This window comes from Rattus rattus, chromosome 5, assembly GCF_011064425.1.
Source record: "Rattus rattus isolate New Zealand chromosome 5, Rrattus_CSIRO_v1, whole genome shotgun sequence".
Taxonomy (NCBI): Eukaryota; Metazoa; Chordata; class Mammalia; order Rodentia; family Muridae; genus Rattus; species Rattus rattus.
Window position 1 is genome coordinate 116289255 of NC_046158.1, and position 144179 is coordinate 116433433.

General features: G+C 40.5%; 1 protein-coding gene across 2 annotated transcripts; it reads left to right on the forward strand.

Moving 5' to 3' along the window:
- Positions 1 to 28092: 28092 nt before the first annotated feature.
- Snap25 (synaptosome associated protein 25) lies at positions 28093 to 100823 on the forward strand. 2 transcript variants are annotated; one of them, XM_032904292.1, is made up of 8 exons: positions 28093 to 28245; positions 73403 to 73536; positions 75613 to 75654; positions 81623 to 81671; positions 88384 to 88501; positions 92366 to 92491; positions 95685 to 95829; positions 99465 to 100823. In XM_032904292.1, the coding sequence occupies exons 2-8, from the start codon at positions 73465 to 73467 to the stop codon at positions 99531 to 99533; spliced, it is 621 nt and encodes a 206-aa protein (XP_032760183.1). In that variant the 5' UTR covers positions 28093 to 28245; positions 73403 to 73464; the 3' UTR covers positions 99534 to 100823. The 2 variants fall into 2 exon arrangements, with proteins under 2 accessions (XP_032760183.1, XP_032760182.1); XM_032904291.1 differs by lacking the exon at positions 88384 to 88501 and adding an exon at positions 88691 to 88808 and having other exon boundaries at positions 28095 to 28245.
- Positions 100824 to 144179: the final 43356 nt, after the last annotated feature.

Sequence of the window (144179 nt, forward strand, 5' to 3'; positions counted from 1 at the left end):
CCTCGGTCCTAACCTCCACAGCTTATATAGGTATTATTAATTAATTTATTTTTCTCACTAATAAAAATAAAGTATCATTTGAGATACTGTATTACGTTTGATTGGTATGTCTTTGTAGGCATCTCTGAGATGTGACAATTTTTCCTCACTGTCCTTTTTGGGAGTGACTTCAATAATTTGAGTAGAGCTGTCATGTATCACAGATAGTGTTTTAAAGTTGAGTTTATCATTTTCTGATTTTTTTCAAATTTACACTGGGCTATGATTTCATAGAGAATTACTTTCCCAACCCTCCTAATACTGCAACCCTTTAATACAGTTCCTGATGTCGTGATGTCCCCAACCATAAAAATATTTTCATTTCTACTTTATGACTGTAATTTTCCTACTGTTATGAATTGTAATGTAACTCTCTGTGTTTTCTGGTAGTCTTAGGTGACTCCTGTTGAAGGGTCATTCCACTCCAAATGGGTCAAGACCCATACAGGTTGAGAACTGCTGTTATAGAAGATTCCAACAGATAAAGTGACATTTTAGCACATCATTTTAGGGTACTCACAAACAAGCTGATATCCCTATGATGCTAAACCAACCAGATCATCTCATCATGTAGGATTTGCTAGGTTTCTCCAATATAAAGTTAATGTTTTCTCCTTTCCCATACAATGTTCTCTGGAATGCAGTTGATTACCACAGCCCATACTCAAAGGGAGAAGACTTCTGTCCATTGCACAAGAAATCATTTCATTTACTGGAATGCTATTTGCAAAGCAAAAGTGGAATTGATTCTTCAAAAGACTACCATGCTGAATAGACTAAAGGGTTAGGGACTTTTCATATCATAAACCTGAAAAATGGACATATTAAAGGGATGAAATGAAAATGTGGGATGCTGGGTGATGGTAAAAGTAGTGAGCGAACATTTGTTTTTAGAAATTATCTCTGTTCTTACTAATAGACACCAGACAGAGATGCCGACTGAGAATGCTGTAGAGGTTTTCTGGACCACACACTGAGAAAAAACTCTTGTACTATATCTTTGAAGGAAGTTTCATTCCAGATGTACATTTGTCTTCATACCATTCAAAGCTATACTCCTAACCCTCCTAGCCAAGTGCTGGTCCGCAGAAGAACCCCAGCACATTTGAGTCTGGATGATAGTGACATCTTTGCATCCTTTGAAAGACCAGGTCCTTGTAAATTTTTTTATTGCAGGGTTGTTGCTTTGCATTTGTACTGGGTCCCCTGGTGAGTCTCATTCTATTTTATTGGCTTTTTACTTATGTATAAGCCCTAGTTATTGTTATGAAGGTTTCCACCAAAGAAAGAAGGATCATTCTCCACTCAGTTCCCGTTCGCTGACTGACAATTTTGTAGTTGCTATTTCTAGCAGGTACACTTGTGTCAATGGCAAAATGTCATTCACTTTTGCTCGGCAGTTTTGCCTACTGGGAGAGAGTAAATATAGGGTCTGTTTGTCATAAAAGAAATTTATGCTTCCACCAAAGACATTATCTAAATATTTATGGGAAGCATAAGCATCTCTGAAAAGATAAGTGTAGCAAACAAAGCAAGGCACGTAGTAAATAAGTCCTCTTTTGGGAATTGCCCAGGGTCCAGGGCATGCACTGCTGCTCTATCCAAGGAGACCATTTAAATTAACAGTCTGGCATGCTTCCATAGAGATTCTTGGCTGGGAAACAGACTCTGGACACAAAACAGGTGTCCATTTCCACTCTTCCTGGGCACAAAATCTAATTTCTAGCACAAGCTGTGACAGCAAGAGATGCTGAAAAGGAACGGAGCTTCGTTTTGTTCCAGAAGTTCTCTATGTTCTAATAAGACAGGGAAACTTAGTTCTCCAAGGGAAAATTATATTTGTTAAGGAGTCTTACCGATAAACTTGAAACAGGCAAATATTCTCAGGGATTCAGACCATTACCGTTAAATAATATCCAAGTGACATTGTGGTGAGAGATGCAGCCCCACCCCCACACCTCTTTCTGCTGACTTATTAAAACGATATTATTTTCTGAGATTTTCAATCCACATATGCCATTATTAATGGAGGCAAACCCCAAACTATTCAGTATTCGCCATCTTCTTGAACAGAGAAACCTACTCTCTGCTTTGTTCTAACTAGCGCCTGAGGTTTGAAAAGGAGCTATGTCCAGATTAACCCTCATTTGAGATATTGCCTAAAAGCTGATGGTATTCTAGGCCCATGCCTCAAAGAAGCTCCAAATTACTAATTTCTGAGCCCTGAGCCATAAAGTGTTGTATAGAAGGAGGGTTGGGTGGTTGGAGAGGAGGCTACACACTGCTTATTCAGAGGACTTGTGCTCTGTTCCCATTACCCATATCAGGTGCCCTAGAACTGCCTAGAACTCTAGCTTTAGAGTACCTGATGCCTCTGACCTCCAGGAGCACTGGCACTCATGGGCATGCGTACATGCGCGCATGCGCACACACATACACACACACACACACACACACACACACACACACACACTATTTCAAATAATAAAATAAATATTTTAAAAGACTTTGGGCAAGTGATAAGTTTCTGTTGCAAACTGTTCCCCTAGCATTAGGAAAGTAAGAGTTGTCCACTGAGGATTATAAAATTCTTTATTTCAATGTCAAAAGTGTTGCATGGAGTTGGGCGTGAGCCACGGGAGGAAATTCTCCTTAGAGGGGAAATGAAAGCCTATTGCAAAGCCAGAAGCAGGAAGATTCTGAGCCAGGAAGTACATTCTGGAGCCAAATGCAGCCCTGACCCAAGTGATATGGATGGCAATGCTTAGTGAAAGCAGTGACCCCCGGGCCTGAGAAGAACAGATTGCCAGGGAATAAAATGTCTTCATTTGGTCCAGACCCAGTGGTGCTCTGCATCAGTGTGGACTGTACACGGCACATTGGTTTTAGTCAGACTACCTAACCTATTTATGTGTCTCCACTCGGTATTTATAGCTACTGTGCCCTTCAGTGAAAAGAACAAGCAGACGATTACTAAATAAAATTATAATCGTGGAGCTGGAAAGATGCCTTGGCTGTTAAGAGCACATGCTGCCCCTGTAGATAGTTCTCAGCACCATGTCAGATGGCGCACAACACAACTGCAGGAACTCAACTCCAGGGAATTCAACGTCCTCTGCTGGCCTGCAAGTCCACCTGCATACGTATATAGATATGTGTGCGCATGGATATACGCACACACAAGCACACATACATACAAATGGGAAAAGGTACTCTATAAAATAGTATTATAATGTGGCAATATCTAATGTCCTGTCAAGTTACAACTTGCCACTTTGTTTCACAAAAAAACCAATGACATTTTAAACTCGTATCTTTTTCTATTGGTTTAAATAAAACAGCCTCCTTTGATTTAAAAAAAAAAAGTAAGATTAAAGTAATACATGCATGTCGTACAAAAGACTCATGCTACTTATAATACCAGCAGCCAAAAGGCAGAGCAATTTTACACGCGTGTGTACAAAATAAGTGTGGATATGTAGTATATGCAAATTATATGTGTAATATATAAAGGATATGTGTGATTTTGTAAATCTGTTTTATTCTAAATTATGATTAATATTTCCCATGGCATGATATGTTAAGAATGTGAATTTAACTGCTATGCAGCATTAACCTTCAAAAGTATGTGTCAATAGTATTGTTTTCAAGCGTTTAGACATATCCCGTTTTTTATAATAACTAAAGCTCTAATGTTCAACTATAGGATTCAAACCACTATGAATTTTTTTCTTTTTTATACATGAGACATGAAACTATAACTGAAATTTTGTCACTAAAACAGACAAACGCCTCTTGGTGTTGAGGGAGTATATTTTGAAATTTCTCTCAAAGAGCAGAGAATGATATAATGATAAGGCTAACATCTATTAATTGTATCTCATTTCAAAGCTTAATCAAATCAACTACTATAGAATGTGGCATAATCTCTATTCTGTCTTTTTCTCTCTCACACAAACATAACTCAGTCCAGATGTTTACATTTTCCCCACCTACATAGGAAATATGTAGAGTTGTTTCCTTATGTAGCTGAATATGTCAGACCGAATATAATATTTTGTCATTTCTTTTTTTTCACTCAACATTTCTTTTTGTTTTGATTTGTGTGGTTCTAAGCATTCACACAGCATTTCATCATGTAAGTCTATTTTTCTTTCCACATTTTTATAAATATTTAGGTTATTCCCAGATTTTCTGAAGCATAATCAGCACTGCAGCTTGCGTGCATCCTCATTTGTATTTCAGTGAGCTTCACGAAAGCCAGGCTTCTTTTGCTTAATGTCTGCTTCATGTAATGAATACACTGCTTTTTTCATAGTTTCCCTTTTTGTTTTGTTGTCTGAAGCACTGTTTCTACACCACAAAGAGTCCCCCAAACCCATATAAATTGTGTTAGCTTTCAGGATGCTCATACATATGTATTCACTGATTTGGGTATGGATAGTCCATACATTGATAAGCAAAGACAGAAAAAACAGCTCCAAGGATATCCATGCCTTACTCCCTGGAGTCTGTACATATATCCCCGTGCATGGTGAACTTTGCAGGCACGATACATTGAAGGATCTCTCAAGATGACGATAATCTTTGATTATTGCGGTTAGCATCTTAAAAAATATTGTCAAAGATTATATGGGAAATAAAGAGGTTATGATGTTTATTTTAAATACAGAGATAAAAAGACCTCAAGGACCAAATAATGTAATGGGGCTTCTAAAAGCTGGAAACAACAGAGAAACAAATTCTTCTTCATAGCTTCCAGAAGGAGTGTAACTCTTCTGAATTATTTTAGACTTCTGATCTCTATGTCTATCTTAGTTAGGGTTTCCATTGCTGTGAAACTACATCATGACCATGGCAACTCTTATAAAGGAAAACATTTAACTGGTGCGGCAGGGAAGCAGGCGTGGTGCTAGAGGAGCCAAGAGTTCTACATCTTGGTCCAAAGGCAGCAGAAGGAGACTGTGTGCTACATTGAGCATAGCTTGAGCATAGGAGACCCATAAAACTGCCCCCACCATGACACACTTTGTTCAACAAGACCACACCCACTACAACAAGGTAGTAACTCCTAATACTGTAACTTCCTAGACAAAGCATTCAAACACATGAGTCGGTTCCTAGTCAACTAAACTACCACAACATCTATAAATAATAAGTCTGCGTTGAGCTGCTGAAATGTGGACAATATGATGCAGACAGAATAGAAATCCAGTGCACTAGAGATGTGTTACTGTCAGCTGATCTACGATGATCTCATGGGAATGACTAGTGATTCAGCTCTTTTACACACTGTTTTTAAGCTTGGACATGTTCTTGACATGATGGCTTACATAGAAGTGCAAGCCAATGAAATCACAAGGCATTGTGAGACCTGCACTTAGATTATAGACTCCTGCTTTCAGCCTCCTAATAGTCAGTGAAGGAAATCATGTGGCCAATCCCAGATCCCAGAAGTAAGCAAGTAGATTCTGCCCTTGAATTTATGTCATCAGAAAGAAACTATAATGTCTCCTGACAAAGGGCACAGATACAGGAATCGAGCAGAAATGTTAAGAGTGGAGGATGCCCTCTACTATGACCATCTTACTCTATCTCTCATTAATTAACTCAGCTTCATTTTGGTGAATGACTAATTGCTTCTGTTTCAGATGTTTAAAGATTTTACCTCTTGCCTCTCAATGGCTCTCACACACAATCTTCCCTTCCAATGTGGAGAGGGAGCATGGAGAGAATTCTCATTCTTCCTCCACGTAATTTTTTGCTTAGTGCCCAATAACTTTAAGTTCAGATACTCATCTCATCAACTGGTAAAATTCTAATCTTACTATATTTACTATTAAATGTCTTGTGCAATACACGGTCTGCCCTTGATGAATTAATTGTCCTTCTCTCTGGATCTCAGTGGAAAAATTTCTTCTTTGGGACATGGTAATGAGTCCCATTCAGCTTCAACCTGAATAGTCCACTTTACAGCTCTTTACCACTAAGTCACTACAGACTTCAAACTGAGGGGCCCCTTGATGAAGTCACAAGTCAGCTTTATTACATACCATCTCTTCAAGAGATCCCGAATCTTTTATAAAGCATACTAATAGAACAGGTTAGGATTTCTTGCTGCCCAGTTACCTTGTGCTGTGTGTCCATGTCTCTTCTGTTGAGGCGTCTCCTTCTTGGCTTGGGACTCTTCTGACCTTACCATTCTGGCAGGTGTTGTGGTTTGCCCTGGAGTTATCTGTATTTTGATGCTAATTCCACTGCCCCAAGGACAGCTGCCTAGTCATGTGCTCAGGACTCAGGTGACTTCACCATAACCTTCTCCCCATTGAATTTGTAAAATACAGGTGAGGGGTAGATACAGGATAGGAGACCTGTCATTGGAGAAGAAGGAAGGATGGGCAGCAGAAAAGTTTGAAGGAAGAGGAGGAGACTGGAATGGAAAGGAGGAAGAGACAGGAGGGAGAGGGAGAGAAACTGTGGCAGGACAATATGGCAGGTGACAATAAGATTACTCTCTGTGTATTTACAGATTGTTATTAATGTTCTTAAGGGATGGGTGGTACTGGGCTTTGTATGTTCAGGTGGGCAATTATATCTTACCAATTGGGTCAAAGGTTATTGTGTTGTATGTTCTTTTATGTGAGGGTTTGAGTATAGGAAAGTGTGCAGCAGCTGGAGACACTGGGCCACTGCCATGGAGTTGGGATGTGTTTCCACCAAGATATCTAGTAGATATCTTGGAGAATTGAGGTGCTGGACCCAGGGGGATAAAAGACAACCCTACTTTTCTTATTATTCTATATTTTTGCAACAATAGGCAGGAATGATCATATTATAAATAGAGACTCATGTTTCCTTTTCCCCTTTTGACTATCAGACTTTTAAAACAATAGGCCCAAAATATTGATCTTTCCCTTGGAATCTCATGCTGGGAGAAGGAATAGGTTAAACCTAGTGCCAGTCAGAGGAAGAACTTGTCTCCTAGAAGAGATTTCACAAAGTTCTGACAGTTTGTCAGATGATCTTTCAGGAGAGACTAGATCTTAGATAATGATGGAGAAATGGCAGCAGAAATCACGTCTTGCCTTGGTTGCCCTCTTTTTACCTAAACCTTAGGACCTTGAAGACAAACTTGGGGCTCGCTTCATCTTTCTCTGCTTTTCATTATAACTTGTCTCTTTCATTGCTATAATAAGGACCGGTGGCTGAGCCTCAGTTGATAGAGAGAGTAGAGCCCAAATTTGACCCTAAAATCTCTGATAACACTAATAGCATTGACATTTTTTTAGTATCTCCTGGTAAGAGTGAGGAAGTTTATTTCGTCATTCCTCCAAAAGTAGATAACTTGCTTCTCTATTATATTATCTTGTTTTCTTCGGGCTGTAAGAGCATAAACCCTGGCTCGCATGGACTAAGCAATGAAGACCAATATTAAATCACAAAATACAGAGTCTGGCATTGGGCCTGGCTGATTCAAGGGCTTAGCAATGTCAAGTAGAGTGAGGCCTTTCTGTTGTTTCACTCCGAAAACCACACTGCTGGCTTCTTTCCAGAGCTGGCCTCCCTCATGGTTCGAGGTAGGCGGTAAATAACACAAAAGCTGGTTCCTCCATCCCAGGAGAACAGATAAAACTCTCCCCATGACCTTGAATGAAAAGGCTTTCCCTTCATCTCACTTGAGTCAACTGAGAACAAATGGGGGCAAACAGAGGGATTGTATGTGTTGATTGCTACCAGTTGCCACATGGAAGGTCAGAATCATCTCATCACTAGCTTAGAATAAGCCTCTCTGTGTAACTAAAAGTTCTATTTGTCAGTTTCATGGACTACGTAGATAAGAAGAACGCCTGTGAGAAACTCATCCTACCAATTAGGAGGGAGACAACTAAGGAAGCTTGCTCAACAGTGTTTCCTAAGCCATGGATCCCAAGGTTTGCTCTATTTGCCAGAGGGAACCATATCTGTCCCATTTACCTTCAGTATCTCCTCTTCCTTTTCTCTCTCTTTAGGTGGTAGGGAACTTGCTACTCCTTTGGCTCTTGAAATTTTATCACAAAAAAATGCTAAATCATTTCTGCCCTGGTTTTCGAAACCCAAGATTCAGAATGTATACATTGCTCTTAATATCTAAAAGAAAACTTAAGCATTTAGAATCCAGTTTTCTTTATCAATAAAAACTAGTTTTCTGAACGTTTTGCTTAAATTGACTTAAAATCTCCTTTAATTCAACAACACTCAGTGCTTGTCGAGGGAGTTCTCAGCATCCTTGCAAAGACATGCATACTGGGATCCAAATGAGTAGAACTGTGACGCAGTAAAATAAACAGGAGTACTGGAAATTCAGAGTGGAAGGTACAGCAAAAAAACAATAAAATAAAATTCTTCCTGCTAGATCTCCCCTCCAAGGCTGAAGAATTAGAATCCGACTTTGATAACAACAACTCTACCCACAGGCCAATCTAAACTTTTCTTCTACTTATTCTCCAGCTCATCATTATATTGGCTTCCTTCTTAGCAATTGTGATAGCTTAGAGCTATGTATTTATAATTATGTACATGTATTTTTTTCCATTTTTTGACCATTTTCTGAACTATATAATGCAAAAATCTATGAGCATAGATACTTCAAATATATTATTCATTGTGTAAGCCTGACCTCTAACAGTCAGGCCCAAATAGTCCTTAAATAGTTATAGTTGGATGAATAAATTAGTGAATGAATTTTCTCTTTCTAAACTCTTATGTGGGTAAATAACTTCAGATCCATACTATTACATGATTCTTCCAACAACACTACTTACTTTATGAGATGAAAATGATGGTAATATTCCATCACAGACATGTGAAACAACTTGCACAAGGACACATGGCAAGTGTTAAATATGAATTCTCCAAATTCAGGTCAGCTGTCTCAAGTCCTCTGCTCATGTGTTTTAACCAGTGCTGTAAAATTCTCAAAGTTATGAACCATTCCAATAAGCAGAGATTAATTGAGCCCTCTCTAGTAAAAGAAAAGAGGGCAATGAGCATTAGGGTGTGAGAGACAACAGGGAGAATGTAGGGAAGTCTCCAGTGGCATATTCTGGAAGCATTTCCAGGTATCTAGCCTTCCAAACTGCTTAGAGATGTGAGACTTCCCATAGTGCCAGACTTCATTGGTCTTTGTCAGGATGCAGAAAACACTACGACTGCCTCTAGCAATGCCCAGACATTCTCTGCATAAGAAGAGAGTCTGGCTGGAGGAGACAGTACTGGAATCACAAGGTATGGGCAATTGTATTTAGGCCTCTGCATTCCTGTAATGTTTCCAGAGTCTGAGTTACATGGGAGCAAGGCCAGAACAGAGCTTGGGCATCTCCTGCAGTAAAAGGAAAATCCCAGGCCCTGCAGACCTGCTCTGCTCTGAGCTCAGGCAATGGAAGGCAGATGCAGTATCTGACCAAAAGCTGGGGGGACGAGGGGAGGCTGACAGGAAGACAAGTGATGCTGGCATTTTATTCCCTTGGAAAATCTAAGCCCTCTAATGCCAAAGCCCTGAGGCAGCTGTGATGTTCCCACAGCTATATGGTTCATCCCTGCTTGAAAACATCTCCCCAACATGAAGTGAGGTCAGTGTGATCTCAGAACAACCATTTTTAGGCCCAAAAGTCTTTGTTCTCAGTCATTTGTAGCTAAACTTTACAGGACAAGGTGGACTCTGCAATTGTTTCCTAGGGCTTCTGGAATAAGGTATTGTGAACTAGGTGGCCTTAAACCATGTAAATCTATTGTTTCAGTTCTGGAAGTTAAAAGTTTCAGATGAAGAGATTAGAAGAATTCCTCTGTCTGTCTATAGTATTTTTCCTCATCAGTCACTAGCTCTCAGTGGTGCCTGTTGATCTTTGGCATTCATGGGACTGTGCCTTCTTCATCCTAAACTCTGCTTCAATCACCATGAAACCTTTCTCCTTTGGCCAATATTATTACCACGAGGGACTTTATTTTTATAAGTACAATGACAGATTAGATCCCCACACTAATAACTTCATCTTAACTTGGCTCTATTGCAAAAATCCTATTTCCAAGTGAAGACATAAGGACTGGGTATCAGAGCTTCCACACATCTTTGGGGAGCATAATTCAACACATAACAGGACACTATTTGTATGTCTATTCTTTGAAGGAAGACTGCGAGGATCAGAGAAACCAAAGAGGTCCTGTAACACCAATATGGTGGTGTGGTTGATACGATGGCTCCCATTACTCAATGGCTATCCATACCGATCCTTTAGAAGTGCCTTCTACTTCCTTCCGGTCTTTTCTCCACACGTGCATGCTTCACTTGTGCCCATTGCACATTATGAACCAGAATTCAGATAATGATATCAACAGTTGATAGCTCAGAAGGCCAGCTTTGTAATCTTGTTCAGCTCCATGCCATCCTTTCTTAGTCAGAAGAATACCCCACTGCTAATGAGTTCCATCTGCTTCTGTTTTTGAAGATTAAAATTGGAAAGTCTAATGGAGAAAGGCTGAGAAAAAAAAAAGATGAAAAAAATTAAAACAAAAGGAACCAAAATTCAAGAAGCACCAGTGGTCAGGGAGTCAATAGATGGAAAAAGAATTGGGAAGTGCTGTGAAGACCATCTGGTCTAATGTATAATCCGAGAACATAATGGAAGTGTTTTACATCCTGTATATGGGCGATGAGCCTAGACATTAGATTCATTTAGATAAATTATGATTCTCTTTTATCCTATAAATTATTTAATGAAGTAGAGCAATTCTAAAATTAACTTCTTTCTTTTAACTTTTTGGTACTGTGGCAGGCAAATTTAAAATAGCATCAATAACTTGCAATAGATTTCTGTTGAACAGTATCAGAGGACAGCAAACGATCAATTAGATTGCGTTTTCTCCCCAGACTGACTGATGATTTTGGCCTTACATAGACATTTCACTAACTAAAGGCATAGTCTAAGCTTGGGATAAGAGAGAAGTTGAATCAAAGAAGAGCACATGAGTAAGTAGTGCAAATGAGGCGATTTGCAAACGGTTCTTCTGATAGAAAGAAATAAATGATAAATAACAGAATAATTGTCCAGGGACAAGGTTGGCTTCCTCAGGCAGGAAGGCAGGCAGAGAAGCCTATAAGCTGATGAAACATTGAAGTTAAGACTATGAGGGTAAACATGAATTATATTGCAAATGTACAGATGAGAGGAACATTGTTAAATTAAATTGTTATAGTTAAAAACACATGTCTCAGTGTTGAATCATGCTAGGATTATGATATACTTGGTCTGTTCTCAAACCCTTTGATCCTAACCCTTTGTAAAAAGATGCTACTTTCTCTCCATATATTGTCACTTGCTACCTTCCTCCTGACTGACATATAGGGTGTATTTCAGTGCATTTCTGATGAGGCATTTTCTAGTTATATTGTTAAGGGCAATGAGTTCAGAAAAATAGCCACAGATGTCACACATGGCATGTTGGGCAGAGGGTGAGAAGCATCCTTTTCTAGTCTTCTTACCATCTTGACTGCCTATAACAACAACAACAACAACAACAACAAAATTTTAGGGGCAGAAGAGATGGCTCAATAAATGCCTCATTGCTCTTGAAGACCCCAGTTTCTTTCCCCAAATCACATTTAGATGACTCACAACCACTTGTAACTGCAGCACCAGAAAGACCTGACACCTTTGGCTATTGTGGGCATCTGCACTCATAAGCACATGTCCACACAAAGACACATAATTAAAAATTAAAAATATTCAAATAAAAAAGAACCAATTGAAGAGATCATACAGACGTACCCATGAAATAAAAACAAACAAGCAAGCAAATAAACAAACAACAGCAGCAACAAAACAGTGGGAATACTTCCTAAGAAAAGAGTTTGGTAAGTACATCTATCTAAAATGATGGTTTAGTGGGGCCAGGCTAGCAAATTTAGGTATAGAAATGGCCTCATTGCAAAAGAATAATATTTGTGAGAGAGGAAGAGTGAAGGTTTTGAGGCAAGCACCATAGTCCTTTGGAGGATTATTAGATGGGGGGCTGGGGGTTGATATCCTTGGGATATCTACAGTCTGAAAACGAGTTGAAATACATATATTTGGGGAAAATCCAACATAGCATTCTCAAGCAATCATTCATGCTTTTCAAAACTCAAGTTTTTTGTTCGGTAAGAAATGGAAGTGTGCAGTTTCAACTTGGTGTTATCTAGGCTGGTAGAATTATTTGCCCACCTGACAGCCAACCCTAATATAAATCAACTTATTTCATGATCATCCTAAACAACCACACAAAACAGACCACAGTCATAGGAGAGATACCAATTCCTCACTACTAAAGCCACACGTTCGCCTATACATTAGGTCTTTAAATGCAATCAACTACCTTGGAAATATGCTCAGAGACTCTTTGCCTCTCTTCATCTTTAACTCACTCACCCAGCCCAAGCTGCCATAATCTTGTATGAATGGGCCCTGGCTTCTGTGTCTGGCCCTTTGTCCCAAGACCTTTCTCTGGCATCAGTTTCAAATGCCCTGGATTCCAGGGCGGAGGGATACATCCAAATAGTCTCTATGAATGGAATGATGAAGTGTCAGTGGATTGACAGCTGTTTTTTTTTAACCTGTCACAAACCTACACAAGTTACTGCCCATTGTAAATCTCTTCCTTTAGATTCCCATTGCTTTGCAGCACTGGTCTGGACCAATAGGAAAACATAACTCTAACTCATTGTTATACTCCATAAAATCCATGTTTACATGTGGTCATTAGTGACATTAGTTCCCTGTCTTTGGATTTACAGTTCTAGTTCTCACCTACTTTTTAGACAGGTGGCCTTCAACAAGTTGTTCAGTCTCTCTGAGACTCAGTTTCCTCATCCAAATTTTATATATATGTATCACTTAGTGCCTTATAATCTAGCATCTCTTTGAAAATTCAGCCACTGAGACCACAGATGTATAATCAATTGGTGACCATTTTAATTGCATTTGTTACTTGGAAGCTGTTTTCATCTCGACCTTCTAGAGAGCATAGCACAGGTCTTCTAAGGATTTGAGCTGTCTTGTGATCCTTCCTCCCAACCCTCCCTAAATCACACCGACCAACATTAGATGCTGCAATCGCCTCATAGCCAATTTCTTTTCTGCTTTTCTTTTTTTGACCCAGCCAATTTGTCCTCATTCCAGTTTTCTCAACAAGCCCGTATCAGATCTGGCCCTTCTTTTCTTTCTGCAAGGTCCTTTTTTCTTTTTAACTGTTCCAATTTTCTTCAGTTGTCTTATTCCAGAGAGGCCTCTGTAATTTTTACTAGCATAAATGTATGACAAAAAGCAGTTTATTTTGTTTGACTTTTCTCCTCTTTGTGTTGAAATTACAACACATGTTGTGGTAGATAACAACATCCATTTTATACATTGATAATTTGATTTAAGTTGGGGCAGAGAACAAAGGTGATGCACTCTTCAGAGCCATTAAAAGCTTTCAATATTCCTCATAATTAATTTGGTTTAGAAAGGAGAAATTTATTTCATTTATCTGCAATTCTCTTTTTCCAAAATTTGAAAATATATATGAATATATATCATAATATGTAGATTAATTTAATAAAATTAACTTACAGAAAGTCATACAATTATTTTTAATAATATCAGCTATTATTTTTTTCCATCTTTATTAAATTTGGTGTTTCTTATTTACATTTCAAATGTTATTTCCTTTCCTGGTTTCCAGGCAAACATTCCCCTAGCCCCTCTCCCTCCCCTTCTGTATGGGTGTTCCCTCCCTGTCCTCCCCCCATTACCACCCTCCCCCAACAATCCCGTTCGCTGGGGGTCCAGCCTAGGTAGGACCAAGGGCTTCCCCTTCCACTGGTGCTCTTACTAGGATATTCATTGCTACCTATGAGGTTGGAGCCCAGGGTCAGTCCATGTATAGTCTTTAGGTAGTGGCTTAGTCCCTGGAAGCTCTGGTTGCTTGGCATTGTTGTTCATATGGGGTCTCAAGCCCCTTCAAGCTCTTTCAGTCCTTTCTATTAAACATGACAACTAACAACTTAAAACATGTTTTCCTTACTTTTATTTCAAAACAGCATATACACTGGAATGTCAAAAGATAATGAGTTGATGAACTTCCACAAACTAAAACTGTTCATGTGACCAACTAAAGGGTTGAGATTTTTCTTCAAGATTTTTTATTATTTTTATTATTTATATGCATGTGTCTATGTCTGCATGAGTGCATTTCACATGTGTCCGGGTGAACTCAGAGATAGGAAGAGGGTATCAGACTTCCTGGAGCTGAAGTTGTAGGTAATTGCAAACCACCTTGATGCTGGGAACCAGACTCTAGTCATATGGAATAGCAAGAAGTGCCCTTAACCACTGAGCCATCTGTCCAGCCCCTGAGATTTTTTTTCTTATTGTTGTTCTCAAGATGGACTCTTGAGAAATACCTGCATAAATGTATTTATTGTCATTAACTTGCGTGAAATATTCTCCACAGCTAAATTATGTATTAAGACAATAGAAGCATAATTAACATATTTCCACTATAGTCCTAGGTATTCTGAAATTATATTCAACATTAATGTACACCAATCTTTGCTTTGTATGCTTAAAAAAAAGCTTGACATCGCTTACTTTTACCTCTAAGTATTCTTCCTGGGGTAATTAGCAAATGCTCATTTCTCAAAACTCTTTTCTTCTTAATCCATTCCCCCACCCCCTTATTCCCAAGGCTTTAAACTACACCTGTAAACTAAAGACTTGTTTGTCAGGACCTCTAGTCCTCTTTCTATCCAGTCTGTGCAAGTCACTAGGCTGAGCTTTCAAGGCACCAAGATGAGATGTGCAAGTTTCTTCCTTCAGGAACTTCCAGGCAACAGTTGTGCTAGACCCAGAAAGACGAAAAGAACCCATATTGTTGCTTATATACAGAATCTAGATTAAATGGGGACATAAGGATTATCTGGGAAAAGAAAGGGGGAAATGGAAGAGGGATTACAGAAGGAAATAAGAGTGAATGTAACAAATTGCTTTATACACATGTATGAAAATGTAATAGTTTTACTCAAGCCACATACATTGATTTTTAAAAAATCAAGGAAATGGAATGAGGGCTGACTTTGACAAGAACACAGTCAATGTGGACCACCTGATGGGTGAGAAGATAAGAAAGAGAAGCATCTCAAACACAGCACTGGAATTCATTGCTAACTTTTTAACTTTTTGAGTTATATAATAACATATTGTATCATTGTATTCCAAAGACAGTCTACCTCAGAGGAAGGTGAACTGGCTGGGTACCTCACAGTCCTGGTATTGCTCATAGGACTAGAAAAGGCAAAATTCTATCTGGCCCTTAGTGTTGCCACTTAGACTAGTTTTAGATCTCTCTCTCTCTCTCTCTCTCTCTCTCTCTCTCTCTCTCTCTCTCTCTCTCTCTCTGTGTGTGTGTGTGTGTGTGTGTGTGTGTGTGTGTGTGTGTGTGTGTGTGTGTGCAAAATCCTCTGGCTCTCTTCCAACAATATGGGAGGACTTTGTTTCCTAACCTCCTCCTAAAACAAGAGGCCACATTGGTAATACAGATTACAATAGAAACATTTTTCTCTATATCTTTCCCAATACTGGCAATCATAGAATCCAAAATTAGAGTCTCCTAAAGTTTAAGTCACTAAGGAGTATGCTGAAGAAAGGCTTTCTTGATCTTTATTTGGTCCAAAAAAGGATAAACTTTCACTTATGTTAAGAAATTATAAACATGGGTTGGGGATTTAGCTCAGTGGTAGAGCGCTTGCCTAGCAAGTGCAAGGCCCTGGGTTCAGTCCTCAGCTCCGGAAAAAAAAAGAAATTATGATCATGAATATGAGGAGCTGAGGAGGCCCTGAGTAAATGTTTAAGGACTGAGTGAAGTCCTGAGTGGATGTGTATTGTTGGTGTACACATAGCCATGTCAAAGACAGCAGTGTCTGAGATCCACAGGAACTGGCAATGCCTTCTTCCAGGTGCTATTCAGGGACAGGAGTAAGCTACTCCTCTAGTCTGAGTGTTTTCTAATGATCAAACAGTGTGTGTAAAACCTAGCAACTGTAGCTTTCTTCTCCAGGATGACTTCATCCTGAGACTACTCCCCTATAGAAACCTCTTTTTGAAACTGGCTAACTCCTCCTTCTCCTGTTGTACAAAATACACTCTGAGTTTCCCATTTGTTTCATAGTAGATCCTGCTCTACCAGAGCACAGCCCAGCCACCCCTAGCTCTTTTGTATATGTGTCTGTGTATCCATTCTTCCTTCATTCTTTTGTTACCCCAATTAGATTTATAGGACAAAGGCATGCAGGATGTGGTACATGAAGAACTTTGTTATTACAGTCTAACCTAGTCATTTCTAATCAATGAACCATCTAAATCCAGGTTATCTGACACCAGGGGGAAACAATGGACTCTACAACTATCAATTCCACAGATACATATAGAAAAACCTCTGTTCTCAGGTCAAGCAATGAAAGTCAGGAATCAGGCTCAACAAAGACAATCCCAGGCAAGATTTCTTACAGATCTTACAGATAAAACTCCAGAAAACAGTGACTCATATTCTAGCACAAATAGTATAAAGACCATATATAAAACCTGCCTGAAGCCTTAGTCATTCTCCTCTTTCATTGGTGATAAATACATACAAACATACGTACGTACATACATACATACATACATACATACATGCATGCATACATACACGAGTTTGTAGTCAACACCTAAGATGCCCCTTTTACAAGAATGTTAACATTGTTGTCCCTCTTTCTAGCTATACTACTAAAAGAATTATTTTTTGAGAATGAAATAAACTTCTGAGATTAATGTCAGTTGGATGAGTCACTTGTGCTCCACCTGAATTCTAACCACAGGGAACTCAAGGCAGCTTGTGCTGGGTAGAGATAGAAAAAGGAAAGAAACAAAGAAAACAGTGAGGGAGGGAGGAAAGTGTGAGAGAAGAAGAAAGACACACAACACAGGGGCAGAGATGGGAAAATGGATTGGTTCTAGTAAGAAAAGAAACTCACAAATTTAAGTCAAAAAGGAAAAATCAAAAATGTCTATTAAAATGTTGGGCCACCTTCTTACCCAGGAAGGACTTCCAAAGAAAGGAGGGGGACATTAATCCACCCACAAAACCTTCAATCCAAAACTTATCTTGCCTACAAGATGTACAGGGATAAAGGTGGAGCAGAGACTAGGGTAACAGCCTATGAGTGCCCCAAACTAAGACATATCCCATGTGAGAAAGATAACGCAAGTACTATTAATGATATCTGCTGTGCTTACAGACAGAAGGGTAGTGTAACTGTCTCCTGAGAGGCTTCATTCAACATTGGATGAAGGTAGATACAGAGACCCACAGCCAAACATCAGGCAGAGCTCAGGAAGTCTAGTGGAAGAGTGAAGGATAGGATTGAGCTGGAGGGGTCAAGGACACCTCAAGAAGACCTGTAGAGTCAACCTACATGGGCCCATTTGAGCTCTCAGAGACTGAATCACCAACCAGGGAGCATGCTGGATCTGGACCTAGGCCTTCTACACATTTGTAGCAAGTGTGCAGACTTGGTTTTCATTGAGAACCCTAACAAGTGACGTGAGGGCTCTCTCCATCTCTGTTCCCTGCCATTGGATCCCCTTCCCCCTACTTGGACTGCATGGGTGGACCTCAATGGGAAATATGTGCCTAGTCAGCTGGAACTAGTTGTCCCAGGGTTGCATGGTTCTCAGGAGGTCATCTCCTTCTCTCAGAAGAAAGGAAGAGAGCAACTGGGGGGTGGGAGGTCGTAAGGTTGGGACTAGGAGGAAAGAGAAGGCTGTGACCAGGATATAAAGTGAATAAAAAATAAATTATTGGGAAACAATGTTGGATGGAAACACTTGTTTTCTTTATCTGTATTGAAAGAATTTAAACAAAGTATTTTTCACAAAGCAGTAATGTGATTGATTTTAACTTGGTTGTTACTAATGGGAAGGGCAAGAAAATTAGAGTAAAAGACCTACATTTATGCTTTTATGATATTTTTAACCCCAGCGTAAGATGATTTGACAAAGCACATCTCTTGTCTGAGTCACAATTTCCCTATCTGCAATGAGAGAATGCTAAAGTTGACTGGATACACGGATAGAGAAGATGGGTTGGAAAGGATGCTATAAGACAACAAAGGCACCCAGAAAAGGGCTTGCCATAAGCAGAGATCCCTAAGTTTTCTTCCCTTTCTGCCTTTCTCCTACCGTCTCTTCTCCATGGTACCCATGTTTTTCTCCCTAAGGCATCTTAAAGTGAGTTGTGTGCTGGCAAACCTAAACTCTAATTCTGCCAGGTCTTGAAACTCTGAGCCAAGCTTTCCCATCCCCTATCTTAGTGAACATCCGTAGATCCTCCCTGTGACTATGCAAGGGAAACTGAGGCTTAGAATGGTTTTTAAATCATTCCCCACCCCTCCCAAAATCTACTTATGTACTACTTTGATAATGCACAGCTGCCAGATCAACTTGGAACTCAATGGATCCCAGGGTTCACTTGGTCTGACTCAGCAGCTTATGTTCGTCTGATATGACATGGCTTCACCAGAGCCCACTCAAGCAACCCGAGTAACCCATGCTCTGACAAAGCTGTTTAATGTGTGACCGAAGAGCGATGAGTGACCAGCAGGAAGTGGAGTCATCTCTGCCCGCTTTGTTCAATAGAAAGCTGTGTGTAAGCCAGATATCAGACCTTCCAGATCCTGACGCCAGGAAATTTCTTCAGTCCAATGCCTTAAATGCCTGCAGTTCTAAAGGAACAAAATGATTTTAGTAGAAATGCTGCCTCCCATTGCCATCCTGCCTGGGAAAGATGACTGATAGCCAGGAGTCAAGGTCTATCAAAGGCAAATAGATGCTTCATACCCTATATTAGTTAAAAGAGAGGGCAATGAAGATGCAGAATTCATCAGAACAGGGGAAACTTTCACTGAATACTCAGCCCAGCCCCACATGCAGTGAAACATGACCCTTGGCTTCATCATCAGCATCACCTGAAGATCATTTCAGAGGCGTGAACTCTTGGATTCTACCCCAAATCCCCAAATCAGAATCTGCAAAGCATTCCTTCAGCAGAAGTTGTAAGCAAACCAGACCACTGGGAAAGCATCTTTAGCCAGATTTACTATACTGAATGAGTCAACATAAGAAGTCGTTCATCTAACGGAAGTAATCCACTTCTGCTTGAAGCTTGAGGCCAGAGGTCAGACTTTCTAATTATATATGATGATGTCTCCATTTTATGCCTAAGATAGTATGGTCTTAATTTCTATAACTTACTAGCAAAATAGCCCCTGTACCCACAGCATGTCACAAGCTTGCTGACATCACATGGTCCTTGACTCTGCTGCCAGCCCCTCTTCTCCTCCTTGTCACCTAAGATAAAGTCATTCTCCAACTTCTGAACTATCATTATACTTAACGGCATGGCCACAAGTCTTATAGACACAAAGTCCATGAAATAATATCTTATCAGCCACTGCCCAGTGGTTGGGAAAAACATAATCTGTTACTGATATACCTTGGATCTAGACTGCTGAGTTCTATCTAGAAGCTTCGTGTTCAGTTTGGACTTAAATGTGAGCTTATCCCAAATCCAGAATCTCCTGCCCCACCATAGATATCCCTGATGATATCCACATACACTTGAAATGGCTCTAAAATATGCCCTGTGTGCAAGAAATGCTGTTGCAAGGGTTGTATGGATGGAAAGATCCAGAAAGAAGGGAAGGAGTTGATTCTCATCCATTCATTTATCTGCAGTTCACCAAGCATATCAAAATCATAGGTATTCCTGAGAATGAGTTTTTAATGGTCATCATTTAAGGCCCACAATAAAATTGTGATTTCTAAAAACAGTCTCCAAAGCACAATGCACCATTTAATTGTGGCAAAGTGGTTTCTAAAGCCATTTTTAGTGTATAAGTCACTGGCATTAAAACCATCCACGTTCTCTTGTGCCAATCAGCAGTGTTCCTCTCCAGAAACCTTGTCATCTTACAGAGCAAACATTCCATGCCCATTAAAACATAACTCCCTGATTCCCCTTCTCTGTGCAGACACCATTCCAGGTTCTGTCCTCTAGATCCTGTGAGTAGGTGGGGCACACAGTATTTGTTCTCACGTCACTGGCTTGATGAGCCTAGTAGTAAGTCCTCAAGCTTCCTCCTTGTTGTCCACATGTTATAACAATTTTCTTTTTAGGACTGAAAAACACACACTGTATTTAAAGACTACATTTGCATATCAATGGACACTGGGTTGCTTTTGTCTATTGTGAATGTTGCTACGTAGACAGACACACAATAATTTCTTTATGAATATATATATGATATATGATATATATAATTCATACCCAAAAAATGGAATCACATGGCCTGTTTTTAATTTTTAATCCCTTTTTAAAAGTTACTATTGCTTTCTGTAGTGACTATACCATTTTCTACTCTCTCCATCGGTACAGGGGCTCTAGAACTAGCCAATCCTTGCCATTGTGTGTTATTTCTTTTTGCTGTGTTTTGTTTCTGTTATCCATTCAAACAGAATTCAGTTGATAACCTACAGTTTAGTATGAGGAACCCTTTATCCCTCCTAGATAAAAGTGCCCAATAAGAAGCTAGAAAAATGACTTTGAAACTCATCAGGGTAAATGAGTCTGGGAATATGAAATTAAATGTGCATATATAAAATGATGGTCAAACTCAAGGGCATGAGTTAGACTTTTGAAAACAACCTTCAATAAGAAAATGGGATGCACCATTTTCTTTCAATAAGAAAATGTACCACAGTCAGTCCAGAACTTTAGAAGGCTCATCAATATTATATATTATCTGATACAAGATCTATAATAGGAAGGTCTCTGTACCAGTTCCTGCTCTACTCCCAATCAACTTTAGTGTAAGATCTCTACATAGTAAAGTATTTATTACTAGTATGTGTGTGTGTGTGTGTGTGTGTGTGTATCAAAAAATTTTCATCAGAATAAAATGAAACCTGTGTCATGACAATGCATTGCAGCTTGAACAGAACTAGAGAAATGAAATCTTTCAGGGTTTAAGGTTTTTGGTTTGGTTTAGTTTGGTTTGGTTTGATTTGGGGGGTGGGTTTTATTTATTTCTATTCTTTACTCTTTGGCTTAGTGTACAAAGCTTCTGTGGGGGCACTTAAAATGGGTTCCATGGACATATGGAGCTCCCAGGGGCTTGTGTGGGACTTGGGGAAATGTCCAGATTAAACTGCAGGGGGCCACTATTTTTGCCATTTCAATCCATCTGCTATGGAAGTGGAGAGGCCAACAAAGAAGAAAGAAAAAAGAGACACTCAATAAAGATACCTCTGAAAACTTGTGGGAAGAGTACAGGATTATATAGACCCAAAGCCAGTAAGGGAAAAAAAAAATATACTGGAAATGGCCAAAAGGTTGTTGATGCAAGCTACTGTAAGGGAAAGTGAAGATTGCTTATCTAGAACCTGTTGGAACACAAAGCTTAACTGCAGTACCAGTACAATGGTACCAGATAAGCTGATTCCCTTCCCATATATAACCTGAATCACTCACTTCATTCTGTACCAATCTGATCTCTACTCTGATTCCTAGTACTCAAATCAGTATTGATTTAAGAATTAATTGGTCCTTTTCAAGACGACCGGTCCATATTGTTCTGCCATGGGTTCTGCATGACTTTATTAAGTATACTTTGAATATTGCTTGCTTTTATTCTTGTTCAGGTAATTTACTAGGAATCAGTCTTGGTTTTACTTTATAGCATTAGTTGCAGGGATGGAGGCATGGTTCTACTTGTTTCACTCAGCATCTGTGGACGTTCCTTTAGTCCTTTAGAGATCACTCCTTAGGAATAGCCAGAACACAGAGAATTTCAGGATGAACCAGTATGAAGCAGAGTTGGGCTTTATTAAAATAGAAAAAAAATGCCCAGGAAAAGAACAAAACAGCAGAAAAAATGGGTTTGAGTCTCTCAGAGAAGAGTCATAATTAACTAAAAGACTACATATTTAATGTAGACTTTAAGAGAAAGAGAGGCTTTTAAGGAAAGAATAATACATACGAAGGCTTAGGTGCGTGCTTCTCAGGGGAAATTAGAAATTGTCTTAGTTGTAGATCTACACTGCTTTGGTGGCTCTCAAGTTATAGCTCAAAGGTTGACTAAGAAATGTTTCTGTTCCTTGTACCTCTCTTTTTTAATGAGTGAGATTATAAGATATCTCCAGTAGTGCCTTTGATAAAATTATAATCTAGTAAAATAAAACCAAAAGCCACGAGGATTACACAAAAGTTTTAGGTCATATCTTTTATTGTAAACTGGGCTTTTGGCAAGATTCCTAGAAAACTGTAGGTCTGTCTGTAAGAAAGGTGACTGCCTTAAGCAATGTCTGTTGTTAATTGTGTTGGAGTTCTTGATTCTGGACGGAGAAAGGTTTCAACCAGACTCTCAGAAGGGGGCTTTATTTTTGATACTCCCATAACTTCCTCTTTTCTATCCTACCTCATTCTGGACTCTTCTCTGAATATATTTCTTCTATTTACTTGACATCAATAGCCCTTCCCTTGTAAGTGCCCCCCACCCAAGCTTGTTCATCCAACCAAAGCAATGCTTCATAGAGTTATGCCCTATGATGCTATGAATGAGAAAAGCCATACACAAATATATTGATAAAGATAGTGATCAGCTGCTGGGAGAGGAAATACGTTTAGTGGAACTGGAATAGTATGCACCAATTTATAGGGATTATGGAGTCAAATCCTTGAATTCAAATGCCAGCTGTGTTCTTGCTAGCCGTGTTCTTGCCCTCAGCTGTCTCCTTTATTTTAACCAGCCTCAATGCATCACAATACCAAACACAATGCCAAGTATTAGATTTTGATTGGTTGAATAGACATATCAATGAATAAGCCTAGGCCTACAGCAAATAAGTGATACAAATCTAGCTGTTATCTAATGAAGAATCAACCTCTATGTTATGGCAGAGTTTCATGTCGTTGCTTAGAGACATGATGTCGTGTCACAATGATAGATTTCTAGTATTTAACCAATAATTTACAAAACCAGACGTGATTCTCCATCATTCCCTTGTGACTAGTGCTCCTTAGATGACACAGGTGCAGAGAAGGCGCAGACAGAATGTGATACTTGAAAGACTTCATAAAGGGTGACTGGGCTACCATTTCTCCTTCCCTCCATCCTTCATACTCACAAAGCTCTTCTTCTTTACCTGGCCATGAGAATGTTCAGCAGTGGAGATGTTTAGAATACATTCATGTATAAAAAGAGCCTGGCCTGAAACTTATGGAAAGATCAATACTACAAGTATTTTCTCATTTATGGAACCTTAGTGTAAAGTTGTGGTGTGTGTGTGTGTGTGTGTGTGTGTGTGTGTGTGTGTGTGTGTGTGTGTTGGAGAGAGAGAGAGAGAGAGAGAGAGAGAGAGAGAGAGAGAGACAGGGAGGGAGGGAGGGAGGGAGGGAGAATTCTAGAAAAGGAATCACCAGGAGAGGAAGAAATCTTAAGGGAGATCTGGCAGGTAATGGAGAAAGTGATTGAGCACTCGTAATAGGAAAACAGAAAGAGAAACTAACTAGGGGGAAGAATATGAAGGGCCTGGGGTGACAGAAGAAGATCATGGGGGACCGTGATGAAGAGAGGAAATGGTTGTAAACAAAATATAATTACACATATATTGCAATATAATATAATATTGTAATGTGATATGATGAAGCCCATACTTTGTATACCAACTAGGACAATTAAGTCTATGATTTTGATGTATTAAAGAAGAGGAGTATGGAAACAACCAGCTCCCAGTTGGGGGGCAATCATCTTCCATTACACAATGCTTAATGAAGAACAAAATATTACTGAAAATTATAGGTGGAAAATCTTATTTTTTTCTTGACATTGTAAATCAGAAACAACTAATGTTCCTGGACATCTCACAAGATATGCCCCTGTCCCATTGGCAATAGAACAATAGTAGCTTTGGAATTTAGACCTAGAGCATTTCATCTTTCCACGAGCAACTCTGTGTGGGAAGTGGGTTAGTAATGGGGGACAGCTACAAAAACATACAGAGAGAACAGGGTAAACAAGCCATGTGGAAAGCAAACCAAGGAAGCAACATGGCTTATCTATTAAATATGTGCTCTTTCGCCCAAGCCTTGTGTCTTTTGAAGATTTTGATGAATTATTAGAGGGTGCCAGGTATCCCAAAGGCGAATGTTGACAAAAGCATTTTCAAGCTGAGTACTTCTAAACTACTTCAGAGGTGACTTTTGAAAATGCATACACTATTTAGCAAAACTGATATAGTAAAAAGATAACTTCTAAACATGTTAAGACAAATATCATTGGCATCCTTGTTCAGGAAAGGATTTCCTTCTAGTAAATAACAGGAAGTGCAGAAACTCATTACCACCATTAGAATAAATGGCAGATGAATGCTCAGTACTAAATGATTACCACCCCCTCTAAGGCTCAGAAAATACTGGGGAAGTAGGAATGGAAGGACTAGAGAAGCCAGAAGATAGGAAGGGTTGTAAAATATCATCTATGAGGCAAGAAAGAGCCATCACAATCATCTGCTCACAATAGCTATTGACGCCATGCACTATGTCTGCAAAAGAAATGAGTCCGTGAACTGTCAGGTATGGATGGAGGAGGGACTCTGGAGCCCTATCATTCACTTCAGAACTGTGGTACCCTCATCTTCAGGGAATGAAGAGATCATCCATCACCTTCAGTTGTGTACTCACTGATGACCTCATCAGGCTCCATTGAATACTTCCAATTCAATGGTTATGCAGATAGCCCCCGGGGAAACTAAATGGGCCACAAAACAAAGCCCATAGTTGTGAACCAAGGAAGAAAGTCGTAGGGATGTGGCAGAAGAGGAATTAAAAAGATGATGAGAAAAACTTACGAGAGAACGTGGAAGAGAGAATAATCAGAATATAATATATGAATGCATGAAATTGTCAAACAACAAAAGAAATTCATCAAAAATTGTTATTATCAAGCCAACTAATGATCCTTGGACTTTTGGGGATTTTTTTCTTGCTTGTTTTCTGTATTTTTATTTATTCATGTATTTATTCATTCACATTTGGAGTTTTAGAGCAAGATCTTACTATAAAGTCCAGCTAGCTTCAACTTACTAGATAGCTCAGGCTGGTCTTGAACTCACAGTGACGCACCTGCCTCAGCCTCTCACTTGGCTATGAATCTTGAACTTTACTTAGTATTCCAAGCATAACCATTGCAAATTAGAATGCTTGGGGGCATGGTATAGCAGGGAGCTTTCAGAGATTGCATTAGCATACCACACATATCCATCAATCACAACAGTGAGTTCCTTGGCATCAGTAACTATACATACTGGTTCTTTATAGAGGGGACTCAGAAGCAGCTAAATCATTTCAGAGCAAAATTATCTTCACCTTGCTTCTCTGTATGGGCCAGAGTAAATCTGATGGCCAGGGACTGTCAAACATCACCATGGGAGTTTTTGTTTGTTGTGCTTTATTTTAATGAAACAAGAGAAAACACCCTTGGAGGAAATCTCATTATGATATTCAAAGTACATTAAGGACTATCCTGTTATATACAAAAAGCTTCTGCTTTCCCAGGCTCTCTCAGATTAGATCTTAGTGCTTCCCAAGCATGAAGAAATTCTCTACAGCATCACTTTCTGAAGGAGCATACAGATATGAACAATGTTGTCACCTCTTTCTGAGGGGGTGCTAGTGTTTTCTGTGGCACCATGAGTCAGTATGACTCTGTCTTCCTCTCTGTAATTTTTGAAGTTGTCAGTGTGAGGAATCTTGGGCTGAAAATTCAGAACACCGAGCACTTCTCTCCGGTGCTTGCCACATCACTTTTGCCTGCAGAATGAGGATCCATCAATGACGTACTTTAAAAAAAATTGGAAAATCCCCCGCCCCCATTCTTTCACAAACTTTCTGCCTGAATGATTTCTAGTCAGAGGGCCCTATACATATTTTCTTTCTTCTTATTGCAGGGTAGTTTGTCTATCTCTGCCAACCCTGCATGCTGCCTTTTTATTTTCAAGTCATATCATAACGGGAAAAGATTACATTCTTAAGCCTATTCCTTCGAGCTTTATTATAATGAAAAGAAGAGCTAGAGTGGCAGCTGAGGGAGGACCAGGCATATTTTTCTTTCTGTCGTACAAAATTTTCAAATGTTGAATAATTTTTAAGTAAGCAAATTGCAGCAGCAATACTCCAGGAATCTGGTTTTAATAAAAATCCAAACACCATTATCATCGCAAACATTAAGATTTCAAAATATCCCTTGGATCTGTGTGCTCCTCTGGTCCACACAATCCCTTTACAAGTCTTCCCCCTCCCACCTCGGCTCCCGACCATCTTCACCTACAATTAAAAGCTTTATCACCTAAGCCTGCTTTTAAAGCCAGTGAGCTTGTGTGTGTGTGTGTGTGTGTGTGTGTGTGTGTGTGTGTGTGTGTGTGTGTGTGTGTGTTACTGAGACGGTGGCGGGGGGGGGCTGTGTGGCGGGGTAGCATTTGCACGTTGCTTTGTATGTGTGTGTGTGTGTGTGTGTGTGTGTGTGTGTGTTTCTAAGAGAAAAGGATTTTCCATCGCCCAAGAGGCCATCAAGTTTTAAGATTGCAAGGCACGACTTCTAATCGCATCCTCCGCGGAAAAGTACAAACAGTTCCTGAGACGAGGTCCCCCACCTCCCACGCGCTTCCCAGCTCTCCCTCACTGCCTAGAACCCGGACAACCTCCCCAACACCTGTGAATCATCCAGAGGCTGCACCACCGAGCTATTTGCATAACGCCGCCCGCCCGCCCTCCCCAGCTCCTGACGGCTCCTGACGCACGACAAGCGAAGACAGGATTATGTTGTGTGGTTATTACTTCTAATCTTTCATCTGAACCAGCAGAAGTGGACGTTCTTGCTCATTCCAGCCCCCCACCCCCCGCTCCCCCGAGCTTCAGAGGTTTGGCCACTGCAAGTGCCAGGGGCTTGTGTAATGAGTGAGTGACACTCCAGATTTCTGTCAGGTCCTAGCCACCTTCCCTCCTGATGTCTGGACATGCATGCTTCGTCCTTTGGACATGGTCTAAGAAACCCAAACATCACCCTAGGCCCAGACTGCAAATTCAACCGGATACAGCGTCATCTAGTCATCTATTAGCCCCGAGCAAACAACTCACAACTCAAAGCCCTGAGCCCGCAAAGGCAAACTAGTAGGGCTAACTAGCTTCCCTCTCCCTATTCCCATCTCCAGCATTATCCTGGCGATAATTGCTCTGACGTACTTTAAAAGAAAAGTGTGAGCCTTTCCCCAACTGGCTATGATTAAATGAGAACACTAAACCCGCAATGCTGCTTTAATACAATAACTACTCATAAAAATAGCAACCTGAGTAACCTGGTCAGGCAAAGAGCTGGTGAGAGCCAAGGGGAATGCCTCTTCAGACCGACCCCCTTCTCTGGAGAAAATAAATCACAACAGAAATCTATCCCAATCCCTCATATCGTTACCCTTCTATTCCTTTACCTTCCTCTCGTGTCTGTGACTCAAACAAAGACAAATCATCAGGGGAACGTTTTACATATAAATATGTATGTATTTACATTATTGTAATTGTATATACATTCCAAACACACCTATATACATACATATATTCACATATGCATGCACACACAAGGAAAGGCATAGGCCATCAGGAAAACAGTCGCAAGAAATGTGTGTTTCCCAAGACAGTGCTAAAATGGAGTCAAAAGAATCGCTCCATTTGGATGTTTATAAAAGATTGAAATAAAAAGGGTTGCTGCAAAGCGCTCGGGGAGCTGAGTCAAGCGCTCCGCACCTCCCGGCTCCTCCCCTACCGCCCCCAGCCACCTTCCTCCCTCCGCCCTCCCCCATCACACTTCCTCCCCGCCCCTCGAGGAGCCGGCTATTAAAAGCTGCTGACGTCAAAGGAACGGCCATCTTTGATGAGGGCAGAGCTCACGTTGCATTGAAGACGAAACCTCGGGGAGGTCTGGAGCTGTCTTTCCTTCCCTCCCTACCCGGCGGCTCCTCCACTCTTGCTACCTGCAGGGATCAGCGGACAGCATCCTCTGAAGAAGACAAGGTAAAGAGCCCCCTCCTCCGATCCTGGCTCTGGCCCTGCATGGCTGCATACACAGAAGGGACTGCAGCTGGCAGCCCAAGTGAGCCTGGGTAAATACAAGTATTGGTGCACTTAGGGTGCGGTATTCCCTGTGTGCTCGTCTGCCTAGATTCTTGCCTGGGGCCACATAAAAGTATTTTTCAGGTGAGCTGTTGGGAGAAGGAGTGAACGGGGACACTGCAGATGGAGTGGTGGGAAGAAATAGCGAGGATGTGTATAGAATAATAACTTACTCTTTTGAAGCAGCCGTGGGACCCTCTTCCATCTTGCGATGCAGTTTTGAGATATGTTTAGGTTATTAGGCTTGTGGTTTTTCTCCTGTAGACTAGAAATTAAAAGCAAAACATGATCTTGTCGTTCGTTCCAACCCTATGATTATGACTGTAGTGTTTAGGGCACTGCTACCCAAGGGAGATGAGAAGGCAGGGTGTGGGCGCTGGGGAGGCGAAAGGAGAAGGGGGGTAGTTCCCGCCCTGGGCAAGCTGAGCTGCCGCAACGGCAGCAGCCTCCACGTCCCACAGACTTGATTTATGCCGCCTGCCCCAAGTCAGCTGCAGGCGGGAAGGGGCTGCAGAGTGGGAAAGCTCTAGGGGGTTAGCGCGGTGAGCTAGGCTGTTGGGGTGCGATGGAGGGAGCTCAGCACCCTGGACAGGAGTGCTCGGCGCCCGTGTCGGCTCCCTGACCTTTCAGCACCGCGGACAGCGATCCGGCTGCAGCGCCGCATTACCTGCTGCAGAGCTGCCTGGCTAGGGCTGGAGGCCAAATTTTCTCTCTGAGATCCAGATCTTAGAGAAAGTCTTAATAGAGCTGGCGTGATAGATTAAAAGAAAGGCAGAAGAATAAATCCTGTCATCGGGGATTTATTTACAGACAATTGCCTGCTCTCTTCCTCACCTCCCACGTAGCTTCAAGAAATAACAGACTACTTGTAGAAGCCTTCTGTATTTCTCCCTGTGCCTTGGTTTAGAAAAAAAAAAAGCAACAAAACAAAACAAACAAACAAATAGAAAAACAGAAAAAGAAAGCATACTTTTAAAAACGGTCACTTAGCCTCCATTATGACACGAACACTGTAATTTTTTGTTTTTAACACGGGGTAGATATGTTGATATTAGGTGGGCTCAAGTGGGCTTATATGATAATGTGAGTACTATCCTAGTCATAGGACAATTGCATCCCTATGGGTTTTTTTTATTAAGAATATGGGTTATCTGAACTAAGAAGAACTAATTTTAGGAAATAAATCCCTTGGTCGCTCTCCCTTTATCCTGAAAACTAGGTAGAAACAAGCATATACAGCCCCGAAGAAATTTCAATCTCTCTAGCCATGGTTTTGGAGTTAGTGAATTTCATAGCAGCACTGGTTGTGGCAGTTTTATTGCTGTAGATTTTGACATCCTTGGGAGAACTTAGAGATGTCCTTCAGGGTTACGCATAGGCTGCAGCAGGAACTGACCCCAAGATTCACTGTAATTTCTATTATGGCACTGAAGGATTTTGCTGAGGTCATGATAAGTATTTTCTTCTCCGAGGCTTGGAGACTCTGCATGAGCAAAAACTGTCAGGATAATACATATCTGTTCGATTTAGATTCCCATAATTGTCACGAATGTATCAAGACTAAAAAAGATGATATGCTTTCAGCAGTTGTTAAATGAGAATAACAGCTTCACGTGTAAGGATGTATATACTGCATTAAAGAAATGTTAGCATGAACCCCTTTAAAGACCCCCAAAAGGTCTGGAATTGTGTTTACTTAAGTTATAACTCCAATCATCTGTCTTCCAAAGGTACTAAAATTCCCTGTCTATTAAAAAGAATTATTTTATCTCCAGCTATTTATTCATGGGTTCTTTTACCTTTTTCTGAAAATCATGTGTTTCTATGTTTGTATATGCCAGTATATTATTGTGTGTAGATGGAAATTGCTTCCAGTGGACATTTATTCCAGATTTTTGTAGCTGCTGCATGGGAGTTTATAACTCGGAAATCTTCATATATAATAAACAACTATGTTTCATTGATGGGAGGTGGGGGAGAAATATGGGGAGGAGTCTATTTAAATCCTTTACCATGATAGTGCACATCCAGACAGTTCTGCGCAGTTGCGTCAAATGCAAAGCCTAACTGCTTGAATTATGTGCTTGAATGTTAGTAATTACTGCTGTGTTTACTGGAGAGTGGAAGGCAAAGGAAAGGGGTACAGCACTGCAGTGAAGCTGGCCAAGGGTGCAGTGTGGGAGAAAGAGGCAATATGAATAATTATACAGCTAAATATAGGCCAGCTAGCTGAGAAAATAAAAGGAAACGTACCTGGAACATAGATTTAACATTTATGTCATAGAAAATCTTCAACGGGAAAAATAGCAAGATTTTTTTCTTCATTTTAAGTTTGAATTTTGAAAATCCAGGACAATATGGTGAAGGAGGTGGGAACAGAGAGGCATTGGGAGAATTCAGGAAACAATCCTGCAGACACTGGGATGAGACCTGCTTGTTTGTTTATTGTTGAGTTCCACATTTGGCATTCCCAGCACAAAATAATTTACAGTTTCTACAATCTCTTCGTGGTACACTCTCCCAAGAATTGATAATTTAACTTTTACTTTATAAAACACCCACATCTCCAAGGCAAGCTGCCCCTTAATTTGTTAGATGATATTCCTAAACTCTGGAGTTAACCCCATAGTAAAGGTTATCAGCTGAACAATTGATTTCTTCTCCAATGACACCTAGCAACTGCATCACAGCTGGCCTTCAGGAGAACTGTTGCCTTTGACCACTGTAGAAATAAAAATAATGTAATCAAGAGATTGAAGGAGGAAACAAAAGAAAATCCTGATTTTTTTAAATGATGCACTATCAAGAAACAATGCTTCTCACGTTATGAGATTGCTTTACAGCACCAGAAAAGCAGGAAAAATTATGGGTTTGGCCTCAGCACTGGATACATTCTGCAATGTCATCCCTTGCCAGCAGGCACCAACCTAATAGGAAGATATTGATCAGTCAGAAAGCACCAGATACATAAATCAACCCCACAGGGAATATACAATTACATGGTTATATGGGTTTTTGACCTCAGTAAGTTTAGCATCTAGTAATCTTAATAGAAATAGTGAGTAATAAAATTTGTCACAGAACTCCAAAATGAAAAAGCAGTAAAACATCGGGAAAAATTATGAAAGTGTAAGTAATTCATCTGAGAGTAAAGGTAAGCGGTAGTGAGGGTAGGGTTTCAAACAGACATAGGTCTTGAGAAGGCTGAGAAGAAATTAGAACGGCCTGCTGAGTAAACAACTTCAAGTTATGTAAGCCGAGCTCTCTCTCTTCAGTGAATCCTGCAAATGTCCACCCATTGGAGATAGCTGAAAGCTTGCTTAGAGTTTTCTAGAATAGAATTAGAACCCCCTATGGAAGGCTTTGAATGATGATCTTAGAATTAGATATTATACTCTAAAGTTGATTTCTGAGCCGAAACTAATATAACTAACAATGCAACGAGGTTCTGGCTAACACCCAGAAATTAACAGAGTAGTTTAATCCCCGGTATTAGGGAGAAACACGTCACTATCATCAAGGGTGATTCATTAAAAATAACACTGCGTTTTAACATCATTCGCCACCATTCTCCAGGATATGCATACCTACATGGACATATAGTCCGGACCCATAAGTGAATTATAGTCTTGATGCTTCATATTTAACTAGAACAAACTATTTGAGATGATCCCATGCTAGGGAAATTTAAAAGCAGGTCAGGAACCGGATTATCAGAGGTCCTAGAATGCACCTTTGAATAATAAACATAGTGTAGAACTGTCTCTCCCTCTGAAGAGTCCACATTGGCAAATGCACTGAATTGGGGCAGGAAGAGGTCAGTTTTTTACAATGTGTTTCATGCTGCATGACAAATAAAACCAGTGCCTAAAAATGGGGAGGTGGGGAGTGGGGGTAGAATGGTAACATTTTATAAAGCTGGGGTGAGCAGAGGTGGATAACTGAAACCATTTCTTTTCCAACTAATCAGGCTGATTCTTCCTGGTTCCCCACATCCCAGAGCTGAAGTCTTAAACTACACACTTTCTCCTTTTAACCTTGTAGTTGCCACTCCCATAATAGAACGTCAAAACTCCAAATACTGGCAGAAATACTAAACCAAAATAGCCAACAGCGCCATCACTGCAGAGGGAGAAATGGCAGTTACAAGCATAGGTTTTGTTACCTCCCTTTTGACTGACACACAGTGTGACTTCCCCCCTTTTGTTATTTACCAAAACAGTGGCATGAGAAATGTGATGTGGTGATGTTCTGACCTCCTAGCTCACAGCCCATGGGAAATCGGGGGCAGGGTATGTCACTGAAACTATAGTAGGGGGTTGTCAAGCTGGGTCCAGAGGACCTTTCTCAGGTAAGAGAAAAGGAAGAAATGAATCACAGTGTCAAGGAAGCAAGACACGGTGAGTGGAGAAACTGTTTCAAAGAGATTAGTCCTATGAAAGGAAAAAAGACGTCAGAATTGCTATTTTTGCTATAACAATATCTGTGGTTTTTACACTATTGTCTTCACCAGGATCGCTCGCCATGCTTCTCCCTGGGAAAAAGCTCAAGTGGATGCTGATTTTAAATGAGCTATGTAAACTACAGTGATGTGTCTGATACAATGCAATAGAATTTAGTAAACCATGGATTTGCTGTTAAAGGCCAGAGATGCCTAAGGCAGGGACTCATCTGAAGTACTTTGGGGGAGGGGGGTGACCTGAGCCACGTCTGCTGCTAGTTCACCAAGTGTTGGTGATGACTTTGTACCTAAGTGTCTCTTCTCATTTCAGTTTTACAGGCGAAGTGGCTGCAATAGAGCCAAGAGAAGCTAAACGAGGTATCAGAGAGCAGAACAGGAATAACTGTAGTCAGTCTGACTCCAGAGACCAGGCCGTTAGCTGAATGTACCCCATTGCTTCTTGTATCATTGCTCTTCTTGTTGGTCAAATGAGTAACAGTGAATATGCATGATTGGTAGATAGATGATAGGTGGATGGATGGATGGATGGATAGATGGATGGATGGATGGATGATGGACGGATGGTGGGTGGACAGACGGCTGGATGGGTGGACAGACGGATGGATGGGTGGACAGACGGATGGGTGGGTGGATGGATGGATGAATAGACAGACAGAAGACAGGATTGAACCCAGAGAATTAAGCACGCTAAGCAAGCACTCATTCCCTAAACTATACTGCAGGCCTCTGCACACGATTTTTTTTTTTTATTTTCCTCACAGACATGCCCGTGAGGATGCTGGGTGGCAGCCAGGAGCCCCACAGCTCTCCTGAAGCAAGTGTTTATAATTTCCTGTTTCAGAATCAGTCTTCTAATAACCCACTGGGGCACTGTAAAACTTGGTCTCCTCATCCGCAGATGGTGTTGGTCAGTATAGCTGCCTCTGACGCAGCTGAAATGCCCCAGCTACGTGTGTGGGGCCTCGCAAGAAAGCCTTTCAGCTCCCATTGTCTCAGCAATGCTTGGGCTGCGAACTCGCAGTCATAGACCTTAGGATTCATGTGTCCCCACTATCATATCCCTTTATTAGTTCTTTTTTGTACTCCCCCAGCCCCAAATTATTTGACATTGTCTTTCTGGTCAGACAAGAAGTCCTGCCTTTTACCTCAAAGCTGTTCTCCATCCTCACTGCTTTGAGTGTCAGCCCTCCTTACTCAGATTCATGGTTATCTAGTAGATACTATCCTGCAGCTTTCACAAACATTTTAAATTTCTTGAAAAAATAAATTAGTTTTGAATTTTCACTTCAAGATTCTGGTTTTCTCATCTCCTATGTCTTACATAAAGCAGTTTGTTGGCTGTTATTTTCTAACTTCTGCTTTCCATCTGCCACTTAGAAGAGAGAAGGGATGCCTCTGTACAATCTCTGAGCTGCTAAGTATTTAAAAAATAAGATTTCTATATAACCTGAATCACGTGATACTGTAACCAATGTCAAAATTGATGAGGGTTGAGGGTACAGCTCAGTGGCTGAGTACTTACTTACTATATGTGAGGCTCTGGGTTTCATCTCCATTACAGAGAGAGAGAGAGAGAGAGAAAGAGAGAGAGAGAGAGAGACAGAGAGAGACAGAGACAGAGAGAGAGACAGAGAGAGAGACAGAGAGAGAGACAGAGACAGAGAGACACAGAGACAGAGACAGACAGAGAGACAGAGACAGACAGAGACAGACAGAGAGACAGAGAGAGAGAGACAGAGAGAGAGACAGAGACAGAGACAGAGACAGAGATGGGAAGGGGAGGGGAGGAGAGAGGAGAGACCACATATTTCAGGAAAGACTCCTTGTCTTTATATTTGACCCTCAGATTCCAGCATTTTTCCATCCAGGTAAACTGTTACATGTCAAGAAAAGATATCACTGATGGTTTACTGATTGGATTTTTGCTGACTCACAAACATTAACCTTTACAGTAGTTAAGCAGTTGTTACGAACAAGTCTTTATTCCCAAAAGAAAGAGGGGGGAAATCCTGTTTTAAAGAGCCATGTCCCCTTTTCAGTCAGTCTAGAAAAAGTGAGTTTTGATACCTATTTGGGGTTAATGCTAAATGACTGCTCTGCTAACTTTATAGCTTCTTGTTAAAAAAGATAGATAACTCTGATCCTTTTGCTGTTGTTTTGGCCTGATAATTCCACGATAGATGGATCTGTAAGATCTGCTGACTCACTCCTTGGCTTCCCCCGGTGGTGGGTCATCATTTTAGACATCAAGGGCAAGGCGAATTTTTCCCAAAGTGACAAGTTCTACAAACCGAGTGGCTGGTCTCGGCTTCCCCTTCATTTCTTTCATTCAGATGACACTGGTTCTAGATTTTTGCACTTAGAAGATGACATCCCATACCTGCAGGCTTGAATCAGTGGTTTCTGCGCTGTACTGGGCTGCATGGGTGGAAACGAAAGTCTCTCTCGGGTGCCCCCCGGAGGCCAGAGTGCAGCCCTGCACGCCTGCCTCATTTTTGTTTTTGTTTTAGAGACTGCTCTCAGATGAGCTTTGAGACAGGCAAACTAGACTGGCTTCTCTTTCCATTAGGAGTCTGGGGCCAAGCTGTTGACATCCTTTGTTTATATTTTTCCTTCACCAAATACTGACTGGGAAATGTAAAACAGAGAGTTTCTTAAATTCCCCTGCAGTTAGTAGACGTTGGCCTGATGGCCAGCCATAGATAAAACACACTGTGACTTTTTTTTTAAATTGGTAAATGGAAAGTAGAGGGAAATAAATGCCAGAAAGCTGCTGGGAAGGACATCAGTAAACTATTTTCATATGAGGTAGTCCTGTCGAATGCTGTCTTTTATTTTAATGAGAAGTCTCTTATAAATTCATGAGAGGATTTTTACAAGAAATCAAAATCGTATTCCTGATTTATGTTTGAGAAATTGTTAAACGTAATGGGATTTTCTAACTTGACTGTCCATGAACTCCTCAAACAACATCAGCAGTTACTGTAACACATTCATTCATTCATTCATTCCTTCATTAATCAAACTTTTTTTTGAACAAGCTACTATTTACCCAAAAAACACTACATTGGTTCTGCAGACACAGTTGTTAATAAAATAAATGTTTCTGCTCTCAGTATGACATGTTGAGCATACCCTATCCAGACAGAAGTACTTTAGGAGACATGTTTTAAATAGGATCTCTTTCTTTTAACCTAACTTAGGAGAGAACATGGAGGTTATAAGGTTGGTGCAGCGAATAAAGTTGTTTGTCTTGCAAGCTGAAGGACCTAAATTTAATCTCCAGAACCCACATGGAAAAACAAGGCATGGTCGCCCATGCCTGTGGTCTCAGTGCTGGGAAGACAGAGACAAAAGGACTGACCAGCTAGACCATCCTAATGAGGAGCCCTATGCCATCAAGAAACCCTGCCTGAAATGAAGCAGATGTTATACTTGAGTCCCTGGCTTCTAGGGCTATCTTCTGGCCTCGAAACATATAAGCACCCAAATGCATGAACACCCATGCATGTCCAGGCATATGCACACACATTAAAAAAAATTCGACATATGCAATTGACCTAAGGCTTCCTGTACTGGTCAGTATCTACCTACAGCAAGGCCACTTTATCAAAAATGAGTATATTAAGAAACATACTTAGTCACTTAGACTAAATAAATAACTAAGATATGCCTTTGGGTAAATTCGTCTTCATTTACATGGTAACCACAAGACAATATATATCCCTTTATTATAGTTTTGTACTTCAGCATTCACCTTCGTAGGGATACCTGCCTGTGTAAACCACTTCTTACCAAGGGGAAAGACTGAAATGTCAAGAATCTTGGTACCTTCTAGGCCAGAAAACCTACTCTTCAATCTGAAATTCATGGAGCATGCAAAACCAAGGTGACCAGGAGAGAAAATGCAGTATTTTTGCACTTTCATCCCCTGAAAACTCCCCATTGTGGGCCATTAGTCAGAGATTCAGAATAAAGTAGGATATAGGTTAGTTCCCCAGCCCCTACTTTTAGAATTTTCCTTCTGTTTATCAGTTTACGACTTCCACCTCCCTCGAAGGTTTATAACGTAGCTTTATAATTACCTAGCTACACATTTTTCTTCCTTAGTAGAATAGAGAAACCCCAGAGATCAAAGATGACAGCTCTTGATTTCTTAGTACCCTCCCTGCACCAGGTAGATTTGGAGAGCAAGTGACTGGGGATATCACCACTTCTTTGCAGAGAAATGAATTCCACCCCTGTAACTAGTTCTGCCTTGTGTCAATCAGATATTTCAACCTGGAAAATACAGTAATTTTTTGGTAGCCCTGCAAGCAGATTCACCCTAAATGTTGAGATAAAATTATGTCTGAAAGAGGTGCTTTGACTTACCTCAACTAGCTGACAAACTATGGTAAACAATTTATTATTCTACTAACATGTTTTATCGTCTACGAGCTAGGGGTTAAAATGCTAATGAAGCATAAAGAATTCTCAAGAAAAGTAATGCTAAAAGCAGAACTGTATTCAGAGATTAACGGCCATTAATGAAGAGTAATTTAAGTCATTTTCACATAGGAAGCCAAGGTGTTTAGCATGCACTGTGCATACATATAAACGTTTCTATTGTTCATTAGTATCAAATGATATTTTTAATCCTTACCCATACATAGATTGTGGCATTGATTTATGCCTTTGGCCAGCCCTTGTCCTCAGAAGCACTCACTACTGTATTAGGATCAGCATAATGTATACCTGCTGTCCATGTTGATTTGGCTTTCTGCAAAAATGCCCGTTTTACTTCTCTGTTTTAGAAGAGGAAAAAGAGGCAAAGCAAATCAGCCTCGTTTATCTTAGAGAAACCAAAGTACATCACCCACTGAATGAGAAAATTTTTATGTCTTTTTGTCCTTCTTTTCTCATAAAGTAAATTTAAAAAACTAGTAGACAGTAATTCTGCATCCGCTTTCTGCAGAATATATACGCAGTCGAATGGCTACAAAGAAAGTAACAAATAATGAACTAAATGCAGGCTAGATAGTACACTCACTTTTGGCTTAGGCCATTTCACATAATTTCCTTGGAAACACTAACTGGAGCTCTTGTTTAACTATAAGTCCACATGTTTTCTTTCTACCCACAAGCTTTCCACATTTACACTTAATCCACTGAGACCTTCTAACAGAGTGGTTCTCAACCTTCCTAATGCTGCCACCCTTTAATGCAGTTCCTCATATTGTGATAACATCCCCAACCATAAAATTATATCCTTGCTACCTCATAACTATAGTTTCGCTACTGTTATGAATTACGATGTAAATATCTGATATTCAGGATATCTCTCTGTGAAAGGGTTGTTTGACAACCCCTCCAAAGGGGTTGCAACCCACAGGTTGAGAACCACTGCTCTAATGGACTGCATGCTGCTAGGGAGTCAGCAAACCTCCAAGAGCATAGTCCTCCAAGCTAAGTCGGGTGCATATGATGGTATGAGTGACCAGAGACAACTAAATGTTCGGAAGAGTTCACTGAGCACTGGAGAGAGAGACAGAGGCTGCAGATCACCCCAAATATATTAGCTGTACAACCTTGAACAACTCACTTGAACTGAACCAATCCTGGTGTTCAGAGATGTAAAGAAAAAGAGTTGGTTACTATGAATGCCAGGAACTGTTGCTGCTACCTCCCATCCTATGAATGAGAAAGGCAGGTCCCTGAACTCCATTAGCCAATGTTTGCCCAGGTGTACTTCTAGACTTCTTGATTGTAGGTTATTTGAAGACTATATGCTTCTTTTCTTCTCTATTGTGTTTTCTTTTTAGAGAATCAATGGCTCGTGGTATCGCGTTACTTTTTCACTTTAACAGCATATGTGATAAATTGGGAAGATGTTTCAGGAGTATTTGATTTTCTTCTATTTGGGGAAGGATTTTAAAATGCCTTTGATAGCATCTCTGCTTTGGGAATGGCCTCATGATCCTTAGAATTATGTTTAGATACCCAAAGAGACCCAGTGTTCACTTAAGTAAACACTAACCCCCTCTTGCTTTATGCATTGGATTTCAAGGACCCTTGAGGGAAACAAAGGAAATATGAAAAATATTTTTTACTGTGCAAAAGAAATGTGCTGCGAGCTGTTCAATGAACCATCACCAAAACCACATCTGTTGATGCTGTTTGTTTCCAGCCTTGTGCTCAGAGGTTTCTCTTGCTGCTGCTGCTGCTGCTGCTGCTGCTGCTACAACAACAAGATGGTCGTATGTGGGGTGGAGTTCGTTTTCTTATCAGATTGACATGTGTGGTTTCTTTATACATGTGTACAATATACAAGGAAAGAAATGCAAATGCCGAGTCTTTCTTTAATCAAACTTGGTATCGATTACGGCTTGCACTTAAAACATTTAGCATCCTCTATAAGCTAATAAACATAAAATGTAAAAATGAAGTTTTATGAAGTGCAAAATACCCCAAAATTTTGTTCACATCAAACTTTTCTATCAAACACAGAGAAGGTTGCCCGAGATATCATATGCAATGGTGAGTCCCAAGTCTACTTTAGGAAGAATTCTTGGAAATGTAGATCTACATGGCAAAAGACCCTACTGGGAAATTTTTGGAAGTCCCCTATTATCTTCACATGTGATAATTATTAGAGTTCTATCTATTGTAGCTAGTTTTGTATTTAATCTCTATAGCAACACACTGAGTAGTAGATAATATTTTCAGCACTTACATAGGACAGTGTTGGTCAACCTATTTCTAAAGATCTTAAGGTATTAATTGCTACCTTTCTACCCATGAGCAAGCTTACACATACATAACAGTTAATGATAAAAACACATAGCATTTTCTTAAAGCCAATTTTGTGGTGAGCTCATGGGTATAGCCAAAATCAGACTACCAGACTTCTTTGCCCTTTCTAGTATTGGGACCTGTGAGAACAGAGGACTGCGGAAATATGTGCAGTCAGACAGGGTAACTAGAAAACTTAGGTCTTACCTTTCTGAGGAGCGAAACCTTCCTCAGTGAGCTTATAGTTTTCAGAACATTCAACTTGACTATGGACGTGCACATCTTAGACATCAAGCCAAGCGAGAGACTGTTGTGATGCCCACTGCCTATTTCCTATCTCACAGAGCACCATGATGATGGTGAGTGGGGCAAGGAACTGTTGAAAGCCACCTCCTCAGTGCTAGTCATGCCAAGGAGCACAGAGTCCTATTTTGTGAGAGAATTAATGAGCCCTTATTAAGGAGAAAACTATTCTTCCTGCTCCTGATACTTCTGACTCACTGCTAAAGATCCTGTTGTGGCACAGAATGAATTTGATGATAAGGAAGCTAATAATGGCTCAATCTAGCATTCCAGAATTCTTTCCTTAAAGCTGGTCAAAATTTAGAATCTTGGCAGTCCCTTTTTCCACATGAAGTCTTATTTGCAGCCTTTGAAAGATACAAGAGGGCAAAGATGCTCCAGGCCTGAAGGCTAAAGCAATGTCTGCCTGTCACTTCTCCTCTGGCCTCCACAATAAATGGCCAGCTCCCACTTAGCTTCTACACATTCCTATTTTCTACCCTCGGTCAGAAAACCAATGACACTTGAGAAAAACGGTCCCCCTATCCCATATTTGTCTTCTTTTCTATCTCTTCTTGTTTAGAATCATAGATTTGAGGATCTGGAATAAACTTGTAAACTATATTTTTAGAAAGTAAGAAATCATACCCATGGCCCAGATGTAACTATTCACCACGTGACAAGACCTACAGCCACTATTACTGCCTCACACTTCAGGGCTGGCTCTAGGCTCAGGCCACTTTGCCTCATCTCTTCCAGGTTTTCCGTCTTGACAGTCCTGGAACACAATAATACAGGTCAAGGGTTAGACTGGTAGGACCACAAGGTAGAATGATGGTTTAGAAAGGGTGAAGACAGGATTGTCTGAGAGGTTCCACTTAGCACTCAAATGAAGCCCAAATTATCTCTAGGTTCAGTGATGAGACAGTCCATTCAGCAGCTGATTGTATCAGTGGCCACCCTTGAGCCCAAACAGACTGTGATCTGAACAATAGAGATGCGTTTTCCCACTTTCTTCTCATTTTGTCTCCTAATTCCAAGACCAAAGTTACCTATTGCTACAGGTTCAGAGAAAAAAAAATAACTATAAAATCTGTATGGCCTACTGTGGCAGTGGAGAGAGATAATCTGGCCCCTGGTTCCAGTTTTCTTTTTCCCCAATCTCATTTTGCTTCTTACCATGGCTGAATTATGGGCCCATATACACTGGCTGATGAGTTGGGACAAATATAGCTTCTGCAGGTTGAAGGACTCAGATTAATACCAAACCTAAAAGCATTGCATTGAAGACTAAACTAGGAGTCAGATTTTCTGTTAAGCCTAAGATTTCTATAGCCTTTAATGTATATGAGTGTCAGGAATGGCCCAGTGGGAAAAGATGCAAGTGTGTTCCCCAACCAACCATAGTTTTAGCTATGTCAAGTTTTCCTTAACCACAAGGAGGGGGTGATAGCCTCCTATCTCTGTGTCTACTAATTAGAACTTGTTTCTCAGTCACCAAAGGGGACCAAGGTAAAGTTGAGTCATCGCTGGCCCAGTGGGATAATAAACATCAAGAATTAGCATCTAATTGGATGATGGAACAAAGAAAGGTACACAGACCATAAAAGAGAGAAACGTCTAAATGTGCTCTTAGACTGCCACATGGTACCACTGTACCCACAAGCTGAAGTTCAAGTTTATGTCCTCAGTTTATGTGTTTTAATCTCTTTCTTCTGATGTCTAGTCTTTTATTTATTTATTTATTTATTTATTTATTTATTCCTTCACTCCTCCCTCCCTCCTTTCCTTCCTTCCTTCCTTCTTTCCTTCCTTCCTTCTTTCCTTCCTTCCTTCCTTCCTTCCTCCCCTCCTTTCTTTCCTTTCTCTTTTTTTAACTTAACATTAGTCTTGACTTTGGTTTTCTGAATGAAGATTTTATGTATCATTAAAGTGGAAATCAGTCATTTTCACTTTAAGCAATTAAGGTTTGAAATGCACATGAGTAGGCCTTTCATGTGCTACATTCTTCCAATCTACTAAAATCTCTGACCCAGTAGAGCAGAGCTAGCTGCATAGTGAGATTGATAAGGTCCTTTTATAAATCACTGCTGACATACTTTTTTTGGATTTGGTAGGCTACTGATGCAAGTGAACTACATCTGCTATAAGCAGATGTAAATTTATTGGTTCACTTAATGAACAATTGCACAGGCTTAACCTGCATTCCTTTAATGATAGTTGCTTCTTTTTATGAGCTTGTTTTCCTACTATGATCTAATTTTTTAACTTCATGTAAGCTCTGTCAAGAAAGATGATAGAGATAACATAACCATATTGCAAGTATAACAACTGGGGCATAAGAAACTTGATTGCCCTGAAAAAAATACTCAATTCTGGGACTCTTTTGAGGATAGTGGTTGACCAGATGTCCACTACATAAGTAGAAAGTGTTGATTCATCACCTTTAAATAAATACAAACTTATTTGATCAGTGATAGATTTGCAAATTCTTTAATCTGAGTATCTGGAAGTGGTATATTTCCTCTTTAATAATACCATTCATCTTCTATTCTTTCTAGTACACACAGCCTTAGTATCTTCTCATTTGTGAAGGTACAAACTTAAACTGGCTTTCTTTGCTTACCAAAATTATGAAATTCTTTTTGCTTTTATAATGTTACCAAATCAGGAATGACTAGAATTTTTGGAACACATATATATTCCAAATACATACATATGTGTGTGTATGTGTATATGTGTATGTGTGTATGTATATATGTATATAGTTTTATTAAAATATATATGTATTTATAAAATATATAATATATTACTTATTTCTTTATAAAATATTTACATATGTATATTTATAAAATCTTTTTTCTTGTGAATGTTTCCATATGTTACGTCACTATTTTGAGCAACAAGGTTGAGAAAGTAACCTGCAACAAACAACCCAATGTATTTTTCTCTGAAAAGAATTGCAAAGGCCTTAGCTTTTTGTTCTTTTCCACTGGCCTTGTGGTGAGGTCTCTGGGTTTCTTTTCAGAGTTACATGTTTTAATACATAAAGCAAAACACACAAGGTTACATGCAAAATCAATTATATTGACGTATAACTATCAAAATACTCTTTAAGACAAATTGGTGAAATAGCAATATGCAATCTCTCTGAAATTATAGCACCAAATAGTTTGTGGCAAGCCTAATAATTGCCATAGGTTTAAAGTACTAATGAGAATGTAAGACAAAGATTCTGAACCAAATGTAAAATGATACGAAGCCATCTGAGGTGATTTTTGACAAATCATTCCATGTTCTCTATGTGGAAAGGGGGGGAGGAAGTCAGCTGTATAGGAAAAGAAGAAGGTCACATATTATCTAGGCATTCATGATATTGGAGACCCTGAACAAATATTATCTTGTAGAACGAACATCCCAATACATAGTGACTTGAAACCTCAACCATCTCTTATTGAGCAAGTTCATTAAACATTTGGTTCTTCAAGGCTTGAGTGGCTAAAGCATGGGTTCACTTCCATGTGTGTGGGAGTTGCTAGCTCTTAGCTAGGGGGCCATCATTGGTGCCAGAGCTATTTGTCTCCCATGCAAAAGGCTAGTCCTAATGTTGCATGTGGACACAGTGGGTCTTGTAAAGTTCTTGAAAACAATTGGAGAGAGTAGTCAGGGAATAGAGAGGCACTACCAATAAAAAAATTTATTGTCTGACTAGGCCATATGGACAAAGAAGTCACATAGCTAAGCATAGAGTCCATGTGAAAGGAGGAATTATGAGAAGGAAGATGATCAAAGGCAATTTTCATACAACACATATATATGTATGTAATGGTATGCATCAATTTTGGAAGCATGAGTTAGAGAAGGTTTTATATGGGCCACCAGCTAGGCATGGAGCTTTTCCTGTCTATCCTGAGGCTATTCTTCTTCTACTCCGTTACATAAATCTGGAAACTTAGACACAGCTCATCCCTATGCTACCACCACAGGCTATCCAGTGTCTTTCCAATTCAAACCCTAAGTACAAGAATTGAATGCCTTTGAACCAAAAGGACACCTGGAACATGAACCCAATCTTTCCAAAGAATCAGAACCACCACAGATGCGAATACCATGTAAATTCAGGGAAAAAAAGGAAGATGTTTTTCCTCACAACATTAAGGATGAGTTTTTGGACCAGAAAAATAAATACAAACATCTTAGTATTTTGTTTACCTGGTGAAATTCTTCTTAGACCTGCCTTGGTAAAGGCAACTTTATATGAAGGCTTTTTCTTTGCCTCCTCAGACATTTCTCATTCAAGCAAGAAAGCCCTGCTTTCTCCTCTAATTATAAGAACTACCCATAATGTTAGAAACAATTATCAGCCAGTCCTCTTTCCTTCAAACACCAGCAAAGGGAACTGGAGGGAAGAGACACCACGAAAAACCCTGAAGACTTTTCAACTGTGCTGCTGCTGCTGCTACTTCATGAAAACATGCTGGGCAACTGCCTGGAAGTCCTCACCTCAGTCAGTCCATAGAGTAGCAGCTGGCTCCCAAGGCTGCCTAGCCAGGCATATTCCAATGTGATCTGATATACAGCTGCACAAATTTTAGATTCAGCTCTGACATCAGATTGTAGACCACTGAAGATCAAACCCTGGGTAGATGCCCTGTCTACTTTTTCAGATCCTGTACCAGCCCAGAGTCAAAACAGAGAGTCTTCTCCAATATTTAGTTGAAATACAGCATCACCCTGGGTCCATCCAGAAGCAGAGCCTACTTGAAGATTATCGGGGCAGTGGTCTTAGAAAGTGCTGGCAAGTAAGGAAAGAATTAGAGAAGAATTTGAAAGAAACTGGGCACGAGTCATTGATGAGCAGGGGGACATCTGATGAGACCCATTCTAGCTGGAGCCTCCTCTTCAAGAGAGTAACCAATATGTGCAAAATTAGTGTGTGTGTGTTGGGAGGGGGTGGTGAGGCAGGAAAGTGAGAGTACCATGCATAGGTAAGGGCTGTTCCCTTGGGTGCAGTGTGTACCCACCCTTGTGAGAAAGCAGGCTCCCCCTGAAACTGAGAAACCTTAAAGCTTGTAGCATTTGCAAGGGGCAAATAGCAAAAAAAGGCTCTCAGAATGCACAGAAATGGTGTATGATGAGGGAAATCAGTGACTGTCACCAAGCTGTTACAATTTTGAAATGGTAATGGCCAGATATCCCAAGTATCCCAGAAGCTATCTCCAGCTTGGAGATATTGGCATCTCAGCCATTCATTTACTTACCACACAGTCAGCTAGGCTCCTAGTGTGTGTCACTTACTCGGTACCTATGCACCGAGATGCAGTGCTATGTCCCAGTGCTATGTCCCTCAGCTTTAAAAATGGTAGAGCTGAGATCCCTTACAGGGGCCACCTTCAAGTTCCAGCACCAGCCATTGTAAGTCCATCCCAAGCTGGGTGGGGATTCTAGTCTCCTACAGATTTCAGCCAAAGTCCAACCTTGCCTAGCCCGGCTTGCTCACTTAGATGGAAGGTCAGCCTCTCTAAATGGATTCTCCATGTAACCAAGAGACTTGAGATACATGAAATGGATTAGACAACTTCTGGGGGTAACAGGAACTGTTATTGTTACATGTTGGTTGTTTTGTATGGTGTTAGGAATTGACCCACAAGACCTCATGGATGTCAGATAAGTACTCTACCACTGGGTCATTCCCAGGCCCCAGAATATTGTTTTCACAAGTATTCTTCACAAATGGTAGCATACTGTAAAACAATGATATAAAGTATACTACAGTGCATAATAATAGCATGGCCTGGTCATTTATTATGTTATCAATTAGCATTACTATACAGAAATATATGCAGAAATATATTGCTGGCAGGCCAATAGCTTTGTTTCCATCAGTGCTGTCGCAAACATCACCAGTGTAATATTAGAGTACTCATATTATTACGGAGTCATCACCAGGAGTTAACAATTTTCCAGTTCTATTAGAATGGACGTGAACCCAGTGATACATGTAGCCAAGAACACCACTAATGACCATATGTGAAAGTTGCAAACACATAAATGACATTTGAGAGTTCTTTCTTTCTTTCTTTCCTTCTGTCTTTCTTCCTTTCCTTCCCTTTCCTTTCTCCCCCCCCTCTCTCTATATATACATATACATATACATACATACATACATACATACATACATACATACATACATACATACATATATTTCGTTCTTTCTTTCATTCTAGATGGAGTCTTGCTATATTGCCCAAGCAGTCCTCAAACTGGTAAGCTCAGGCAGCCCGCTGCAGCCCCCTCGTTATACAAGCAAATGCCTCCAAGCCTAGCATTAGACAGTGTTTGAAAGTACACACTGGACTTAACTTGGTGGCTGCAGATACTGGTATAAGAGTTGGAGAATCACTTTTAAAGGAAATGGCAATTTTCAGATGTTGCAAGACCCTAAGCCAAGTGTACTAAGCATACAGACACTCCCATATTCATTCTGGCCAAGTGCAGTGGAAACTCAGATTTTCATTTAGAGACAGAGGTTCCAAGGCACCACGGGGAATTTATCAGACGTCCCTTTTTCTCTCCTTCAGTGGTCCTCTGCAGCTAGTTCTGAGACAGTTCGTTCAACCCCAGTGCTCATACACAGTGAGAGACCTCCCAAAGCCTTTTCAGCTGCAGGCCTTCTCAACTGTGTGATTTTGATGTTTGCAGGCCAGCTCCACCTGACTGCCAGACTTGGGGCCTGCAGCTATTTTTCTGACTTTGATTGCTCAATCTGCAATCATGATCCCAGTGCCAGTGAGGCCTACTGAGCCCTAGAAGGGCAGGCAGGGGGTCTCTGGAGCGGTACTTTTTCTGTGTTTTCTATTAGTAACCCAGGGAGTGATGTGAGTGGCTTCAGTGTTCATTGGAGCCAGCAATCGCAGTGGGGGTACGGGGGACCCTGGCAGTGAGCTAGAGAAGCTCCTCCGTGAAGCGGTGATGCGGTGGCTGGAAAAACAGGAATGCCCATCGACCTTGCTGAGCTTTCAAGAGGGTCACGTCTGAGGCCTAGGGATGTTTCCTGGATGTTTCCCCTGCTCAACAGAGACCCAGTGTTGGACTACCAGGTTACTCATTTGTCTTTCTACTCAACAATGCTGCAGTTCGTACCTCAAGGCAACCCAGGTTTGTCCTATCATTGTGACAGACATCAATAGGGTAGGCTAGCAAAGCAGGTGCAGTTGGAACTAAGGTTCTGTCATTTACAGACGTGAAAGTAACCCCTGAGCCTTGTCAGGTTCAACACTGTACATCCCCACCCTCACGGTGAGCTTTGGAACCCACAGTACTGGAATCCTCCGCTGCCTCTTTTTGGCCATACATTTGTCCAGCAGTCATGCATGCCAAGTGCTTCAGCAGGCAATGGGCAAACATGTGATCACAACAGGCAAGGTCTCCTTTTGCAGTACCATTTTAAAGAAAGAGATAGCCATCAAATCGATGGGCCTGGGGGAAAGGGCAAGGAAACTACCAGATAGGGACAGGGACAGTGAAGAGACCAGAGACCAGAGATGACTGGGAGGATTTCTGACCATTGATTTGCAGTCACAGGCAGACCCAAGCCTGCTCAACCTTGGAGGAGTGTCAGTCCACAAATGCTGTTGGAGGGGCATGGGAAGAATTGTTAGGAAAGAAACAGACAAGCCAGGTTTTGAGACCCTGGTGAGGACTTTTGCTTTGGATGAAAGACTCCACAAGGTCTAAGAATTTTAAAAAGGGAATTAACTTGGTCTGATACATTTTCTTTTTTACATGAAGTGTAGTGATAATGAAAACGAACCTACTAGGAGGCAACTGCAGTTTCAGAGTTGAGCCTATGGGTGAGGAACCAGGCACAGAGAAGAGGGTGGCAAGACTTACTGAGAGCTTCCTGCTAGGCAGGACTGGCCAGAGGGAAAATATCATCAGGTAATGCCACTAGAGAACCCTACCTATCCCTTCTCCATCACACCCAGTAAAGAATGGAGGCTGAGTCTGCCTTCTAGGAGTGGCAGAGTTTGTGTGCAAGTGAATTCAAGCAAAACTCACAGGAATATGAGGGATACGGGATGGAGCTGGGAAGAGTCAAGCATGGGTATGGTAGCAGGTAGAGACTACTCTGCGCCTGCTCCCCAGGGAGCTCTGGAGTAAAGATTGCATCTAGCCCAGCTTTGAGGCTGGGGAGGTAGCTTATGTAGGCTTATATTAGTCAGTCTTTAGAGGATTACACGAACTCTCAGGCATCTTCAGGGGAGGATCTTCTTGTCAGCCACAGGCAGGGCTCAGTAGAATCCCAAACGGGAACCCTGAAATACATCAATGCAGCATTTGAGAAACAGACACACCTGCCAGGAAAGATTAACAGGAATATGGTTAAGATACCTGCACCATTTCTTATAATGGTTATAACTTGTCCTGAGAGAGGACAGGGGCTGTGTGGACTAAGAAAATATGAGGACACATAAGGCCTAAATGTCTAACTAAGTAAGTTAGCACAGGAGGCCTAGAACAGGAGAAACATTTCATTGCCCATAAATTATATTCAAATTTCCTGTAAATAGTCAATTGCCACTATGAACTCAGGTTATAGGTGTTCCATTCACCCAATTCTCATCCCCAAAGGTTATATCTGAATATCCATTTATGCAATGTAGAAGGCCATGAGAATTAGGTATCTATTTCTGCAAACAAATACAACAATAAATGCAGCCCATTAGCAAGGCGTGATAGACTGGGGACATAGCTCAGTGTTAGAGAGCACCTGCCTGCTATTCACAAGATCCTGATGATGTCCGTTATGTCCCACAGCTGTGTAGCTCCTTCCAATGTATATCCATGCTTTTGGAAATTTGCCTACATATCAGAATATTCAGTAATCTTTTTTAAGTTTTTAAGTTTTTAAGAGTGTGTATGTAAAGGGTGCATATAAATACAGTGTCTGTGAAGTCCAAAAGGAATCTCTTGTAGCTGGAGTTGCAGGCAGTTGTGAGCCACCCAGCGTGGGTGCTGAAAGCTGAACTTGAGTCCTCCTTGAGAGCAGTGTGTACTCTTAACCACTGAGCCATCTCTCTAGTCCCATATCCATTAAAAAAACAATCCCAGAGCCCAAGCCTGGTTTAGGGTATCTAAACCAATTAAATTATAATTTCTAGAGTGGGTTTAAACTATAGATTTTGTTTAGCATAATTTTAGATTTACCTGAAAGTGGTAAAGATGGTCTGACTCTCACCTAATTTCCCATGTTAACATGTTACAGCACTATAATTTATTATAATCAGGAAATCAATGTTGGTCCATTTAGCTAGTAAGCAAAATTTCTAAAAGCAAATGCATTAGCATAAAGGTCTGTTACAGGCAGAACGCACCGTACAGTTACTTGGATTTCCTCAGGTTTTCTAGTAATGGCCTCTTCCTATTCCAAGACTTCCAGACTTCTACTGTGGATTTAGCTGTCGTGTGTCCCCTCTCTTTTCTTACCTCAGGTGTCTCAGTCTTCCTTTGGCGTTCATGCCCTTAACATGCATTTCCTTAACAGGAAAGCATTTGTCAAGTGTACTAGCTACTTTTCTGTTTCTGTGATAAAACGCCACAACGAAATGCAGAAGAAAGTCTAGTTTTGATTTTGGGGGCGGGGAGCGAGAGAGAGCACATAATGGCTGAGAAGGCATGGTGGCAGGAGCAGAAAGCTGGCCGATAACATCTTTATGTATACACAAGAAGCAGAGAGAGCAAGCGGGAAGTGGAGTGGGATTATAAACCCTCAAAGCCTACTTCCAATAATATACTTCCCCCCCAGCACCTCCTGAAGGTTCTATAACATCCCCAAACAGCACCCAGTATGTTCAGTTGTATGAGCCCATGGGGAACAGTATTCATTCAAACTACCACGTCGCCTCTTTTGTACAATGCTCTCCAATCTGGCTTTGCCCTTTCATAAAATAGAATAAGAATAAACTGCCTTATTTGATGGAAATATGTGTTCTTAGGCTAACTGTAGCAGAGATGAAGTGTCCTGTTTGTCATAACATGTCAGGTACATGTGGTCAAATCCACATGGAGTCATGTAATGAGTCATTACTTGTTAATGAGAATGGTTGCCAAATCTTTCTCTCTGTCTCCCTCATTCACACACACACACACACACACACACACACACACACACACACACACACACATTCTTTGTCTAGTATGTACAGGGCCTGTGTTCAATCTCCAGCACCCCATATAATTAGCACCAACAAATTATCCAGTAATCCCTCCGTCTACATCTTCATGCCTTGTCTTTCACATTAGGAAGACCAATCTATCCTTATTCATTTTTAGTTCAGGATATAGTGATGGTTACTGGCAATGCAGAAAAAGTTGCTGATTCTGAGAACTTAGATGAGCCATGGATTGTGCGTAGTGAAATAAATGTTCACTTGAGTCTCAGGGTTCTCAGTGTTCTGTTTATGTCCTCACGCTGGCTATCCCTCTATTCTCCAGTGCACTGAACTCATTAGGTGTCATGGTGTGAAACTATCAAAGTCAGCTTTCACACACTCCGGCAGTTCCCACAGAACCACTTGCTGTTCGTTGCACATTAGAAATGAATTAGTAACTACGCAGACTTATGAGCAGGTCTTATGGCTTGTTTACTTGCCACCACATCCATATTTGGAACCTAGAAAAAAACATGTAAGTAGAAAATCATAAGTTTTATTTTTTCCCCATCCTTCCACATTATTCTCTCATAAACTCACCTCTTTGCAAGGTGTGTGACTCATATACACTTATGTGGCCTATAATCTCAGCCTTAGGAGGTAAGGTAGGAAGATCACATATATGCAAACAACATAGGCTACATAGTAAGACTGGTTTCAAAGGATGAAATCATCTTCCTGCTTATAGAATAGGAATGGAATAAATGTATGTTAATTTATTTCTGGTTAAAATTATAAGCCTGTCTTTGCAAGAGCTTGTCACTTCAAAGCTCTGTGTCCTTCAACCTAACCTAGCGTCTGATAGCACTGGCAATATCTACAGAAGTCCATTAAAATTCATTCTACTCCTTAATAAGAGGAATCCACTCTGAAGGTTGGTAGGTAAACTTGGAATTCTAATGATTTCGCTGTGGACAGCTAACTGTAAGCTATTTCTGAACTGCCACATTTCAAAGGCAGAATCTCAAATTGGATTTTCCTGGTTTAGAGAAATGTAGAATAGCAAGTATGGATGCTATGTGGACACCTGAGGTGGTTTCAGTAAGAATGGTTCCCACATACTCATAAGTTTGAATACTTAGTCCTGAGTTGCTGAAACTGTTTGGGAAGGATTAGGAGGTGTGGCCTTGCTGAAGCTCTGTTAGTTATGTTGTGGAGTCAGGCCTTGAGGTTTCAAAAAACACATGCCTCCTGCTTATGGATCAAGATGTGAGCTCTCAGCTATTTGTGTTGCTATGCCTTTGTTCCACCATCATGGACTCCAATTTTTGGAAGCATATGCCTAATTAAATGCTTTCTTTTATACGTTGTCTTTGTCATGCTGTTTTGTCACAACTGTAGAAAAGGAACTGAGACAATGGCTATCCACATATGTAGGAGAGGGTATGATAAGATAAGAAGCAAGGTATAAAATAAATGCAGAGAAGCTGCACTTGTATGTTTTTCTTTACCCTCAAGTGTAGGCTGGGTATCTGAGCCCAGGATATGTTGACAAAGAAGAAGTAGCAAGTGGCATGTGGTTCTGACAGTCACAGGTGAGGAAGGCACTTGCCATATGCCATGCATGGGTTCTTCATCAGTGCCCTTGCCTTCATGAATAATGCGTCCACAACCTGAGTGAGTCAGCAAGCTCCTTGCTGAGGAATCTCACCTTCCAGATGACTCTCTTAGACTTCCTACTAAATGGCTACTTTTTCATTTTGTGACCCCTCGAAATCCAAAAGGACTAGGTGAGCTAATCATGTGCTTCTAAGTGGTGAGAAAGGGATAGCGGGAGAACAAATCAAGACCTCATCACTAATATTGATTCTATAGGCACAATTACCAACCCCTGGGGACTTCACTGTGGCTACAGCTCACGATATTCAGTCAGTCCTACTATTTGTCAAATATCTACTATGTCTCAAACCCTATTCTGGCATTTGGTCCCAGGTTAACATAGAGTTGAGGGCACATGTTCTGGACCGTGACCTAAGGGGAAGTTATGCAATATCTGGTGCCTCATCTTCTTTGTATATATAATTGAGAGTGATGATACGGTCCTTCTTAGTTAATTGATATGAAGCAAATGCCCCACTGTTAACTTGGCTTCCTCAGGGCTCACAGGATGGCCTCTTGCCTATAATTAAGACCCAGATGACCCCAATGTTAGAAAAGTAGGGAACTGCTCATGAAGAGGCAAGAATCCCCTTGGGTGTTGGGAGAGCTGCAGGGATGCCCTTTCTGCCCAGCATCCCAGATCTCTCACTAACTGATGGCCATCATCAGAGTGGTAAAGACAATCCATCAACAATCCTCAGTTCCTTTTGGTGGTGACATCTGGTCTAGTTCAACAGCATTTGTGTGTTGGGGGGAAGGGGTGTGAAATGAAATATGATGAAAAAAATCCAGTTTCACCGACTCCCTTCTGTCTTAAACCCCAACTTCGGCTTTCCCTCACAGACCATGATAGGTACTAACTGAAAATAAATTTCCCTTTCAGTAAAGGAACAGGCTAAGAATAGAATCACAAGTTGTTTCTCAGATGCCATATGAAAAATTTAGATTAAGTCAAGCTTCCTTTGTTCCCCTTGGCCTATTTTCTTTTATTAAAGATCCAAAGGCAGCACCATCCATTTCTGACATCGCTTGCTTTATTTCTGCTCCACTTACTGCCTGCTGCTCACTCAGAGTGATAGGTGCACTATCTGAAAAATTCCTAATGTAAGAGAATGAAAAGAAATGAGCCGCCTTAGTATGAAGGGCAGGCTAGGGAAAGAAGACAATGGCATCATAGCATCCTGAGTTATTGTCAGTATGTCAGTTAGCTTATGCTGTGTAAGAAATGACCCCCCCCCCCAAAACTTAGTGAAGTCAAAAGAGATTCGTTTATTTAGCTCTTTGTTGTGAATGTCAGCAGTTTGGACTGAGTTCATCTCAACTCACGATAAAGTTAGTTAGCAAGATCATTTACTGGTTAGCTGATCTAGAGATCCCCTGGCAAAGACTTTTTTTTTACATAGAGTCTACCTTGTGATCCATTAAAGTAGCTATTCATTCACCTTCTCACTGCATGGATACAAAGAGGGATGGAGAATCCCTCATTCCAGGCAAGAGTCATTTCCACAGATTATTTTCCTAATTGTCCTATCCCACTTTCTCTTGCCATGATAAACACTGTGATCCAAAGCAACGTGGGGAAGCGAGAGTTTATTTCACCTTGCACTTCCCAGTTCATTATGAAGGGAAGTCAGGGCAGAACTCAAGGCAGGAACCAGGAGAGGCAGGAACTGAAGCAGAGGGCAGCAAGCTTACTGGCTTAGTCCTCGTGACTTGCTCGACCAGCTTTCTTATATAGCTCAGAATTACCTCTTTGGGATGTCATGGTCCCCAGTGGCCTGGGCCCTCCAACATCAGTCATTGATCAAGACAGTACCTCACAGGCTTCCCTATGGGCCAATATGATAGGATTGTTTTCTCAAATGAGATTCCCTGTTTCCAGACATCTCTAAGGGCTATCAATTTGGGAAGGGAGGTGGGGGGAACTAACAAGGGCACAGTGGGATCCCCTGGATGGCTCTTTAAAGCACAGATGGCCAAGGTCCATCCCAAAACACTGTTTGGTTTGCAGAGCTGAGTCCTCAAAATTTGCACTTGTATCCCACTTGCAGGAAATGCAGATACTGCAGGCCCATGTACCTCAGAGTGAAGTGCTCTGTTCACAGCAGCATGAAGGAGCACATGAGTAATTCTGCTTCACAGAGGAGAAAATGCAAGCTCAAGTTTAATAAGGAGGTTGTGGGTACACATCCTTTCTAGTGCTAATTAGTGGAAAGCCATTAGCCTAGGCTATTTTCACCTCACACCAGGGCCCATGTCTTGCTTCTGGTAAGGCCACAGTGCTCGGAAGGTTGTTCAATACTTCGGTAGAGCTTCACTTACTACTAGGGTATATCTGTACTGCAGATGCAGAGACCGCAATCATTCCTTTCCCCATTCATTCATTTCCTTAACTGTGGGCCCTGGCTGTAAAGCCCTGTGGACGAACATGGAGTGATTGCCAGTAGCCTCCACAGACTGAGACTCAAGTTGTGTTTCTCACGAGAGGAATAACAGTTCTCATCAAGTGCTGTCTGAGCAGAAAGAAGAGCATAAATACATCATTCTTTAAGGCTACAGAAAAGAACCCTCTCGAAGGGCTTCAGCGCTGTTTCTAAACAACAAAGAGCCTCATATGGCTTTTGCTGGGTTTCTTAGGGGGAATAAAAGAACCATCCTCGAATGTTAATTCCCTCCTGGCTCTCATGCAATGGAGTATAGCTTTTCTGGTCATGCAGCAGAGCCTGAAGCTTTCCAGGTGTCTGTGCTTCTGTTCAGGGTGTGGTCTGTGAACCACGTGATGAGAATGCTAATCACAGGTCTCAGCATAGACCAACTGGCCTGGACCACTGTGGTTAGAATCAGGACTCTCTATGTTAAACAAACTCTCAAGGTAAAAAAAAAAATGTAGCTGAAGTTTTAGAAGTATTGCTCTTCAAGGGTGCCCAGACCACACAGTCAGACCGTGTGTACAGTTTCTCTATGAATAAATTCGACCAATCACAGACAAAATATGTTCAGTTTTTTCATCAGTACTGAACACATGCAGGTAATTTTTCTTGTCATAATCCCCTAAATAATATAGTATAATCAATATTTGTGGATGATTATATTGTACTTCATGCAAGTAAACTGTTAGGAGAGAGCTCTGTGTCATTTTTTTTAAGTGCCACAAAGAAATATAAAAATAAAAGCCTTCCGGAGCTTTTATTTGAGAGTCTACAGCTGGACAGTGCCTTGCTCTCTAAAGTAGAAGGAGTGCGTGAATGAATGTGGCAGGGGAAATTGGCTGTTCAAGCAGCAAAGGGCTCAGAAATAAGGAATAGAGAGTGAAAAGCAGGTGTCATCGTTATCTTTTTATGGGATAAAACAGAAGCAACCTCATCATGACAATTAAAGCTAGCTTGTCTGGGGACATTAGTATCTTTTGTCTTCACGCACTCCCCTTTTTTGCAAAGTTAGATAAACAACTTAGTGTCAGTTGGGGACATGGAAACTTACCAAAGATGACTTTACATTCGGCCCATGGGAATAATGCAATGATCAGCTCAAACCCATGGCCTCTCACACGTCTTGCGGCAGTAAGGTGAGGGCAAATCCCTGCCTCACAGCTGTGCTCCATGGTGTTCATGTGCCAGACACCTGGACAAATATGCTTCCCTGTGAGAACCAGTCCCAGTGTGAAGGGGACACAAAGAACCCAGAGGAAAAAGTAGCAAAAGCACCAGCGTTGAACGCCTAAGAGCCACAGAAACTCCCAGAGGAGACCTGGGCCCCGGCCAGCAGCCTCCTCCAGAAGATGCTGGTTGTATTGACTGGAGGGCAAGCAAGAGAGAGGGTAATATAAGGGAGAGTACACAGACATTTGGAAAAGTTCAGTAAAGGCAGAGAGCCATTCTCACTGGGTTTGTTCCTAAAGGAACTGGGATTAATAAGCCTGAATTCTGATCCCTTGGAAATGTCAAACAAACCTGAGGCTGCTTCCAAAAAGGGACACAAATCCACTTGAAGGAAGAGGTGCTGCCCTTGTGATTACAGCAGCTAACCTTCCTGCATGCGTTCTCTCTCTGTTGTGTTATTCATGGACTCTTTCACCTTTGCCACATCTCCTGAGATAACCAAATGCACTGCAGGACCACAAACTCCTGTTTGCTCAAAATATGTTCCTCTTTATAAGGGAACTCATGGAAATTTTAAGATATTTTTGAAGCTACAAAAGAGAACATCTTAAATCTAGGGAGCTGATAAGACCAAGAACCTTGGTCACACTGGGGTTCACTGAGTACATCCACCAGCACATAGCAAAGATGGAGCAAAGAAATTCATAAACTTGCTTTCTTGCAGGGCCAGCAAACCTTCTACAGTCATCTAGAATTCCACCATCTTTAAGGGGAAACAAATTTTTGAGGATATTTTCTACATTTAGGCACACTGAGGACACACAAACACACAAACAAATTCGTAGTGGCAAAGAATAGTTTTCCTTTTTCTAACAGAAAGAAAATTTATACAGGTATTTTTGATCATGTTTTTTCCTCTCACAGTTCCTCCCAGATCCTCCCTACTTCCCTAGCTGCTCAACTCTATGTTCTTTCTCTGTCTCTTTCAAAAAAAAAAAGCAAAACAAGAAACAACCACCCCCAAATAAAACCCACAAAGATGAAAATTGAAACAAACAAAAGACCAATGAGGCAAAACAAAAACAAAAAATAAACAAACAAAAATGCCAGAAGAAAGCAGAATGATAAAAAGGGTTCAAAAAAGTACCACTGAGTTCCTCTTAGGTTGGCACACTTCTCCTGGCCAGCCATGGGACATATCCTGAAATATGGCTGAGATACCCAGTGAGACACCACTAGAGAAAACATATGTTCCCTTTACCAGCAAGTATCATTGACAAACAGCTTCTTCACCAGGGCGGAATCCCATGTCCATTTCCCCCCTCATTCAGTTTGATTGGGCATGAGTTGTGTGTGTCGCCGCAGTCTCTGCCACAGTGACTTCGCCTGTGCATCACTCCCGTTGTGTCTGGAAGGCACTGTTTCCAAGAAGTCATCCATCTCCTCTGGGTCTTACAGTCTTTCTGCCTCTTCTTCCGCACGAATCCCCTAAAGAGAGGGCTTTGATGAAAACATTCCGCTTAGAGCTGAACAGTCCAAAGTCTCTCACTCTCTGCACATTTTCCAGTGATGGGAACCACCTACTGTAAGAAGAAACTTCTTTGATATTAAGTGAGGCACTGATCAATGGACACAACAGCACGCAATTAGGAGTCACTTTATTGCTAAGTTCTTTTGGCAGATTGATGGCATTAGGCTTTTTCCTAGGCCCATGACTTACCTAGTCTCAGCATCTTGGGAACTTTAACACTATCAGGTATGAGTACCCTTTCATGAAGTGGACCTTAGATCCAAGCAGAAAGTGGTTGGTTGTGCACATAACATTTGTGCCATTATTGTATCGGTATATTTTGGGGACAAGTCATTGTTAGATTGTGGCAGCATTTGTAGCTAGGTAATATGGATGACTACCTTTCTCTTCTGGTGCAAACTACTCTCCAGATACTAATAATAGAGTGAATCTTCAAGTTTGGCACCAGCTTGACTTCTCCATATTTGATGACATGAGTAGTGTCTTCAGCCATTAAGTTGTGGGGGTTGGGGGTCTCTATGGGAACTCTTTGGCCAAGGACCCAATAAGAAATAACCCATTCTTGTAACTGGGAGTTTTACATGGTGGCATAGAATGTCTAACTGGGACACTGTGATTTCATTTCAATTACTTTCATATATGTTTAATAAAGCTACTATAGCAGTAGGTCCCCCTGTAGTTTTTCAAAAGGCCTTCAGTGTTAGTTGCCCTTTCCCATATTTCCTCCTTTACCCTTTACTCCCATCACCTCCTCATGCTGCTTTTCTAGTTTCCCCCCTTTCTCTCCATGATTTTATTCTATTCTCTTATCCTTGGGAGATGGTCTTTCCATCCCTAATCCCTAACTAGGCACTTAAGCTCTGTGGTTGTTATCCAGATATATTCTGTAGCATACACGTTGAAAGCTTAAAAGCTAACATCCATATGTAAGAGAAACCATGCAATATTTATCTTCCAAAGTCTGAGTTACCTCACTCCAGGTGACTTTTTTGGTAGCTCTATATCTATTCCTGCAAATTTTTATAATTTTATGTTTAGTAACAGCTGAATAACATCCCATCATGTAAATGGACCACATTTTTGTTATCCATCCATTTGTTGATGGACACGCAGATTGTTTCCAGCCTCTCTGTAGTATGACATGGAGTCCTTTGAGTATATGCTGAAAAGACATCTAGCAGGATCTTGAGGTAGATCAGTTCTCAGTGTCCTCACTGATTTTCATCGTAGTTGTGCCAATTTTCACTCGCATTGGCAATGAACAAGTGTTTCCGTTTCCCTGCATCCTCACTGTATGTTCTATCATTTGTTTTATTGATCTTGGCCATTCTGACAGGCAGAAGATGAAATTTCAAAGTAGTTTGGATTTGCATTTCCCTGACAGCTAAGCATGGCTCAGTGTGCTGTGTCTCATCTTTTGAGAACTGTTTGCTAAGTTCCGTGCCCCAGTTTTAATTGGGTTATTTGTTTGCAAAGAAAGATTTTTAAAGAATTAGATCATGACTTTTACATGAATCTGTAATAAGCATACGCCAAAGATTGTTTTAGAGTCCCAGAGTATCCGAGGAACAAATATTTATAGTCAGTCAGGAGAAGGAAATTGAAATAAGTTTATTAAAATGATTTCTAGCAGATTAGTGCACTATGATATTTGTTGACAATGTATTTTCTACCAGAAAGAAATCTGCACCTACGATGGGTCAAGGGTCAAGTTCATTTGTTTAGTCTTCTGCAAACAAATATCCACCTTTACAGTCCCATCTCTAATTAAGAATAAGCATGCATTAAAACTATTGGGCGGGTGATAAATGCATTCATTTCCTTGTGGCAAGGGTTTCATGGCAATTTATGAGATTTTGCATTTGATATGCACATTTATTTTACATCAGTTATACTGCAATAAAGCTGTTTAAAAAAGAAAATAGCATATCACTGGATAAAGGCGCCTGCCTGTAATGGGTGATGCCAGCACTTGGAAAGCTGAGAGAGGAAGTCCGTGAGAGCCAAGACAGCCTGGGCTACAAGGTGAGCCTTAACTCACAATTAAATAGATCATCAAAGAAAAGCATAGACCCTTAGAAAATTAGGTAATCTTTACATAAGTCTAAAGTATTCAATGTTTCAATACAATGAAAAAAATGATTTTCTGTCCCGTACATTTAAATTTTGGGTAGTGTTCTCAACATTAACCTAAGTAAGCAATTGAGGCTCTTTGGAGCCATTTCCCATCTCTGCAACTCTGTGGCTTACCGCCTCCAGGACCCAGAACTGTGCGTCTCAGCCACCTCAGTCTTGCACTTCTACCTATGAAGCAAGGATAGCAAAGACATTCGACTGATTCTCGTTTAAATTAAAAAAAAAAAAAAAGGCTAATGAGAACCATTCCTTGACATTTTCTACATACAGTTTCTAACTGACATAGAAGGATAGCTCTCCCCAAAGCTTGAGATTAGCTTTAGTTAGGAAATGAGGAAGCCCTGCAAGTTTGCTTTATTGGCATTTGGTAAGTCAGAAGCCCAAGGTGGGCTTTTGAAGAGTGGGATGACCCTCACTGCCAACCTTCCGGCTTTTCAAAAGCCTGTTTGTTTGTTTCCACAGACACCCAGGAGAAAAGCTCTTTAAAGTTATCTGTAACCTGCTCACCTTGCCACGGCCTTAGTTCAAGCCAGGAATCAAACACTTAGTCTTCACAAGGGCAAAGCCTGTAATTAAAACAAAGACTGGAAGAGGAAGGGGGTGTGTGTCAGAGTATGCTTTTCCTGCCTTTGGAATCAGAGTGTAGGGATGCACTCACACCTTCTCCTGGGCCCTCCGCCAGCTAAGACCTGTAGTATGTTACTTCTCAGGGGCCACGAGATATTGTTGGAAGCATTACAATGTGCTACCAGTAAATAAGGATCCAAACAGTGCGTTCTAAGCCCCCAGTGCTCATTTCTATTCTCAACAGGGCTCTTGAAAAATGACAATGATGTGATTTTTTTTTTTTACGGGTGCCAGAAGCCATTCCTAAGGTGTGTTTGGGGACACTGTCACAAGTTATTTGACAGCTATATACTCAGTATAATAAGATAAAAAACAAACCTCTACATATGATGTGTATTCTGGGCCTTAAGAGAAAGTTTTGGTACCTGCAGAGGATTAGTCAGGCGGTTTGCAGGGTGACCTGGCCAAGCCTTCCACCCTGCTGCCTGGCAGAGATCCCCATACAGGATGTGTCATCATGTCCCCACAGAGCCCACAGATGGCTTGAACCTGTTTTTAAGATGGCTCCTCTCTACAGCCTGAGCTGGAAAATAGTCCCCGAAGAGTTCCTATTCCAAGCCCTGCAGATCCCTCATGAGAGACCCTTGGATTGCCTGTCAGCCTCCTTCATAGCTTCTGTATAGTCTGCTGCTGGAAAACAAGCAAACAAACAAAATACAAAAAACAAAAAACAAACAAAAAATTAAAAAACTAAGACTTTCCCCACACAGGGAGCTATTTCATCCAGATGTCAGAAATGCCTGTGTGTTTCTGTGCCCCCAAATGTCTCTAGCTAATGACTGAAATGGAAGTATAGAAGCTCAGCTTCTGGTCTACTGAAGGACATGCTCTAAGCCATGTGTTAAGGCAGAACTTAAAGCTCAGAGCAAGGTAAGTCAGATGCAGGGAATCAACCTCGCTTGACCTTCTTTCTCTGAACTTACTTCCTCACCTGCTTTCCAGGTCTGCCCTAAGAGAACTCCTTCACTCAGACTCAAGGTTGACTGCTGAGAGAGGCCCACCATGTCTCTCTTAAATTCCCAGAAGAGAAGTGGCTCTATGAAAACAGCTTTCTGAGTCCCGAGGAGGGAGCCATCCTTTAAAGTTCTAGACAGATAGGCCTTGGCTTAATCAATTTACTCATTCCAAGGCGGTACATGGGCACTTTGGGGACTAAGAGCTGAAACAACCTTGAGTTATTCAGAACATTAAAAAGAATTACTGAAATTCTCTGTGAAACATCCGTTACCCAAAGGCAAAATGCTAGAGTCAGGCTTGCCTTGCCTCACTTCTGAAGGGAGCTTTGAAATGTGCCGCGAAGTGCTGCGGCTTCAAGAACTTCTTCAACATGGGTGCAGCTTTGTCTGTACCTCAGAGAGCTCAGGGAAAGTTTCCTAGTTCTCTCTACCAGTTCAGTTCAACAAACACAAGAGGTCTAAAGCTTCAGATAGCTCCTTCATTTGCAGTAAAAGGATGAAACAGGCTTAATGATCCGCTAAACATAAGCATCTGCAACCCCATGCCCTTGAAATATAAGAGGGATCCCTCCCTGAAAGGACCAAGGCAGCTCAAAGAGTAGCTTGAAGAAAAGCAGGCTTTCTATAAGCTTGCCTGTTGGCATTCGCTAAATCATTAGAGCAAGGGGGTTAATGGTCAAAACCCACAACCAGTCAGGTTTCTAAAACCCTAGTTGGTTTCTCAGACACAGATAGAAGAAAGCACTTTGAAGTTAGTTTGTTCAAAGGCTCATCACGTGATGCTTTTTTACTTGACCACACCCTTAATTCTGTTCATTCTCCGTCAGGTATCCTTCAAAAGAGCAAGGCTGTGGGGTGGGGCTTCTCTGAAGCCAACCCTTTGCAAGGCTTCTCTGGTGCTGGGCTGTAAGGGAAGCGCAGTGAAGGGGTCTCAGATTCAAGAAAGCAAAGCTAAGAGTGACGATGCTAAGAACTATTACGTTGTTGTCGTTGCTGTTGTTGTTATTGTTGTTGTCGTCGTCGTCGTCGTCGTCGTCGTTGTTGATGATGATGTTGTTCATTTTTCAAGACAGATTTTGTTTCTGTGTAACCCTTTCTGTCCTGGAACCAACTCTATAGACCAGGCTGATCTGAAGCCTAGGGATCTGCCCCTTTCTGCCTCCTAAGTGTTGGAATTAAAGACACCACACCCAGCTTACTCATTTTAAACAATGATTTAGTAAATCTACCCTCTCTTCATTGCATTCCAGGACTGTAGAAGAGATAGCTTAAGGTCTGCACTCATTGAAAGTTGTCTTTTCTATTTACTTGAACAAGATTAAAAAGGCCCTTCTCTTTTTCTGTGTACTATGGCCTTGACGATTTTGAATTTCCATGTCTTTGTGTATATGTAAGTGCATGTGAGTTGTCTTTTAACATACATGCTCCATGAACATGGACACAGACATTCCAAATAATTTATTTTTAAAATTCAAGCAGAGAACAATGAGATTAAGTATTTTTTTAATTTTACAAAAATTAAATAGATAGGTGACAACAATATATAAAAATAGGTCCAACTGAATCCAGAATTAATAATTATTGCTCTGGAATTTCCCTTCTATGTAGGAATGCTTGGGTGTGAGCAATGCTATGGAGCTTAAAGGGGAGCAGATGATTGAGGGAGACTGTTACAGACAAAGCCACAAGCTGCTTGTGGGCAGATTAAAGGCATCTCAGGGAGGATGAGCTCTGGTTGTTTTCAACACCCGGAGTGAGCGCTCCTTAAATGAGGTTGAGTTAAAACTAAAAGAAGGTGATTGTAAAATGCAATAATTGTTAACATCTAGATAAGAATGTAACCTGATAGATTCAGTTCAAGCTTTGCCAGGCAAATCTCAAGTCGATTCAAGGTGCAAAGTTCCATTTTTTTTTAACTAGCGAGCTCTATTTTAAATGTCAAGCTTCAGGAACTAATGAAAAGAGAAGGTCTTCTTGACAAGGAACTGTTGAGAAAAACAGCAAATCAGACTTTGGACTTTAACCACTTATACAAAAGATACATTTATCAGGATTAGAAAAGTCGACCTAAAAAGTATCACTGGGGCAGGGGGATGTCAGAAAAAAAAATGTTTTTAATTATTCTAGTGGTATGAAATATTTTAAAAATAAAAGGTAAAGGAATCACAAGTTTAATAGGGTGAGTTGGCAAGACTCAGTGGAGAGCGGTGCTGGCAATAGTTTCAGAGGTTTGTAAACATTTTCCTTGGTCTGTGAGTCTGCTCTCATGGATAAGGGAATGATACAGGATGTTCTGAAGTCTCTGTGTAAATATACTTGTGACAGTGTTGTTCATTATCACCATATGAAAGAAAAAGAGGAAGGGAGACAGACAGACAAACAGGTGGACAAAACACTAAATACCCAGTAAGATTAACCAAATAAACCATACATTTGTATAATGGGCCACAGCTCAGTCTTTAAAGTGACATTTGATCAATTTTTAATGAAACATTTCATTATAGGGTTAATATTTGGAGAAAAACTGGATGATACATGTTAGTTTGGTCCTTATTTTAAAATAAGCTTCTGCCCCTCCCCAACCGCTTACGGGCACATCTGCACATCGAAACTTCCTGATGAAGTTTAAAATAAGCTGCATTCTGGGATCCATTCTCAGGAAGTCTTATTGAATCGGCCTGGGATGTGACCTGGCAGCGGATCTTCACTGAAGCTTCTCAGGAGATTTTCATTTTTCTTTTCAGGTTTGAAAACCAAAAATTAAAATTAAAAGCAAACAAACACCCTCTTCTCACACAGTACATTCTGAGACACCATAGATGGCCATTTTTAAAAGACAATCAAGTTGCTTGGCAGTCAGTGTCAGGTTCCACCACACAGTACTCAAAGTGAAACTGGCTCGCTCATATCCTTAAACTTAAAACCTTAGAAGGGAAGCCAACTAAAAAAATCATGCAAATCTTTCCATTTGTCATGCTGGTGCACTGTCAAATGGACTCACTGATTGGCCAAGTTCCCTTCTTTAACTTCTATAAAGTTAAAGAATAAATTCCAATCATTTGCACACCCTATGAAATCCCTTTGTTACTGTGGGATTAGTGTTTGTGGTTTCCATCTAGTAAACCAAAGACATACAGAGCTGTCATCTCACCGTCCTACAAGATATTAGCCAAGTCTCTATCTGGGTCAGGAATCTTATCCCAGAGCTATGTACAGGTCATCTTTAAACTGGCTTTGCCATCTTGTTGGATTTCCTCACTAGAGTGTTAGATTCATCTTTGATGCAATCTTTCTATACTTCCCCTGAGAGTTCTGAACCTAACGCCTTTAAAACTACCCAAGGTCAAACATGGATTTGGAGATAGAGGATAAACAGCTCTCCCTGACGGCAGAATCGATCAAAATCATCTCACACAGAAAGCTTCCTATCTTTAAAGGGAATACCCTCTGTGTGACTTACAGAAACGTTCCAACCTTTGCCCACAAGGTCTAATCTAAAGTGCTTTTTAAACCCTCTCCATGTTAAGGACAGCGAATGACAAACTGCGTAACAGGAGACGTCAAATTTGCACACTGAAACAGTTGCAATCACACCAGTGGCTTATCGTAAGTGAATGGAGATTGGGGAAAATCTAATTTGATAAATTGGTCTCCCGCCCCCCGCTGACGCGCACAATCACTTCAGGGGCACTTTATCATCACTTGCGGCCCTTCTGCCATTAGCTAAGACTCCAGACTCTGGCTGGGACCCTTTTATGTCCTCTCTCTTTGTGTCAACTGCTTAATGGTCTTAAAAAAAAATGCTACAGCATGAGCTGGGCATGTTGCTTTTTAAAGCAGCTCTCTGGGGAATTCACTTCCAGAGTCAATAACTTTCCAGTGAGACTCTTACCCTAACTGTAGCAGCACGGTGAAGTACAGGAGCTTCACATGGAGAGACGTTGTATGCCAGTGTCTTGATTTTGAAGAGAGACATAGCAGAGATGTCACAAAGCCAAAAAAAAAAAAAAAAAAAAAAAAGTGAGGGAATGACTGGGCTAATAATCTTCATGTGCTGGCCATTCTGTGATATTCTGAATGTAAAATCTTTAATCCAAGTAAGCAAATCAAGCCCAGATTTACCATATTTCTTACCATGCTAGAATAAAAATGCTCTTCTTTTCCATTTTTTCCTGATGTAATGATTTATTGATATTTTAAGTGCCTGGAATAAGTAATAAAATATAGCTCATAAATAAATGGAGGATGTCATAGTATGAGTTCCACAGAAGCACTCTCCTAGGCAAAGATTAATGTGCAAGTGATATATTACGAAAGTATTCTGGGAACACAGTGGGAGAAAGGCCCGGGCGATGGACAAAAGATGAACAAAAGAGTCATGGTCACAGTTGGGGTCCCAGCCTTGGTGCAGTCCTCAGGAGCCTCTGGAATGCATGTTGCACCTCACAGTGGCAGGGCTGGCCTTTTGTGTTATATATCCTTCCTCGGTCGCAGGCCTCTCAGAGAAGATCGAAAATCCCTGGCATTTGCAGGTCTACTGAATGAAATGGAACAGCCAGTCCCAGGGAGTGTTTGTAAAAAGGGTCACGGGTGGGGATGGTGTAGATGGGGCTAAGGGCATGGGCAGCCACAAATACCCAGTAGGGGAACCGAACACTGCACCTACCAACTTCCATCGCTGAAGTCAAGAGTTGTTAGTGAACCTGAGTATACGGAACTTCTTACTGTTGACTCTATCAAGTGACAAACAGAAATTATTGAGTTTGAAAGACAATGGGTGGGGGAGATCTTTTTGTTCATTCGTCATTCTGGAATGGAATCCTTTTATTTAAACCTTAACAAGACTTCTGTTTTTAATTTTTAATTTTTTGGTAGCAACACTCTAGCCCTTGTCCCAAGAACCAATCAACCAACCTACTATTTAAACGAAGAGAATTTGCATTGGTCCTTCACAGGCACAACAGAGGATGGAGACTTGGACCAAAACGCTTCTTGTTAGAGCCTTCAGAACCACCTCTAAGAGGCAGTGATTCGCCTATAGCTGCATGCTAGACATGGCTGTATCCATGTAACACTCAGTGAGCAAACAGTAGCTCAATAAATGAACTGTGGTTTGCTTAAGCTATGATCAGGACAAGTGAGACAGGGTTCTGTTCTGTCTGCTCCATCTCCTAATCAATTAGTCTGCCACGCTTTGGCTCCCAAGCAAACAATTGGGAATCATTGCAGAATACAAACTATAGCACTAAATACTCACTTAGCCGCATTTGCAAAATAGACAAAAGAAACATTGGCATTTTTGAAAAGGAGATATTTAGTCATAATCAGTACTAGTTGTGGATGACTGCCCTCTTGCAATTAAGGAATGCCAATGCCGGTTGCATCTAAATGTAAGTCCTCCCATTCCAGCACTCTTACAGAACAAACCCGAGCCAAAGCAACCCATCAGCTATGCTCCTGACAGAGCTCATGAAAGAGGCAGATTTATTTCCCTTCCCAGAAGAATGGAGATCGGGTATACAGAGGGAATTCAATTCAGGAATGGTGTCTGGTAGGATAGTCTGAGAAATAAATGAGCCAGACTTGAAAAGGAATTAGGTTTCTGAAGATAGTCAGTGCAAAAGAGATTTTGAGGAAGAGAAGGAATTTTGTTGAAGTTGTCTGAAGTTAAAAAAATGAGATGGTTCTTCAGCCCGGTTCTTCTGCACTTGTGTGCTCATGAGACTGAAGCATGAACACACATCATCAGATTGAAACAAATATCAAAAAGTAGGGACACCACCACCGTAAATCACAGTGTAGCAGTGTGATGGATAACCACTGTTAACCATAAAGATGAGAGGAGAAAGACCACAGGCCCAAATCATCATGGTCAAATTAATTAAAACAAGCAACTAAATAAGCACGTTTTTAAAATTGTGTCCATGGGCTGTCTTCTCCACTAAGGAGGATTCTGAGAGATCAGCACTGGCTATGAGGAACATGAGGGTTTTGTAGCTCAGGGGTAAGGGGTTTCAAATGGGAGTTTCAGTGGGCAAATGGCAGTTGGTCTACAGGAGCAGAAGATAAGCATGACAAGTTAGGCACAACAACATTCTGAAACAAAGACATCAAAAGGTAGTCGTAACATCAGGTAGTCACAACAACAAGGTCATCATAACACCTCCTGTGAAACAACCATAGAGTTGCAAGATGGATTTTAACTTTTTGAAGCAAGGACATTGTTGCCATTCCTGGAACAGACAGTACAGAACCTTGCGTAGTTAAGGCTACAAGTGGGACATAGCCCCGTCCTTGAGATACAGAGGTTTAATCATAAATAGGAGTGGACCTAGTTTGTCTTTACTATAAGATGGCTTTTAAGCCTAAGACAGAGTCAGGCTGGTTCTTCACCACATACTCCCTAGAGAGTGTTAGCTAAGGGCTACCAGAATGTTCCACTGGATGCTTGCAATGACCTGCAGCAGCACACAGATGCTGCCATTGGCAGGTGGGGGAAAGAATATATTATTTTTGTCAAAAATACAGTTCTAGCCTCACATCCACAGATCTCTTTCACTAATTGGTATGAATGGAAATGTGCAATTTAACAAGCTGATGAAAAGGTTTTGGGTCAGGAGCCCTCAGACCATGCTACTAAATGTCCTGTTGTGAGTAGTTGTGACCTATTCTGGCCAGATTGTGTACATACAGTGATGCACAGTGGTTAGTAATTCATTTATGAGCCATCTGTTCATCATATCTGAACTAAGGTCTTTTGTTTTAACTAAGAAATGGATTGACACTAGCAGGACCCACTAGGATAAAGAAAGATAAATTTCATTCACAAGAATGTTCAAGATCTATTCACAGAGACACAAGCCACACATTAAAAATTTACAATTCTAGTTACAGCACCTTTAAGAAATGCTATTTATTTGTTTGTTTGTTTGTTTGTTTGTTTGTGAGACAAGACCTCACTGTGTAACCTTAGATGGCCTGGAACTCGATATGTAGAACAGAGAGGCCTGAATCTCATACAGATCTTCCTGGCCTTTGCTTCCTGAGTTTTGGGGTTAAAGGCGTGCAGCACTGTACCAACTGAAACAGGCATTAAATATGCAATCGGCTGGCTTTGTTCTGTTATGGTGCTGGAGAAAGGTGACCTTACTTTTGAATGTAAGCAGCACTGACATGTAAACAGACACTTGCCATCTACATTTTGTCAAAAGTACTCTGTTCTGGTTTTTGCTTTAGAATTAAAACCTAAACCTCATTTAACCATCCCCACATGAATAACAGGACAATCATCAGACCGACCTTAGTCTCCAGGCATCAGAGCCCACAGTGCCTCTGTCCTCTATTCTTTAGTGACTGTTCGGGGAGACAGACAGTGCCTGGTGATTTCTAATAATCATCTTGCAATAGCTTTCCAAATGAAATTTTTCTCAGGGAAATTAGCTAGTTCGGCTTCTCTGAGAGGGCAGGACACAACTAGGGACGCTAGGAATCCTTTTTCATAGTGTCTTCAGTCACTCAAAGCAAATGATGCTGGAAGGCTGGAGGCTGAGAATTGGGCATCTCAAAGGAAGGGTGGTCTGAATTAGTCACTACGCATTTGCTAATATGTCAGTGAAACTACAAAACAAAGTACTATGTGGGTTTTAATTGAAAGGAAAAAATCCATACAACTTGCTCTGAGAATAAAAATGCTTTGAAAGTATTCTTATTGAAAGCAATCATTTGTCCTATATCTCAGCTGAGGGACAGTCTTTCCTTCTAAACAAGTTTGCTGGTCATACACGTATCACCATAGGTTTGTGCAATATTTAAATAGAGTACAAGTCAAGAAGTGACCTCTATGAGTGTTAGTCAACATGAATTGTTTAAAGCCCCTATGTTCTTCTGATTTCTGTTCATAAACTTACTGATTTTAAAAACATACCTTCCTTGCAAACAAGAGGTTCTCCATTCAAATGGCTAGTAGTTGGAGACATCAAAGTGTATGTTTCAGCTCTCTATGGTATTCAGATTAATTAAATTTGATTGATTTATCTTATGAATTAAATGAGGAAACAGAAAGAAAGCAATTGCTAGCTCCTTACTCCATCAGCACGAGGCCCCTACCCCGTGGTACAGTGTTCAGCGCATTATAGCCACACCTCTGTCCACTTTGAAAATCAAACCACAGACTCCTAAATCCACAGACTCACTTCCTGGCCCTGCATCTCTGAGAATAGACTCAGAGTGGAAAGCAATTTTATGCTCCTGCACTTTAATAACTCTTTTAACAGATTGGCCATCTCCTCGCAGTTCACTACTAACATGATAATTAATGTTCCTGAAACAATCAACTTAGAGAAAAGGAGGTTTTGTTTTGACCTTTGGTTTTGTAGGTTTCAGCCCGCAATTGGTTAGCTCTGTTGTTTGGGAATATGGTGAAGCAACCCCCAACTATGTGGGGAGCCTACAGAGAAGGATACTGATTACTTCATGAAAGCTAGAAATCAAGAGAGGGGAGGGAAAATGAGAGAGAGAGAGAGAGAGAGAGAGAGAGAGAGAGAGAGAGAGAGAGAGAGAGAGAGAGAGAACAAACACTAGGTTCCAGTATTCCCTTATAAGCATATTCCTAATGACCTAACTTCCTTCCTCCAGGCCCTACTTAGTCCCACCACATTTCAATTGTGCCAAACTAAAGGCTAAACCTCTAACAGGCCTTTGGGAGACCATTCCAGATGCAAACTGTAGCACCCTACCACCCTTCTAATGAATTCCAGATATGCTTGTGTATGGTAACAAACAGAGAACTTTGCCAATTACCCTGGCCCCAAAGAATAACTACAGCAACTTGCTAGTTTTGCCCTACGTGCCAGAACAGTGGTAGGCTCTTAGATACATCTATTTCTAACATAAACAGCCCGGTACCCCTACTGAGGCTGGATACCTTCAGCTGACCATGGAAAGTAGTCCTTAGGAGGCTATGGGGACACCATATCCCCTCACAATTAACTGCAAGGCTTCAATCTGATTCGCATTCCTAAAACTCTACAGGTGTAGTCAATCAAAGGCAGACTCCTTTTCCTAATGTGTAGTTTTACTCCATGCCTCACTTCATATTTTAGAGTATATTTAGAGTATGTCCAAGAAACACCATGCGAAGTTTAATAAAATGGATTTTGCAGGCAATGTTGAATGGGAAATAAAAACCTACCCAGTGTTCATCTGTGGTAAATATGCAGTGCTCTGCAGATATGAGAGGCTGATAATGAATGTTCAAGGATTTCTAGTTTTGTTTGTTGCATGTGTCTTTGTCTGGATCCACAAATATATTTCTTGCAGAACCAGATGGCAAATACCTTCAGTTTTGTGAGCCCTTATGCCATGGAAGAAGCCACTGAGAGTGGATTCACAAATAGACAAGCATATGCTCAAATAAAACTTTATTACAGACCTTGAAATTTGACTATCATAATTTCCATTTTATGGTTTCTTCATCTCAATCCTTTCCAACCATTGAAAAATGGGAGTAGGATAGAATGGCTATTTAGGGTGGCTTAGCCAAAATCCAATGTGAAAACTAAGAGCGGGCTGGTTTTGGTCCACAGGGATATGAAGGACTGAGAATTCCTAGAAAGTAGCTATCTATACAGGCTGATAAACTGATAAAATATCAAGGACTACAAAGAGGTTGGAATGTTAATTTCTCAGCTGTCCTTATCTCCCCAAAAGCCTCCCTGTCAGACCTAAATATTTGGGATTTGTTAACTTAAGGAAACCCTTTTTTCTACCAATCACGGTTAAGGATGTTATCAGATAACATCTGAGGCCTCAGTTGCGATTCCTCCCACTGAATGCAACCACATCTCTGATGTTTCCACCAATGGAACTGAGAGATGCCTTGATTTATAACTTTCTCTGTTCTGTTACTATTACAAACTTCATGAAATTGCCTGTACATTGCAACTATGGATCTCTTCGTAACCTAAGCCCGTGTTCCTGGGCTATGGTCACTCAGATTTAGACCTAGAATCAACGGCCTCTTATTCTCTTTGAGGAGAGGGCTTTGTTACTACAGAATCCTTGATTGCTTCATTCAGCCTAGTGTCCTATTTTGCTAACTTCATAGTCATTTCTTGACCCTACCTAGTGACATTTACTGATAATGTAGCAGTAAGCAAACCAAATGTTGTCTGCAGACCAACAATGTCCACACCTTCTGGATGTTTGTAGAGACATATAATCATGGACTTAGTCTCAAACCCAGCAAATCGGAATCTGTGCAGTTTTAATGACTCAACCTCATTAAAAAGCTTTCTGGTGATGCTGACTTCTACAGGAGTTACAGAAGGATGATCCTCAACCTTAAGCTGAAAATTGCTGATTTTGAAAGAGTAAAAGGAACACATTTTTTTTCATCCCAAAGTCACTTAATAGGAAGTGAATAACCTAGTAAGGCCCAGACTCTGCATTGGTGATATGAGATTCTCAGCAAGGGCCCTTACTGTCTAGGGGAGTGCCTTATCAGAGCTCCAGGGAATCCCTTTTGAGAGGCTGTTTTTGTATCCTCCCTAACTAATGTGAGCTTTGCTCCTCTGGGGAATGCCACCTGCTTGGGCATGTGCAGAAGTAACACTTGTTCCATGCCACCTGAGTAATTTCATTTCATTATTAACATCCTCTCCGCTACTACAGTAACTGCTGCTTACCACTCTGTCCACCGCCTAGAATGCAGCCATGCATGGGTTTGGGGATTTTTAAGGGCAATTTATCAAATGGTAGCAACAAATATCCCAGGAAGTAGCTGTTCTAGTGGTTCTCATCAGGAGGGCTGCCACCGCTCTCTCTCATTCTCCCTGCTTTGAATTGCTGTATGTAGAAGATCTGTCACTCACCGACCAACCATCCAAGACACAGATAAACATGCATTTGCGAGTGAGACAAAGGTATGGGAACTCCTGGGGTGGGGAGCATGAAAATCAGTAATACAAGAGCATCTACCACATGGCTTTTCTGCCAGCCTGCCACCTGCCCATCAACCAGCTCCTGGCAGGTTGCTGGCAGCCTGGAGCCAGGAGCATACAGCTGTTCTTCTCCTGCTGAGAATAGCAACTTTGAGAGATCACCAAGGAAACAGTGTAGACAGGAGAGAGGTGGGGGGAGGCATGAAAGAGAAAGAGAGAGAGAGCAAAAACTCATCCACAACTAAGCCCAGAAAATAGCAGTTCACTGTAGGGTTGAAAGCACATAGGCAATGCTTTCTAAAAAGCTGCCCAACTAAAAGCAAAGGCCAGTAGCTGGCAGAATGAGATGACCCAAGAAAGCACAAGCAGTTCTTCACAAAGGAGACCAGGGTCAGGCACTCCCTTGCTTGTTCCCTTGTGGCAATCCTGAGAGAGTTGCTGCTTGGAGACCAGCACCTCTACACTCCCACTGGTTTCCTTGGTTTTTGCCTCCACTAGCACTCAGCTGCTCATCCGTACGCCTGATGTCAGCCATTACTAGAGGAAAAATAGGTAACAGAGCCTAGATTTGTTCCACACTTCATAAAAGTATGAGAATATTTTACTCAAACAGGCCACCTGAATATTAAGACCCAGTGTCCTTAGCAAACAAAGCTCGTTGGGATTTTCTATCCTTGACATACCTGTGCCATAAAATCTCAGAAATGAGCTAGATGCTCAGGGAGGGAAATGATCTTACCCATAGCCATCCGGTTTCTAGTTCACATTAATATTCTTCCTGTTTAAAGTCCTTCAATTAGAAGACTTTCTTCACAGAGCTGGTCAATGCAGGAAGCTAATCATATGCTCGGTTTCCACTCCCCAGAGGAGTAATTCCATCTGAGAAAGTGGTATGACAGTGTCATATACATCCAGTCACATAACTCATGGGATTTATGTTCTTCACTATGGACTCATGGCTGTTTCTAGTTAGCAGCCAGCTTTCCTTTCTTCAAGGATTCAGAGGACCCTCTTCTATGCTATGGCTCAGCCATCTTTCCTGCTTTTGTTGGCAGGAGAAGATGGGAGTTCAGTACCAGCTTCTGAATGCCCTTGGTCTAATAGGGACATATGTCATCTCCATGTAGGAACCATCTCTAGCCACATGGCCATCTCCTTGTGAGGACTAGATATGCAATTCCTAGGTAAGCACCCATTCTTCCAAAGACAAGGTTCAACTCTGCAAGAGGAAAGACAAATTCCACTGTATGCTTGAATATCTCAAACATGGGACACAAGCTTGGACCATAATTAGGTGTACGGCCCAAAGATGTTGGTGTAACATCAAGTACTTATCTTTGATTCTTCCCCTGGTCCCTTCTGGGGACATGACTCCCTGATGGAAGCTGACTGTGTTCCTGTAGGCAATCTGCTTGATTTCTGGTGCTCAGAATTCCTTCACTGTCTGCTTCAATTAGACTGTAGTTCTACAGAGGTGGTGAATTCACCTTTCTTGTTCATTGGTGTATCCCTGATGTTCTAAGTAAGTATTTGAGAATGGAGAAGGATGGGAAAGAAGAAAGAAGGGTGCTCTGTAAGAATCAAGAAATAAATAGTTTGTTTTGTGTGAAATAAATACTTCAGGGGAAGCCATATGTGTCTTTGTAAACCTGTAATCTAGAAAACTTAGGAGGCTGGAGCAGAAAATGGTTAGCCCAAGGCCAACCTGGACTACAATGCAAGACTGTCAGAAAATCATATGCAAATATGTGTCTGTTTCGGTGATGGTGTTGAAATATCCATTCCTGGCAGTTTTTGGAAAATTGACATGATTCTATTGATTCTTGTCTGAATTGGGCTTCTAGTTTAGAAGATATCTGAACCATGGGGACAGTGTGATACTTATACATTCCAGGCAGCAGACATTCGTGTAAGCTCCCATATTTTCCTTCTTCCCAGGTTCCTTAACTAAGCACCACTGACTTGCTGGCCCAGGCGCCCAGCAACCCCCCACCACTACCATGGCCGAGGACGCAGACATGCGTAATGAACTGGAGGAGATGCAGAGGAGGGCTGACCAGCTGGCTGATGAGGTAAAGGATTCAGCTCCTGAAGAGACTTCCTCTAATGTCTAATTTTTTAAAAACGTGAATAAAGAACTTTTTTTTCTCTGTCTCAGGTGTCTTCAGGTTAGAAAGAGTTGACTGGCCCTGACTCTTGACTCGTAGACATTTAAGAGGGAATGGCCCTTTAGGAAAACTTTTGTCTTTGAATGTCTTGCAGTGCGCAAGACAATTCTGATTCAATTCTAACTCAATTCTGAAGGTTAACAGTTTTAGGAACATTCCCAGCTGGTTGTTAAGCATGGCTATGATTAAAACTGAAGTACATAATATGAAAATTAGATAGATATTATATTATATATATATGTATATATGTATGTATATGAGCAATGGTACTATGTGCTCAAAACTCGTTGCTTTCTAGTGAGTTTAGCACATTTTTTCCTGCTATTTATGCCCTTGAGTCCTTTACAGTCACTGCATGTAAGGAATGGAAAACCCACAGACCAATGTAAATCTCAGCCACAGAGACATCACATCACTACTGATAGCCATTTTACTAAGATGGAGGGAGGGATAGGGGGAGGGAAGGAGGAAGGGAGAGAGGAGAGAATCTACTGCACTGAGAAGTCAATAAAAAGCAATTGTTTAGCACCCAGACCTATTTAGAACCCAGAACTGTGAAATGCTACCAATCATCTCTTGCTTTATTGTTTTGTTGATTATCTAGAGTTAAGGTTGACGGGAAAGCAGTAATGCTGTATATAAAACCTTTAATGTGTGCTTGTCTATAGCTATTACACTAAGAAAATAATACACAAAGTTGGGAGCGGAAAGTTGCGGGGGGTGTGGGTCTGGGAGGAGTTAGGAGGAAGGATGGAGGAAGTAAATAAAATAAAAATATATTGTATGAAACTCTCAAATCGTAAAAGTATTTTTAAATATAAAAATTTTGAGGAAGTCCTCCATTATATGGAACCTGTTATTTTTTTCCACAACAAAAACACTGTCTTCTTTACTAATGAATATAGGTCCACTAGTCTTCAGTGCTTCACTTTCTTCTTATTCATGAGCAGAAGTGAAATTATCCAGTTCCATCGATCATGTTGGAATCGCACTAGCTCCTCAAATAAAGAGCCATAGACAGGCTACACAAAACACATACAGGAGCTTTCTTCGAGAATCAACCCGCTACACAGGAGTTATGGCTATGCGTGCTGTGTTGTGTTACATGTCAACTCTGTGCTCTAATTCCATATCAGTACAGCAATAAGCATGAATATAGATAAATGTATTTCTATTTTTTTCCAGAGAGTCAGTTGTTAAGCATTTGCCAGCACATCACTGATAGCCATTTTACTGAGAGAGAGAGAGAGAGAGAGAGAGAGAGAGAGAGAGAGAGAGAGAGATCCTTCACATTTCTTTAGGATCATGGATCATGTCCAACATAAGTTTCCTACTTAAAAGCATGGCTTAGAGAAATCACAGTGGTTGTTGGATTGGAACTATGTTAAAGAACTGAGAGCAAAGTGGCAATGCTGTGCCTGGAGGGCCAGCTGCCAAGCTCCAGAGTGTTCTTCGTGCTTTTTCTTGTCTAGGAATGAAGATACTTATAGCTATTTTAAACCTATTTGATTTTTTCACCCTAAGGTGACAGCATAACTTTTTATTGATAACAACTTCCAGTTGTGTTTCTAGGAGTTTTAAAGGAAATTTGTGACAAGCTCAAGAAAAATTATGTTTGTGTTTAAGATTCAATATCCTTAGTCCTAGAAAGACAAAGTAGCCCTCAGAATATATAAGATAGTTTTCTATGCATCCAGAGCATGCAAAATAATTTTTACAGATTTCTTTGTGTTTGATATCAGAGTCAATCTCATATGGTTTTGACTTTAAGACAATAAGCTTTCATGTGATCACTTTGGGAAATCTGATCATTTAGAAAGCCCAAATAGGAAAGAGATTGAAACTGGGAAGACATTTTGTTACAAAGTTGACGTCATATATGACAGGGACCCTGTGTTTGTCAAATGAAAAAAAAAAGTATGTCTGATTTTCCTAGCACTCAATTCCTGCCCTTAACAGTGTTTCTGTTTTCCACCCTAGTCCCTGGAAAGCACCCGTCGCATGCTGCAGCTGGTCGAAGAGGTAAGGAGTGACTTCTATTAACAGAAACTAGATCCCTGTGTTGACACATTCATTCCTAGCTCCTATTGCTTTTACTGAAGTCATGCCCCTCTTGCTTCCAATGCTAACACAACCTATCAGAAAGCCACAAAATACTGGAAATGTCATAAGCTGTTAGCTAATTATCAAGCTGTATTCACCACTGTCCATTCCAGGCTACCTCTAGAGTCTAGAGTGCAGAGAAACCTACCATTTCCAAGCTAATGCTCCCAATAGACACAAAAAGAGGAGGAGGGGTCCCTGGAAACAGACAGAACAGTGCTTAATGTGTAGAAGAATTACCTACATAAGATGTTCATTTGTAATGATTTTGTTGCAACACATTCCAGCTAATCTAAAATTCTTTTGTGACTCCAACTACACTTATAACTTTAAAAAATATGCATTTATGTGGGCATATAATCTTTTGAAAGTGTTGTATTTAGTATTGGACACTGAAATTTATGAAGAAATAGGAAAAATCTTTAACAAAGAAAAAAAATCTAGTCCAATTAAGTAAACACAAAAGTCCTTTTATATTACTGACTCTGAATTGCACATCCATTTCTAAAGCATTTGTAATGCATGGCTTAATGAATCCCAAACTATTTTTAATTGGGTAAAATAGGGCAGAAAGCAATAATGGAATCAAAAGAGCATTTGCAATAAAACCTACTCATTCCAATTTGGTAGAACAGCAGTCAACCAGGAAGAATAAATGGATTAATTGAACTTGCCCATTGGGAGAGCTGGAGTAGAGAAAGAATGGATTGGACTATATTTATCTTAACCTAATAAAACAAGCCTAATGGTTTTTATTCAGCAAGATGCCACTTTAGCCACAGTTTGAATGTGACTGCTTATCAATGTATAAATTCATGTGTGATTATCTTTTCTAGAGATCTTGGGCTTTCTGTGGCAGAATGATTAAATGAACCTATTCACCCACCCCGTGCTACTGTGAATTGCTTATGCAATGACATAAAAGGGAAGGAAAAAAAGATAAATTTTACACAGGATTAGAAGGAAAGTAGCTGCCTCTTATACCATGGCTGCAAACACTGTCTTCCTTTATTTCTGAAGCTGCAGTACCTCACCTAAGGGTGTTAAGTGGCTAAAGGTGGATGGCCACAGGGAGAGCAGGGAGATGTAATGATGTAATCTCTGGAAGGAAAAGTCTGTTATTGCAAAAGTGACAAACTGAGCTTGTAATGGAGCACAAATTGGCCCCCACATGAGGGGTCTTGGCAGCATAGAAGAGCAGCTTTCTACTCTAAAGGAAGAGAAATACCTCCTTTTCCCTGTTCTTGAGACACTGCTCATGCAAAAATGCATAAACTCCATGAAAGAGGCAAGTAGCCACAATCCAAGAGTATTGGCCATTGGTCTTAATGCATTATTTTCCAATGCACTGCAAGAAAACAACAAAATGAGCCAGAGCTTGAAACATTCTTATATGAGCTCTGAGATTAGATGGTCTCTCACTCCCTAACTGCTATCTGATGATACACAATTACTTTATTGTATGCTGCAGTATTATTATCATAATAACGAATTACCTACAACCAGAACCTCCAAACTCACTCTTCCCATGTTTATGTACATGCCTACATATATGATGTACATTTCTCAAGTTGTCTCCCATTTGCTCAGTTGTGCAATGCTGAAACATTGCCTAGACTGTGTGCAGTAGGATAAAATGCATCAGAATGCTCGCCTTTAAGCACTCTGTGCTGCAGAGTCTTGGGAACATGGACCCTTTTCTCTTGTATGTCTTCTTAAAATGAAAGTAGTGTTAGCCTATCTTGCAAAAATATGCCTGTTCTAATTTATTCTAAGGATAAAAGCTCCATTGATTGAAATGGGATGCTCAAATTACATGTTTTTGTTTCTGGTAAATTGTTACTCCATCAAGCATGAAGTCGCATCTTAGAACAAGAGATGAGAGAGAGGGCTTCAATCTCCCACATCTATTAAATAAGAGGAAGCTGTTAGACATTTCGTCCTTAGAAAATTTTGAGCAAGGCATTATTAGACTAGACTGGTTTGCTGTTACTTTCTCCTGGGTCATTGTATATTTATAGTGAAGCATTCCTTATGTCTAGGGATTGGTTATTCAGATGATGTTCTGATTTTCAATCAAAAAGAAAATTCTCTTAAAAGAAAAATCACTATTAAATATTCATCAAGGGCAGAAATCATTTGGAAAATATGAGCTTTGAAATACCAGGGTCTTACACACAACCGCAAAGTCCATTGGTGCTACATAATTTCAAGTGAACTGAATTTATATTGAATTCACTTTCAAAGTCAGGAAAGGTACTAGAATTGGGAAGTCTCCCTAAGGCAAACAGTCCACTTCCCATGGAAGCACAATTTCACACTATCAAAAATAAACTCTAGAGTATAACGGCGTGGGAGGTTGGGGGACTGGCTTTTAATAGAAGTCACCATCAGTGTTTCAAGGACGGTGTAAAGTCACTTAGAGATCAGTGGAGAAGTTTCAGAAAATTCGGATATCATAGACTGGTACAAAGGATAGAGACTTGGTGGCATTCAGTTTACAGCCTGGAATTGGGCACTTAATTTTGAAGGGTACATTTCAACAAATATGCATGCAATGTTGAACACTGGAGATAGGAAAAGATACAAATTGATTTATTGTTGGGAAACGAACATGTAAATAGATGATCAAATTCAAGGTCATACCTGCCTTGGGAGCATAAAAGAAAAAAGAATTAAATCTAGAAAGAGACTCATTCAGATGTCCTCCAGGAGGAAATACTTGAAAACAAAAAGGTTAACTCTGCTGATGCCAAATACAGAAATGAAGTCTGCAAATCAACATCCTAGGCCATGAAACTTGAGCGAGAAAAGGCCATACTGCTTTAGGCAGGCAGATTTGATGACACTGCCTTCCTGAAATAGTTATGGAAACACGAATATTTCATGAATGCCTCACATCATTTTTCCTTCTATACCAGCTTCTCTTTCAAAACGCTTTGGCAATAAGAAAGAAAGAATCATTCAATGGATGCAGTTTTAGAAAGAAAGCTATCAAATCAAGTTGGTAGGGTTTTGTTTTGTTTTGTTTTTAATTTAAACAGATGCGAGGTCCTCCAGAGTTCAAGAGAGTGCCAGGATGTCTAGGCTGTAGGACAGATGCCTTGGAGTTTGATGAAAGCATTCCGAAAGGACAGCAGTAAAATATTCTATAAACACTGGCTTGGCTCATTGGCAAAATAAATAAATTCATCAATACATTTTAAAAATAAAAATGGAAAACTAAATTGTACAAAAAAAAGAAAAAGAAATGGGCTAGAGAGAAGTCTCAGAGGTTAAGACCACTGAATGCTCTTCCATAGGACCTGAGTTCAATTCCCAGCAACCACATGGTGGCTTACAACCATCTGTAAAGGGATTTGATGCCCTCTTCTGGTGTGTCTGAGGACAGCTACAGTGCACTCATATACATAAAATAAATAAATAATTCTTTAGAAAGAAAGAAAGAAAGGAAGGAAGAAATTAAGAAAGAAAGAAAGAAAGAAAGAAAGAAAGAAAGAAAGAAAGAAAGAAAGAAAGAAAGAAAGAGCAACATTTTTAGCTCCATCTAGACAGCCTGTTTTCCACACCAAATTCAAACACAAAGGAAGAATTGAGCTCAGGTAAAATGAGAGTCACTCCTCTCATTCTCAAGATCACTAATAAAACACACACACAACCCTTCAAGGAACTGGAGAGAGTTATATTCTGATCCCTTTGCAATGTTCCCCTATCCCTGCTCTTCTGTCCTCTAGATATTCTAATAAAACAAACAAACAAACAAAAAACCCACCCATTTATTTAATGAAGCCACCAGCAAAAGAATGCAACCAAATTTAAGTTCATACCTTTATTGAGAACCGATCATGTGCTTAGAGACATCATTATCACTATTGTAATCAAATATGTTAGCTGATTTAACACTTAAAGCCACATTTTACTACTGCTTTGATATTCTGTCTTTAACCTAGAAGATGTTGGGATTCGGTGTTTAAGTACCTTGCTTCAGACACAAAGCAGGAAGTGGTAAACATGATGTCAACAATTCCTTCTTGATTTCCACTCAGCCACCCATGAACTGAAAGAGCTTTGAGATGGCTATGCTTTCTAGAGCTCATTCCATCCTTATGATGACAGTGGGAAGTGAGAGAGCTCTTACTGCCCCTATTTAGCCAGAAGCTGAGCTGAGACACAGAGCAGTTGAGATTAGAGCAGTAAGACTTCAAATAGAGATCTAGAACTTAAGAATCATTTACCCAATCCAACATGTTATTTCCACTTGCTGACTAAGCCATTTCTCACTCTGAAAAAGGCCACTGACAAACAAGCCACACATTTTTCTTAATATCCTTATTCTTAATAGCTGAGACAAAGTAGATATCCACTACATATGCATTAAATAAGTGAATGAAAAACACATAAATGTACTATTAATAAATGGAAGGGAAAGGGATAAAAGAAATTCATGAACCTACCCACCACACCCTCTTACTTTGTGTCTCTACCTTTAGTGTGAGAAATGGTGAGACTATAGAAGAGTCACCTGACCTTCCGGCACAACAAAGTTTTTTGACTCCAAGGCCAACATATTCTGCTTGTGTTCTACAGTATCAAACACTCCCGCTACTTCTGAATAATGAGCCATTCTAGTGTTGAGACATGCAGCACCTCATTGGAAAAATTGGAAAATTATACTTGTATGGCATCATGCAAATTAGTGACACTCATTATACCTCATAGAGTGCTAGGACATATAAATAGATTGAGAACCGGGCTAACGAAAGTCACCAGCTTTTCTCCATCTTCTTTCCCCAGCAGAATGATACAGGATCCCTTCTCTGAGGAGCAAATACTATCTAACATGTTTCTGCAGTCGCATCCATATGCCTAAATAAGCTTCTCATTACAGTGTCCCTTAAGTATCGGCTAGCAAATACAGAAAAGGGCAAAGGAATCATTAAATGCAGACCTAGATAGATGGATATGCGCTCAGAATGTACTTAACGTCTTCAAGATATTTTTTGTGGTCTATCATCTCTTGGGTTGCTGTGTGTCCCCCTGTAGCATACAACAGAGCAGGTTAGATTCCTAGGCATGGAAACTTTCAAATTGAGTAGGATAGTATCTTCACTTCTCCTACTACAAACTCCCCTCTCTACCTCCTAATAACCTAGGTAGTCTTGGTTTATGTGGATAAAAAGAAGTGAGATGGGTATTTCTAAAGATTGATACACAAAAAACCTGCAGTGACCCTGGAGAGGACTGATTTTTCTCACACTGAAGCATTGTACAGAACTGTGGGTTTCAGAGCAAAATATGTTCTGATCTCACGCTGTCTTCTAAACCTTGAAGAGCTTCTCTCCACAAAGAGTTGGTTTCCTTTTGAGCTGTGCCTCTCAGACTCTTCTCTTCTGTGATGAACCTAAGTACTAGGACTCCAACATCCTTATTTATCGCCTATGAGGCATCCCTGCACTGGCCATTAAATCGGCACTTTTGGACCCAACTTGCCAGGGAAGAAAATTCAGTCTGGAAGATTGTGAAAATGTTGCTTTCTGTGTAATGAAAACTAGTATTTTTACTTTCCAGGTATAAAGATTATATGGTATTAAGTACATGCATTCCAATGCACATTTACTGTATTGAAGGATCCAGGTCCACCCTATGGAGGATGTGCTTCGTGTCTCCTCATGAGTCCCCCCAGGGTCACTAATAAAGTCACCCTTGACCCAGTTCTCCCGGTCCCTACCCTGCCCCTTAAAGCTCTTGCCCGGTGTCTTCCCTTTTGTCTCCCTTTTGGTCCTTCTTCATTTTCCATTTCTAGGGATAATTGTCTCCCTCATTGATTTCTCTCTCTCTTTTCTTTCTTTAACTCCTTTTCAACTTTGCTACCATTACTGGAATGTAGAGTAAAGATGCTGGCATCAGGACTTTGGTTATGTTGGATGAGCAAGGCGGTAAGTTCAGATTTCTTCAGTAAGAACAATTCTTCATCTGAATTAAGTTGCAGTTTTTAATTTTTTTGCACCCTCAGATGGGCATTCTGCATGTGTTACATGTAAATATAAGCATAAGGGTTCTCGGAACCTCATTTGCTAATTTTCTTTCACTGTTGAAAATACCGAATGTGCAGATGTCAAGGCCTTCTTCATGACTGAATTAAATGGTACTGCTATCTGTGCTATGTACATTAATCAAAGATTTTAAAAAGCAAAATCTATGTATATTTCTTAAATGACAATATTTTAGACATAGTTGAGAGTTTTTAGTATTGTTCTTACCACCAAAGTTTCCCAATAAATTTGGTTTTCTTCCAATTGATATCCAGGTTATGGGATATAGTACGTGGTGGTATGAATTGCTCCTGACCATTCAAACTGAGCATCTGGAACTTTGGGTTCTCAAGTCATTACAGAGATTTCCTAAATAACTAAAAATTATTTTAATGTAGGGTCTGGATAGTCAAAATTTTAACCAATCATAATATTTGAGCTATTTTAAAGGCAGTTTTAGAAAGGCTAGAAATAAAAAAAAAAAACTTTGGAGAGCTGGAATGTTAGTATGTCATCTCTACATGCTGAGGTGGAAACTATAAAGTCAATATCAAAGTTTTCTATGACTCAAAATATCTTCTGACTTGGTGATAATGTACATAATAATTCTAACCACAAATTCTTCTTTTGTTTTCATTTTAGTTTCTCATAATAACTAGATACTTGAACATTTTCATACTTTTGAAAAGCCTTAGTAAAAAATTAGGGTTGTAATTTTTTTCTCCAGTGGGAAATATGAGAATGTAAAACTCATTCCAGGAAAGGCACAATAAACTCCAAGCATAAATTTCAAATTGAGAGGAAAATTGCCATGCAGATAACTTGACATAAAATACTTTTCCTAAAACATGGGAGAACCTATGCATATCATGAAAGAAAAACAACTAACAGAGAAAAGAGCAAGAGATATAAAGCTTTAGTTTGCAAATAGACGTGTAAAATATTGTCTCAACCAATAGTATGCCAGTTTTAGCAAGTTGATTTGTTCAGTAAGATACAAATTTTAAAAATTGCCAACAACAACCAGTGCTATAGTAGTGTATTGGGAAGCAAGCTCTTAATTTTTACATGGGTGCCTTGGTCTGATACACGTGTCATAGGAACAATTTGGTAATCGTATCTTCAGTTTTGAAATGTTCCTATCTTTAACCAAAACACTCAAGTCCTAGAATTTTTGCACTGAAGCTAAACATTTTCAATTATGTGAAAAAAGAATATGCATTACTTGTAGCTGTATAAGACTAGAAATATCTAAATATGTGTTTGTGTCGAGGTCAAGCACGTCAGCTATGATATGGCCATGGAGAGATGTTCTGCCATCAGCCTGGTGCCTAACCTATGCGTTTAATGATTTCTGGAGCATTGGGATTGGAGTAAGAAGACACGAGAGAAAGCCATAGCACTTGAGGTGTTCTGAGCTACAAATTAGAAGTATTAGAGATTTATTGGGAAATGTCAGTGTTGGATTTATGTAGACAATAAAAGCCTATGATTTCTGGGTTTGACAGGAAGGCCCTTTAGACTATGATATGGGTCCAACACCTAGAAAAGGAGCAGGAAAGAAGAGAGTCCCAGACTGTTCTGGGACTCTGGAGAGCCCTGGAGCTAAGATTCCTAACCCCAAGTACAGAAGAAAAGCCATGTTGGGCAGAAATGACCCAAACCAAGCAGCCCCTCTATGCCCAGATATTGACTAGTAGCATCTTCAGAAAGCATGACCTCAGTATGAACGCCATAAAATTCACAAATGTAAAGCAACACTCCACTTCTCTGACAGGTTCCTCAATGTTGCTATCATAAAGAGGCATTCATTTTTATATTTATTTGTATTAAACTTTTTTCAAAAAATACAGCAAATAATTACAAAAATAAAGGGGGGAGACCATTATACACCAACCCCATCACCTTTCTTCCAATATTCAAATTAAACTTTGTTGAAAACTTTAAAATTAAGAATACGTATGAGTTCTGTTCTAAAGTTACTACAGCAGGGGCAGTCGTGAGAACTTACCCCATGGATCTACCATAGTTACATGCTGGTTTGATCTGTGTAGCAAGGACTTACCTCTTAAATGTGGGGTGCAGCAAGTCACTGTCTTAAATGTTGTGAAACAGAGGGTGCTTCCCTAGAAGAGTGACAATTCCCAAAACAAAATTAAAACAAAAGCACTAAAGTAGCAATTCTATCTTACCCACGCTTTCAGTTAGTAGTCAGCAGTGTGGAGAAAGTAGCTTTTCAGTAGAAGAAAGATATGGGATAATTTTTTCCCTCTTCTATGAAGTACTGACATAAAGACACAGAAAACAATAGACAGAGACACAAAGCCAAAGAAAGAAAGGCTGGGAAGGTAGCTCCATTGAAGGGGACCTATTTAACAAGAATGAGGTCCTGGACTCAGCTCCTGGCATCTCAGATGAAAAGAAAGGAAGAGGGGTAGGAAATGAATGGCCTGCTTACCTGAGCTGCAAATATCTTCATACTTTGATAAAAACCTAGAGGTACAATGTGTTAGATTCCCCAAATGTGTGCAAAAATTCATAATTTTAAACAGCATGATCCCCCCAAAAATCTATATATCGTTATCTAAGAAACAAAGAACAGATTCCCCCCCCCACCCACACACACACACAGGTTATGGAATGTTCTCAGCTGAAACCCTCTGGATTCCTCCAATAACCATATTTCCGGTGAGAGCTAGTGTTATAGCAGATGTGTAATGAACAGTTCATAGTGACAAAACAAAACAAAACGAAATGAAATCCCTGTAATTGTAAATCTCCAAAATTGGGTGATCTGGGACTTGTCTTAAGGGGTACGCATTCCATTTTTACTAAACTATGAACTTATGTGCAGGTGCAGGGGACAGATGCATATGTCAACTGCTATCTTCCCTACCTCTAAAAGCATTTGATTCTGTTTGTGCAATGTTTACTTGTTTAGATCAGTAACTGCTTTTTGATTTCTCTTCAGTTTATGCTGTATTAAATTTGTCTCTACCTGACATCCAAAATATTGACTATTTGTACCTCGCAGCTGCTCAAGGAACCACAAGCAACAACCGTCCTCCTAGAGAACCATTGTACGTACTGTGGAGGCAGGCCAGACCTCTGCAGGTTGTCCAACTGAAAGTCGCACTGAGAAGTTCTTTATAGGGTTCTTGTTTTATACCCAGGTATCAGGAGACAACAAGGAGCCCCAAACAACTCTGGAGACACACAGAGCCCTGGGACTATTGTTCCCCTAAAAGTATTGCTGCCCAGGAACTTCCCCTAAAGGGGAAAATGTGTGAAATGGATAATCTAACCTTTCAGCTGTGTTTTTCTCTTACTTCTTTTGTTTCTTTTCTGGGCTTTTTTTTCCCCCTAATTTGTCTTGAAGACTCAACCAGACTCTCTGAGAACTAAATTAAATAGTAAAATCGCTGACCACTGCTGGCAGGGAAAAAAAAAGACAGAAATCAAGGCCTATCTTGAGAGCCAGCTAACTGTTACCTTAAAGTTAATGACACTGTGAAGCAGTGTTTCAGAAAACACCCCCACCCCTTAGCTAATGTCCATTTACCAACTTTAGATAGGAATGGCCCAGCCACTGTGGATATGTGGCTATATTACTCTAAGCAAAGTAGAAATAACCTAGGCAGTATCTTTTAACTGAATATTAGTAGGAAGGTTGGTATAGTAGGTAAAACACTGTGTTTTACTTTAGGGCCAGGCTGAGTATTCTAAGAGCCTTAATATAAGATCCTTTACTTAGATAATATTGGTAGAAAAGATGTATCAACAAATCCCTAAGCAATCGATCTGCTGCAGGAGAATCTATCACAGACAATCGATTACTCAAATATCTGGAGGAAGGGGGGAGGTTTCAATTTCTGCTACCAACATGTACTGTTATCTAACAGAAGACTAGAAGACTCTCCTGACCACCTCTGAAAAGTTCTCTTCTCAACCTCCAAGAACAAATGCACAAGTTTAGGGAGTGTAGTAAATGCCATGCGGTATGCTATGAGACTCTCACAGATGCAGCTGTCTGTGGGAATGAAATAAAGACATCAGATGCTCTCATGAACGTCCTGGGAAGAGCTTCATAGCAATTATTTCAAGGATACCAATTCTTAATGTGTCAAGTATGCCCATAAACTCAACTGGGCACAGTAAAAATTAATATTATTGTTAAAAAAAACTGGACAAAATAATTCTATGCTGGGTTGTTTGCTTGTTTATTTTGGGGGGAATTGTTTTCTATTTTTTTTTATCAAATTCAGCATCAGACTTTTCTCTTTCAGTCATACAGTTTGCCGAAAAAGCTGGAAATCCATGGTACAATGCAGCTTTCAGAAGTGTGAATATGGATGTGTTTTTATCTTTCAATTATCTAACTCACAGGTCCAACAACACTTAGGTGTCCACTCCCATATATACACTACCCCCTGTTCTCTAGAGGCACCAGGATTAGACTTTGAAATCCATCAGTCATTATTTTTTCAGAAGCAAAGAGCTATTCCTTGTTTTCTAACATAAGAGAAATGCATCAGGAAGTACAGACATCTGGACTCATCCCTTCACTATCATGTATGTGTACTGCAGTCATTATTTGTGCCCTGCAGTTAATTTGCCCTTTGAGCCCAGGAACTTGTTAAATTCATTCTAACACAGCACTGTTGTGAGTATTAGTAACTCTTTGATTTGAACTAGCATCCTTATTTATATCTGTATTCCACACGGTTCTTCATTTGATGACACATTGATGAAGGCAAGAACCTTGTCAACCAAGAAATGTAGGAGGCCAAGAAAATTGTAAAAGTTTTAGGGAAACACTGTGTCCCCTCACAATTCACAAAGTGATTTATTGCATTCCTAAAAGGAAACAGCTAAAACAGACAAACAAAACCAAGCCAACAAGTGAGCTTGGCATGGTTGTACTTAGCAATCCACTACTTAGGATGCTGGGCTACAGGGGAAGATCCTGTCGAAATAAAAATAAACAAACTAGGAAGGGAAGAAAGCAAGGAGATAGGAATGGTTCCTCAAAGGTGAGGAAGCAGGATGGGAGAGAAATCTCCTTGCATGTAAAGCGACATCAGGACATCCCTGTCTCTGTGCACTTGACAGAGCATTGCACTGCTGTGTCCTCAAAGCTGGATAAACACTGGAGTGTTTTCATCGGATTCAGAAAAGCATAGCAAAAGCAGCAGAGACCTCGTCAGGGACATTTTCTTCTTTAGTCTCACTAAAGAGAGCAAAAATAATCTCTTATTATTCAAATTCATGCTGTGCATACTTTTGCTCACTAGTGGACCTCCTTTAGGTTTGATTGTAACAATTTCCATAGCACACATTGATGTGGGATGATTTTCAGATGATTGTTTATGCCGACAGGCCAGACCTAGGCATGCCCATAGTTCTAGAAGCACAAGAATGAAAGCACACATGAAAATATAAACCAAAAAAGGAGAAGGGTTATAACTGGACATTACCATTAGACAGCCAAGACATCATATTGCACTTCTCCTTTAGAAGTCTTAAAAACTACTTGACAAATCCCCTTTCATTAAACTTGCAGTTCCCCCCAAACTGATGACATCTGTGAGAAATTAATCAATTTGGTTTATGTAACCTGGCAACCTAGAGCTGATGAATTTTTATGAGTATCAAGCCTTGTTTCAGATGCACTGAAGTCAGCTTTCCTTGTAGCAATGGAACAATGCCATTCTAGGTGCCAAACAGTGGCCCCCTGCCCCTCTTTCAAAGAGACACATATTCTCCATGTTCTCTGACCAGGTTGGTAGTGAGCAGGTCCCCAGTGTAGACCCTGGGGAACCACAGCAGAAGAATAAAATGTCTTCCCCAGTTTTTGTAACAAGTCAGTTATAAGGTAAAAAATGATTAGAAATGTTCTGGTACCTACAGTATTCCTGTGCTGATGTTACTTTCGTTTTCCAGCTTCTATGAATTAGATAAACAAAACCAAAAACAGACTACCTTTGGCTATCCATCCACTGCTAAGGGCAGAGTAGAAACTCATGGCTATGTCTATTCCTGCTTACTGTTCTCTTGTTGCCCCCAAAGACAACAGTGCATTTTATTTTCTCCTCTTATCTGGTTAGTGATACTTAAAAACCAAAAGATAGAGATACTTTGATATTGAAGCAGATAATCTGTCTAGATGCATTGAATGGGAACCCCTTAGACATAAATTAACACCTGGCTTTTCTTTCGTTTGGGTTTCACTGGTATCTGAATCAGTACACTGTGTTGTTTCCCTGGATATGCAAAAATCCAACAGACCTTCTGATCTCATCTCATCCTGTCTGAACTGCAAACTATTTTGAGCATTGTTCTTGTTCATTTCCTTCCACCCATGTCTACTTAGGGCAGCAGCAGCCGTCTACAGCAATGCATCCTCCTGGACAATGCATTGTAATCTCAATCTCTCTCTCTCTCTCTCTCTCTCTCTCTCTCTCTCTCTCTCTCTCTCTCTCACACCCTCTCCCTCTCTCTCCTGCTCTCTCTTTCTCTCTTTCTCTCTAATTCTGTTTCACATAGTCATTTCTCATGTTCTGTTGGAAACCCCCAAAAAATTCATTCCACACTATCATCCCTTTGTCCTAACCAGAACAACTCGATCGTGTCGAAGAAGGCATGAACCATATCAACCAAGACATGAAGGAGGCCGAGAAAAATTTAAAAGATTTAGGCAAATGCTGTGGCCTTTTCATATGTCCTTGTAACAAGTAGGTACTGGGTACCAGCTCAAATCTGTGGCGTCCAGTTTTCTTCCTTTCTTTTTCTTTTCTTTTCTTTCTTTTTTTTTGTTTTTCTTTTTTGATGTCAAAGTGAATGTCTGAAGTTTTGTCTTTTTTTTCTTTTGTCCTTTTCCATCTGCTTCATTCTGTGGGGATAAAATACTTGTGTTTAATCAGAACAACTGGAACGCATTGAGGAAGGGATGGACCAAATCAATAAGGATATGAAAGAAGCAGAAAAGAATTTGACGGACCTAGGAAAATTCTGCGGGCTTTGTGTGTGTCCCTGTAACAAGTAGGTGCTGCCTGCCTGCCTGAAGCTTTGGTTTTCCCCAAGGCTCATCTCCAAGCCTTGACGAGCTCATTCCTGCAGGCTCATAGGCAGGATGAGCATGTGGCATGCAGAACAGATCAATACCGTCTCCAATGCATTCATCTCATAGCATAGATAATATTAGTGAGAGTTACTGTTGATGCATTAAAAATCAGGCATACTCCAGTGAAAGCCTCACTGTCAGCAATTTTTATTGATGAACGTTTCAACATTTTCCAGAAAGTGTACTTTGAGACAGGGGCACCCCGTGCATATTCTTTTCCTCAATCTCAAGAACTAAATTGTAGATTTAGAAAAGATTTGGGGTAAGCGTCGGGGATTCGAAACACATGTATCAAGGTTTGATTTTTTTTTTCAAAAGTAAAATAGATGGGCCAATTTAGCCCAAGCAAGCCTCTGAAAGTCGGAGAGTGGGGCAGATTCCTTCTTGCCTGCCTTGCTCCAGCATTTGGTCATGAGATGCTAGCAGCCTCATCCAATACAGGCATCCTCTTCAGTCAGAGGCACTAGTGCCTGTCCCCAATTTGACCCAAGCCCTCCAACTCTTCTTCTTGGAAGATCTGCCCGTACACTGGCTGAAATGTTGAAATGTGTAGATTTTGCATGCACGACATCACAAAACATTTAACTGTTCTCAAGATTCGCAACGCTTTTTTGGAATGTAGCAGAAGTGTGACATGTGGTTATAAAGTTATGCAACAGAAAGAACCCAAAAGGTTCAAGAAGATAGTCTCATTTGGCTAGCAGTAGGGGGGAAATGCATGAGTGGATTGCCCAACATGCATTTGGAAAATTAAACTCGTTACCTGATCTCCCTTACCCTTCTCCCTTTCCCTCTTAAAAAGAAACCTTTTATCCAAAAGCTCTTCTGATCCTAGCTTTTAGACTAGAAATTGATGTAATTTTTGAGCAGATTATATGACCATTCGCAACCTTTAAACTTTGAGGCTGATTAGAAATATCCCGCTTCCTGTTTAGGAGGGGGAGGGGCTCATCTTACCAATAAATATAAAGCATTTTTTAAAAAAGAATGCTGTGAAGTAAAGCCTGACTAACTGGAATCTAGCTAGCCGGAACCCTGATTGGCAAAACACGTTAGCCTCCTTTCTGCTTTTAGCCAAAAAGGTGGGTGAGAATAATAGGAAGCAGTCAGTTCAGATTTGAAATTCTTTGTTGCCCATGACATTTCAGTGTGTCATGTAGTCTCTATTCTATAATCTCTACATAAGAATAAATAAATAAGTGATAACTTAGAGTTGATTTTAAAAGGTCATCAGATGCATCATCGTTATAATCTGTGACTGTGAAAAGATTTGATTGTGCCCATCCCTAAAGACTCCTGAGCTGGAAATTCACTCAAGAATTTGAGAAAGATATTTACCAATTACCTTTAGAGAAACTTTTCCCCAGAGCCTCCTAATCACTACCAAAGGTATAGAATTCTCCAAAATATTTTATTGTCAAACATTCCAGTTAGTCAAGATTTGACAATATTCCCTTTTTAGAGCCAATTTACCCCACATTTGGAGTGAATTCTACCAGATACACCCCCTCAACCCTTCATCAATTGTGTGTGAAGAAAGGGTGGAGGTAGGGCTCTTTGAGGTAGATCTTTTGGTTCTCAAGAAACATGACCCTACTAAATCCATATATAAGTGGTCCCTAATTCCTTAATTCAAAAGAGACCCTAATGGAGCTTCAAAGCTTGAGTGAAGTGTCCCCTAATGTGTGTAAATAACGCTTTAAAAACCATGTGTCACAACACAGTGGCTGGTGGTGCCCTGGACTCTCTGGGGGCTTTGCCCTGTCTCGGCATGTTTCGAAGGACTATGATAGATGTACGGCCGTGATGTGAGTCTGTGCAGCGTTGTGGGTGCAGTGGTTTGCCTTCTCTTTGGAAACGCATATTTCCCTCTCCTTTGACTCTGCCAAAGATGGAATGCCAGACATTTTACATAGCAGAAAACATCACAAAGTCCAAACAGCTTCTTGTAACCAAAAAGAGAGGGAATGGGGAGGAGGGATGGAGAGACAAACTCTTAACCATGAAAAAATTTTTGATGACTTTGTACTATTCAATGAGTGGGCCCATGGCCCTTTGGTACAGTAAGTCGTGACTTCTCAAAGGGCTGATGATAAATTGTGGAAGCTGCTAATATCCCATTGGTGCATTTCCCAGTTTGGCACCATGGTTTCTTGGTCCTCGGTCTTCAGGGATTAAAGCCAGTTTAAGAGATGGCTTTGACTCTATTGTGAGAAAAGGAAGTGGGGGGGAAGAAAATAATCTTCTTGTCTTAGAATAAAAACTGCGAAATGGGACCGAAGGATGTGTATTGTTCTTGGACTCAACAGCATGTGGTTTCTACTATGCAAAGAACCTAGAAACATCTTTGATTGCCTTAAATTACAACACACCCACCAAAATATGCTCTATATGTTTCTATTGGGCACAACAGGTATGCCTGGATTTTAAGTTTTGTTCCAAGGCAGGTCAGTGACATGTAGCCCATGGAGACCACACTAGTTGCAAACCACTCTCCCTTGTCATAACCCAGAGTAGTTTAAAGTAGGAATTTGTTTGTACACTACCCTGCCCTTTGGCCCAACCAAGAAGCTACTGAACTGCGTTTCAAATCCTCACGAAGGCTATTACTGTCCTGCTAGTGCCTATTTCGAGAATGGTCAACTTCTGGAGTAGTTTGGCTTAAATGAGAATGCTTCACTTTCTACTCATGCCTGTAGCTGGTGCATGAAGAAGACACAGGGTGGGGTGGGGGTGGGGTTCCTCTTTGGTGCTAGATGGCTTGTTCTCTCTTCTATTTTCCTGCATTCATTTCACTATGCTTCTTTTACTTTTTGTCTCTGTGGACAAAGGTTTGTACATCAACCCTGGATGTATGGTGACTGTTTGGAAGTACCGATATATTATCAATTTCAAACCACTCTAGAGGCAACCCAAAGACCATCACCCTTGGCCAACTACCAATTCTTTGTGTCTTTCATGAAACATTGAAATGTAGTACACACATGTATTGGGGGAAAGATATTAAGCATAGATCATTGCATGATGGTGTGTTTAAAAGTTGGTCAAGTATGTTTTTCTTCATGATTCTGTGTTACTGTGGTGTGATGTACACCCTCTACTTGGCAGTCTTGTTTTGTGTCTGTCTGCCAGTATGTTTTTCTGTGTTTTGTGTCTCAAAATATAATCATGTCACTGAAATAGAACTGAATGTTCTCCAGCTATCTTAAGTCTTATCTTAAATCCAATTAAAGCACAAAACAAACCAAAGACTAGTCTTGACCATTGCAATTGACTCAATTGAAAATAAACTGCTGAATAGCTGAGGTGTGGTGGTGGCCAACTGTTTGGGTCCAGATTATGATATATCGGTATTCTCTAATGCCTCAACTTAAAACTCATTTGCTTGGTTCGGTTCTTTGCTTAAAGAAGTGATCATTTCTGTGAGTTTGCTGCTCCACCCCGGGCTTTGTCACTCACCCAATTTTTTGCATAGGCTTAAATCCAGTGATGCTTACAAAAAAGCCTGGGGCAATAATCAGGATGGAGTAGTGGCCAGCCAGCCTGCCCGTGTGGTGGATGAACGGGAGCAGATGGCCATCAGTGGTGGCTTCATCCGCAGGTGAGATTTTCACAGGTCTCTGTTGTTGGATAATCAGCGCAGAACTATTTTATTTTCTTCAGCAAGGAGTTTTTGGGCTCCCTCACTGGGCTACGACTGAATTATGATGGTTTCATTCTGTTGTCTGGTCTTTTGCTGGGCTATCAGTAGAGGAGCCTCCATCATCAAAGAGCTCAGATTCCTTCCAAACTATGGCATGTGTACTGTTTGCCAGTGTGTCTCTGGGAAAAGCAAATCCCATGAACACTTCCAGAATCAGAGATGGTGCAGAAAGACATCACATGACATGAGTTTATTTTAGCAAAATGTATTAAAGACACTGTTGCAGGGGCCTGTTAAACAACAAGAGTAGTGTAGCATTTATAGTTTAGTAGTAGCAGGAAGCTGTTACCACTCATTCCTCAGGAGATAGGTGCAAGAACAAAAGGGTTCTATGGTAGGAAAAAACAACCATAGATAGCACTGGCTAGAATGAGAAAAGGAAGCAAATGCTCTAAACCCTGTTTTAATGACCTCCAGTCTCTCTCAGGTCACTCTCCAAAGCCCACTGGAAGTCAGAGCAAACAAGAAACCAGTTGTATAGTAATAAAGGTCAGCTTCTCAGGGCACACGGCAGGGGAAGTCAAGGACCTGATTGGAATGGGAAAAGGAGGAAAAAAGGGATCTGCATTAAACACTTCTTTTGATTTCTAGAAGCAAAAATATTTAAATATCTATTTTAAAAGCTCAAGTTATATAAGTCAGACAATGTCTCAGCCCTGAGAAAACCATGCAGAAAAACAGCCAAATATTTTCCATGAAAAAGGAAAGATTAAAGTCATTATATTTTTGAACATCTCCCCCAATTCATTCTATACAATCACCAGTTTGTTTTAACCAGAACAACTTGATTTTATCAAAGAAAATGTAAACCATAGCAATTAAGACTGTTTAGATTTTTACATATAGACTAGCAGTTCTCAACCTGTGGGTCACAACTGCTTTACAAAACCTCTGTCTGCAGAAATAATTACAGTCCAATGAAAACAGTAACGAAATTGTACTTATGAAGTAGCAACAAAAATAGTTTTCTAATACATGAGGATCTGTGTTAAATTGCAGATTGAGGAAGAATGGGAATCACAGGTATAGACTGTTGTACCAGAACTCAGCGTGGGTGAAAATATTTGTCTTCATACCTATATACCCCTAAGTTATTTCAGTTGATGGCCAATCAATAATTCTGTGATTGAAATGTGATTCATAAGGCATATGGTCTAGATATGACTTACAAATGACAATTCTAATATTGCCATCTGCTTCCAAGGAAACTCAGTAATTTGTAAGTCAGTGAGTGGTTGTATCAACGATGGGAGATATAAAAAGAAAAAAGGGGTAGAGGGGGCACAGGGAAAAGGCAACAAGAAAGAGAGAGGGACCAGTGCCGATACTCAGCTCAAAGCAATTAAATACAGGTCTCTTGACACTAGACGTCTATGATTTGTAAAGCTGGGGTGATTTCACTGTGCTTTAGGGATGGAAATGATTATGCTATAGGACCTTGTTCATTGTTGATAATCATTCAAATGAAACGTAAATGGTAGGAGTGCTTTCTTAATCTTTAAATTTGCTCTGACTGGGGCTGATATATAACTTAGTGGAGCCAGGCATAGTGGCATAGGACTCTAATCCCAGCACCCAGAAGGTCTGAGGGCTCAAAGCCCACTTGGGCTATATATATAAGGAGACAAGGTTGCAAGCAAAACAAAATGAACAAAGGTAGAAAGTACCAGTGTACTTTGGGAATTGCCATGGGAAAAGGAGTTTAAACCTTCAGTTTTTAGCTCATTACTGTAACTAGTAGGAAAATTCTGTAATAAGTGCTTTCTATTTGCAGTAAGATGTCCGCTGTTGGCAATAGAGTGCCTTCTTAACCTTCAAGTTGGCCTTTGGAAAATGTGGTAAAGTGCTTGTGAGCTAGCTCCTGCCTTCCCATTCCTACCCGTGCCAATGAAACCACCGGATACACATGTTTCTGCTCCAAAAGCACGTGCTCCAATGCCCTTCCAACCTGTGACATCAACGTGTGTGTGGGAGAATCATCCTGAAAAAGCAGTTCCTTTAAATCTCTTAGGAGTTCCCAAAACCAAGAGGCAGACAGTTTATAACTGCTGTCTACACTGCCGCAGATCCCAGGATGGGAGAGTAATGAGCACTGAGATTTGCTACCTGACTTTCTTCGCTCATCCACAAGTTGAATCTTGGAAATCTATGTTTTAGGAAAACAAAGCAAAACAAAACAAAAATAAATCATAGTCTCTATATAATTCTGCCTCCATCCTCTGGCCTATAGTCACTCAGAATAGATGATTTTATCTTCTCCAAAATAAATTAGGGTATGGGTGGCTTAGAAACTTCTCAGTCATAAAACCCTTGCTGGTCAGGTGAGCTCATATGCCTAAAAGCCATGTTAATACCAGATATGATAGTGTACATATATCATCCTAGTGTACCTGTGGTACACGGGAAGTGGGCAGGAGAAATCCTGAAATCCCATGCATGACATCACCGTGGTGATGAGCAAAACACCCTGGCAGATATGGTAAAGAGCAATGACTTATACCTGGCTGCCCTTTGACCTTCACATGGGTACCATGGCCAATACCATGGCAGGTGAACACACACACACACACACACATACACACACACACACACAAATATACATTAAAAATAAATCAAATAACAAAACAATAACTAAATAAATAAAATAATAGCTAAATAAGGAGGAAATTATGTAATTTTAGAAATCATAAAAGTAAATACATCAGTGTATTTAATATGAACTGTAAATTCAAAGCAGGTGCAGAAGTGTGTACCTGTAATACCAATACCGAGCAAGATGAGAAGGGTGAATCAAGACCTCAGCCAGCCTTGGCTTCATAGCCAAAACCTACTGGAAAAAGATGCAAAGAGAATTCAGGACTCCCAAATACAATATTTGCATAAGTACACAAGTATTCGCCTTCTAAACTACACTTTGAGCTCAAAACATCAATTTTAAAATTACACTTGAAGATGACCGATATTAAGATGTGTTGGTATATTGAATAAGAATTAGAACTATTCCTAGATTGTGTATACTTCCCTCAAGCTCTGCTTCTTCGTAACAACTTTCTTCTCACTCTGTCTTCCAAAATTGCTCTTTGGCTCCCAGGGTAACAAACGATGCCCGGGAAAATGAAATGGATGAAAACCTGGAGCAGGTGAGCGGCATCATCGGAAACCTCCGTCATATGGCCCTAGACATGGGCAATGAGATTGACACCCAGAATCGCCAGATTGACAGGATCATGGAGAAGGTGAGTCTATAGCTCTCAGGTGCTGACTAATGACTGCCACTAGGAAGGGGACACTACATCCAGGCAAACTAGTTACTGGGTATTTTGCCCAAAATATTTCAAGACAAAAACATGAGATTCTGTGGAAGAACTGGAATGAAGATTAGAGGTCGTTTGAGTTTCGATGTATTATGGGTGCTGAGTATTGAGCATAGGGTAGTGGGTATGCAAGAAAAGTGTTCTGCCAATGAGTTACATTCCTACCCCAGACCATATGATTGATTGTTGTTTATATTTCTCTATCTCTCCCATACCAGACATGTGCTAGGCACTTAGAACACCTGAAAATAAGACAGATCATATTCTCACTGCCAAGGAATTCATATCAGGACACAACAACCATAAAACAATTCACCATACAAATCAGACACTACTTCTTTCCTTACATTCTCATTCCTCATAGCATGTTGAATATTAATTATAGTCCTTTTTACCTGTAAAATTCCAAATGGGAGAGATGGAAACATTAAGGTTTTAACAATGATTTTATTTGTGAATATATGTCTGGCTACTCTTTTGCTGTGTTCTTAGTCTCTGTGAGACATTGAAGTTCTTAATCTGAGATCTTGAGTCTCTTTAGATCTTCCCTTGCAAGAACAGAGTTGGTTAATATTTAGATCTTTTAAGTCACAAAGCTAAGTAATAGCATCTTGATCCCCCAAGTATTCTTCAGTACTGCAAAGGGATGAATTGATAGTATTGTGTCATATGTGCTCCAGATAAGCAATATATGACCACAGAATATTTTGCCCGATTGGTATTGAACTACACATATGTCAGAGCTGGCTAGAAAAATGCTTGTGTTTTGCTTATGTTTGCAAGTTAGAGCATGCTTGTTGTGGCTAAGCAGCTTTTGCTGTCATGAAGCTTTTAAGGCTGCGAGAGCCAATGGGTTTTAAAGCCACGTTGAAAGGTTCAAAAAGTGCTGGAACCAATTCAGTCTGACTTAAGCCATTATGGCTCCAAAGGAAAAATGAACATAGAGATAATTGCTCAGCTGTTCTCCAGAAGGGAAACAATCTGAGAAAACAGGAAGTGCTTGTTTTCTATCACCGAACCAAATTGACTTGGAAGCAAGCAGCAAAGCCAAGCAGGGTTCCAGAGAAGAGATTTTTACTAACATAAAGAGGTCAAAACTTTGAGTAACTGGCTTGGGAAAAGAAATATTTATTCCTCCTGTAAAGGCCACATTCTGATGCCTCTGCTGATGTTGTTCTCTAGAATGGTGAGAACTTTTGGTATTTAGCTGTTCATTACCAATGAAGGAGTACATTGACATAAAGGTTTAAGGAAATGCCAGACACATTGATGGGAAACCACTGCTCTGGTTTGCATCAACCCTAGGCTGCTGAGCCACAGAGGTAGAGCGAAGGTTATAGTTGCCTTTCAACAATTAGTATAGCTTAGCCAATATTTGAAATAGAACTTCCATACACAAAATCACAATCTGGACACAATAGAGTTATTCCAAGGATGTTAGTGGGCTACAGTACTCCTTCTTTCTCAAGAAAGTTCTAATCTTTGATAACTATATCAGAAGTCTCAGTCTGTATAGGGTTGAGCTAAAACCACACAGTAGGCAAAGCAAAGAGAATTTTCTTCTCTCCTGGCCCCTCTATGATCTTCTCCCATCATCATTTGGGTTGATAGTGAACTCTGGGGAGTTGAAAAGAGTTTTTATTTTAGGACATTGCTTTGTGTTTATGCTTATGCGTGCTTATATGTACAATCTTTCAAAGTTACAAGCACATTGTTCTTCGAGAAAACTTGACATTGCAAGTATGTTTCCATCCCAAGTGTCGTACAGACCAGTGTTAATGGAACAATGAAGATATTCAAAGTAAAGTTTGGTGGAAGAAAGTGTGTTAAGATACAGCTGGGTGGTCCTCACGGCCTTCCATCATTGGGCAACCTAGATACTGAAAAATAAGGCCTTGCCCTCTAAAAAGGGATGTGCAGTTCACCAATTCTGTGAGCTGGACTATGGAGCGACAGCTTGTCTCTGGAATCTGAACATGCTGGCATATGACATACACACAGTTTTAGGTGTCTGATCTGGGCCAGGGCTGCACCTGCCTGAAGCACCCAAGAGTTCGATGTACTCAGTACCCCCTTCTAAAAATGTCAGGGCTCCCTAATGGGCACTGACCTTTCTGAAAAGGGAAATTATGAAGTGCATCTTAGAAATGCTGTCATAGGATTTCTCTAAAATCAAACAGGAATCCTCAGATGAGGTAGCCCCCATTTTAAAAAAAAAAATCCTCAAAGATGAACAAGGAAAACAGGATGAACACAGACAGAGGCATTTTCCAAGGGGCACACCTGAAGGGAGATTCTGTCAGGTTTTATTTTGTTTCTTTCTAAAAGGTGCTATTTCTTTTATATACCACGTAAAAAGTATGTGGCACTTTTATGCCACGTGTTATGGGTCTGGAGTTTGAACGTGCTTCAGAGAACTTGAGAGGAAGGAGCAAGCATCCACTGAGCAGAGGTGCTCCAGCTGCACCCTGCCTTTGAGAATATCCCAGGAATAGCCTCTGCGCTACTTAAACATCCCCCAAGCTACCTGGCAAAAGCCAGACAGTGCGTTCATAAACAAGACAGTCTACATTTGCCTTCGGAAACGATATTTGTTTTAAAATGGATTACTTTCTCACTTCAGTGTCTCTGAGCTCAGTCTAGAAATGGCACATTTCAAACTATAAGAGCATGTCAAATTGGCCTGAGCTAGTCTTTTCCTTTTCAAAAATTTCTGACACAGTTCGTAGGTACAGAAGAAGGATCTGGGAACCAAATAAAATTGGCGGGATTATCCATTTTCCAAATGAGGAGACTGGGGGTCAAAAATATGTCTATAGTTCTGAATAATCAAGACAATTCAATGTTCCCTTTTTTGATGTAAATACTCATTTTGAAGCCAACTCTTGATTAATCAAACAGATGATAAAGAGCCATAGCCAGATAATTCAGTTGTGAATAATCCAGAAACATGTTCTACTTTCCGGATCTCTGTTTGAACATGGATGACTCCAGTGTGCTAGGAGTTTATAAATTCAAATTGACTATAGAACACCCTACTCAGTAGAGATTGGAAAGTGGGAAAGTCAATGTATAGCCTATGATCAGTGAGTGCTAATAGAGCACTCACTCTTTTGAAAACTACCTCTGCTCCCTTGGACCACTTGGTGGCTTTCTCCTCTGCCCAGACTGCAGAGTTATAAACAACATTCCCACTTGTGACAGGAAAGAGCAACAGGACATTTACAATGGGGGTGACTGACTCTGTCTACTTGCTGCCTTACCTTTCTTCATGGTCATGGGAACAGTTAATTTCCTGGGCCCTAACAGTCTAGCCTTTGAGTGCCTTTCCAGCATAGAAAGATAAATCATAGAACCCTGTCCTCACACAGCAGATTCTATCCATTGAGACTTCAAGTCAAGTGTCTATGACTCTCTCCACTTAAGGCCAATGGTCCTGGGGTCAGGGGAAAGTGATAATTCTGAATGGTTGGCTTCACAAGGAACTTGAGTGGACCCAGAGGCTGAATGGGACTTTAGGGAGTAATCTGAGACCTCTCTTCTCTCCTCTTTTCTAGGCTGATTCCAACAAAACCAGAATCGATGAAGCCAACCAACGTGCAACAAAGATGCTGGGAAGTGGTTAAATTTGCCCTTCTGCTGTGCTCTCCTCCGAATGTTGTTGGACAAGAGAGCACCTTCATGCTTCTCTCATGGTATTACCTAGTAAGACTTACACACACACACACACACACACACACACACACACACACACACACACACACACACAGAGTCAGTCACCCCCATTGTAAATTGTAAATGTCCTGTGTGGTTCGTCAGCTTCCCAATGATACCATGTGTCTTTTGTTTTCTTCGGCTCTCTTTCTTTCCAAAGGTTGTACATAGTGGTCCTCTGGTGACTCTATTTCCCGACTTAAGATGTCTTGAGTCTCTCTCTTTTTCCCTTTTTCTTTTCTCAGTGGCGTTTGCTGAATGACAACAATTTAGGAATGCTCAATGTACTCTTGATTTTTCTCAATACACAGTATTGTTCTTGTAAAACTGTGACATTCCACAGAGCTACTGCCACGGTCCTTTCTTAGGGTGTCAGGCTCTGAATCTCTCCAAATGTGCTGTCTTTGGTTCCTCATGGCTATTCTTTGTCTTTATGATTTCATAATTAGACAATGTGAAATTACATAACAGGCATTGCACTAAAAGTGATGTGATTTATGCATTTATGCATGAGAACTAAATAGACTTTTAGATTCCTACTTAAACAAAAACTTTCCATGACAGTAGCATACTGACAAGAAAATACACACAACAGCAACAATAACAAAGCAACAACTACGCATGCTCAGTATTGGGACACTGTCAAGATTAAGTCATACCAGCAAAACCTGCAGCTGTGTCACCTTCTTCTGTCAACATACGGACTGATCATAATCATCCCTTCTTTACACACACACACACACACACACACACACACACACACACACACACACACACACAAATGGATTTAACACATCATTAATCATTTCTAGCAAAATATATGTTTGGCTGAAACTATGTGAAATGGGTGTAATATAGGGTTTGTCGAATGCTTTTGAAAGCTCTGTTTTGGAGACAATACTCTTGTGGAAAACGTGAAGATCTTCTAAGTCTGGCTCTTGTTGATCACCATTTCCCTGTGGTTTGTCATCAGTACAATTCTTTGTTGCTTAATCTAGAGCTATGCACACCAAATTGCTGAGATGTTTAGTAGCTGATAAAGAAACCTTTAAAAAATTATATAAATGAATGAAATATAGATAAACTGTGAGATAAATATCATTACAGCATGTATATTAAATCCCTCCTGTCTCCTCTGTTGGTTTGTGAAGTGATTTGACATTTTGTAGCTAGTTTAAAATTATTAAAAATTATAGATCCCAGCCACCGACTTCTGTCTGATGTTACACTCACAACAGAAAACAAAATCTGCGTACTCGGTTCAGTTGTTCCTAAGTCGTACAGACTAGGTAGAAAACCAAAGATGTTCCATTTCGACACAATCCTAATGACAATGGATACCTTGGCTTGGTTCTTTTTTTTTTTTCTTCCATCTGGCTTGCTTCTTATAACCTGTTCTAGAAATACCTGTGTGTGAATTCAGCTTTAACTGTGGGACATATAGTTTTCTAGCATGCATAGAAAAATCCTAAGGGGAGAAAAATCTGAGGTACTCTAGTCCTGGCTCTGTGTAAACTTAGGTATTTCAAGTATTGATAACTCATGTTTCCTTCCCCTTCCCTAGGATTGCCATCAACCAAAGTTCAGCCCTTATTGCCATAACACACCTACCCACACTTGTCTTAATCCACCCGTTTACCAAAAAGTGTAGCGTAACTGTAGAACATTTACATGGCAAGCACAAAGCCCAGGATTTTGTTATAGTACCAGGGGAAGGCATTTATTTATGCAAGGTGATCATTTTATACATTCACAATGGTGTAGAATCTGGTCTTAGAACATCTTTCTCCCTTTCCTAAATCCTACATTTATAAGCAGTTACTTTTCCAACTTGAAACAACTCCTAGTCTAGTCATTTGTCAGCTGTTTCTATAGATTTGTCTGCTCCAAACGTTTCATAGAAAGAGTGGTACAGTGGGCTCTTGTGACTGGCTTCTTTCACTTTGCATGTTTTCATGGTTCTCTGTATCATAGTGTGTCTCAGTATTTCATTCCTTCTTATGGTCAAATAATATTTCATTTTGGGGATATACTGCATTCATTTACCTGTTCTTCAGTTAGTGATCACCTAAGCTATATCTATATTTTCCTTGGCCTTTTATAGTTAATCCTGTTTTGAACATTTGTAGACAAGTTCTTAGGAGGGAAGCTGTCCTTAATTCTCTTACAACCACTTATTTGCCATTACTGTGCCTTCATACATCACCACTTCTACCTCAGCACCACCTAACAGTACTTTTACCTTTTCTACTGCCTGTATCACTTCCTTATCTTGACTAACATAGCTATCCTCTCTACCTTCATAATCATCTTTATACGTGTGTGTGTGTGTGTGTGTCTGTGTGTGGTGTGTTATATGCACATCATAATCACCTCTGTTACCACTAATCCTGTCACCACAATGGCTGTTACTACCTGTACCTCTGTCCCATCTCTCCATCATCTCCTAGCATCTCCTCTATCACTACTTCTCTGCGTGACCCATAGCAGCAAGGCAAGTACGTTTATCCTGTTTGTTAGGGGTGCTTGGATACTTTTTACTCATGAGTCTCTCTGAAGGTTTGATGAGAGCAGTGAAGAAGCGAGAAGAGCAATGAAGAGCTTGTCTCTGTCGGAAAGCATTTGCAGGATTTTATCCCCTTCCAAAGGAGCAACAGCGCAAGCACGTCTACTTCTTAAAATGATGGTAGTGGAGAGGGTGTTAAAAGACAGAAAAGGTGATTATGTACCACATATGTCAGAACTGACAGGGGGGTCAATATTCAGGCTGCGCAGAATGTTCCAAGCTCCATCTGTTCTCAGCTGAAGTGAGTGGGTTTTCCCAGAAAGTGAAGAGCAGGCAGTTTGCTTTGAGGCTGCCACATAATGCTCTGGGCAGCATATTTGCTTTGACAAATGCATTTGTCCAAGCTTGGCTCTCACACAGTCAGCTACTTCTGACTAATGAAGAATGGATGCTCCAGGGAGGAATCGTCTCTAGATGATCTAGCAACCCAAGGAATGCATTAGGGATATAGCAATAGAACACTGCAAAGACTAAGTACTCTCCTTCCTCCATTAGGTTCTGGCAAAGGACCCTCTTACACAAAATCAGAGGTCCCCACTTTGTCCTCTTAGCAGGAGGCTTTCCTCTTGATCTCCTGCCCTTTTCTTTTGTCATCCCTCCTTTAAAATTATTTATTTTATATGAATGTGTGTTTTGTCTGCATCAGTGTCTATATACATCATGTGTTTGACTGGTACCCACGTTGGGCAGATGAGTATATTGGAGTCCCCTGAATCTAGAGTTACAGATGGTTGTGAGCCCTAATGGGGAAGTGGGAAATTCAACCCAATTCTCTGAAGAACATTCAATGCTGTTAACCACTAATCTATTTCTTCACCCCCCTTTCTCTTTTCTCTGTCTCTCTCTGTCTCTCTCTGTCTCTGTCTCTGTCTCTGTCTCTCTCTCTCTCTCTCTCTCACACACACACACACACACACACACACACACACACACACACACACACACACTATGAAATGCATGAGCACCAACCCTTTGCCTCACAGCGTACCCCAGCAGGATCCAGGTCCAATTGTTCCTGTGGTAACTCACCTAGTGTTAATCACTTTTTCGGCAGCTGTCCCCACTTTTCCTGCCCATTTTTATTTCTCTTATCCTCCTTTTATTCCTAAAATCACCTTTAACTATTTTTCCTTAGTGTTGTAGCAAGTTGATGCTCCTGCTGATAGTAAAGGAAGAGGGGATGAAGCACATTCCATGAGCATTAAGCACAGGATGGGTTCTGTGTTTAGCATTTTGTCTAGGTTGACTCAATAAACTATTGCAAACTTGGTAAGATTCTCCCCTGTCACTAATGAAAACATTCACATTATCTGAATAAGATATCACCAATAGTAAGTGATAAGGTATGATCTAACAAGATGTAAATTACTCCAGAGGTGTTTGGAAATACATTCCAGGGTTAGACCTTTGTCATTTCAGTAAGCCAGGAACTCCCAAGAGACACTGGGGTTCTTGAGAAACAAGAAAGGCAGAATGATGGGTTCTTAGAAGGCCCTGGAGAACCTAACTTTCATTCACTTGCTGTAAAAAACACTATGCTTTATTTTTTACATTGTTAATTTATTTATTTTGCATTTCAACCTCAGTTCATCTTCCGTCATCTCCTAGTCCCTCCTACTCCCCTACCCCCATCTACTCCTCCTCACTTTCTCTTCAGAAAAGTGTAGGCCTCTCGTGGATAATAACCAGCCGTGATATATCAAGTTGTAGTGAGACTAAGCACCTCCTCTCCTGTTTAAGCTGGAAGAGGCGACCCAGTAAGAGGCAAGAGTTCCAAAGGCAGGCAATAGAGTCAAAGATAGCTCCTGCTCCCACTGTTAGGAGTCCCACAAGAAGACCAAGCTAAACAACTGTACCATATGTGCACAAGGCCTAGGCCCAGGTAGGCTCCCTGGTTGACCATTCAGTCTCTATGAGCCCCTATGAATTAGTTAACCCAAGTTAGTTGGTTCTGTGGGAAAAATCACTAAGCTTTATTATGATCTGGGTCATACTGCAAACATGGTGAATATAACAGTAAAGGAATAAACATTTAGGAAAATTATTTATATTCATTGAAGTAGTCCCATGCCTTCAGATGGAGACTTCAAGAAAAGATGGGTAGAAGTGGAGGAGTAGAGAGTTCCACTTCCCTGGACAGGCTCTGTGCTGCCCTCCAGAATTCCTCAGCTGGATCAATCACATTGGTAGCTCCCATGGTATTGATTTCTTTCTTTAATGGCTGCCTTTTCTTTGTTTCTTTCTCTACTCAAATGAACCGATGCCTTAAACCTCTATCTGAGAGTCCCAGTCTAAAGGTATCCCACTAAGAGGACTCCTTCCCGAGATTTCTGCCATCTCCCAAGCATCTCCCCTGAACACCGCTGTGGAGAAATGTGCTGCCTTCCACTTACATCATAGTCTTTGAGTACCCCCTTTTGCAGTGAAATGTGCCCTTAGCACTTAAACCCTGGTTTTTCTCCATGGAGAACAAGGCACCACAGGTCAAGTTTTAACACTGTGGAAGTGCATTGTATTCTTCAAGGAATTCTAGCCTTATCTACCTTCACCAGCATGCATCACTGCATTTTTCCACAAACAACAATAAGATTTTGCAGAAGATACTGTGCTCCCAACTACCCAGCACTAAGTTTTAAATGAAATACTAAGCAGCTTCAGGCTTCTCTTGAGCTCTGGTCTCATGTGTGTAAGTAATATAGTTACAATAATCTCTTGCCTTCTATTTTACAGAATAGATCTAAAGGTATAATATCTACTAGAATGCCTTATAAAGACATGTGCCACCAGGTGAACACAGGGACAGGAAACACAATCAGACACATTGATGGGTAAAAACAGACCTTCTAATCAGGGAACTTATTCATCATTTATATGGACATATAATGTTCTCACATGACTTCATTCAGATATAAATAAATTAGTTTCATATCTAAAATGTTCCATGCCCTTATCATATCTACCAGAACAGTTCCTGGATTTCCATTTTCCTAACTGGTGCCAATTGTAGGTAAAATGTGTTACATTTTCACCAGTAAAGAATAATCAGTCTCTGACTTTCGACCAAATGTCATTGAAGTCAAGTGTTGCTCTGAAAACTAGGAGCCATTTATTATGTTACTGCTAGAAACAAAATGCTGTTACCCCATAGAGTTGTCTCCAAATAGCCCAGCATCAGTACTCCTACTAAAACCTTTAATGATACTGGAAACCAGGCAACATGATCTGAGGACTACAGCCGAGGCTTAAAATTCTTAGTGATTGCTATATAACAGATTGTCCAAACCGCAGTACCTTAAAATCCTAAATAATTTCTTTAGCTCTCAGTTCTTTGGCATGTGAGTTAAGCCTGGCAGAAGGTTTTAATCTTGGCTAGTCTGTGGTTGTGGTCAACTGTGGATCCACTGGGAAACCGTGGGCCCCCTACTGCTGAGCCTTCTGACCTTTCCTTCTGCAGCAAGTCATTTAGAGTTTGTTAATGTCCTCTTGAGACCAAGGTTCCTCAGTTCTGCCACATCGTATTGACCAATGGAACTCTCACACCAATCCATAAGCAAGAGATGAAGAAATGGGTTCAACCTCTTGGGAAAATTTCCCGGTCACTTGACAAAGGTTATGGCTGCTGTGCCATAACCAATAGAAAGGCGGCCTTCACGATCACTCTGAAATTCTCAGAGATATGTAGAGTTCTTTCTCTGTGTGTCCTTGGAGTCTAGTAAAAGGGAAGGGTAAGGGTGAGTTGTCTCTGTCTCAGAACAGACCTCTGTGGACATTCTCTACGACAGCACAAGGAAGATTGGAAGAGCAGAAGCGGGTGTGCTAACAGAATGTGGTAGCCTGTTGACGAAACTGACCTTAATCCTAAATGTCAAAACTAATCCCACTTCCCCAAAGCAAGAGGATTGCAGCCACTACCCTTAAACCCTAAATACTCAGAGTTTGGAAGAAAGCATTTTAACATACGAAATGGGATTGGCTCCTCAGCCAGCACTTGATAAATACCCCTTGTCTGAAACTTCTGTGCCTTCCTTCCCCATCTTTTATTTGTTGCTATTTTGTGAAGATTTCTACTAGATTTTATTTTCTTGTGGGAGTCTTTATTTTGCTTTTCTTACCAAGCTTATCTGTTCAAAAATATACTGTTCTCTTTGCTAACGGGGCAAACAAGACTGATTAGTCAAGGATAAAGATGAAATTATGTGTGTCAGAGACAGCTTAAGTATATACAAGATGTTTCTTGGGTGTCTGGAGGCGTGGGGTGTAGGAGGTGACTGCTGTCTCAATGGCACCGGCTTGCGTCTTAAAGGAACCGTGACAATTGCCCGTTTAGAAAGGATGAAGTGAGTGCCAATGGCATGTGGTTTTAAGTTGTCAGAGGCTGTGGAAATAGAAAGCTCTAGAGACCTAAATCTATGCACTCATTTGTTATTAAAGGCAAAACTCCAAAGTAGGCCAAACACATCCTCCAGTAAGTTTCAGATTTTATACTGCCGACCAAAAATCTCCTTGTTTTCCATGATCATGGCCTCCTTTAATTTCTATTCTCTAAACATAAAATGCCTTAAAATGCAGGTAGTCTGGCTGCTTAACCCTCAAACTAATGAGCAGTTCTTGGGTGGATATACCTCAACTGACTGTTCTAGCCTCCTTTTATTCCAAAACAGTAACTGCAAACCAAAAAGAAATTTTAGAGTGCCTTGGAAGTCCTTTGCTTAGTTGGAGGAGAGTGCAGTGTGGTCCCTCAGAATATAAAGCCTCAATAAAGAAGCACATCTGGGAATGTGAGTTCAGAGACAGGAGAGAGGGATGCGAGAGCATAAAGACTCCTTGGGAAGTGATGCCAAAAAGGCATAATGATGTAAGCCAATGTCATGAGGTTCCTAGGCATTTGGGTATGAGAGGCAGCATAGAAGAAGGTGGAAGGTAGATCAAGGCTATTTTCCTGAGGAAAGAGATGGAGGTGCATTTCTTTTGGCCATGGATTGTCATGTGGTAGCATTGATACATTTTACATGGCTTGGCACTTGAAAGCCCAAAGGGCTTCTATACCAACAGGACCAAAATGACAGGTAAAATTGAGGTGCAAGGGTCAATTCCTCCTTCTATAAGGCTGTTAAGGTCTGTTTAAAACTTGTTGCCAGCACTATGGCTGGTGTAGCAATCAAATCAAAAAAATTTTTGAAGGTACTTATAAGGAACATTGGTTGTGAGAAAAATACGAAGGAACAATCAAGCCAGCAAGATCCCCTATCACAACATAATATCCAGCTATTAAGGTTGCTTTGAGGCTCAACCCTAAGGAGACCATTCACATCCCAATAGGTCCTCAATTTTCACCCACAGGGTTTTAACTGAGATTTTATTTGAAAGAGCTCTGCTGATAAAACAGAAAATACAAAAAGCAGGGAAGAGGAAGGGAGGAACGTTTTGTTATTATTTTGTAAGTATTTGTTTGAGACGGGATCTTCATCTGTTACCAAGGTTACATAGAAACTCACTGTATAATCACTTAAACTCATAACAATAACCCTGCCTCCTGCCAAGACTGGGATTATATCCTCTACTCTAAGACAGTCTGGAGGACAGATGTTGCTGGTGGATTAAGATATGGATGACCACAAAAAAGTAAATAAATAAAAAACACAAAAGAATTAAAAGGAAAGAAAAGCATTTAATTGTGTTTGCCTGGATTCTGAAAGCCCAAGAAGCTGGAGAATGTATGTAAGGTGGAAGGCAAGGAAGGGATAGACAGAGGCTAGGGTAAAATGATCATGCTAGAAGATGCCACAGGTAACTGGACACAGTAAATGTACATAGATGAAAATGCAAAGTCAAAGCAAGCATAGTCAAGAAATCAATAGTGGTGATAGACTCAGTACCTGCCACAGGTAGATGGGACAGGAAGCTGTTTACATATAGGGCTTTTATTTGCTTGAGAGGAAAGCACTTCTGAATCTAGTATTACTTCCCTGGGATCAGTTTATATTCATAATTCATAAAGAAAGATGGAAGGCATAGTTACATAGGTTAGAAAAGTTGGACTGTTTGACTTGAGTCATATGTTTTGCCTGAAAAAGAAAAAAGAAGAGGAAATGATATTTTGAAGGTGTGTCCAGCATACAACACAGCTAAAATACCTACTTGAGAAAGCACAAGAAAGAAGGCTGGGGGTGGCAGTGGGGGGAACTCAGTGGTACAGAGCCTATGTAAGTATGCATAGGGTCCTAGGTTCATCCTCAACAGTGTGAGAATTTCTTTTTAAGCAGGGTAGTATTAGATAAGAGAGACATATGTAAGGGGACGTTTACATAGCATAGAAAAGAATTCAAGACAAGAACGGCTTTACAACTCAGCTTATTGTTATGACTACTGGACTATTTCTAGTCTGTCCTCCCAAAATAAACTGTCCCTTTGTCCATTCTCTTCTGTCCTGTTTTTCTCCTCCTACAGTCATCACCAAGGTAACCTTGACTATAATCTTATACCATACTGCTCTCCTCTGGAGTCTCTATCGTTTTAACACTTCTCCAAAATAAATAGCTCTCGAATCACATATGCATCATCTTCTAACCAAAATATCTCACCCTCCACTCTTTCCCATTCCTACAACTTTACACTTGCTCTTCAAGAATACATAATAGTCTAGTACCTCCTACTACATTTGTTCTCAATAAGTTCAATTGCTCAACCCAGCAAGAGCCCCAGAGCAAGACACTAGCCCTTCTTATAAGAACATCTTCAATTTCCTGACCTCAGTCAGAAAACCTGAACTCTAGATCAGTAGTTCTCTCTCTGGTCCCTTTTGTTCCAAGGTCCTGGAGAACACCAGGGAAATGATGGACTATTGACATTAAAAATAAATGTGCCACCTGGGTGTGGTATTATGCAGATCTTATCCTTGTACTCCAGGGACTTGGGAGTCTTGGAAAACTCAAGAGCAGCATGGGTTATATCTTTCTAAAAGAGTGGGGCCATATTGAAACTCTGGTGTCGAGCAGAAGCAGTATAAATTGGCATAATCATTTTAGCAAACTACCAAGATCTAATAAAGCTAAATATGTGTATACACTATGTCTCAACAATGTCATTTGTAACTATCTACCAACTAGAAATAAGTACTTTGATTCACTAAGAGATAGGTATTTAGAATAATCATAGGAAAAACTGTTCATATCTGAGCCTGGGTGTCGTGCCCAACCTCGACCAGCAAGGAAGACAGGACCAGAGGAGATCTTCTTCAAGCAGTTTATTCAGGAACCTTGGTACAATCTTCTACTATGCCGGGGAATGCCCTACATCAGCTTAAGTACCCAATGCCAACCAACCCCAACGTGCCACGCAGGTCATGCAGACAGGCTGTCACTATGCGGAACCTAGCAGGCCAGGCAGGCATAGCCAAATAAGGACTTGTTTACTACAAGGAGTGCTCACCGTTGGGAGGGTGGAAGGCGGAAACCAGCGCCATCTTTGAGGTGCAGCATGTCACAGCTCCCTATACCTGGGGAGATAGCTCCATGGGTAAGAACATTTGCTGAGCAAACAGGAACATTTTAGTTCAAATCCCCAATACCCATATAAAAGTTAGGCGAGACTTCTTATGCCTGTAACACCAACATCAGAGGTTGTAAATAGTCAGATCCTGGGATCTTGTTGGCTAGCCACCAAGCTAAAAGGTTCAGTGAGAGACCCTGTCTCAAGGGACTAAGCTAGAGAATAAATAGCAGGACACCTGATATCCTTCTCTGCCCTCACCCATGCACTCATATGCCAGGCACACAGGCATCATACACACAAGAAAATAAAATATTCCTGATAGCCAAAGCCCAACTCTAATGATCATCAGCCACAGCTTACAGTTGTTTAAACATGAGAGACAGACAGAAACAAGAGCAAGTAAACTGTAAGAGCAGACTGAAGCAACATCCGTAATTATCACAAGCATGGTGTAGAATGGAGGACGACAAATACAGGAGAACATATTGTTTGACCCACGTACGTGAATTTCAAAAACAGAAAAACAAATCCATGCTATTAGAAGTCAAATCAGTGGTTTCCATTTGAAGTAGACAGTCAGTGACTAAAGCAAGTTGGAGAGAAGTTTCTAGAATACTAATATCCTGTTATTGCCATGAGTGCTGATAACATGAAAGTATTCGGTGAATGACAGCTTGCCAAGCCTTTCAATATGGAATCTTCTCACCATTTTTTTTTCTGTATGTTGTTTCAATCATTAGCTTGATTTAAAATGTCATAGTTATAAAAATGATTATGAAATCATAGTTATAAAAATGATAACAAAGTACAACCCCAAACATCATCAGGCTTTGGCATTTCACACACAAAGGACCCCCCTCTGCCACCTTGTCCTCTGCTTTTCATTCCGTGGTGGCTCATCCACACAAACAAAAACCCTGAAATACTCTGCAAGGGGTGCACCTCACACCGTTCCATTTCAAAGTGATAAATACTTTATAGGATGAAACAACATCACAGCCTGAGATCATCAAATAGAAAATGTTTCCATTTCCTATTCCTCTAGTTTCAAGAGCTATCCACAGCTATCCTCTCCTCATGACGCCATAATATGAGGAGCAGTTAGCATTAGTGAAGCTGGGTGCCAGGCTAAGGAGTTGGGAAGGGGGGATCCCTTAAGTAGCCACCATGAGAGCCCATCCTCATCCCTAGTCCCTGAGCAACAAAATAGAGAAAGTCCTATGAACTGGAACCTGGAAAGAGTTATATTCATGGAGGGGACAACTTTTACCAGATTGGAAGCACAGTGCTGAGTAGAGAAATACAGCAAAATCAGGGTAGAGAAGAAGGAATAAATATTACAGTCTCTCTCCCTCCGACTGATGATCTCTGGCTTTTTTTATGGCTCCCGCATACAGATCTCAGCAGACTTTGGGGAAAGGAAAGTGGGGCTAATGTTTACCAAAGCTGGCATTGGTAACAAGGTGGAGAAGGGTAGAAGGTAAGGAGTGAAGAGTAGCATCTAGCATGCTTCCTCCCCATAAGGTACCTTTCTCTGACCACACTTAGACCATACTGATTACTGAGGCTCCTGTGACTATAGGACAAGTTAACACCATAGAGTCCTCAAGCCAGGAGGACTAGAGATTAGAGGCTTATGTCAACAAAAGGCTCTGCTCTTTCCCATGCTTATTATGGGCTATGTGGTAGCCCCACTCCTGGTTTATAATGCCATTGTGTTTGCTCCCTCAGATGCGTGTTGCAGGGAACCCATTGCTTCTCTACCCTCCCTTTTTATATCAGCTACTCAGGCTTTGCTCTCAGTCTCAAGACATTTTCTAGCCAAATTTTCTAAGAAAAACAATCTCATTAACTTCATTATATATCCACAGCAAGCTATAGCATAGAATAGTGAGCAGCCTATGTCCACACTAGCTGAGCTCTGTCAAGTATTCACCTTTGGTTTAATAAGGTACTGCTGAAGAGTCAGGTCATGGGACACGCAATATGACTACCTGAGCAACAGAATATGTGTTTGGGAAGTACGTACATGATATGTATGAAACCACTTTACATGTAAGGTCACTTAGGTAATTTCATTTTAATTTGGAATTAATCAAAGCAGAGCCTGAGACTTGGATATGGAGTTGGGTAGTTTACTTTGAAAGTAATTTCAGGAGTAAATGGGTTAAGTAAGGAAGAAAAAACCCAATAAAGTACAAGGTAAGGGTTGGTGCTAAGTTGCCGTTCTAGACAATGGAGCTCAGATCCCTGTGACTAATAAGAGATTTGCAAATGTATTCCTCAGCTCACATTTCCTTGCACTGAGAGAGAGAGAGAGAGAGAGAGAGAGAGAGAGAGAGAATACTAAATCCTCTGCTCTGCCAAGCTTGTATGCCCAAAGCTTACCAAGCACCTTTCCCTGCCTATGGCATTGAAAAAGCCCCAAGACAGAAAGAGAAGCTCAAGCACATAATCCCAGCAAGGTTCTGTTAGCTTGATGTAAGTTAACAGCAGCTGAGAACAGCCTACCTACTCACAGCTCAAGTCACACTGAAGAACCAAGAGATCCTGGGTGGTTCTACTGTAGAGCTCTACCTGACAACTAAATTCAGGCACTCCCCTCTAAAGTTGGACCTGGGCTGGGTGTGGAGCTCAATAGCTTAACACTTACCCATCATGCTTAGGGCTTTGGATTTGATTCCTAGCACTGAAAAAAAATCAATTAAGGGTAACATAAAGTCAAATGCTTTCTTCTAACTGTGGTCTCGGTGTCAAACTTCTAATTATTGCCAATTCTTGCTGATCCTTCATTTTCTAAGTCCCCTCTATGCACTGCCTCTCATTCCTCCTGACCTTTGATGAAATCCTTGGAACTTCTGTGATTTTTTTGAGTATAAAATGAACAAACAGAAACTGTTCAAGCCTCAGCTCCTCTTGCTTCTCTGAGATATTTGATATCATTAACCCCTAACTTCAAAGTATTCCCTGTTTTGTGTGAAGATATCTTTCTTCACTCTGACTGCTCCTTCTAAATCTTTGGGTTCCATTTGTTTATTCATTGTTTTGCCATTTGGTGTGTTTCTAAATGACGAAATCATGCAGCTTCTCAAATGCAGTACATATAAACCCAGACTCGGGGTATTTCAGATACTTCTTATGGATAGAAGAGTACTAAAGCTAGGCATGTCAGGCTTCTCTTCTGAGGGTACACGACATCTCTGCCTGCCCACTATACATCCTTCTAGATCACCCACAGGCACTTGAAAGTCATCAAGACCCACAAAGAAGTGTTCATCACCGCCCCCTTGTAAACTTCTCAGCCTTGGAACTGAAGCCAAATACCACCCGCTCATTACATCAAGCTCCAAGTCTTGTCAGCACCACCTCTGAATATCTCTTCTCTGCTTGCTTCTTTATCCTTGGCTATGTCTGGAAGAGCACAACCTCAGGACAAGCTTCCTCAATTCTTCCCTGATACAGCCCAACTCTCCTCATCACTTCCAGGATACACTTAAAACATTAACCTGCTTTTGAAATGTTTCCTCAATCCTTAAAATGTTTTCTTCAAGAAAAAGCACAAACTCCAATTGAAGAAGTTCTTGATGCAGTATTGTTGGTGACCAGACCAGGACCTGAATTTGTTTTCTCTCAGACTGTAGCAAAGATACCTGACAGAAACAATGGACAGAAGGAAAGAAGGAAGGAAGGGAAGTTTGAGGGTATAGTCCATCAGGGCAGGAAAGGTGTGGTGGTAAGAGTGTCTCTAGCTATGACTGCAGGTGAATGAGGCAGTTGGTCATATCTACCCAAATTCAGGATGAGACTGGGTCTTATAATTTCAATTAAACCTCTCTGCCAACACCCTCACGGGAATATCCAGAGGTTTGTGTCCTAGGTAATTGTAAATCCCATCAAATGTCAAGTTCATTATCACAATTAGCCATTACAGATTTACCTCTATCAACTTGACACTCAAGCAGATTACAACTAAACCATCAAATTCCACCTCTGTTTTCAAATGTTTCGTGTTTACCTCACAACAACAACAACAAAATGTATTTATTCCATCTCTAAAAAGGCTGAAGCCATAACAGTTCCAAGACTACTTAAAATTCCAAAGTCTCTTGTGAAACTCAAGATAACTTATTAATGGTAAATTTCTATACAATCAAACTTTCAAGTTCCATACTTCCCCATGGTAAGTGGCACAAAGTAAACATTCCCATTACAAAGGGAGAAATTCAGACATAACAAGGGATATTCAACTAAAGACAAACTCAGGAGGGCAAATGTCAAATCCTGCAGCTCCATGTCCAGTATCTGGAGCAGGTGATGGGATCAGATAACCTAACAAACATGGGCAGCTCTCTCCCTCTAACTTTGTCACCCGTAGCACATGTGACCTCTCTTCTGGCCTAGCTTCATCCCACGACTGCAGCTTTTCTTGGAGGATGTTCTATAGTCGTGGCATCTCTATTACCTTCAAGCTTTGGCTTCCCTAATTCATGCAATGGCCTCCCAGAGCCACCTTGCAGGAAATCCAGCCTTCCACATATTTCCTGATCTCAGTGGTTTTCTGGAATCTCAATGCAAGCCTGCATGACCCCAAGATTCTTGTATTTCACACACCTACAACCCGTAATATGTGATTAAAACTGTGGATTTCAGTTTCTAGCTTGAGATGTGGCCTCCTTGGACCACAGTTGCAGCAATAAACTGGCTGTCTTCGAAGATGACCCTAGGGAAATATTTCTCTAGACAGCCATTTTGTAGTGGGAACCCGCTGCTGTAGCATTCTAAATTTAGGCTTTCTCCTTTGAAATGAATTTGCATTTTTAAAAGTTAGAACAAAACCACTCACCTCATGACTGGGAAGTAAAGACAGAGAAAGGAAGAAACCAGGGTCCTATACATGTCACAAGAATCTTCCTCCTAAGTTTCCACTGTCAAGAGAGTCATCCTGAGTCCTTCAAACACAGAGGCTTTGGGAGGACATTTAAGATCCAAACTGTAGCAGTTGTTAACTCCATCATTTTGTGAATAAATTATATAACTCTTTCATAAACCTCAGATTTCATAATTACAATGTTACAATTGTTTCTAAATAGTAGAAACATTACAAAATATATCACATTTGACCCATCTTCAGATCTCTCTATTAGAGTTTAAGACACACACACAAACACACACACACATACACACATACACATGCACACATACACACACACAAACACACACATACACACATACAGAGAGAGAAGGAGAGAGAGAGAGAGAGAGAGAGAGAGAGAGAGAGAGAGAGAGAGAGAGAGACTGCAATTATCTATCTTCTTTTAGACTAAAAACTGAAACTGTCAGGTTTTAGGGAATGTTATAATATTTAATTGTTTATTTGTTCCAGGAATTATGAATTGACATGCGTATTTGTAGAGGAAGAACTGTCAAGGGATGCTTTAATACCATCCCCTTAGCTGGAACCCAATCCCTCACTGTCAAACTCTATGCACAGCGGCCACCTCTGTAGAGGAGTAGAACATTAGCCTGACCCTAGTATACTGAAAGGTCACTTGGTTTGTGCTCTGCAGCTTGGCCCTGAGGAAATAACAGCCTGTGGGCCACCCACGGTCTAGGCCGGAGGCACTAATGAGAAAGATCATGTGATGCCTAAAAATAATGGAGAGAGCAGGGCGTGAGGGTGAGTCACTGCAGTTTGGGAGACAGGAGGAGAGCTGAAAAAGAAGGAGAACATAAAAAGAACCAGAGTGGAAATAAACACGAGTTCTGCAGATGAGAAGCCAAAGGGATCACCCCAGGCCTCAGGCCTCCAGAAGCTGCAGAGCTGAAGTTAAAGCATGATGGGCAGGGGAAAGGCCTACACTCACCTGACTCACCCACAGAGACCTGGGGCCTGAGGCCTTGTGAACCGCAGTAGTCACCAGTCTGCACCATCAGTGTCTGCTTCAGGGCAGGAAATATTCTCCCAGTGGCCATTTATACCTGGCACTGTGGCAAAACCAGGGGATTGAAAAATGAAGAAGGTCCCCAGAGACTTAAAAATTTTAAAGGAGTCTGATCTAGAAATGATCATCTACAAAAGAATGTATGATAGACATGTCTTTGACAATAACAGAATACTTTGCCCAAGGACTTACGGGAGACAAACATCAGCTCTCTGCTCAGACTGGAACCTAGAAGTAGAAGGAGAAATCTAAGAAGCTTCCTGTAAGAGGTGACGTGTAAGCTGCAGACATAGGAGTCATCTTGATGGAGTCTTAGGAACAGGGTGACTGTGTCAGATAGCACCACAAACTGTGTGAGTTTCCTACTATGGGATGCATTATGTGCCTTAAGGCCACATAAATGCATTCTTTCCATGTTCCAGAGCCTGGAAGTCTGAAGTCCGGGTGTTGGCAAAACCACACTCTTGAAGGAAGTTCCCCTCTAAGCTTCTTCTGACATTTGAAGGCTGTTAGAATCCTATGTCTTGTGGCCACATCATTCTAAGCCTACCTACCTCTTCACATGATCTATCTGTGTGTCAGATCCCCCTCTGTCTCTATATTATGAAAACATTTCTGATCACACAGTGTTTTCACATTCAGAGCCCACACAAAATAACCCAGATAATCTCATTATCTGAAGACTGTTTGGTAATCACATCTTCAAAGACCCTCTTTTCCTGTAACAGTAACAGTTTCCTGTGATTAAATCTGCTGTCTTCAGCAGGCCTTCCCCCACCTTCTATAAAGACTTTCGACTTGGGCTTGTAAAATTCCCCAGGGAGTGAGCATTTCAGCATTCCCCGAGCTTAAGAAGATGTGAGATGTGAGGTAAGCAGACATCAGGGCATGACGATATCACAGATCAGGACAAAAAAAAAAAAAAAAAAAGAAAGAAAAGAAAAGAAAAGGACTAGCCCGCCAAGCATCCATAAAGGTTTTAAATGAGAGTGAAGTTTAAATAAAGTAGGGCAGAGATGGCCAAACAAAGGAAAACCACTAAATCTTTCATGGTGATTTTTCTTATATAGTCACAGGTAAATTATAGATATGTAGTTACAGAGGGAGAGAGCCAAGGCTCTCCAAGAATCCACGAGGTCAGAATGGTCACTAAATGAGAATGCTATGGGGTTTTGAAAAGAAAGGTTAAGGCCCTGAAGGACCTAGCATGCATATAAATAGTTCCTAGAAACTGTGTTAAGACAATCTTAGGGGGAGGGGAGAGAAGAAAGAGAGGGAGAGGAGACAAGATTGTTTTTTCCATACACTAGGAAATTAAGTGAAAAATGGGTAAGGTGACACAGTGGAGGGGTCCTATAGCTGACAATGTTCTCATGGTAGCCAATGTTAGAAAGTCACCTCAGTCTGGAGATGATGCCCTGCCCTGCCCAAGGCAGACCACCACCATTAATAACTGACTGGTATCAAGATAAGAAGCAGGAGAATTCTTAGTTCCATTCATGATCTGTAGCTCCCCATGAAGTCTGGCAGAGCTGTGGCCAAGACCATACAATAACACTTATTCTGTCCCTGTCCTAACCTTCTTCCCTATTAAGATGTCTGAAAATACTCCCTACAGAAACTGCTTGCCCCACTTCCTACTTTAGATCTTAGGCTCTACTGCAGGGAACCTGCTGTAACACCACTTCCACTTCCGGTCATACAGCACTTGGAACAGTCTTAACTAAGAGACAGGAGAGCAAGCTTAGGTTTGAACACAGAACCCATGAGTTCTAAGAGAACGTTAATTCTATGTACACTAGTAGGGGAAAAAAACGTTTTGGCAACCAAACTCCTCTCCAGGGATTAGATAGTCTAGTCTAGTCTCCACTAAGCACAGCATTTATTTTCCCATATCCCACATGGTGTTGCTTTTTCTTTTCAAAATGCATCTCACTATTGCTAGCATTCAGCAGAATTTCAACACAGGCTGACAGCTCAATGCTTCTAAGTTTATCTGGGCCCTAGAGTTTACAAAGCACTCCACGTACTCCATGCATGTTTCACAGACTGGTAGCATCCTGTCCTCTGAGAACTTAATTAGAGATGCTAAATTCCAGGTGTGCTCCAGATCTACTAAGTGAGAATATCTGGTCTGGTGTCAGCAACCTGTGTTTTAACACGACCTTAGGGTTATTCTATGAACATGAGTAGTTGAGGAACACTGGTACGTATCACCTCCTACAACTCATTGAAAGGTGAATTGATTGGCTGACATCAAATTACAGGCAAAAACTGCAGATGCAACAGGAACCAAACATTCATATGAACACACACACACATGCACACACACACACACACACACACACACACACACACACACACACACATCTCTGACCTGTTTACATGCTATAAGGTACAAGCTTAGGCTTCAGCTGAGACTCTGAAACCTAGAACAACACTTGCTAACTTGGATAAACCATTTACCTCCTTTAGCCCGTTTCTTTATCAACAAAATGGGAACAACCCCATTATTGTTCATGCTAACTTTATGAATGATAATTTACTCAGTGGAATGCTATGCAATCTCATAGACAGGTAGGTTTATATCTATAGACCTTCTATTGGGTCTGCAGCTCTTTAATTTAAATGTTTTGTTCCTCGCTGCTGTTTGTTTAGAAGTTATGGAGATATTGATTCCTTCTTTTCTCAAATAATGTTAAAAATATTGTGTTCAAGGTCCACCCAGGACTACGGGGAGAAATAGAAAAACTAATGCCTTCTGAAAGAGCACATCAACATTTGATCATGGATTAAAATACTAAGTATTGACCTAGAAGCCAGTTATAGTTGTTGTTTGAGTTAGCCTGTCCTCTCCAGAAGTACATGGGATAACTCGGCTGTGTCTTAAGTGTCTCCTGTTCTCAGACAGGAAAGCCTGGAACTTACTCACATCAACAGCAGGCATATCCATCACAGGGGCAACGAATGAGCTCCTTTACTAGTCGCCAGTAAAACTGTGTCTGCTGACGTCACATGGTAAAACACACAAGATGGACCAAAGAACAAAAAGGCAGGCTTAAGCTCCTCAGTAGCAGCCAAGGACTGAACCAAGATACATCAGGGGACTGCATAGTTAAGAATGGTGCAAATAAGTGTCTATCACTGCCAGCTAAGGAAGCCCAATATTGAAATGATGTGTTTAAATGTTGGACAGTGCAAATGACTTGGGGCCTAGAGTTATGCAAAATGAGACTCTCTGCTCTCTGGTTAGTTTTGTTTCATTGTGATGAAATTAGTTTTAGGACAGCATGAGATAGACAATAAATAATTCCCTTTTCTGTTAGTTCTCCTAAAATGCAATTATAGGTACTTTTAAGTAACTAATTACATCATAACCCGAGGAAGGGGGTGCTCCCTTCAGAGCACTATAGAATTTCTTAGAGAAGCAGAATGGCTATTAATAAAAATCCTGTATAAACCATTCAGTCACTCTAGCTGATTTAGGGGCAATCTTTCCACTCTGACATTTTAGATTTCTTTTTTTGTAACATGATATAAATTTTGGACCCTTGACGGTATCAATATAAATTTTAATCTCATTTGGGAAAAGGGATTAACATCTCCATAATTTCTAAAAAGATAAATAGCAAGGAACAGGATGTTTTAACAAGCAGAGCCTTTAGCAGAAGGTCTGCAGATGTTGCCTGGTCCTTTCCATCACTGGAGTCTGTGACCTGTCTCTAGGACGATGCAGAAAGCCTTGAGATGGCTTACTCTATAACACCAGATAAAAGTCATGGTCAGGCAGCCCCATCTGCTTCCTTCAGGAAAGAAGCTTTACAAAGTAGTAATGTCTGAGCCTCGAGGGATGAAATTTCCTAAGGGTCTCCAACTTAACTCAAGCAATATGTTCTTCCTCCATGTAATCTTGGAGCTGTTGTGGGGGGTGGTGCAGACAGCTGGATGCCCTGCCTGTGTTGGCACATCATGGAGATGGAAAGGCACCATCTGGGCCACTACCCTTGCTGATAGAACATGGCAATGCCGAACTGTGAGTTTCCAAATGTTCCATCTGGGTAGAATTGAATTTCCTCCTTAAAATAAAAAAGGAAAAACATGTTTGACATATACATTTCTGTGTGATCATCTCCATAACCCTTTCTTAATTTCTACAGTGTTCTCTTTATGAGAAGTATGACATGAATCACCAAAAGCTAGGACCAAGGTTTAGTTGGTCTAGCTGAGTTTTTCTTATGAGTTGAAAAAAAAATCTTTAGAAACAGTTTCCATATACAAAATACTGTCCCACTCATCTGAGGAAAATATTCTGAACAGATCCCTCAGTAGACAGGTAGAAGGGGAACACCTTACATTCATACAGTCAGAAAACACAAATTTGCCAGAATACTCTGGTGCCTGTATTTCCACGCTAGAAAAACCTAGAATTAATTTTCCTTCCTACGAACTATTTTGGTTCTGAAGAACATTCTAAGTGTAATAATAATAGCAATTAGAAGCACGACTTGAATTCAGAGTGACTTGCTTTTGAAGCATTAAGAGTAAGAGGGAACAAGAATACTCCTGGAGAACACGAGCCTGCCTCTCTCTGAGTACAATTATAGATTTGAGATCTCTTGTTATCTTACCATGGCAACCTTATTACTTAATTTCTCAAGTGTTGAACTTTTGTCATTCTATTCCTTTAGGGGAGCCTTTCAACTGCTTCCCCTGGGTTCCGCTCACGTCATTGTCTTCACTATGTTCTTCAATGCACATGTCACAAGCTCACATCCCCAGACCAAGAATTACAGCAAAAGCTTAGAAAACTTGGCTCCACCCTCAGCATCTTACATAGCTATACTACCCATAGCTAATGGAAAGCAAGAATCCAAAGGGTCAGTGCCAAATCAAAAGCAATGCTTAGGTCCGCTGCACTATTCAATTTTAATAATAGTTGCTAAATATATACTCCGCTGGGAACTTCAAGGCATACAAAGACTAGAGAAAACTTTCATTTTAACATGAGGAGTTCACAATGGAGAGAGAATAAAACCCAAGTTACTGTAAAGTAGATTTAACTATGCTCACCAGACCAACAGTACCACCTAGGACCTTACGTATCAGAAATAGCAGCAGCTCTGTGAGAGGCCGGAACTCTGTGCTTGTTTGCTTGATGGTTGGTTGGTATAACTCTTCCAAGTGATTTTGTTGCTTCCTAACGTTTGAGAATCACCATTACAAAGTGATATAACACAAAGGAATAAAGGGAGGGAAATATTTAAAGGAAAAGAGCAACTGTTTTTAGGGTGGGGCTCATGAGCTCTTTCCCATTCTGTTCCACATGGAATGTTGGCTGAAAAGCGGCTTCCTGGATTGGCAAGCTTTGAATGCTAACTAAGACACTGACATGCAAGGATTGGTGGAGTATGAGGGTGTTCCAGGGGAGCGACATGTGAGCGAAGTCATAGACATTTTTTAAATGTATCTTTTATAAATTATTTTTCTTATTAATTATTTTCTTTACATTTCAAATATTGTCTGCCTTCTTGGTCCACCCTCCACAACCCCACCCCCAGCCTAACCCTCCTCCACTTTGCCTCTAAGAGAGTGCTCCCCCACCCACCCACCCACTCCCATCTCACCCCTCTAGCATTCCCCCTTCTCTGGGACGTCAAGCCTCCACAGGACCAAGTGCATTCCCTCTCACTGAGGCCAGATAAGGCAGTCCTCTTCACAGACTGAGGACACAGACAAGCCCATGCTCTTTAGTCGGTGGTTTAGTCTCTGGGAGCTTTGTGGGGTCCAGTTAGTTGGTACTGTTGTTCTTCTTATGGGGTTGCAATCCCCTTTAGCTCCTTCAGTCCTTTCCCTAACTCTTCCCTAGGGGTCCGCAAGCTCATTCCAACGGTTAGCTGTAAGTATCTGCATCTGTCTCAGTCAGGTGCTGATAGAGCCTCTCAGAGGACAGCCATGCCAGGCTCCTGTCTGCAAACAAAACAGCATCAGCACCAGTGTCGGGGTTTGGTGCCTGCGCATGGGATGGATGCCAAGTTGGGGTGCTCTCTGGGTGGTTTTTCCTTTAGTTTCTGCTCCACTTTTGTCTCTGCATTTTCTTTTTACAGTAACAATTCTGGGTCAAAATTTTAGATGGGTGGTGGCTCCAACCCTCAACTGGGGGTCATGTCTATCTACTGAAGGTGATCTCTTCAGGGTCCACCTCCCCACTGCTGGACATTACAGCTAAGATCATCCCCGTGGGGTCCTGGGAGCCTCTCTCATCCCTGGCATCTGGGCCTTTCTAGTGGTTCCCCTGTTCCCTACCCTACACTGCTGCATATTTATATTCCTTCTCCTGGACCCCTGGGCTTCTCTCCTGTCTCCTCCCATACCTGATCCTGCCCCCCTTTTTTCTGTTCCCCTCTCCTCTCCTACCTAGGCCCCTACCTCCTTCCTTCTTCTAAGTGGGATTGAAACATCCATACTTGGGCTTTCTTATTGATAAGCTTCATATGATCTGTGGAGTTTATCATGGGTATTCTGTACTTTTTGACTAATACCCACTTATCAGTGAGTACATACGATGCATGTCCTTTTGGGTCTGGGTTACCTCCATCATTACAATATTTTCTAGTTCCATCCATTTGCCTGCAAAATTCATAATGTCCTCACTTTTTATAGCTGAGTAGTATTCCACTGTGTAAATGAACCACATTGTCTGTATTCATTCCTCTGTTGAAGGACATCTGGGTTGTTTCTAGCTTCTGGCTACAATAAATAAGGCTGCTATGAACATAGGAGAGCATGTGACCTTGTGATATGGTAGAGCATCTTTTGGGTATAAGACCAGTAGTAGTAGCTCAGTCTCCAGGTAGAATTATTTCCACTTTTCTGAGGAACCGACAGATTGATTTCCAGAGTGGTTGTATCAGTCTGCAATCCCACCAACAATGGAGGAGTGGTTGTGTTTCTCCACATCCTCTCCAGCATCTGCTGTCACCTGAGTTTTTGATCTTAGCCATTCTGATTGCTGTAGAGTGGAATCTTAGGGTCGTTTTGATTTGCATTTCCCTAATGGCTAAGGATGTTGAACATTTCTTTAAGTGGTTCTCAGCCATTTGAGATTCCTTAGTTGAGAATTCTCTGCTTAGCTCTGTAGCCCATTTTAAATTGGGTTGTTTGGTTTTCTGGAGTCTAACTTCTTGATATATATATAGTTATAGATATAGATATAGATATAGATATATAGATATATATGATATTTTTGGACATTAGCCCTCTGTCAGATGTAGGTTTGGTGAAGATCTTTTCCCAAATCTGCAGAATGCCGTTTTCTTATTGATAGTGTCCTCTGTCTCACAGAAGCTTTTCAGTTTCATGAGGTCCCATTTGTCAATTGTTGATCTTAGAGTATGAACCATTGGTAATCTGTTCAGGAAAATTTCCCCCATGCTATTTCCCACTTTCTTTTCTATTAGATTCATTGTATCTGGTTTTATGTAGAGGTTCCTGATCCATTTGGACTTGAGCTTTGTATAAGTTGATAAATTTGGATCAATTTGCATTCTTCTACATGCAGGCCTCTAGTTAAACCAGCACCATTTGTTGAAGATGTCTTCTTTTTTCTACTGTATGGTTTTGGCTTCTTTATCAAAGATCAAGTATCCATAGATATGTGGGTTTGTTTCTGGGTCTTCAATTCTATTCTTTTATGAATTCTTTGAGACTTTCATACATATAGTGTCTTTGATTGTATCCACCTCTCAATGCCTCTTCCTAACTCCTCCTAGATATACCCCTACCTCTCCTAACTTTGTGTCCCTCTTTCTGTGTTTTTATCTAGGGGAGAACTTTTTTATTTGTAACCCACTGAGCCCATCTATGCTGCCCAAACACTCCTCACTGTGAGATCATCCAGTGGAATATAATTGATGTACAGGGCTGTTGCTGAAGATCCAGCCATCAGGTAGCTGGAAATATATCATTTGGTGCTTTCTGAAAGAAAAAATATTTAAAAAAATGAAGTCTGGGAAAAAATCATAGCAATGATACAAAAGATACAAAAGACCTAAAACATACAACACACACACACACACACACACACACACACACACACACACAGAATAAGAGAGAGAGAGAGAGAGAGAGAGAGAGAGGAAACCCAGAAACATACCTGCCTAGGCAAGAAAAAATACAAAGCTTCAAAAATGAAAGGTGTGCTTTTTAAACAAGACATGTCTGTTTGCATAATTCATTGAAAAAAATCCAATAAAAAGTATTTATTATTGGGTTAGAAAATGTCAAATCCTTGATGACCTTCCAAAGAAGACATCATTTGAGTGTTCTCTGACCAAATCATACAGTTAAGACCATGCAAGATGGAAACGTGGTAGAGCAATTGCTCCTCTTGCTTTTCTTCTGGGGATTTTGGCCAAGCTGGGGAAGAAGGACATGGTGGTATTGGCTGCATTCAGTAAATCCTCCTAATGTTCTCAAAAATGAAAAAGCTAAACGTAATTCCCACTTATGATATCAGGTCTCCTCCAGAGACAGGATTTCAATAGCTTGAATACATGAGATAGAAAAGAAAGCACTTCTGTGGTCACCAGCCCTATTCCTGTTCCTCTAGGGAAGGCAAAGCAAGCACCCACTGACCTTCCATAGGGCTGATACTACATTTTTACAGGAAGTCTGATAAGGTTAATTAAATCATTTCTGCCTTTCCTCCCAAAAGCTGGATGGCTGTTCATCTGATTCTGTCTTGGCATCTTAAAGAAAAATCATATTGCAGAAGGAAAGATGTTGCGTTCACCTCCAGCAGGTCCCCAAGGACAAAAGGCACTCTGGGTGCTTTGCAAGGCTGCAGAATCTGAAAGGGCAGAGTAGCAGCTCCATTTCAGCAAAAATAAATATCCTATTACAGCACGTTGTTTTTGCAGCTGACTGAGGTTTAGCTGTAGTGCAAATGAAAAGAAGGTTTCTGGCAGGGCAAAGAACTGTGTCTACATCATTCCTTTATGACGCCATTTTCTCCCCTCGAGCTAGGAAGTCTCAGAGGAATTTTTACTTCCAACAAATGCCTAGTACATTTTGCTGTACTCAGCATGTGTGACTTGATTTTAAGGCTATTAAAAAATGAAGATAAAGTGTTGAACCAGTTCTCTGTACCATTTATTCTTTCCTCCATAATTTTCCACTCCATATTGCCTTTTTATTTCAAAATTATGGGAAAAAATAAGTGAAACCACAGCATGTCTTTGCATTTTTAATTTTTAACCTGATTCTAGTGAGCCATGGCAACCTAGAAGCTGAAATCTGTGTGAGACATTCCAAATCTTCTGGCTTTAAAATAGCAGCACATCTTTTAGCAGTTTAGCTATTCTGAGGTAGATTTTCATGCACATTAATGCTTGTTGAACTGAAGTGCATTTCGTTTTTGCATCTTTTTTTTTTTCTTCTTCTGAGGAATAGAAAGCTTGGGGGATATGTGTTTTTTTTACACCTTACAGAATAAATTTGAGTGTAAGGCAGGAACTAAGTTATTTATTTCTATATGCCTTGATTATTGATTAGGACTGACCCTGCTTTGGAAAGTAGGATATTTAGATAATAGACCTGTCCCACTGGGGCCTGTCTGTTAGCATACAGAATTAAATATATCTTTTTTAAAGTGTGTGTGTGTGTGTGTGTGTGTGTGTGTGTGTGTGTGTGTGTGTGTGTGTGTCTAAGTTAGACACACGGGAGTTACCTCTCTCCCTCCACCAACTAGGTTCTAGAGATCTAGAGCCCAGGTCATGAGGTTTGGTGACAGATGCTACCTGCTGTGCCTCTCCTTGGCCATGGAAGTTCTTGGGATCAGAAGTGTCTCAGATTTCGCATATTTGGTGAAATGCATAGACTAAAGGAGATTCCACAGTGCAAGATTCTCTGCATGTACCTGCTTTGATTGTGACTTGACCTAGGAAACCATGTTTGGAACCATCTGTAGAGTCATGCCGCTGCTCAGTCTCCCACCTTGAACACTCCAGCTCTGAAATGTTCTGATTATTGATGCTCAGTGTGCACCAATGCTGTAGTCTCTGTCTTCTTTTAGATTCCCCCAGAAGCAATCCCTGAGTTTAGCATACGAGTAGACATAGTTTATTTGGGAAGTAACTCTGCAAGACATTAGAGTACTGAGCCAAGGAGAGAAGAGAGCTATAAAGCTTTTCTTAAGAAGACATCACTCCCTTGCTGGTTGCTTTTACTGGAAACCTCTGCAAGAGGCCCATGGAGGGATGTTCCAGGGAGGGCTGGTCAGGCAGTTGTCAGTCAATTTAGTTCCTAGTTGAGAGCTCTGGCGAGATGACAAACATTTCAGTGTTATCTATAAATTCAATGCTTTCTCAATGAAAAATCCTACTGACTCCTTTGGAGAAACCACGAAGCCAGTTTGAAAGCGAATAGAGAAAAGATCTGTAACAGCTAAAAGAATACCAAAGAGAGTTGAGTCTGAGGACTTAACCTACTCAATTTCAATACTTAATATAATGTTACAATAACCAAGAAAACCAAGCATCCAGGTGAAAAGTAGGCACATAGATCAATGGAAAAAATAAAGAGTCCATAAATGGACTAATACACGTATTACTACTAAGTTATCTGTCCAAAGAGCTCAGACTATTTAATGGAGAAGGGCTGGGATTTCATAGAAAGGGTTTTAGGGTCTCTTTACAGACCTTACTCCTTTCACAAAAACTAACAAAAATAGATAATAAGTGTAAATGTTTAAAGTGGAAAAGTATAGAAACTCTACAGAAAGATGTAAGACAGCACTTATGTGACCCTAGGTTGTTCAACTTTGGACTATACCAAAAGAACAATCTGTAAACAGAAACCTAACACTACTATATTCCATTGGCACCTGGCACTTCTGATCGATGAAAGCCATTGCCAAGACAATGAATGGCAGAATGGAAAGAAACAATTACAATACACTGGCCTGGAACAGGATTGGTTTGTATCTAAAATTCCAGAAATCATTAAAATTTGAGGATGAGAAAAATCCAAATAAAAACTTTTAAAGCTGTCTGACTCAATTAAAACAGCAGGTAGGTTGCGATCTTTGTTTTAAGATATTTTTAATTGATTGAGAACTTCACGTATCACATACATGGTAGATTGGTTTTGATTATATTTACTCTCTTTCCCTCCCATCCAGAAGGACTTATAGGTGGATAACTTTGAATAATGGAATTATACATTATTTTAATTTTTCTCTGTATGTGCATTCAAATTCCTATACACTGACCATATTTTACTTACATAACAAATGGGGACAGAAAGACTGAGTCTCATACAAAAATGTTAACTGGATTGTGGAGCAAGGCAATCACAGTTCTGAATAACCAGTTTTTTATTTACCAACTGTGTGGATTTAAGAAGGCAACTTATACATCCGAGCCTCATAACTTTGGCAACGAATGATAATAATATTCACTTACTAGTACTATCAGAGAGTAGAAAATATATACACAGAGTAGACAATAATTTTCTAAGCCTAGTGGCAATTCTGTACACGTTTAATCTCAGCACTTGGGAGGCAGAGGCAGAGGCAGGCAGATCTCTGAGTTCAAGCCCAGCCTAGACAGAGCAAGTTCCAGGACAGCCAGGTCTACTCTGGGAAACCCTGTCTTGAAGACAAATAAAGAATCAAACAAATAAAATTAGACAAATAAAATACTTTTTATGCAGATGTATGTAAATACTTAAGGTTATTATATACATTTTGTATATGTGTAGGGTAGGAATTGAACTCAAGAGTCCTATGTAGGACTTAGGCAAGCTCTGTACCATGGAGCTACATCCTAATCTCTTGATTCCTAGGCATATGAACTTATGGATTTTATGATCTATAATATTTCTATGAAGATATGAGAAAGCACAAAATGTGCTATCATATATCTTAGCAATAGAGCATGTCTAGAATGTCCAGGTCTTTGGTTTGATCCCCAGCAATGTAAAAAAAGGAAAGCAAGCAAGCTGACAAGCAAAAATCCCATACACTTACAGATGATTGTGGTATTTTTATATGAATATTTAGATCAACTGTGGTTTGTTACCTAGATACACAGGAAACTGTAATCACATAAAGATGTGACCAGAATTTATCTTTCAAAACAAAAATAAAATCATTGCTTTCTTTAGTATTGTTCTAATTTTTGCCAACTCTGACACCACAAAAGTTCTGTCCTAGAACAATTTTTTCTTCTTAAATTTGTGCATAAGAATCCATAGGGCAGTGCACCAATTAGAGGGGCTAGCTGCTTTCATGTGCAGACAGTTCAGAGACACTTCAATCCCTGAGGGATTCTTGTCCTTCTTGTAAAGCTAAGAGGACAATGCTTGTTAAGTGGCAATATGAGTTCTGTAAAATTCATAAACAGAAGTCTTGATTCCCAGGACCTGAGGATATGACTTTATTTGAGTCCTGGGTATGTTAAGAGATAGTCATTGTCTTAGGCAGTGTCTTAGTCAGGGTTTGTATTCCTGCACAAAACATCATGACAAGAAGAAAGTTGAGGAGGAAAGTGTTTATTCAGCATACACTTCCACATTGCTGTTCATTACCAAAGGAAGTCAGGACAGGAACTCACACATGGCAGGAACTTGGACTCAGGAGCTGAGGCAAAGGCCATGGAGGAGTGCTTCTTACTAGATTACTTCCCCTGGCTTGCTCAGCTTGCTTTCTTATAGAACCCAGGACTACCAGCCCAGGGATGGCACCACCCACAATGGGTCCTCCCACCCTTGATCACTAATTGAGAAAATGCCTTATAGTCGGATATCATGGAGGCATTTCCTCAACTGTGGCTCCTTTCTCTATGATAACTGCAGCTTATGTCAGGTTGACACTCACAACCAACCAGTACAGTTAGGGTTACTATAATAATGAACATCAATTTGGACCCCCTTGAAGGAATCAGAGAAAGAACTGAAGAGCTTGAAGGGCTCGAGACCCCATATGTACAACAATGCCAAGCAACCAGAGCTCCAGGACTAAGCCACTACCAAAGACTATACATGGACTGACCCTGGACTCTGACCTCATAGGTAGCAATGAATATCCTAGTAAGAGCACCAGTGGAAGGGAAGCCCTGGGTCCTGTTAAGACTAAACCCCAGTGAACTAGACTGTTGAGGGGAAGGCAGCAATGGGGGAGGGTTGGGAGGGGAACACCCCTTAAGGAAGGGGAGGGGAGGGGATGTTTGCCCGGAAACCGGGAAAGGGAATAACACTCGAAATGTATATAAGAAATATTCAAGTTAATAAAAAAAAAATAATGAACACCAACAAAAGCAACTTGAAGGGTTTATATGGTGTATAATTCCACATCACTGTTCTTCATCAAAGGAAGTGAGGAAAAGAATTTAAACAAGGAAGAAACCTGGAAGCAGGAGCTGATACAGAAGCCATGGGAGAGTGTTGCTTACTGACTTGTTTATTGCGGCTCAGTCAACTACTTATAGAACCCAGGACCACCAGCCCAAGGACACCATCACCCACAATGGGGCCCTATCTTTTCAATTACTAATTAAGTAAATGATTTGCAGCCAGATCTTATAGAGACATTATCTCAATTGCCATTTCTTCCATTCAGATTGCTCTAGCTTATGTCAAGTTGACATAAAAGTGGCCAGCATAGTAATATTAAAATAAGTGTGCTAAATGTGCTTATAAAATAAGTGTGCTAAAATAATATGACTGTAGCCTTATATGTAGAAGATATTAGGACACAGATCCACAGAGGGAGAAGACTGCCACTTATAAGTGATGGAAAGGGGCCTCAAAGGAAGACAGCTTTGTCAACTGATTCAGACTTCTAGCTTTCACAATCATTACATGTGAAAATATTGAAAGAAACCTTCCAGGTATGGAATAGAAAACACAGGGTTTCTTTCCTACGGTCATCTAAAAAAAATCATTTAACTACAGGACGTGACTACTTACCAAAGTTAAAGTTATAGCAACCTCTCCTCTTCCTCCTCCTACTTCTATTTCTCCTCTTCTACCTTTTCCTCCTCCTCTTCCTCCTCCACCTCTTCCTTCTTCCTTCTTGAATACAGTCTGGGCAGGGCCTGACTATGCAGCCCAGACTGATATGGACCTCATAATCCTCCTGTCCCAGCATCTCAAGTGTTTGGATTACAGGCATGTGCACCATTCTCCAGTGTGAGACTACTTCTATTTCAAGATATATAGCAAGGATATTCCATTATTGAGTTTAATATAAAATGCATGAAGAAAGAGCCCAGATTACAAGTTTTTGTTTGATCTTTCTGTGACCATTTAAGGCTGAGATTCATAGTGGAAGGAAGAAAGACTTTAAGAAACTGAAAAAGGTGCAATTAATATTCATGACAACAAAGAGAAAAGATAGGGTGAGCAAGGAGATGAGCTAGCCCAATTGCAAATATCAGAAGAATTAGGAACAAGAAGAGATCCTGGAACCATTATTAGGAGTAGGATATGGGAAATCAGGACAAGCGTAATTTTAGAAAGGATGCTAGGTAGAAGAGAATATGGTATCTACACATACTTCTATAAATCACTGTTGTGCGATCTTTTACACCAGCCTCTATAGTTTTTGGTTCATGACATTCTTGCTGATGTTCTGAAATGCTGAAAAGGTTGTAAAATTTCAAAGAGCATACAACAGTTCAGTCCACTTAGTCATTTTCTCTCAACATTTTCTACAGGGTGGAATGCACAGTAATAAGCCGTAAGGACAGTGACTAAGCAAAGGGTCTTTAAAATCGAGCTCTTCCTTCCATTTAATTTCCCTGGCTTTAAAGTGTCTGCTGTGCAGCCCATCTGTTGTTCTATTTTGATTGTTTTTGGCAAACAGATGCATGAGGAGAACACTGTCGCCTTTTCTGTTTTATGTAACCCCAGAGATACAATCAGAATGTTAGTCAGATTTCATTTCTTTTATAGGAAAAAAATCCAAAGCACTTTTTAAAAAGCAAACAAACAAACAAAAAGTATTGGTTCTTTTTCAATGGAAAACTAGGCATTGTCTAACACAACCTTCCAGGATATGTGAGTTTATGAGCTCACAACCCTTCATTCTATTTGAGCTCTTTACAGTTTTGCAAGCTATAAAGAACTGGAAATATGAAAATGATTCAAAATTTGCAACCATCACTATTAAAGCAAAAGCATTTTGAACTCAAGTGAAACTTTGTTTCCTCAACAATTGTTAATCTTCTGCACTTTCAATCTTTCCCTTGTCAACCTCTGATCCACTTTCTGTTCCTATGGTCTGCCTACTATGGGCATCCTATCTGAAGGGACCATGGAATACCTGATCTGTATCTCACTCCTTTGAGAGAGAAAATACTATTTTCAAAGTCCATCCATACTATAGTGAGAATAGATACACATTCCCTTTCAAGGTAGGATGGTGTCCAACGTTTTGTTTGCCTGCTTATCATTTGATGAACAACCTGGTGACTTCTATATTTTCAGCATTGTAAATAATTTTTGCTGTGTTAAATAACGAAATGGGAAGGAATTTTGTCTACAAATATGTCGACAAACCTGAAGATTCAACGGATTCTTTTCATCTCTATAGCTTCATCGCAGGATTTCTAGTAACCTGCACGTGTGTCTTCATTTTAGATTAATTAATGAGATAAATAAAATCGTTGACATGTATCTACTTTTGTATTTGTGAAAGCATCAGGAGTTCCTCTTTTCCTTGATAATGCATAAAAATAAAAAAGATAATAAAGTTTATCTTTTCCTTAATACTTTTATAAAGTATTTAAAGTCTTTAAGCTGGTATGGGCCTAGCTGAATACTAGTTCTGCTAGAGTTTCTACTGAGCATGAGAAATGTAAATTACTCTCAGGATGAGCAGGCGATGGTTGAGGACTGATGGGTCTGCATTGACCTCATCACACTTCTGACAGAAGTCTCAGCTGTGTACATCTCCAACAAACCAAAGCAACCTAGTTATGACCCGCATGGCGTGTTTAACTCTGACAACCAGTTGGACTTCTGAATATCACACAGAAGATGAAAACACCATGAGAATATTTTTTAGTTCAGCACCACAGCAGCAACTAGTCTAAAGTGAAAGCGAATACAGCTCAGTTTGCTGCTGCCTGCTGTTTGGCATGAACTCAACAGTTGTTCAAACAGTCAGTCTCAGCTGGTTGTAGCAGAACATACCTGTAATCTCACCAGTCATGGGTGGAGGCAAGAAGACCTCAGGCTCAAGGCCAGTCAAGCCTGCATAGCCAGACTGTGCTTCCACAGAACAACCAATAAGTACATACATACACACACACACACACACACACACACACACACACACACACACACTTGCACGGGTGCAAATCTTAAGTGAACATTTTTCCTCTCCAGTTCATAAAATTCAAGGACAATAACCTGGGACCCAAATTAGTATCTTTGATTTTTATTTTCTGTGTGTGTGTGTGTGTGTGTGTGTGTGTGTGTGTGTGTGTGTGTGTGAGAGAGAGAGAGAGAGAGAGAGAGAGAGAGAGAGAGAGAGAGAGGTGCTTGTGTGTGCATCCCTACATTTTTTTCAAGTATGTGGGTGTATGTATGTGTTAGCGCATGTGGAGGCAAGGTCTCTCAAGCAAACCTAGAGGTAGCCTTGCTGGCAGGTGTTTCTGGAGATCTCCTGTCTTTATTTGTGGAGGCTGAAATTACAAAAAAATACCACATACTAACCCAGTGTTCACAGGGTTTTCTGGTGATCTGAACTGTCCTTATGACTATATAACAAGCATTCTAACAACAGAGATATCTTCTCAGCACCTAGGAAAGTATCTTAATAGATAATACTTAAAGCATAATTTTCAAAATGTTTAAAATCAGTAATTTTCAAATAAATTTGAACAGAATGGTATCTTGTTTAGGGTTTTACTGCTGTGAACAGACATTATGACCAAGGTGACTCTTATAAAGGACAACATTTAACTAGGGCTGGCTTACAATTTCAGAGTGTCAGTCCAGTATCATCAAGGCAGGAGCATGGCAGGGTCCAGGCAGACATTGGGCTAGAGGAGCTGAGAGTTCCACCTCTTGTTCCAAAGGCAGCTAGGAGAAGACTGGCTCCCATGTGGTTAGGAGGAGAGTCCTATTGACTACCCTCACAGTAACAAACTTTCTCCAACAAGGCCACACCTACTCTAACAAGGCCACACCTCCAAATAGTGCCACTCCCTTGGCAAAGCATATTCAAACCACCACAAGTGGAAAACACATCTTTATTAAGGTCATTAACAAGTAAATGTTCATTTGGAGCCAACAAAGTTGATTACATAATCAAGTCAAGATTAGAAAGTAATAAAGTTAGGGAACTGAGGGCCCTAAGATCTTTTGGAAATCTAGGTATGATGGTACACACTTATAATCTCAGCGCTGGGAGACTAAGATAAGAGAATCATGAGTTTGAGGTCCAGTTTGTTCAAGGAAGCCTTAGCTAGTTAGAAAGACCCTATCTTAAAGAAGAAGGAAGAAAAGAAGGAGGAGGGATAGAAAGAGAAAGAGGAAGAAGAGGAGTACCAGAAAGAAGAGGAATTAGGAGAGAAAAGGTAGAGAACATCTATAGATTATAGGTTATTTTTAAAAACATCATAATACTCATTCTTTGAAAATTTTACATATGCATACATTGTACTTGGACTAAGTTCACCTTCAATTCATCCCCTCCAACTCCCCCTAGATGCCCTCCCTCCATGACTTCCATATTCCTTCCAACTTTATGAATTCTTTTTAATGAACTATTGAGGACAGCTAATGCTGACAATATGGATATAGATTTGGGGCCATCTACTGGAGAATGGTCAACCTAACATGGACCACAACCTTAAGAAAACTGACTCTCAGGGGAAAACTTGGTGGGGCTTGCCTTGAATCTCAGCACTTAGGAAGTAGAGGCAGAGGGATCTCTGTGAATTCAAGGCCAAGCTAATCTACAAAGCAAGTTCTAGGACAGCTAAGGCTGTTACATAGAGAAACCCTGCTCAAAATCCCTCCCCCCCCCAAAAAAAAAAACTGACTCTCCGTCCCTAACAGTCATCAGTTGACAATAACTCCACTCATATGCCCTCCCCATTCCATGATCTCTGGCTTGAGTTGATATGAAATTAGCTTATTAACTCTTGGGTTTCCATAAGGTATTTTTATAAAGCCTAAATTTGGCTAACCCATCTACCACTCCCTCCTTTCTCTAACCCTTTCACCTCATCCCTGATTAATCCTTTAGGCCCAGGTATTTTCCTCTATGTTCATGTTACATGTATTTTCTATCGCTCTGATTATATTTTCAATTGAGTGGTAAGATAGTAAGCTTTCATATGGCCTTCCATATATCTTTATTTTGGATTACCACCTTCTCCCCCAATATCTTCGGCATGCTTTCACTGCTCCCTGTTCAAGCCCCTCTCCCCTCAGTATTCCACCTCTCTACCTTCATTTTACCTGGAAACTAGTATCCCTGACCTTCACCATGGTACCCAGTATCCCTGACCCTTACCATGCAAGGCACTTCTCTAGTTTCCTGGATTCCATTCCTGTTCCAAGTTAAACACCGAAAGCAAGAGATTTGAAGCTGAGGAGATGTCTACATGTGGGATTTATCCTTCTGGGCCTGAGTTACTCCATTCTGTATGTTTGTTTCCAATTTCATCCACTTATGGACATTTCCTGAATTCGTTTTTCAGTACAGCTGAGTAATATTTCACGTGTATAAGTACCACAGTTTTGTTATCCGTCATCTGTAGAAGAACAACTAGGCTGCTTCTATTTCCTATCTTTCGTAAATAGAGTGTCTGTGAGCAGGGATGTGCAGGGACTCTGTAGCAGGACATTAAGGCTTTCGGGTGTATGCCCTGGAATGCCATAGCTTCATCACATGGCAGTTAGATTTTTATTCACTTTTATTAAGAAACCTCCAGTATGATTTCAAAAGTGGTTGTATCAGGCTATAGTTCCAACAACAGTGTATACAAGTTTGCCATTCGTCTTCAGCTTTTGTTGTCGTTTCTCTTCCTGATGATGGCGATCTGACTGTGATGAGATAGACTTTTGAAGTAGGTTCCATCTCCATTTCCCTGAGGACTAGAAAGATTGAGCATTTCCCAAGTATTTCCTAGTTGTTTCCTTTCTCTCTCTTTTTTTCAGTTATTTATGTATTTTATGTATGTGAGTACACTGTACTGCCTTCAGACATACATGAAGAGAGCATTGGATCCCAATACAGATGGTTGTAAGCCACCATGTAATTGCTGGGAATTGAACTCAGGACCTCTGGGAAAGCAGTCAGTAGTTTTAACCGTTGAGCCATCACTTCAGCCTCCCATTTCCTCTTTTGCATATGCATGTGAGTGCATGTGCATACATATACTCTCTCTCTCTCTCTCTCACACACACACACACACACACACATGCACACAAAAACAATAAATAAAATGTAGAACTTTTATAGGAAGTCCTGATTGACTTGGAACTCACTATGTAGCCCAGACCTGGAAGCCTCTAACTTCTAAGAGCTCCTATGCCACCACACATGACCCAGTGTAAAATTAATTAATTAATGAGTAAATATGGGAAAAGCTTCCTTGATCTCTGCCCCAAAAACTCTAACCCTTCTCTGTTTTGCATAATGCTTGGGTATGCTCACAATCACTCTTTGTTTATAACAAGGGCATGATTCCAATCATTCCCAAGAGTTCAATACTAACCTGAAGGTCATAAAATGCTGAATGCCTTCCTCCTATGACTGTCATAAAAAAAAAAATCACCTCTTGCTATCTGTCTGGAGCATGGATCCCAATACAGATGGTTGTGAGCCACCATGTGGCTGTTGGGAATTGAACTCAGGACTCTGGAAAAACAGTCAGTCTGGAGAACACAATTACTCCCTAATTGTTGCTGTTTGGATAAGGACTCTACCATGGGAACTGTGTTTAACAGTTGGTTCTAATTCAGGAGCAACACAAAGCTAAACATACCTTGATTAAAGCATCAAAGAATTTTAAATAAATGGCTCATTAAACCAGAATATTATTAGAATACAAATTATAAATGGATATTTCCCTTGAATAGTGTCTTTTTTACAAGAGGAACTCAATATTTGTTGGCTGCTTTCATTGCTGACACTGTGATAATGTTCTGTGCTGGGACTCAGAAGTCACTTCTGGTACTTGCTCTTCTTCAGATAAGAACATTTGTCTGTGGATTTAGGAGTCAGATGATTAATCCAGGGTGATTGAATCCTGAGATTAGTCACTCATCTACATCTGTTAAAAAAATGATTGCAAATAGGATTGTACCCTGAGCTAAAACCTGGAACATATATAATGGTGGCTGCAATTTCATTCACCAAAACCATTGTTCATCCACTGTCAAAGTCTAGTCGCTCAGCACACATGTGCCAGGTCCCAAACAGTGAGGAGGCAAATGGTATAATATGGCTGGACACTGGCCTTCCACAATAGATGATGACTTATATTTTATTCTCCAATCATAAATTATAAAATATGCATTAAACTCACAAAAGAGGCTCTCTTACCAACTCTGAAACCTTTCCATGCTAATTGTTTTTGATAAATTCTAGTAACTGATGTCACCGATGTTAGTTTTCAATTGCTACACCATTCAATGGATCTCGAGTTCTTAGTTCAAGGTCATTCTTTTTTAAAAGTTTCATGATGTGAATTTAAATTAATATTCAATGCGTTTTCTTTCACTAGAAATCAGAATTGTGCGGGAGCACTAAGTTTAGTGAGAACTAATTTGTTCCAGTGATACCAACATCCCTCTGCCCAATGCTAACACTTTTGTTTCAGTCTGCTTTCCCTGTAGAGCATAGCCTGAGAAAAAGCAGGCAATTTATTTGAAAAATAACCTCAGAGAGCAAAGGAGTGCAGCAAGGCAGGAAGGAAAACAAAACAGGAATATGTTGCTGACTCAGCCAGTGAGACGAGAAATCATCATCTTATTAAATATACCTCAGGAACGAAAGAAGGGAGCATTTACTCGCACACTGGCTTCCATCTCTTGATAAGCAAGGTCCACTGTAGTCATCTGCAATGAACATGCGTAGATGCTGAGCGATTCCCAAGGGCGTTTCTACAAATTGGAGGTGGCTGGTGTAAGTGAGATAGATCTCCTGAGAACTGGTCAAGATGTGTCCTGAACTTGTAACTGTAGTGGCAGAAAGAGTAGGACAAAAATGATTGTCAGAAGAGCACAAGAGCTGTTCAATATACTTTCACTTCCCCACTGAGTCTCTGAGATTTCTTCCTGCTAAAATGGTTATCTTTCACTTTAAAAAAAAAAAAAAAAAAAAAAACTTTTTCACACTTGAGAACACTGTGACTACATGAATCAGATAGCTGGACTTTGACCTCAAGACTGCCTTTTACCTCAGAGAAGTCCTACCCTAAAAAATGTATAATAGTAACCAGACCTACCACTCATGAATGAATGAGAGAGTGAAACGAGAAGATACAAAACTCTCAGGCTAGGTGTCTTAGTTAAGGTTTTGATTGTTGTGGTGAGACACCATGACCAAAAAGCAAGTTGAAGAGGAAAGGGTTTGTTTGGTTTACACTGCCACATTGTAGTCCATCACTGAAGGAAACCAGGATAGGAAATCAAACGGGGAAGGGGCCTGGAAGTAGGAGCTGATACAGAAGCCAGGGAAGTTTATTTTATGTATATTTAATAACAGCACAATTTATTGAAAACATTTTTTGGTGAGTGTTAGCTCAATGCCCTATGCATAACACAGCAGACATAAATCTCTTTGAGGAACAAAGTAAGATAAATAAAGATCAGACACAACCACATCAAAACTCTCTGTAAGGGACACATTATACCTTTGTTAATCCTACTGAGGCTAAGACCACTAACACAATTTAAAGCCAAATTTGAAGCAAGGTTTGATTAAATACTGGCCAGATTGATGGACTCTCTAGCCAGGTCCCTCTATGGGTTTCCAGAAAATGGCCCCAACTCACATTTTGCATGAGCATAAAAAGGCAAAACCCACAATTCAACTCATTTCCCATCAGGTCGAATCAGGGGCAAGCATTCATTCTGATGTATTTCCTCTCCTGCCAACATGTGATCAGGCATCTTCAGTGCAAATGGGTCAAACAAACACAGGGTAGACAGAAACTTATACCTGTCTTAACTGCAAACAGAACCATTAAACTGTGAGGTATATTATTTCTGTTTTGGTCTCCCATTAACTTGCAAAGTGTACTGTTTTTGTTCCTCTTTTGGTCTCATAGGATCTACAAGATTGACTGATTAAAAAAAAAAAACACAAGCTGTTGATAAGGGTCTAGGGGAGGGTCTGATGTAGTCTCTAGCCACACAAATAGGACAAAGGTCATCCATTAGGCTAGAATATTCTACCCTCCCAGCCTTCTAAGCAGGTAACAGGTATTGTATTCCTTCCTTTACAGGAACCACCTTGCTGTGCTAACATTCCGTGTTACCCCTGTATTATCTGGGAGGACAAAGACCTCGTTGCCTTTTAATAAAATTGTGAGGCATTTTTAATATTTTTTAAAGGACTAATTTATTATAAACAACAATTTCTACCACTGAGGACATTTCAAAGGTTTCTGAAACTCAGTGCTAGGGACAAAAGCCACATACATTTTTAAAAAATATTCAGCATTGGGATACATAGAGTTACTCACTGACAGGTATAATCATTTCTCGTAGCTAAAAGAAGCTCTTCCACATATTTCTGTCCCTTTTCCCCAACCCCGCCCCTTAACATTCTTAACATTCTTCTGTTAGTTTTTTAATTTAAAAGGATAATGTGGGATTAGGCATCATAGTATACTCACATGATCCTAGTCCTGGGGATGCTGAAGTAGGAAATTTGGGAGTTTGAGGTCAGCTAGGAATACACAGTAAGATCCTATCTTGATATTTTTTTTCCTTAAACAGAAAAAGAAAACTGTAAAAGCTTTTAGTAATGGATGAAAGTAAAGAAGCAACAGTTAAGTTTAATTTTTCTTGACAGAATGCACAAAGTGTTGCTATTTTACTGTGTTTAAAATACAAAATATGAGCAGTTTATATTTTAGAGTGTCCTAAACTGAATCCCTGAGGTAAATATGGGGAAATTATCTAGATAAGCCATCAATAGTTCATGCTCTCAAGGCATTCAAATTCTAGGCAGAGGCATGACATTAATGTGACACTCGCCAGAAGGAAAAATTAATGCGGTCCAAAAAGCAAGCCAAGTAATAGTGTGAGAAAGTTCCCGAGTAAGCTAATAAATGAATTTAATAAATAACAAATGACAGTGACTAATGACTCCTGGTTTTGGAGATTGCAGCATTATTTACAGGCAAGTATTAGTATCACTCTTGGTAGGATTTATACCTTTCTTGGGAGGATAGGACATTGAAGCCAATTGAGAGTCAGGAACCCAGTCTTGGAGGTGAGAGTTCAAGTGTAGTCCACAAGCAATTCATCTTTGCTGTAGGACTGAAACACAGCACACACAGCAGCAGCACAGTCACGGTTATAGAGGGTTTTGTGGGAGACTGTGCTCTCCTCAGGACAACTAAACTGCGGAGATCTGCTGAAGAGAGTGTTGCATTACAGGAAGGAAAGATCCCAAACCCAGCATGCAAAGGTGGTATATGAGGTTAATAAACTAAGGAGAATGGATTGGGTCATCAAAAACCTTGTCTCAAGACAGGTCAAATAAAGGGAGAGTGAACAGGATGCACATTCTTGAAATCAGAAAAAAAAAAAGCAAAGAGGGCCAAGAACATGGCTGCGGTGCAAACCAACTGGACTCTGAGTCAAGCAAAGTCTGACTGTACACAGCCTCACTCAGGGTTTCTTGGGAAGAACATGCCTTCCATTCTGCTAATAAGTGAAAATCAGACCCCAAGTGAAGTGAAGAGTGGTCAGGGGTCGTGCTTTCAAACGGTTCCACATGATATTGCAAACGAGGAAGAAAGCACTAGTACACTCAATAAAAACGGTTAAGTCAAGCTTCCCACGTGACAGTCTCTGGGTGTAACTGGTATTTCTTTCTCTGACTTTGGCTGATTGTTTTTAATAAATTGGCTGGCAGTTTGTCCATGTGGGCAAGCGCCATCCAGCTCCTGTGGACATCAATCACTACATTAAAGAGGCCTGAGGCTAGGGAAGAAGAGGCTTCTCCTCTGGGAAAGCTGAGGGATCCAGAAGGCTGGCCCAGGATCTCAACACTGAGAGGCAGTTTGTGTTTCTCACCCTGACTCAAGAAGCCTGCGTCTGACTGGGCAGCATAAGAGAACAGCACAAAGCCAAAGTTCAATTTGCATCATCTCATTTTCTCTTTACACCACAAGAGGATGTTGTTGTTCTTGCTGTTGTTGTCGTTGTATATTTGAGAAAACAGCAAAACTAAACCTTTTTTTAAAGTTGATATTGAGAAATGTCTCTTGGTTTTCTTTAAACTTGCAATCCTTCTGCCTCCTTTGCAAGCTGTGATCACAACTTTTACCTGAGGATCAAGATTACTGTTAACTCTTCTAAGTGCTTTGAGTGGGAGAATTAATGCTGGGAGCTCTTTCTGAACTGATGTTTTCCTATCTAGTTCGTAATAGTTTGTTCATATCATTCACTTGGTGAGTCTGCTTTTTATACTTAATACACTTAGTGTTTGAACAAAAAGGACAATCACTTTTCCTAGAAATAAAGTGATATTTTTCAGGCCCTTAAGTAACATTTCATTGTGTTTTGTTTGATCAATAGTTCATTTCTCATTTTTAATTAAATAAAATATAACCCCTCTGGGACAATGAAAAATCTACATTGACGATAACAGATTTTATTGTGAGAGATCCCTTAGAGAGATACAAAGTTATGAAATTGCTGTGTGAAATATCATGTTTCAGAGCATTCTGGAAAACTGGTCAAAAGGTTTACATAATTTACATAACTACCAATAAAGAAAGAGGAAATGTAAAATCCAAATTATGTTTTAGTTTAAGTCACTAAGCCTAAGAAGTCCAAGAAATAAAAATGCTTCTGACCTGTAAGCCCCTCACCCAAGGAAAGATGCTTCCTAAAATGCTGGAGGTTGTTGCTTATGAGAGATAATAAGCCACATGTTTTCACTCTCCTAAACAAGTTTGGTTGACCCATCTACACTGGACATGCTTCATTACATATGGGCAGGAAGTATGCTTGCCACTGATTGAACATAAGTGAGAAGTACATAGGCAGGAAATATGGTAGGATGTATGTTTGCTCCTGATTCGACCTAAAGAGAACTGTGGTGAGTTGTGGGTTTGACCTTTTTAAGTCCCTGCAAACCATGACCTGGGGTCATTTTCTGGAAACCCAGAGATGGACTGGCCAAAGAGTGCATCAACCTGGCCAGTATTTAATTAATGTTTGCTTCAGATTGTAGAAGTGGTCTTACTGTCAACCAATGGTATTAGAGAAACATGAGCTGTACGTAGGCTTCCTAACTGTGTTGTAGGTAAAGAATGTCAGGACAAACCAGTATGAATCAGAATTAGAGTTCATTATGAAGGAGTTTTAACAGATTTAAACTTGGTGGTCACTAGAGAAGCACCCAGGGAAAAGGTTGTATACAACCCAAGCACGGGTGTGGACTTTTCGAGAGAGTTACATTTAAGGATCTTAGTGATAGTTAAAGGTAGGATTTTTGAAGCTTTTGAAACTTCGCTGTTTCTAGAGTTTCTAATGAATGCTACCTCCCAAACACACACTTTGGTCTTAAGTGTGGTTTGTTGCTATTTGAACATCTTTATTTGAATTATCTATATAAAAGAAATACTATCTCTGTTTAGGACACCTACCTTCACAACAAATTTTGTTAACTGTGCTGAAATTCTCCATTCTCAGATTGAGACTTCAACAAGATACTGAGGTAAAGGGCTCTTTTCACACTTTATGTCCACTATTTCTATTCTGCCTCAGTATATATAATCTTTTATTTGAAGAAGTAGATTCCCTGGACAGCATTAAATAAAGTCGTTGGCCCAACAAATTGTGGTGACGGGCTGGAAAACAGATTGTAAGGCAAAGTATTGATGAAAAGAAATGCACCCTGGATAATCCTGACTTCAACATGTACTGTGAATCCCATAAGAATAACATCAGTACCACAATGTTTGAGCCAAATTTAAAGCAAAATTTATTAAATACTGGCAAATACTGGTAAAGATGATGGACATACCCAGGATTCCCCGAGAGGAGTTGTGAATTCCATCAGTGTGGTGCTTATAAAGGCAAAACCCACAAGGCTTTGTACCTCCCACCTTCATCCAATCAGGGGCAAACATACATCCTGATATACTTTCTGCCTGCATGCCTCCCACCTACATATGATCAAGCACATGTAGTTGGGGCAACCAACCTTATTTACAGAAGTGAAAACATGATTTGTCTTTCATGAACAACAGCACCCAGTGTTATGGAAAATTATCTGTCCTTGGGCAGGTCTGGCTTACAGGTTAGAGGCATGTTTGTTTTATAGATCACCTAAGAACAACAATTTTAATATACAACATAATTTTTAGGTCTCACAGTAGTCATCTCAAAAGAGCTATATCTCTCCTGGGCATTCTATTATAACATTGTGACTAAAGGGACCCAGATCATTTGTCTTTCTGGGACTGGGCTGTACACTCAGTCTATCTTTCAGCTTCATATATTTTTCCTGTATATACAATTTTATTTTTCTTTACAGCTGAATGAAGCTGTACTATACATGTGTACTACATTTTCAAAATCTATTCATCATGTGAAGGGCCCAGCCTCCAGAATGTTGGAATCATGAGAGTGCACCACTGTATAACTCCTTTTTTGCTATTGTGATAAACACCATGGACAAAATCAAACTATAAAAGAGTCTATTTTGTATTATGGCTTCATAGAGAATTGGGAGGCAAGGGAGCAGGCAGCAGGCAGCCAAAACTGAAAATTGAGAGAACAAATTGTTAACCATAAACACAAAGTGAAGAAAGTGAACTGGAACCAGAAGTAGGGTGAAGTTATTGAACAGCACCAACAATAGGGAACCAAGTTTTCAACTATTTGAGCCTATTAGTGATAATTCTCATTTGAACCACCGCATTCCATTCCCTGACTTCCACAGGTTCATGGCTATATCCTAATACAAAATGCACTTCCATAGACATAAATCTTTTGCAACCTAATTTTAATAAGGATTGAACCTCTTTTCTACCCTACCACCCAGCAGAGGCAGTGGAAGAGAAAGGTTATTAGGATATAGGGGAACCTGTTTAACAATAGTTCTTTGAGGGCAAGCTTGATCTTCTTGGGCAGCAGTTCAGTCCCATAGCAAACACCAAATATGACTTAGCAGCTGCAGATCAGTTTTCTAGGCAGACAGACTCCAGGCACAAACCAGCAGGTACGGTTCAGTCTTCTCAGGAAGCAGAGACCAGGTAGCTATAGTTCAATCCTGAAGAAACTGCCAGGCTTGCCCACCAGCCTAACACAAGATAGCAGGAGAGGTAAGCTGCTGTAGGAACCCGAACCACAGGAGCAGTTCTTGGGAAGCTTCTCTTAATGCTAGCATTACCATGAGTTGAGCTCAACAGTGCTATGTACAGCAAACCAATACATGTGTGTCTTTATCTAAGAATAGCGAGGTGGAACAAACCAAAACAATGCTCAGTGCTTGTCTCCCACTGTCTGCGGGGTCATATTTATACTCTTTCATCATGTGTCCTTTCACATGTTTGCTGTATCAAAACATCTTTTCACCTGGGTCTACTTCAGGAAAACAGTCACATGTTTGCTTTAGCAAACATCCTTTAAACTGTGTGCCCTAGCAAAACATCATTTGACATAACTAACTTTCCAAAGAAACTGCGAGTTCCCACTTCCCACTTCGTCAATCTTTAACAGTACCTAAAGTCTTTTACAAGCTTATCTTTTAAGTAGGAGGATTTGTGGGGACAGGGTTCAACTGTGTAGCTCTGACTCTCCTGGAACCCTCTCTCTCTTTCTCTGTAGACCAGGCTGGCTTAGAACTCAGATCTGCTTCTGTCTCCTGTATGTTGAGATTAAAAGTGTGTGCTACCACATTTAGTTGGTTTTCTAGAATTTTAATATTGTTTAAAAGCCCAGAGTCCAAACCCTCTTTTGAGACTCAAAGGTAATCTCAACTGTCACTCCCTGCAAGATAAATAACAAGATTGCATAATTTTATTATATGGTGGCACACAATATGTATTCTCCATTCCCAAAAAGAGGAATGGGAGCAGAGAGAGAAAATGCTGGACCAACGCATCAAATCCTGTTGCTATACGTCCAGTATCTTGGACCACATTTTCACAGGGCTTAGATGATTTTATGTGCCTAAAAACACATCTTTCTCCTGGACTAGACCCACTCCCTGTACGCAGCATTCCTTGGTAGATATAGCATGGCTTAGGAATCTCCGACAGCTTGGAGTCTCCGCTGCAACATAGATTCCACCATCACAGCTTCACATGATGGCCTCTCAGGACCTCCTGCTCTCTCCA

What these genes read in the sequence shown, in the direction of transcription:
- Snap25 (XM_032904292.1), top strand. Translation starts at nt 73,465, where the DNA reads ATGGCCGAGGACGCAGACATGCGTAATGAACTGGAGGAGATGCAGAGG. An exon ending in CTGACCAGCTGGCTGATGAG is followed by an intron (nt 73,537 to 75,612) that starts GTAAAGGATTCA and finishes TTTCCACCCTAG; the next exon opens with TCCCTGGAAAGCACCCGTCG. An exon ending in AGTGGTGGCTTCATCCGCAG is followed by an intron (nt 92,492 to 95,684) that starts GTGAGATTTTCA and finishes TTTGGCTCCCAG; the next exon opens with GGTAACAAACGATGCCCGGG.